The 144,179-nt window shown below is 41.3% G+C and overlaps 1 protein-coding gene and 6 non-coding genes across 9 annotated transcripts; all 7 read left to right on the top strand.

Moving 5' to 3' along the window:
• The first annotated feature begins 6,501 nt into the window (after window positions 1–6,501).
• On the top strand, window positions 6,502–6,574 carry TRNAF-GAA (transfer RNA phenylalanine (anticodon GAA)). Its single transcript has one exon. It is a non-coding gene; the product is annotated as a tRNA-Phe (tRNA).
• A 30,767-nt stretch (window positions 6,575–37,341) lies between these two features.
• Window positions 37,342–37,414, top strand: TRNAF-GAA (transfer RNA phenylalanine (anticodon GAA)). The gene has a single exon. It is a non-coding gene; the product is annotated as a tRNA-Phe (tRNA).
• A 14,974-nt stretch (window positions 37,415–52,388) lies between these two features.
• On the top strand, window positions 52,389–52,465 carry TRNAI-GAU (transfer RNA isoleucine (anticodon GAU)). Its single transcript has one exon. It is a non-coding gene; the product is annotated as a tRNA-Ile (tRNA).
• Window positions 52,466–70,518: 18,053 nt separating this feature from the next.
• On the top strand, window positions 70,519–143,444 carry ATG16L1 (autophagy related 16 like 1). Of its 3 annotated transcripts, XM_088461229.1 has the most exons (20): window positions 70,519–70,829; window positions 77,062–77,255; window positions 91,700–91,793; window positions 99,368–99,473; window positions 99,845–99,918; window positions 100,140–100,391; window positions 102,961–103,026; window positions 103,475–103,558; window positions 105,505–105,564; window positions 108,761–108,805; window positions 109,396–109,498; window positions 110,098–110,203; window positions 110,757–110,827; window positions 112,073–112,144; window positions 113,245–113,365; window positions 120,762–120,867; window positions 129,011–129,160; window positions 136,305–136,352; window positions 139,220–139,321; window positions 139,982–143,444. In XM_088461229.1, exons 2-20 carry the CDS (start codon window positions 77,141–77,143, stop codon window positions 140,073–140,075), a joined length of 1,869 nt encoding a protein of 622 aa, XP_088317355.1. In that variant the 5' UTR covers window positions 70,519–70,829; window positions 77,062–77,140; the 3' UTR covers window positions 140,076–143,444. The 3 variants fall into 3 exon arrangements, with proteins under 3 accessions (XP_088317355.1, XP_088317356.1, XP_088317357.1); XM_088461230.1 differs by lacking the exon at window positions 108,761–108,805; XM_088461231.1 differs by lacking the exons at window positions 105,505–105,564; window positions 108,761–108,805.
• On the top strand, window positions 109,636–109,920 carry LOC148454125 (small Cajal body-specific RNA 6). Its single transcript, XR_015874830.1, has one exon.
• Window positions 110,400–110,670, top strand: LOC148454124 (small Cajal body-specific RNA 6). The gene has a single exon (XR_015874829.1).
• LOC148454123 (small Cajal body-specific RNA 6) lies at window positions 112,207–112,483 on the top strand. The gene has a single exon (XR_015874831.1).
• Window positions 143,445–144,179: the final 735 nt, after the last annotated feature.

Raw genomic sequence — 144,179 nt, 5'->3', positions numbered from 1 at the left:
TAAATGTACAATTAAGGGATTGTAATTTATATATTTACAGTATAAAACACATCTTTTCTCTTCATTTCATGCAATCATGATGACAGAAAAATATTGATACTTAACCTTGTGTAACCATGCAAACATAGCTCAGTTGAGGTCTTAGTGACTTTTGCCATACACAGACCTTGGCGAAATAGCTCATTCGGAGAGCGTTAGACTGAAGATCTAAAGGTCCCTCGTTCGAACCCGGGTTTCGGCATGTTAGAGTGCATTTTTCTTTTTTCCTTGAGTAGTGATCAGAATTTAATTATTTCAAATTTAAAAAACATCATTTCTTAACATAGTTGAGTATTCAGTAGTAAGTTCTAAATGATGAGAATGTTTATTTAATAACACGGTGCATAAATACAGCTTAAATATTGTTTTCATGTTGTCCGTCATGCTACTCTATTATGAAAATTTGAAGTAATCTAACAATGCTTCCTGACCACAATTTGATAAAACTTTTACTTAAATGTACGATTAAGGGTTTGTAATTTATATATTTTCAGTGTAAAACACATCTTTTCTCTTCATTTCATGCAACCATGATGACAGAAAAATATTGATACGTAACCTTGTGTAACCATGCAAACATAGCTCAGTTGAGGTCTTAGTGACTTTTGCCGTACACCGACCTAGCATAAATAGCTCAGTTGGGAGAGCGTTAGACTGAAGATCTAAACGTCCCGGGTTTCGGCATGTTTGAGTACGTTTTTCCTTTTTTCCTTGAGTACTTATCAGTATTTAATTATTTCAAATGTAAACAACATCATTTCTTAACATAGTTGAGTATTCAGTAGTATCTTCTAAATGATGAGAATGTTTATTTAACACGGTGCATAAATACAGCTTAAATATTGTTTTCATGTTGTCCATCATGCTACTCTATTATGAAAATTTGAAGTAATCTAACAATGCTTCCTGACCACAATTTGTTAAAACTTTTACTTAAATGTATGATTAAGGGTTTGTAGTGGATATATTTATAGTATAAAACACATATTTTCTTTTCATTTCATGCAATCATGATGACAGAAAAATATTGATACTGAACCTTGTGTAACCATCCAAATATAGCTCAGTTGAGGTCTTAGTGACTTTTTCCATATAGAGACCTTGCTGAAATAGCTCAGTTGGGAGAGCGTTAGACTGAAAATCTAAAGATCCCGGGTTTCGGCATGTTGGAGTGCATTTTTTTCTTTTTTTCCTTGAGTAGTTTTCATTATTTAAGTATTTCAAATGTAAACAACATCGTTTCTTAACATAGTTGAGTATTCAGTAGTAACTTCTAAATGATGAGAATGTTTATTTAACAACACGGTGCAACAATACAGCTTAAATATTGTTTTCATGTTGTAAGTCATGCTACTCTAACCATTATGAAAATTTGAAGTAATTTAACAATGCTTCCTGACCACAATTTGTTAAAACTTTTACTTAAATGTATGATTAAGGGTTTGTAATGGATATATTTACATTATAAAACACATATTTTCTGTTCATTTCATGCAATCATGATGACAGAAAAAGATTGATACTAAACCTTGAGTAACCATGCAAACATAGCTCAGTTGAGGTCTTAGTGACTTTTGCCATACACAGACTTTGCCGAAATAGCTCAGTTGGGAGAGCATTAGACTGAAGATCTAAAGGTCCCGTGTTTCAGCAAGTTTGAGTACCTTTTTTCTTATTTCCTTGAGTAGTTATCAGTATTTAAATATTTCAAATGTAAACAACATCGTTTCTTAACATAGTTGAGTATTCAGTAGTAACTTCTAAATGATGAGAATGTTTATTTAACAACACGGTGCATAAATACAGCTTAAATATTGTTTTCATGTTGTCCGTCATGCTACTCTATTATAAAAATTTGAAGTAAACTAACTGCTTCCTGACCACAATTTGTTAAATCTTTTACTTAAATGTACAATTAAGGGTTTGTAATTTATATATTTACAGTATAAAACACATCTTTTCTCTTCATTTCATGCAATCATGATGACAGAAAAATATTGATACTTAACCTTGTGTAACCATGCAAACATAGCTCAGTTGAGGTCTTAGTGACTTGTTCCATACACAGACCTTGGCGAAATAGCTCATTCGGAGAGCGTTAGACTGAAGATCTAAAGGTCCCTCGTTCGAACCCGGGTTTCGGCATGTTAGAGTGCATTTTTCTATTTTCCTTGAGTAGTGATCAGAATTTAATTATTTCAAATTCAAAAAACATAATTTCTTAACATAGTTGAGTATTCAGTAGTAAGTTCTAAATGATGAGAATGTTTATTTAACAACATGGTGCATAAATACAGCTTAAATATTGTTTTCATGTTGTAAGTCATGCTACTCTAACCATTATGAAAATTTGAAGTAATCTCAATGCTTCCTGACCACAATTTGTTAAAACTTTTACTTAAATGTATGATTAAGGGTTTGTAATGGATATATTTACAGTATAAAACACATATTTTCTGTTCATTTCATGCAATCATGATGACAGAAAAATATTGATACTAAACCTTGTGTAACCATGCAAACATAGCTCAGTTGAGGTCTTAGTGACTTTTTGCCATACACAGACTTTGCCGAAATAGCTCAGTTGGGAGAGCGTTAGACTGAAGATCTAAAGGTCCCGGGTTTCAGCATGGTTGAGTACCTTTTTTCTTATTTCCTTGAGTAGTTATCAGTATTTAAGTATTTAAAATGCAAACAACATCGTTTCTTAACATAGTTGAGTATTCAGTAGTAACTTCTAAATGATGAGAATGTTTATTTAACAACACGGTGCATAAATACAGCTTAAATATTGTTTTCATGTTGTAAGTCATGCTACTCTATTATGAAAATTTGAAGTAAACTAACTGCTTCCTGACCACAATTTGTTAAATCTTTTACTTAAATGTACGATTAAGGGTTTGTAATTTATATATTTACAGTATAAAACACATCTTTTCTCTTCATTTCATGCAATCATGATGACAGAAAAATATTGATACTTAACCTTGTGTAACCATGCAAACATAGCTCAGTTGAGGTCTTAGTGACTTTTGCCATCCACAGACCTTGCCGAAATGGCTCAGTTCGGAGAGCGTTAGACTGAAAATCTAAAGGTCCCTGGTTCGAACCCGGGTATCGGCATGTTTGAGTGCATTTTTCTTTTTTCCTTGAGTAGTGATCAGAATTTAATTATTTCAAATTTAAAAAACATAATTTCTTAACATAGTTGAGTATTCAGTAGTAACTTCTAAATGATGAGAATGTTTATTTAATAACACGGTGCATAAATACAGCTTAAATATTGTTTTAATGTTGTCCTTCATGCTACTCTATTATGAAAATTTGAAGTAATCTAACAATGCTTCCTGACCACAATTTGATAAAACTTTTACTTAAATGTACGATTAAGGGTTTGTAATTTATATATTTTCAGTGTAAAACACATCTTTTCTCTTCATTTCATGCAACCATGATGACAGAAAAATATTGATACTTAACCTTGTGTAACCATGCAAACATAGCTCAGTTGAGGTCTTAGTGACTTTTGCCGTACACCGACCTAGCCGAAATAGCTCAGTTGGGAGAGCGTTAGACTGAAGATCTAAAGGTCCCGGGTTTCGGCATGTTTGAGTACGTTTTTCCTTCTTTCCTTGAGTACTTATCAGTATTTAATTATTTCAAATGTAAACAACATCATTTCTTAACATAGTTGAGTATTCAGTAGTATCTTCTAAATGATGAGAATGTTTATTTAACACGGTGCATAAATACAGCTTAAATATTGTTTTCATGTTGTCCATCATGCTACTCTAACTATTATGAAAATTTGAAGTAATCTAACAATGCTTCCTGACCACAGTTAGTTAAAACTTTTACTTAAATGTATGATTAAGGGTTTGTAGTGGATATATTTATAGTATAAAACACATATTTTCTTTTCATTTCATGCAATCATGATGACAGAAAAATATTGATACTGAACCTTGTGTAACCATGCAAATATAGCTCAGTTGAGGTCTTAGTGACTTTTTCCATATAGAGACCTTGCTGAAATAGCTCAGTTGGGAGAGCGTTAGACTGAAAATCTAAAGATCCCGGGTTTCGGCATGTTTGAGTGCATTTATTTCTTTTTTTCCTTGAGTAGTTATCAATATTTAAGTATTTCAAATGTAAACAACATCGTTTCTTAACATAGTTGAGTAATCAGTAGTAACTTCTAAATGATGAGAATGTTTATTTAACAACACGGTGCAAAAATACAGCTTAAATATTGTTTTCATGTTGTAAGTCATGCTACTCTATTATGAAAATTTCAAGTAAACTGCTTCCTGACCACAATTTGTTAAATCTTTTACTTAAATGTACAATTAAGGGTTTGTAATTTATATATTTACAGTATAAAACACATCTTTTCTCTTCATTTCATGCAATCATGATGACAGAAAAATATTGATACTTAACCTTGTGTAACCATGCAAACATAGCTCAGTTGAGGTCTTAGTGACTTTTGCCATACACAGACCTTGGCGAAATAGCTCATTCGGAGAGCGTTAGACTGAAGATCTAAAGGTCCCTCGTTCGAACCCGGGTTTCGGCATGTTAGAGTGCATTTTTCTATTTTCCTTGAGTAGTGATCAGAATTTAATTATTTCAAATTCAAAAAACATAATTTCTTAACATAGTTGAGTATTCAGTAGTAAGTTCTAAATGATGAGAATGTTTATTTAATAACACGGTGCATAAATACAGCTTAAATATTGTTTTCATGTTGTCCGTCATGCTACTCTATTATGAAAATTTGAAGTAATCTAACAATGCTTCCTGACCACAATTTGATAAAACTTTTACTTAAATGTACGATTAAGGGTTTGTAATTTATATATTTTCAGTGTAAAACACATCTTTTCTCTTCATTTCATGCAACCATGATGACAGAAAAATATTGATACTTAACCTTGTGTAACCATGCAAACATAGCTCAGTTGAGGTCTTAGTGACTTTTGCCGTACACCGACCTAGCCGAAATAGCTCAGTTGGGAGAGCGTTAGACTGAAGATCTAAAGGTCCCGGGTTTCGGCATGTTTGAGTACGTTTTTCCTTTTTTCCTTGAGTACTTATCAGTATTTAATTATTTCAAATGTAAACAACATCATTTCTTAACATAGTTGAGTATTCAGTAGTAACTTCTAAATGATGAGAATGTTTATTTAACAACACGGTGCATAAATACAGCTTAAATATTGTTTTCATGTTGTCTGTCATGCTACTCTATTAGGAAAATTTGAAGTAAACTAACTGCTTCCTGACCACAATTTGTTAAATCTTTTATTTAAATGTACGATTAAGGGTTTGTAATTTATATATTTACAGTATAAAACACATCTTTTCTCTTCATTTCATGCAATCATGATGACAGAAAAATATTGATACTTAACCTTGTGTAACCATGCAAACATAGCTCAGTTGAGGTCTTAGTGACTTTTGCCACACACAGAACCTTGCCGAAATAGCTCAGTACGGAGAGCGTTAGACTGAAGATCTAAAGGTCCCTGGTTCGAACCCGGGTATCGGCATGTTTGAGTGCATTTTTCTTTTTTCCTTGAGTAGTGATCAGAATTTAATTATTTCAAATTTAAACAACATTATTTCTTAACATAGTTGAGTATTCAGTAGTAACTTCTAAATGATGAGAATGTTTATTTAACAACACGGTGCATAAATACAGCTTAAATATTGTTTTCATGTTGTAAGTCATGCTACTCTAACTATTATGAAAATTTTAAGTAAACTAACAATGCTTACTGACCACAATTTGTTAAAACTTTTACTTAAATGTATGATTAAGGGTTTGTAATGGATATATTTACAGTATAATACACATATTTTCTTTTCATATCATGCAATCATGATGACAGAAAAATATTGATACTAAACCTTGTGTAACCATGCAAACATTGCTCAAGTGAGGTCCTAGTGACTTTTGCCATACACAGACTTTGCCGAAATAGCTCAGTTGGGAGAGCATAAGACTGAAGATTTAAAGGTCCCGGGTTTCAGCATGTTTGAGAAAAATTTTCTATTTTCCTTGACTAGATAAGAGTATTTAATTATTTCAAATGTAAACAACATCATTTCTTAACATAGTTGAGTATTCAGTAGTATCTTCTAAATGATGAGAATGTTTATTTAATAACACAGTGCATAAATACAGCTTAAATATTGTTTTCATGTTGACCATCATGCTACTCTATTATGAAAATTTGAAGTAATCTAACAATGCTTCCTGACCACAATTTGATAAAACGTTTACTTAAATGTACGATTAAGGGTTTGTAATTTATATATTTTCAGTGTAAAACACATCTTTTCTCTTCATTTCATGCAACCATGATGACAGAAAAATATTGATACTTAACCTTGTGTAACCATGCAAACATAGCTCAGTTGAGGTCTTAGTGACTTTTGCCGTACACCAACCTTGCCGAAATAGCTCAGTTGGGAGAGCGTTAGACTGAAGATCTAAAGGTCCCTGGTTCGATCCCGGGTTTCGGCATGTTTGAGTGCATTTTTTCTTATTTCCTTGAGTAGTTATCAGTATTTAAGTATTTCAAATGTAAACAACATCGTTTCTTAACATAGTTGAGTATTCAGTAGTAACTTCTAAATGATGAGAATGTTTATTTAACAACATGGTGCATAAATACAGCTTAAATATTGTTTTCATGTTGTCCGTCATGCTACTCTATTATGAAAATTTGAAGTAAACTAACTGCTTCCTGACCACAATTTGTTAAATCTTTTACTTAAATGTACAATTAAGGGATTGTAATTTATATATTTACAGTATAAAACACATTTTTTCTCTTCATTTCATGCAATCATGATGACAGAAAAATATTGATACTTAACCTTGTGTAACCATGCAAACATACCTCAGTTGAGGTCTTAGTGACTTTTGCCATATAGAGACCTTGCTGAAATAGCTCAGTTGGGAGAGCGTTAGACTGAAAATCTAAAGATCCCGGGTTTCGGCATGTTGGAGTGCATTTTTTTCTTTTTTTCCTTGAGTAGTTATCAGTATTTAAGTATTTCAAATGTAAACAACATCGTTTCTTAACATAGTTGAGTATTCAGTAGTAACTTCTAAATGATGAGAATGTTTATTTAACAACACGGTGCAAAAATACAGCTTAAATATTGTTTTCATGTTGTAAGTCATGCTACTCTAACCATTATGAAAATTTGAAGTAATCTAACAATGCTTCCTGACCACAATTTGTTAAAACTTTTACTTAAATGTATGATTAAGGGTTTGTAATGGATATATTTACAGTATAAAGCACATATTTTCTGTTCATTTCATGCAATCATGATGACAGAAAAATATTGATACTAAACCTTGAGTAACCATGCAAACATAGCTCAGTTGAGGTCTTAGTGACTTTTGCCATACACAGACTTTGCCGAAATAGCTCAGTTGGGAGAGCATTAGACTGAAGATCTAAAGGTCCCGGGTTTCAGCACGTTTGAGTACCTTTTTTCTTATTTCCTTGAGTAGTTATCAGTATTTAAGTATTTCAAATGTAAACAACATCGTTTCTTAACATAGTTGAGTATTCAGTAGTAACTTCTAAATGATGAGAATGTTTATTTAACAACACGGTGCATAAATACAGCTTAAATATTGTTTTCATGTTGTCCGTCATGCTACTCTATTATGAAAATTTTAAATAAACTAACTGCTTCCTGACCACAATTTGTTAAATCTTTTACTTAAATGTACAATTAAGGGATTGTAATTTATATATTTACAGTATAAAACACATCTTTTCTCTTCATTTCATGCAATCATGATGACAGAAAAATATTGATACTTAACCTTGTGTAACCATGCAAACATAGCTCAGTTGAGGTCTTAGTGACTTTTGCCATCCACAGACCTTGCCGAAATGGCTCAGTTCGGAGAGCGTTAGACTGAAAATCTAAAGGTCCCTGGTTCGAACCCGGGTATCGGCATTTTTGAGTGCATTTTTCTTTTTTCCTTGAGTAGTGATAAGAATTTAATTATTTCAAATTTAAAAAACATAATTTCTTAACATAGTTGAGTATTCAGTAGTAACTTCTAAATGATGAGAATGTTTATTTAATAACACGGTGCATAAATACAGCTTAAATATTGTTTTCATGTTGTCCGTCATGCTACTCTATTATGAAAATTTGAAGTAATCTAACAATGCTTCCTGACCACAATTTGATAAAACTTTTACTTAAATGTACGATTAAGGGTTTGTAATTTATATATTTTCAGTGTAAAACACATCTTTTCTCTTCATTTCATGCAACCATGATGACAGAAAAATATTGATACTTAACCTTGTGTAACCATGCAAACATAGCTCAGTTGAGGTCTTAGTGACTTTTGCCGTACACCGACCTAGCCGAAATAGCTCAGTTGGGAGAGCGTTAGACTGAAGATCTAAAGGTCCCGGGTTTCGGCATGTTTGAGTACGTTTTTCCTTCTTTCCTTGAGTACTTATCAGTATTTAATTATTTCAAATGTAAACAACATCATTTCTTAACATAGTTGAGTATTCAGTAGTATCTTCTAAATGATGAGAATGTTTATTTAACACGGTGCATAAATACAGCTTAAATATTGTTTTCATGTTGTCCATCATGCTACTCTAACTGTTATGAAAATTTGAAGTAATCTAACAATGCTTCCTGACCACAATTTGTTAAAACTTTTACTTAAATGTATGATTAAGGGTTTGTAATGGATATATTTACAGTATAAAATACATATTTTCTTTTAATTTCATGCAATCATGATGACAGAAAAAAATTAATACTAAACCTTGTGTAACCATGCAAACATAGCTCAGTTGATGTCTTAGTGACTTTTGCCATACACAGACCTTGCCAAAATAGCTTAGTTGGGAGAGCATTAGACTGAAGATCTAAAGGTCCCGGGTTTCGGCGTGTTTGAGTACGTTTTTCCTTTTTTCCTTGAGTACTTATCAGTATTTAATTATTTCAAATGTAAACATCATTTCTTAACACAGTTGAGTATTCAGTAGTATCTTCTAAATGATGAGAATGTTTATTTAACAACACGGTGCATAAATACAGCTTAAATATTGTTTTCATGTTGTCCATCATGCTACTCTAACTATTATGAAAATTTGAAGTAATCTAACAATGCTTCCTGACCACAATTTGTTAAAACTTTTACTTAAATGTATGAATAAGGGTTTGTAGTGGATATATTTATAGTATAAAACACATATTTTCTTTTCATTTCATGCAATCATGATGACAGAAAAATATTGATACTGAACATTGTGTAACCATGCAAATATAGCTCAGTTGAGGTCTTAGTGAATTTTTCCATATAGAGACCTTGCTGAAATAGCTCAGTTGGGAGAGCGTTAGACTGAAAATCTAAAGATCCCGGGTTTCGGCATGTTGGAGTGCATTTTTTTCTTTTATTCCTTGAGTAGTTATCAGTATTTAAGTATTTCAAATGTAAACAACATCGTTTCTTAACATAGTTGAGTATTCAGTAGTAACTTCTAAATGATGAGAATGTTTATTTAACAACACGGTGCAAAAATACAGCTTAAATATTGTTTTCATGTTGTAAGTCATGCTACTCTAACCATTATGAAAATTTGAAGTAATCTAACAAAGCTTCCTGACCACAATTTGTTAAAACTTTTACTTAAATGTATGATTAAGGGTTTGTAATGGATATATTTACAGTATAAAACAAATATTTTCTGTTCATTTCATGCAATCATGATGACAGAAAAATATTGATACTAAACCTTGAGTAACCATGCAAACATAGCTCAGTTGAGGTCTTAGTGACTTTTGCCATACACAGACTTTGCCGAAATAGCTCAGTTGGGAGAGCATTAGACTGAAGATCTAAAGGTCCCGGGTTTCAGCACGTTTGAGTACCTTTTTTCTTATTTCCTTGAGTAGTTATCAGTATTTAAGTATTTCAAATGTAAACAACATCGTTTCTTAACATAGTTGAGTATTCAGTAGTAACTTCTAAATGATGAGAATGTTTATTTAACAACACGGTGCATAAATACAGCTTAATTATTGTTTTCATGTTGTCCGTCATGCTACTCTATTATGAAAATTTTAAGTAAACTAACTGCTTCCTGACCACAATTTGTTAAATCTTTTACTTAAATGTACAATTAAGGGATTGTAATTTATATATTTACAGTATAAAACACATCTTTTCTCTTCATTTCATGCAATCATGATGACAGAAAAATATTGATACTTAACCTTGTGTAACCATGCAAACATAGCTCAGTTGAGGTCTTAGTGACTTTTGCCATACACAGACCTTGGCGAAATAGCTCATTCGGAGAGCGTTAGACTGAAGATCTAAAGGTCCCTCGTTCGAACCCGGGTTTCGGCATGTTAGAGTGCATTTTTCTTTTTTCCTTGAGTAGTGATCAGAATTTAATTATTTCAAATTTTAAAAACATAATTTCTTAACATAGTTGAGTATTCAGTAGTAAGCGCTAAATGATGAGAATGTTTATTTAATAACACGGTGCATAAATACAGCTTAAATATTGTTTTCATGTTGTCCATCATGCTACTCTATTATGAAAATTTGAAGTAATCTAACAATGCTTCCTGACCACAATTTGATAAAACTTTTACTTAAATGTACGATTAAGGGTTTGTAATTTATATATTTTCAGTGTAAAACACATCTTTTCTCTTCATTTCATGCAACCATGATGACAGAAAAATATTGATACGTAACCTTGTGTAACCATGCAAACATAGCTCAGTTGAGGTCTTAGTGACTTTTGCCGTACACCGACCTAGCATAAATAGCTCACTTGGGAGAGCGTTAGACTGAAGATCTAAAGGTCCCGGGTTTCGGCATGTTTGAGTACGTTTTTCCTTTTTTCCTTGAGTACTTATCAGTATTTAATTATTTCAAATGTAAACAACATCATTTCTTAACATAGTTGAGTATTCAGTAGTATCTTCTAAATGATGAGAATGTTTATTTAACACGGTGCATAAATACAGCTTAAATATTGTTTTCATGTTGTCCATCATGCTACTCTATTATGAAAATTTGAAGTAATCTAACAATGCTTCCTGACCACAATTTGTTAAAACTTTTACTTAAATGTATGATTAAGGGTTTGTAGTGGATATATTTATAGTATAAAACACATATTTTCTTTTCATTTCATGCAATCATGATGACAGAAAAATAATGATACTGAACCTTGTGTAACCATCCAAATATAGCTCAGTTGAGGTCTTAGTGACTTTTTCCATATAGAGACCTTGCTGAAATAGCTCAGTTGGGAGAGCGTTAGACTGAAAATCTAAAGATCCCGGGTTTCGGCATGTTGGAGTGCATTTTTTTCTTTTTTTCCTTGAGTAGTTTTCATTATTTAAGTATTTCAAATGTAAACAACATCGTTTCTTAACATAGTTGAGTATTCAGTAGTAACTTCTAAATTATGAGAATGTTTATTTAACAACACGGTGCAAAAATACAGCTTAAATATTGTTTTCATGTTGTAAGTCATGCTACTCTAACCATTATGAAAATTTGAAGTAATCTAACAATGCTTCCTGACCACAATTTGTTAAAACTTTTACTTAATTGTATGATTAAGGGTTTGTAATGGATATATTTACATTATAAAACACATATTTTCTGTTCATTTCATGCAATCATGATGACAGAAAAATATTGATACTAAACCTTGAGTAACCATGCAAACATAGCTCAGTTGAGGTCTTAGTGACTTTTGCCATACACAGACTTTGCCGAAATAGCTCAGTTGGGAGAGCATTAGACTGAAGATCTAAAGGTCCCGGGTTTCAGCAAGTTTGAGTACCTTTTTTCTTATTTCCTTGAGTAGTTATCAGTATTTAAGTATTTCAAATGTAAACAACATCGTTTCTTAACATAGTTGAGTATTCAGTAGTAACTTCTAAATGATGAGAATGTTTATTTAACAACACGGTGCATAAATACAGCTTAAATATTGTTTTCATGTTGTCCGTCATGCTACTCTATTAGGAAAATTTGAAGTAAACTGCTTCCTGACCACAATTTGTTAAATCTTTTACTTAAATGTACAATTAAGGGTTTGTAATTTATATATTTACAGTATAAAACACATCTTTTCTCTTCATTTCATGCAATCATGATGACAGAAAAATATTGATACTTAACCTTGTGTAACCATGCAAACATAGCTCAGTTGAGGTCTTAGTGACTTTTGCCATACACAGACCTTGGCGAAATAGCTCATTCGGAGAGCGTTAGACTGAAGATCTAAAGGTCCCTCGTTCAAACCCGGGTTTCGGCATGTTAGAGTGCATTTTTCTATTTTCCTTGAGTAGTGATCAGAATTTAATTATTTCAAATTCAAAAAACATAATTTCTTAACATAGTTGAGTATTCAGTAGTAAGTTCTAAATGATGAGAATGTTTATTTAATAACACGGTGCATAAATACAGCTTAAATATTGTTTTCATGTTGTCCGTCATGCTACTCTATTATGAAAATTTGAAGTAATCTAACAATGCTTCCTGACCACAATTTGATAAAACTTTTACTTAAATGTACGATTAAGGGTTTGTAATTTATATATTTTCAGTGTAAAACACATCTTTTCTCTTCATTTCATGCAACCATGATGACAGAAAAATATTGATACTTAACCTTGTGTAACCATGCAAACATAGCTCAGTTGAGGTCTTAGTGACTTTTGCCGTACACCGACCTAGCCGAAATAGCTCAGTTGGGAGAGCGTTAGACTGAAGATCTAAAGGTCCCGGGTTTCGGCATGTTTGAGTACGTTTTTCCTTTTTTCCTTGAGTACTTATCAGTATTTAATTATTTCAAATGTAAACAACATCATTTCTTAACATAGTTGAGTATTCAGTAGTATCTTCTAAATGATGAGAATGTTTATTTAACACGGTGCATAAATACAGCTTAAATATTGTTTTCATGTTGTCCATCATGCTACTCTATTATGAAAATTTGAAGTAATCTAACAATGCTTCCTGACCACAATTTGTTAAAACTTTTACTTAAATGTATGATTAAGGGTTTGTAGTGGATATATTTATAGTATAAAACACATATTTTCTTTTCATTTCATGCAATCATGATGACAGAAAAATATTGATACTGAACCTTGTGTAACCATCCAAATATAGCTCAGTTGAGGTCTTAGTGACTCTTTCCATATAGAGACCTTGCTGAAATAGCTCAGTTGGGAGAGCGTTAGACTGAAAATCTAAAGATCCCGGGTTTTGGCATGTTGGAGTGCATTTTTTTCTTTTTTTCCTTGAGTAGTTTTCATTATTTAAGTATTTCAAATGTAAACAACATCGTTTCTTAACATAGTTGAGTATTCAGTAGTAACTTCTAAATAATGAGAATGTTTATTTAACAACACGGTGCAAAAATACAGCTTAAATATTGTTTTCATGTTGTAAGTCATGCTACTCTAACCATTATGAAAATTTGAAGTAATCTAACAATGCTTCCTGACCACAATTTGTTAAAACTTTTACTTAAATGTATGATTAAGGGTTTGTAATGGATATATTTACATTATAAAACACATATTTTCTGTTCATTTCATGCAATCATGATGACAGAAAAATATTGATACTAAACCTTGAGTAACCATGCAAACATAGCTCAGTTGAGGTCTTAGTGACTTTTGCCATACACAGACTTTGCCGAAATAGCTCAGTTGGGAGAGCATTAGACTGAAGATCTAAAGGTCCCGGGTTTCAGCAAGTTTGAGTACCTTTTTTCTTATTTCCTTGAGTAGTTATCAGTATTTAAGTATTTCAAATGTAAACAACATCGTTTCTTAACATAGTTGAATATTCAGTAGTAACTTCTAAATGATGAGAATGTTTATTTAACAACACGGTGCATAAATACAGCTTAAATATTGTTTTCATGTTGTCCGTCATGCTACTCTATTATGAAAATTTGAAGTAAACTGCTTCCTGACCACAATTTGTTAAATCTTTTACTTAAATGTACAATTAAGGGTTTGTAATTTATATATTTACAGTATAAAACACATCTTTTCTCTTCATTTCATGCAATCATGATGACAGAAAAATATTGATACTTAACCTTGTGTAACCATGCAAACATAGCTCAGTTGAGGTCTTAGTAACTTTTGCCATACACAGACCTTGGCGAAATAGCTCATTCGGAGAGCGTTAGACTGAAGATCTAAAGGTCCCTCGTTCAAACCCGGGTTTCGGCATGTTAGAGTGCATTTTTCTATTTTCCTTGAGTAGTGATCAGAATTTAATTATTTCAAATTCAAAAAACATAATTTCTTAACATAGTTGAGTATTCAGTAGTAAGTTCTAAATGATGAGAATGTTTATTTAATAACACGGTGCATAAATACAGCTTAAATATTGTTTTCATGTTGTCCGTCATGCTACTCTATTATGAAAATTTGAAGTAATCTAACAATGCTTCCTGACCACAATTTGATAAAACTTTTACTTAAATGTACGATTAAGGGTTTGTAATTTATATATTTTCAGTGTAAAACACATCTTTTCTCTTCATTTCATGCAACCATGATGACAGAAAAATATTGATACTTAACCTTGTGTAACCATGCAAACATAGCTCAGTTGAGGTCTTAGTGACTTTTGCCGTACACCGACCTAGCCGAAATAGCTCAGTTGGGAGAGCGTTAGACTGAAGATCTAAAGGTCCCGGGTTTCTGCATGTTTGAGTACGTTTTTCCTTTTTTCCTTGAGTACTTATCAGTATTTAATTATTTCAAATGTAAACAACATCATTTCTTAACATAGTTGAGTATTCAGTAGTATCTTCTAAATGATGAGAATGTTTATTTAACACGGTGCATAAATACAGCTTAAATATTGTTTTCATGTTGTCCATCATGCTACTCTAACTATTATGAAAATTTGAAGTAATCTAACAATGCTTCCTGACCACAATTTGTTACAACTTTTACTTAAATGTATGATTAAGGGTTTGTAGTGGATATACTTATAGTATAAAACACATATTTTCTTTTCATGCAATCATGATGACAGAAAAATATTGATACTGAACCTTGTGTAACCATGCAAATATAGCTCAGTTGAGGTCTTAGTGACTTTTTCCATATAGAGACCTTGCTGAAATAGCTCAGTTGGGAGAGCGTTAGACTGAAAATCTAAAGATCCCGGGTTTCGGCATGTTTGAGTGCATTTTTTTCTTTTTTTCCTTGAGTAGTTATCAGTATTTAAGTATTTCAAATGTAAACAACATCGTTTCTTAACATAGTTGAGTATTCAGTAGTAACTTCTAAATGATGAGAATGTTTATTTAACACGGTGCAAAAATACAGCTTAAATATTGTTTTCATGTTGTAAGTCATGCTACTCTAACCATTATGAAAATTTGAAGTAATCTAACAATGCTTCCTGACCACAATTTGTTAAAACTTTTACTTAAATGTATGATTAAGGGTTTGTAATGGATATATTTACAGTATAAAACACATATTTTCTGTTCATTTCATGCAATCATGATGACAGAAAAATATTGATACTAAACCTTGAGTAACCATGCAAACATAGCTCAGTTGAGGTCTTAGTGACTTTTGCCATACACAGACTTTGCCGAAATAGCTCAGTTGGGAGAGCATTAGACTGAAGATCTAATGGTCCCGGGTTTCAGCACGTTTGAGTACCTTTTTTCTTATTTCCTTGAGTAGTTATCAGTATTTAAGTATTTCAAATGTAAACAACATCGTTTCTTAACATAGTTGAGTATTCAGTAGTAACTTCTAAATGATGAGAATGTTTATTTAACAACACGGTGCATAAATACAGCTTAAATATTGTTTTCATGTTGTCCGTCATGCTACTCTATTATGAAAATTTTAAGTAAACTAACTGCTTCCTGACCACAATTTGTTAAATCTTTTACTTAAATGTACAATTAAGGGATTGTAATTTATATATTTACAGTATAAAACACATCTTTTCTCTTCATTTCATGCAATCATGATGACAGAAAAATATTGATACTTAACCTTGTGTAACCATGCAAACATAGCTCAGTTGAGGTCTTAGTGACTTTTGCCATATAGAGACCTTGCTGAAATAGCTCAGTTGGGAGAGCGTTAGACTGAAAATCTAAAGATCCCGGGTTTCGGCATGTTGGAGTGCATTTTTTTCTTTTTTTCCTTGAGTAGTTATCAGTATTTAAGTATTTCAAATGTAAACAACATCGTTTCTTAACATAGTTGAGTATTCAGTAGTAACTTCTAAATGATGAGAATGTTTATGTATCAACACGGTGCAAAAATACAGCTTAAATATTGTTTTCATGTTGTAAGTCATGCTACTCTAACCATTATGAAAATTTGAAGTAATCTAACAATGCTTCCTGACCACAATTTGTTAAAACTTTTACTTAAATGTATGATTAAGGGTTTGTAATGGATATATTTACAGTATAAAGCACATATTTTCTGTTCATTTCATGCAATCATGATGACAGAAAAATATTGATACTAAACCTTGAGTAACCATGCAAACATAGCTCAGTTGAGGTCTTAGTGACTTTTGCCATACACAGACTTTGCCGAAATAGCTCAGTTGGGAGAGCATTAGACTGAAGATCTAAAGGTCCCGGGTTTCAGCACGTTTGAGTACCTTTTTTCTTATTTCCTTGAGTAGTTATCAGTATTTAAGTATTTCAAATGTAAACAACATCGTTTCTTAACATAGTTGAGTATTCAGTAGTAACTTCTAAATGATGAGAATGTTTATTTAACAACACGGTGCATAAATACAGCTTAAATATTGTTTTCATGTTGTCCGTCATGCTACTCTATTATGAAAATTTTAAATAAACTAACTGCTTCCTGACCACAATTTGTTAAATCTTTTACTTAAATGTACAATTAAGGGATTGTAATTTATATATTTACAGTATAAAACACATCTTTTCTCTTCATTTCATGCAATCATGATGACAGAAAAATATTGATACTTAACCTTGTGTAACCATGCAAACATAGCTCAGTTGAAGTCTTAGTGACTTTTGCCATACACAGACCTTGGCGAAATAGCTCATTCGGAGAGAGTTAGACTGAAGATCTAAAGGTCCCTCGTTCGAACCCGGGTTTCGGCATGTTAGAGTGCATTTTTCTTTTTTCCTTGAGTAGTGATCAGAATTTAATTATTTCAAATTTAAAAAACATAATTTCTTAACATAGTTGAGTATTCAGTAGTAAGTTCTAAATTATGAGAATGTTTATTTAACAACATGGTGCATAAATACAGCTTAAATATTGTTTTCATGTTGTAAGTCATGCTACTCTAACCATTATGAAAATTTGAAGTAATCTCAATGCTTCCTGACCACAATTTGTTAAAACTTTTACTTAAATGTATGATTAAGGGTTTGTAATGGATATATTTACAGTATAAAACACATATTTTCTGTTCATTTCATGCAATCATGATGACAGAAAAATATTGATACTAAACCTTGTGTAACCATGCAAACATAGCTCAGTTGAGGTCTTAGTGACTTTTTGCCATACACAGACTTTGCCGAAATAGCTCAGTTGGGAGAGCGTTAGACTGAAGATCTAAAGGTCCCGGGTTTCAGCATGGTTGAGTACCTTTTTTCTTATTTCCTTGAGTAGTTATCAGTATTTAAGTATTTCAAATGCAAACAACATCGTTTCTTAACATAGTTGAGTATTCAGTAGTAACTTCTAAATGATGAGAATGTTTATTTAACAACACGGTGCATAAATACAGCTTAAATATTGTTTTCATGTTGTAAGTCATGCTACTCTATTATGAAAATTTGAAGTAAACTAACTGCTTCCTGACCACAATTTGTTAAATCTTTTACTTAAATGTACGATTAAGGGTTTGTAATTTATATATTTACAGTATAAAACACATCTTTTCTCTTCATTTCATGCAATCATGATGACAGAAAAATATTGATACTTAACCTTGTGTAACCATGCAAACATAGCTCAGTTGAGGTCTTAGTGACTTTTGCCATCCACAGACCTTGCCGAAATGGCTCAGTTCGGAGAGCGTTAGACTGAAAATCTAAAGGTCCCTGGTTCGAACCCGGGTATCGGCATGTTTGAGTGCATTTTTCTTTTTTCCTTGAGTAGTGATCAGAATTTAATTATTTCAAATTTAAAAAACATAATTTCTTAACATAGTTGAGTATTCAGTAGTAACTTCTAAATGATGAGAATGTTTATTTAATAACACGGTGCATAAATACAGCTTAAATATTGTTTTCATGTTGTCCGTCATGCTACTCTATTATGAAAATTTGAAGTAATCTAACAATGCTTCCTGACCACAATTTGATAAAACTTTTACTTAAATGTACGATTAAGGGTTTGTAATTTATATATTTTCAGTGTAAAACACATCTTTTCTCTTCATTTCATGCAACCATGATGACAGAAAAATATTGATACTTAACCTTGTGTAACCATGCAAACATAGCTCAGTTGAGGTCTTAGTGACTTTTGCCGTACACCGACCTAGCCGAAATAGCTCAGTTGGGAGAGCGTTAGACTGAAGATCTAAAGGTCCCGGGGTTCGGCATGTTTGAGTACGTTTTTCCTTCTTTCCTTGAGTACTTATCAGTATTTAATTATTTCAAATGTAAACAACATCATTTCTTAACATAGTTGAGAATTCAGTAGTATCTTCTAAATGATGAGAATGTTTATTTAACACGGTGCATAAATACAGCTTAAATATTGTTTTCATGTTGTCCATCATGCTACTCTAACTATTATGAAAATTTGAAGTAATCTAACAATGCTTCCTGACCACAATTTGTTAAAACTTTTACTTAAATGTATGATTAAGGGTTTGTAATGGATATATTTACAGTATAAAACACATATTTTCTTTTAATTTCATGCAATCATGATGACAGAAAAAAATTAATACTAAACCTTGTGTAACCATGCAAACATAGCTCAGTTGATGTCTTAGTGACTTTTGCCATACACAGACCTTGCCAAAATAGCTTAGTTGGGAGAGCATTAGACTGAAGATCTAAAGGTCCCGGGTTTCGGCGTGTTTGAGTACGTTTTTCCTTTTTTCCTTGAGTACTTATCAGTATTTAATTATTTCAAATGTAAACATCATTTCTTAACATAGTTGAGTATTCAGTAGTATCTTCTAAATGATGAGAATGTTTATTTAACAACACGGTGCATAAATACAGCTTAAATATTGTTTTCATGTTGTCCATCATGCTACTCTAACTATTATGAAAATTTGAAGTAATCTAACAATGCTTCCTGACCACAATTTGTTAAAACTTTTACTTAAATGTATGAATAAGGGTTTGTAGTGGATATATTTATAGTATAAAACACATATTTTCTTTTCATTTCATGCAATCATGATGACAGAAAAATATTGATACTGAACCTTGTGTAACCATGCAAATATAGCTCAGTTGAGGTCTTAGTGAATTTTTCCATATAGAGACCTTGCTAAAAATAGCTCAGTTGGGAGAGCGTTAGACTGAAAATCTAAAGATCCCGGGTTTCGGCATGTTGGAGTGCATTTTTTTCTTTTTTTCCTTGAGTAGTTATCAGTATTTAAGTATTTCAAATGTAAACAACATCGTTTATTAACATAGTTGAGTATTCAGTAGTAACTTCTAAATGATGAGAATGTTTATTTAACAACACGGTGCAAAAATACAGCTTAAATATTGTTTTCATGTTGTAAGTCATGCTACTCTAACCATTATGAAAATTTGAAGTAATCTAACAAAGCTTCCTGACCACAATTTGTTAAAACTTTTACTTAAATGTATGATTAAGGGTTTGTAATGGATATATTTACAGTATAAAACAAATATTTTCTGTTCATTTCATGCAATCATGATGACAGAAAAATATTGATACTAAAACTTGAGTAACCATGCAAACATAGCTCAGTTGAGGTCTTAGTGACTTTTGCCATACACAGACTTTGCCGAAATAGCTCAGTTGGGAGAGCATTAGACTGAAGATCTAAAGGTCCCGGGTTTCAGCACGTTTGAGTACCTTTTTTCTTATTTCCTTGAGTAGTTATCAGTATTTAAGTATTTCAAATGTAAACAACATCGTTTCTTAACATAGTTGAGTATTCAGTAGTAACTTCTAAATGATGAGAATGTTTATTTAACAACACGGTGCATAAATACAGCTTAATTATTGTTTTCATGTTGTCCGTCATGCTACTCTATTATGAAAATTTTAAGTAAAATAACTGCTTCCTGACCACAATTTGTTAAATCTTTTACTTAAATGTACAATTAAGGGATTGTAATTTATATATTTACAGAATAAAACACATCTTTTCTCTTCATTTCATGCAATCATGATGACAGAAAAATATTGATAACCTTGTGTAACCATGCAAACATAGCTCAGTTGAGGTCTTAGTGACTTTTGCCATACACAGACCTTGGCGAAATAGCTCATTCGGAGAGCGTTAGACTGAAGATCTAAAGGTCCCTCGTTCGAACCCGGGTTTCGGCATGTTAGAGTGCATTTTTCTTTTTTCCTTGAGTAGTGATCAGAATTTAATTATTTCAAATTTTAAAAACATAATTTCTTAACATAGTTGAGTATTCAGTAGTAAGCGCTAAATGATGAGAATGTTTATTTAATAACACGGTGCATAAATACAGCTTAAATATTGTTTTCATATTGTCCGTCATGCTACTCTATTATGAAAATTTGAAGTAATCTAACAATGCTTCCTGACCACAATTTGATAAAACTTTTACTTAAATGTACGATTAAGGGTTTGTAATTTATATATTTTCAGTGTAAAACACATCTTTTCTCTTCATTTCATGCAACCATGATGACAGAAAAATATTGATACGTAACCTTGTGTAACCATGCAAACATAGCTCAGTTGAGGTCTTAGTGACTTTTGCCGTACACCGACCTAGCATAAATAGCTCAGTTGGGAGAGCGTTAGACTGAAGATCTAAAGGTCCCGGGTTTCGGCATGTTTGAGTACGTTTTTCCTTTTTTCCTTGAGTACTTATCAGTATTTAATTATTTCAAATGTAAACAACATCATTTCTTAACATAGTTGAGTATTCAGTAGTATCTTCTAAATGATGAGAATGTTTATTTAACACGGTGCATAAATACAGCTTAAATATTGTTTTCATGTTGTCCATCATGCTACTCTATTATGAAAATTTGAAGTAATCTAACAATGCTTCCTGACCACAATTTGTTAAAACTTTTACTTAAATGTATGATTAAGGGTTTGTAGTGGATATATTTATAGTATAAAACACATATTTTCTTTTCATTTCATGCAATCATGATGACAGAAAAATAATGATACTGAACCTTGTGTAACCATCCAAATATAGCTCAGTTGAGGTCTTAGTGACTTTTTCCATATAGAGACCTTGCTGAAATAGCTCAGTTGGGAGAGCGTTAGACTGAAAATCTAAAGATCCCGGGTTTCGGCATGTTTGAGTGCATTTTTTTCTTTTTTTCCTTGAGTAGTTATCAGTATTTAAGTATTTCAAATGTAAACAACATCGTTTCTTAACATAGTTGAGTATTCAGTAGTAACTTCTAAATGATGAGAATGTTTATTTAACACGGTGCAAAAATACAGCTTAAATATTGTTTTCATGTTGTAAGTCATGCTACTCTAACCATTATGAAAATTTGAAGTAATCTAACAATGCTTCCTGACCACAATTTGTTAAAACTTTTACTTAAATGTATGATTAAGGGTTTGTAATGGATATATTTACAGTATAAAACACATATTTTCTGTTCATTTCATGCAATCATGATGACAGAAAAATATTGATACTAAACCTTGAGTAACCATGCAAACATAGCTCAGTTGAGGTCTTAGTGACTTTTGCCATACACAGACTTTGCCGAAATAGCTCAGTTGGGAGAGCATTAGACTGAAGATCTAATGGTCCCGGGTTTCAGCACGTTTGAGTACCTTTTTTCTTATTTCCTTGAGTAGTTATCAGTATTTAAGTATTTCAAATGTAAACAACATCGTTTCTTAACATAGTTGAGTATTCAGTAGTAACTTCTAAATGATGAGAATGTTTATTTAACAACACGGTGCATAAATACAGCTTAAATATTGTTTTCATGTTGTCCGTCATGCTACTCTATTATGAAAATTTTAAGTAAACTAACTGCTTCCTGACCACAATTTGTTAAATCTTTTACTTAAATGTACAATTAAGGGATTGTAATTTATATATTTACAGTATAAAACACATCTTTTCTCTTCATTTCATGCAATCATGATGACAGAAAAATATTGATACTTAACCTTGTGTAACCATGCAAACATAGCTCAGTTGAGGTCTTAGTGACTTTTGCCATATAGAGACCTTGCTGAAATAGCTCAGTTGGGAGAGCGTTAGACTGAAAATCTAAAGATCCCGGGTTTCGGCATGTTGGAGTGCATTTTTTTCTTTTTTTCCTTGAGTAGTTATCAGTATTTAAGTATTTCAAATGTAAACAACATCGTTTCTTAACATAGTTGAGTATTCAGTAGTAACTTCTAAATGATGAGAATGTTTATTTAACAACACGGTGCAAAAATACAGCTTAAATATTGTTTTCATGTTGTAAGTCATGCTACTCTAACCATTATGAAAATTTGAAGTAATCTAACAATGCTTCCTGACCACAATTTGTTAAAACTTTTACTTAAATGTATGATTAAGGGTTTGTAATGGATATATTTACAGTATAAAGCACATATTTTCTGTTCATTTCATGCAATCATGATGACAGAAAAATATTGATACTAAACCTTGAGTAACCATGCAAACATAGCTCAGTTGAGGTCTTAGTGACTTTTGCCATACACAGACTTTGCCGAAATAGCTCAGTTGGGAGAGCATTAGACTGAAGATCTAAAGGTCCCGGGTTTCAGCACGTTTGAGTACCTTTTTTCTTATTTCCTTGAGTAGTTATCAGTATTTAAGTATTTCAAATGTAAACAACATCGTTTCTTAACATAGTTGAGTATTCAGTAGTAACTTCTAAATGATGAGAATGTTTATTTAACAACACGGTGCATAAATACAGCTTAAATATTGTTTTCATGTTGTCCGTCATGCTACTCTATTATGAAAATTTTAAATAAACTAACTGCTTCCTGACCACAATTTGTTAAATCTTTTACTTAAATGTACAATTAAGGGATTGTAATTTATATATTTACAGTATAAAACACATCTTTTCTCTTCATTTCATGCAATCATGATGACAGAAAAATATTGATACTTAACCTTGTGTAACCATGCAAACATAGCTCAGTTGAAGTCTTAGTGACTTTTGCCATACACAGACCTTGGCGAAATAGCTCATTCGGAGAGAGTTAGACTGAAGATCTAAAGGTCCCTCGTTCGAACCCGGGTTTCGGCATGTTAGAGTGCATTTTTCTTTTTTCCTTGAGTAGTGATCAGAATTTAATTATTTCAAATTTAAAAAACATAATTTCTTAACATAGTTGAGTATTCAGTAGTAAGTACTAAATTATGAGAATGTTTATTTAACAACATGGTGCATAAATACAGCTTAAATATTGTTTTCATGTTGTAAGTCATGCTACTCTAACCATTATGAAAATTTGAAGTAATCTCAATGCTTCCTGACCACAATTTGTTAAAACTTTTACTTAAATGTATGATTAAGGGTTTGTAATGGATATATTTACAGTATAAAACACATATTTTCTGTTCATTTCATGCAATCATGATGACAGAAAAATATTGATACTAAACCTTGTGTAACCATGCAAACATAGCTCAGTTGAGGTCTTAGTGACTTTTTGCCATACACAGACTTTGCCGAAATAGCTCAGTTGGGAGAGCGTTAGACTGAAGATCTAAAGGTCCCGGGTTTCAGCATGGTTGAGTACCTTTTTTCTTATTTCCTTGAGTAGTTATCAGTATTTAAGTATTTCAAATGCAAACAACATCGTTTCTTAACATAGTTGAGTATTCAGTAGTAACTTCTAAATGATGAGAATGTTTATTTAACAACACGGTGCATAAATACAGCTTAAATATTGTTTTCATGTTGTAAGTCATGCTACTCTATTATGAAAATTTGAAGTAAACTAACTGCTTCCTGACCACAATTTGTTAAATCTTTTACTTAAATGTACGATTAAGGGTTTGTAATTTATATATTTACAGTATAAAACACATCTTTTCTCTTCATTTCATGCAATCATGATGACAGAAAAATATTGATACTTAACCTTGTGTAACCATGCAAACATAGCTCAGTTGAGGTCTTAGTGACTTTTGCCATCCACAGACCTTGCCGAAATGGCTCAGTTCGGAGAGCGTTAGACTGAAAATCTAAAGGTCCCTGGTTCGAACCCGGGTATCGGCATGTTTGAGTGCATTTTTCTTTTTTCCTTGAGTAGTGATCAGAATTTAATTATTTCAAATTTAAAAAACATAATTTCTTAACATAGTTGAGTATTCAGTAGTAACTTCTAAATGATGAGAATGTTTATTTAATAACACGGTGCATAAATACAGCTTAAATATTGTTTTCATGTTGTCCATCATGCTACTCTATTATGAAAATTTGAAGTAATCTAACAATGCTTCCTGACCACAATTTGATAAAACTTTTACTTAAATGTACGATTAAGGGTTTGTAATTTATATATTTTCAGTGTAAAACACATCTTTTCTCTTCATTTCATGCAACCATGATGACAGAAAAATATTGATACTTAACCTTGTGTAACCATGCAAACATAGCTCAGTTGAGGTCTTAGTGACTTTTGCCGAACACCGACCTAGCCGAAATAGCTCAGTTGGGAGAGCGTTAGACTGAAGATCTAAAGGTCCCGGGTTTCGGCATGTTTGAGTACGTTTTTCCTTCTTTCCTTGAGTACTTATCAGTATTTAATTATTTCAAATGTAAACAACATCATTTCTTAACATAGTTGAGAATTCAGTAGTATCTTCTAAATGATGAGAATGTTTATTTAACACGGTGCATAAATACAGCTTAAATATTGTTTTCATGTTGTCCATCATGCTACTCTAACTATTATGAAAATTTGAAGTAATCTAACAATGCTTCCTGACCACAATTTGTTAAAACTTTTACTTAAATGTATGATTAAGGGTTTGTAATGGATATATTTACAGTATAAAACACATATTTTCTTTTAATTTCATGCAATCATGATGACAGAAAAAAATTAATACTAAACCTTGTGTAACCATGCAAACATAGCTCAGTTGATGTCTTAGTGACTTTTGCCATACACAGACCTTGCCAAAATAGCTTAGTTGGGAGAGCATTAGACTGAAGATCTAAAGGTCCCGGGTTTCGGCGTGTTTGAGTACGTTTTTCCTTTTTTCCTTGAGTACTTATCAGTATTTAATTATTTCAAATGTAAACATCATTTCTTAACATAGTTGAGTATTCAGTAGTATCTTCTAAATGATGAGAATGTTTATTTAACAACACGGTGCATAAATACAGCTTAAATATTGTTTTCATGTTGTCCATCATGCTACTCTAACTATTATGAAAATTTGAAGTAATCTAACAATGCTTCCTGACCACAATTTGTTAAAACTTTTACTTAAATGTATGAATAAGGGTTTGTAGTGGATATATTTATAGTATAAAACACATATTTTCTTTTCATTTCATGCAATCATGATGACAGAAAAATATTGATACTGAACCTTGTGTAACCATGCAAATATAGCTCAGTTGAGGTCTTAGTGAATTTTTCCATATAGAGACCTTGCTGAAATAGCTCAGTTGGGAGAGCGTTAGACTGAAAATCTAAAGATCCCGGGTTTCGGCATGTTGGAGTGCATTTTTTTCTTTTTTTCCTTGAGTAGTTATCAGTATTTAAGTATTTCAAATGTAAACAACATCGTTTCTTAACATAGTTGAGTATTCAGTAGTAACTTCTAAATGATGAGAATGTTTATTTAACAACACGGTGCAAAAATACAGCTTAAATATTGTTTTCATGTTGTAAGTCATGCTACTCTAACCATTATGAAAATTTGAAGTAATCTAACAAAGCTTCCTGACCACAATTTGTTAAAACTTTTACTTAAATGTATGATTATGGGTTTGTAATGGATATATTTACAGTATAAAACAAATATTTTCTGTTCATTTCATGCAATCATGATGACAGAAAAATATTGATACTAAAACTTGAGTAACCATGCAAACATAGCTCAGTTGAGGTCTTAGTGACTTTTGCCATACACAGACTTTGCCGAAATAGCTCAGTTGGGAGAGCATTAGACTGAAGATCTAAAGGTCCCGGGTTTCAGCACGTTTGAGTACCTTTTTTCTTATTTCCTTGAGTAGTTATCAGTATTTAAGTATTTCAAATGTAAACAACATCGTTTCTTAACATAGTTGAGTATTCAGTAGTAACTTCTAAATGATGAGAATGTTTATTTAACAACACGGTGCATAAATACAGCTTAATTATTGTTTTCATGTTGTCCGTCATGCTACTCTATTATGAAAATTTTAAGTAAACTAACTGCTTCCTGACCACAATTTGTTAAATCTTTTACTTAAATGTACAATTAAGGGATTGTAATTTATATATTTACAGTATAAAACACATCTTTTCTCTTCATTTCATGCAATCATGATGACAGAAAAATATTGATAACCTTGTGTAACCATGCAAACATAGCTCAGTTGAGGTCTTAGTGACTTTTGCCATACACAGACCTTGGCGAAATAGCTCATTCGGAGAGCGTTAGACTGAAGATCTAAAGGTCCCTCGTTCGAACCCGGGTTTCGGCATGTTAGAGTGCATTTTTCTTTTTTCCTTGAGTAGTGATCAGAATTTAATTATTTCAAATTTTAAAAACATAATTTCTTAACATAGTTGAGTATTCAGTAGTAAGCGCTAAATGATGAGAATGTTTATTTAATAACACGGTGCATAAATACAGCTTAAATATTGTTTTCATGTTGTCCGTCATGCTACTCTATTATGAAAATTTGAAGTAATCTAACAATGCTTCCTGACCACAATTTGATAAAACTTTTACTTAAATGTACGATTAAGGGTTTGTAATTTATATATTTTCAGTGTAAAACACATCTTTTCTCTTCATTTCATGCAACCATGATGACAGAAAAATATTGATACGTAACCTTGTGTAACCATGCAAACATAGCTCAGTTGAGGTCTTAGTGACTTTTGCCGTACACCGACCTAGCATAAATAGCTCAGTTGGGAGAGCGTTAGACTGAAGATCTAAAGGTCCCGGGTTTCGGCATGTTTGAGTACGTTTTTCCTTTTTTCCTTGAGTACTTATCAGTATTTAATTATTTCAAATGTAAACAACATCATTTCTTAACATAGTTGAGTATTCAGTAGTATTTTCTAAATGATGAGAATGTTTATTTAACACGGTGCATAAATACAGCTTAAATATTGTTTTCATGTTGTCCATCATGCTACTCTATTATGAAAATTTGAAGTAATCTAACAATGCTTCCTGACCACAATTTGTTAAAACTTTTACTTAAATGTATGATTAAGGGTTTGTAGTGGATATATTTATAGTATAAAACACATATTTTCTTTTCATTTCATGCAATCATGATGACAGAAAAATAATGATACTGAACCTTGTGTAACCATCCAAATATAGCTCAGTTGAGGTCTTAGTGACTTTTTCCATATAGAGACCTTGCTGAAATAGCTCAGTTGGGAGAGCGTTAGACTGAAAATCTAAAGATCCCGGGTTTCGGCATGTTGGAGTGCATTTTTTTCCTTTTTTCCTTGAGTAGTTTTCATTATTTAAGTATTTCAAATGTAAACAACATCGTTTCTTAACATAGTTGAGTATTCAGTAGTAACTTCTAAATGATGAGAATGTTTATTTAACAACACGGTGCAAAAATACAGCTTAAATATTGTTTTCATGTTGTAAGTCATGCTACTCTAACCATTATGAAAATTTGAAGAAATCTAACAATGCTTCCTGACCACAATTTGTTAAAACTTTTACTTAAATGCATGATTAAGGGTTTGTAATGGATATATTTACATTATAAAACACATATTTTCTGTTCATTTCATGCAATCATGATGACAGAAAAATATTGATATTAAACCTTGAGTAACCATGCAAACATAGCTCAGTTGAGGTCTTAGTGACTTTTGCCATACACAGACTTTGCCGAAATAGCTCAGTTGGGAGAGCATTAGACTGAAGATCTAAAGGTCCCGGGTTTCAGCAAGTTTGAGTACCTTTTTTCTTATTTCCTTGAGTAGTTATCAGTATTTAAGTATTTCAAATGTAAACAACATCGTTTCTTAACATAGTTGAGTATTCAGTAGTAACTTCTAAATGATGAGAATGTTTATTTAACAACACGGTGCATAAATACAGCTTAAATATTGTTTTCATGTTGTCCGTCATGCTACTCTATTATGAAAATTTGAAGTAAACTGCTTCCTGACCACAATTTGTTAAATCTTTTACTTAAATGTACAATTAAGGGTTTGTAATTTATATATTTACAGTATAAAACACATCTTTTCTCTTCATTTCATGCAATCATGATGACAGAAAAATATTGATACTTAACCTTGTGTAACCATGCAAACATAGCTCAGTTGAGGTCTTAGTGACTTTTGCCATACACAGACCTTGGCGAAATAGCTCATTCGGAGAGCGCTAGACTGAAGATCTAAAGGTCCCTCGTTCAAACCCGGGTTTCGGCATGTTAGAGTGCATTTTTCTATTTTCCTTGAGTAGTGATCAGAAATTATTTCAAATTCAAAAAACATAATTTCTTAACATAGTTGAGTATTCAGTAGTAAGTTCTAAATGATGAGAATGTTTATTTAATAACACGGTGCATAAATACAGCTTAAATATTGTTTTCATGTTGTCCGTCATGCTACTCTATTATGAAAATTTGAAGTAATCTAACAATGCTTCCTGACCACAATTTGATAAAACTTTTACTTAAATGTACGATTAAGGGTTTGTAATTTATATATTTTCAGTGTAAAACACATCTTTTCTCTTCATTTCATGCAACCATGATGACAGAAAAATATTGATACTTAACCTTGTGTAACCATGCAAACATAGCTCAGTTGAGGTCTTAGTGACTTTTGCCGTACACCGACCTAGCCGAAATAGCTCAGTTGGGAGAGCGTTAGACTGAAGATCTAAAGGTCCCGGGTTTCGGCATGTTTGAGTACGTTTTTCCTTTTTTCCTTGAGTACTTATCAGTATTTAATTATTTCAAATGTAAACAACATCATTTCTTAACATAGTTGAGTATTCAGTAGTAACTTCTAAATGATGAGAATGTTTATTTAACACGGTGCATAAATACAGCTTAAATATTGTTTTCATGTTGTCCATCATGCTACTCTATTATGAAAATTTGAAGTAATCTAACAATGCTTCCTGACCACAATTTGTTAAAACTTTTACTTAAATGTATGATTAAGGGTTTGTAGTGGATATATTTATAGTATAAAACACATATTTTCTTTTCATTTCATGCAATCATGATGACAGAAAAATATTGATACTGAACCTTGTGTAACCATCCAAATATAGCTCAGTTGAGGTCTTAGTGACTCTTTCCATATAGAGACCTTGCTGAAATAGCTCAGTTGGGAGAGCGTTAGACTGAAAATCTAAAGATCCCGGGTTTCGGCATGTTGGAGTGCATTTTTTTCTTTTTTTCCTTGAGTAGTTTTCATTATTTAAGTATTTCAAATGTAAACAACATCGTTTCTTAACATAGTTGAGTATTCAGTAGTAACTTCTAAATGATGAGAATGTTTATTTAACACGGTGCAAAAATACAGCTTAAATATTGTTTTCATGTTGTAAGTCATGCTACTCTAACCATTATGAAAATTTGAAGTAATCTAACAATGCTTCCTGACCACAATTTGTTAAAACTTTTACTTAAATGTATGATTAAGGGTTTGTAATGGATATATTTACATTATAAAACACATATTTTCTGTTCATTTCATGCAATCATGATGACAGAAAAATATTGATACTAAACCTTGAGTAACCATGCAAACATAGCTCAGTTGAGGTCTTAGTGACTTTTGCCATACACAGACTTTGCCGAAATAGCTCAGTTGGGAGAGCATTAGACTGAAGATCTAAAGGTCCCGGGTTTCAGCAAGTTTGAGTACCTTTTTTCTTATTTCCGTGAGTAGTTATCAGTATTTAAGTATTTCAAATGTAAACAACATCGTTTCTTAACATAGTTGAGTATTCAGTAGTAACTTCTAAATGATGAGAATGTTTATTTAACACGGTGCATAAATACAGCTTAAATATTGTTTTCATGTTGTCCGTCATGCTACTCTATTATGAAAATTTGAAGTAAACTGCTTCCTGACCACAATTTGTTAAATCTTTTACTTAAATGTACAATTAAGGGTTTGTAATTTATATATTTACAGTATAAAACACATCTTTTCTCTTCATTTCATGCAATCATGATGACAGAAAAATATTGATACTTAACCTTGTGTAACCATGCAAACATAGCTCAGTTGAGGTCTTAGTGACTTTTGCCATACACAGACCTTGGCGAAATAGCTCATTCGGAGAGCGTTAGACTGAAGATCTAAAGGTCCCTCGTTCAAACCCGGGTTTCGGCATGTTAGAGTGCATTTTTCTATTTTCCTTGAGTAGTGATCAGAATTTAATTATTTCAAATTCAAAAAACATAATTTCTTAACATAGTTGAGTATTCAGTAGTAAGTTCTAAATGATGAGAATGTTTATTTAATAACACGGTGCATAAATACAGCTTAAATATTGTTTTCATGTTGTCCGTCATGCTACTCTATTATGAAAATTTGAAGTAATCTAACAATGCTTCCTGACCACAATTTGATAAAACTTTTACTTAAATGTACGATTAAGGGTTTGTAATTTATATATTTTCAGTGTAAAACACATCTTTTCTCTTCATTTCATGCAACCATGATGACAGAAAAATATTGATACTTAACCTTGTGTAACCATGCAAACATAGCTCAGTTGAGGTCTTAGTGACTTTTGCCGTACACCGACCTAGCCGAAATAGCTCAGTTGGGAGAGCGTTAGACTGAAGATCTAAAGGTCCCGGGTTTCTGCATGTTTGAGTACGTTTTTCCTTTTTTCCTTGAGTACTTATCAGTATTTAATTATTTCAAATGTAAACAACATCATTTCTTAACATAGTTGAGTATTCAGTAGTATCTTCTAAATGATGAGAATGTTTATTTAACACGGTGCATAAATACAGCTTAAATATTGTTTTCATGTTGTCCATCATGCTACTCTATTATGAAAATTTGAAGTAATCTAACAATGCTTCCTGGCCACAATTTGTTAAAACTTTTACTTAAATGTATGATTAAGGGTTTGTAGTGGATATATTTATAGTATAAAAAACATATTTTCTTTTCATTTCATGCAATCATGATGACAGAAAAATATTGATACTGAACCTTGTGTAACCATCCAAATATAGCTCAGTTGAGGTCTTAGTGACTCTTTCCATATAGAGACCTTGCTGAAATAGCTCAGTTGGGAGAGCGTTAGACTGAAAATCTAAAGATCCCGGGTTTCGGCATGTTGGAGTGCATTTTTTCTTTTCTTCCTTGAGTAGTTTTCATTATTTAAGTATTTCAAATGTAAACAACATCGTTTCTTAACATAGTTGAGTATTCAGTAGTAACTTCTAAATGATGAGAATGTTTATTTAACAACACGGTGCAAAAATACAGCTTAAATATTGTTTTCATGTTGTAAGTCATGCTACTCTAACCATTATGAAAATTTGAAGTAATCTAACAATGCTTCCTGACCACAATTTGTTAAAACTTTTACTTAAATGTATGATTAAGGGTTTGTAATGGATATATTTACATTATAAAACACATATTTTCTGTTCATTTCATGCAATCATGATGACAGAAAAATATTGATACTAAACCTTGAGTAACCATGCAAACATAGCTCAGTTGAGGTCTTAGTGACTTTTGCCATACACAGACTTTGCCGAAATAGCTCAGTTGGGAGAGCATTAGACTGAAGATCTAAAGGTCCCGGGTTTCAGCAAGTTTGAGTACCTTTTTTCTTATTTCCTTGAGTAGTTATCAGTATTTAAGTATTTCAAATGTAAACAACATCGTTTCTTAACATAGTTGAGTATTCAGTAGTAACTTCTAAATGATGAGAATGTTTATTTAACAACACGGTGCATAAATACAGCTTAAATATTGTTTTCATGTTGTCCGTCATGCTACTCTATTATGAAAATTTGAAGTAAACTGCTTCCTGACCACAATTTGTTAAATCTTTTACTTAAATGTACAATTAAGGGTTTGTAATTTATATATTTACAGTATAAAACACATCTTTTCTCTTCATTTCATGCAATCATGACAGAAAAATATTGATACTTAACCTTGTGTAACCATGCAAACATAGCTCAGTTGAGGTCTTAGTGACTTTTGCCATACACAGACCTTGGCGAAATAGCTCATTCGGAGAGCGTTAGACTGAAGATCTAAAGGTCCCTCGTTCAAACCCGGGTTTCGGCATGTTAGAGTGCATTTTTCTATTTTCCTTGAGTAGTGATCAGAATTTAATTATTTCAAATTCAAAAAACATAATTTCTTAACATAGTTGAGTATTCAGTAGTAAGTTCTAAATGATGAGAATGTTTATTTAATAACACGGTGCATAAATACAGCTTAAATATTGTTTTCATGTTGTCCGTCATGCTACTCTATTATGAAAATTTGAAGTAATCTAACAATGCTTCCTGACCACAATTTGATAAAACTTTTACTTAAATGTACGATTAAGGGTTTGTAATTTATATATTTTCAGTGTAAAACACATCTTTTCTCTTCATTTCATGCAACCATGATGACAGAAAAATATTGATACTTAACCTTGTGTAACCATGCAAACATAGCTCAGTTGAGGTCTTAGTGACTTTTGCCGTACACCGACCTAGCCGAAATAGCTCAGTTGGGAGAGCGTTAGACTGAAGATCTAAAGGTCCCGGGTTTCTGCATGTTTGAGTACGTTTTTCCTTTTTTCCTTGAGTACTTATCAGTATTTAATTAATTCAAATGTAAACAACATCATTTCTTAACATAGTTGAGTATTCAGTAGTATCTTCTAAATGATGAGAATGTTTATTTAACACGGTGCATAAATACAGCTTAAATATTGTTTTCATGTTGTCCATCATGCTACTCTAACTATTATGAAAATTTGAAGTAATCTAACAATGCTTCCTGACCACAATTTGTTACAACTTTTACTTAAATGTATGATTAAGGGTTTGTAGTGTATATACTTATAGTATAAAACACATATTTTCTTTTCATGCAATCATGATGACAGAAAAATATTGATACTGAACCTTGTGTAACCATGCAAATATAGCTCAGTTGAGGTCTTAGTGACTTTTTCCATATAGAGACCTTGCTGAAATAGCTCAGTTGGGAGAGCGTTAGACTGAAAATCTAAAGATCCCGGGTTTCGGCATGTTTGAGTGCATTTTTTTCTTTTTTTCCTTGAGTAGTTATCAGTATTTAAGTATTTCAAATGTAAACAACATCGTTTCTTAACATAGTTGAGTATTCAGTAGTAACTTCTAAATGATGAGAATGTTTATTTAACAACACGGTGCATAAATACAGCTTAAATATTGTTTTCATGTTGTCCGTCATGCTACTCTATTATGAAAATTTGAAGTAAACTAACTGCTTCCTGACCACAATTTGTTAAATCTTTTACTTAAATGTACAATTAAGGGTTTGTAATTTATATATTTACAGTATAAAACATATCTTTTCTCTTCATTTCATGCAATCATGATGACAGAAAAATATTGATACTTAACCTTGTGTAACCATGCAAACATAGCTCAGTTGAGGTCTTAGTGACTTTTGCCATACACAGACCTTGGCGAAATAGCTCAGTTCGGAGAGCGTTAGACTGAAGATCTAAAGGTCCCTCGTTCGAACCCGGGTTTCGGCATGTTAGAGTGCATTTTTCTTTTTTCCTTGAGTAGTGATCAGTATTTAGTTATTTCAAATTTAAACAACATAATTTCTTAACATAGTTGAGTATTCAGTAGTAACTTCTAAATGATGAGAATGTTTAACAACACGGTACATAAATACAGCTTAAATATTGTTTTCATGTTGTAAGTCATGCTACTCTAACTATTATGAAAATTTGAAGTAATCTAACAATGCTTCCTGACCACAATTTGTTAAAACTTTTACTTAAATGTATGATTAAGGGTTTGTAATGGATATATTTACAGTACAAAACACATATTTTATTTTCATTTCATGCAATCATGATGACAGAAAAAAATTAATACTAAACCTTGTGTAACCATGCAAACATAGCTCAGTTGATGACTTAGTGACTTTTGCCATACACAGACCTTGCCAAAATAGCTTAGTTGGGAGAGCGTTAGACTGAAGATCTAAAGGTCTCGGGTTTCGGCATGTTTGAGTACGTTTTTCCTTTTTTCCTTGAGTACTTATCAGTATTTAATTATTTCAAATGTAAACAACATCATTTCTTAACATAGTTGAGTATTCAGTAGTATCTTTTAAATGATGAGAATGTTTATTTAACAACACGGTGCATAAATACAGCTTAAATATTGTTTTCATGTTGTCCATCATGCTACTCTAACTATTATGAAAATTTGAAGTAATCTAACAATGCTTCCTCACCACAATTTGTTAAAACTTTTACTTAAATGTATGATTAAGGGTTTGTAGTGGATATATTTATAGTATAAAACACATATTTTCTTTTCATTTCATGCAATCATGATGACAGAAAAATATTGATACTGAACCTTGTGTAACCATGCAAATATAGCTCAGTTGAGGTCTTAGTGACTTTTTCCATATAGAGACCTTGCTGAAATAGCTCAGTTGGGAGAGCGTTAGACTGAAAATCTAAAGGTCCCGGGTTTCGGCATGTTTGAGTGCATTTTTTTCTTTTTTCCTTGAGTTTAACTATTTCAAATGTAAGCAACATCATTTCTTAGCACAGTTCAGTAGTAACTTCTAAATGATGAGAAAGATTATTTAACAACACTGTGCATAAATACAGCTGAAATATAGTTTTCATGTTGTAAGTCATTGTAGTCTAACTATTATGAAAATATAAATACATCTAACAATGCTTCCTGTCCACAATTTGTGACCACTTTTACTTAAATGTATGATTAAGGATTTGGGTTTTTCTGTAGAAAACATTTACAGCAGAAAACATATTTTCTTGTCATTTCATGCAATCAAGATGACAGAAAAATATTGATACTTAACCTTGTGTAACCATGCAAACATAGCTCATTTGAGGTCTTAGTGACCTTTCCCATACATAGACCTTGCCAAAATAGCTGAGTTGGGAGAGCGTTAGACTGAAGATCTAAAGGTCCCGGGTTTCGGCATGTTTGAGTACATTTTTTCTTTTTTTCCTTGAGTAGTGATCTGTTTTTAATTATTTCAAATTTAAGCAACATAATTTCTTAACATAGTTGAGTATTCAATAGTAACTTCTAAATGATGAGAATGTTTATTTAACAACACTGTGCATAAATACAGCATAAATATAGTTTTCATGTTGTCAGTCATGCTACTCTATTTTGAAAATTTAAAATAATCTAACAATGCGTCCTGACCACAATTTGTGAAAACTTTTACTTAAATATATGACTAAGGGTTTGTAATGGATATATTTACAGTATAAAACACATATATTCTTTTCATTTCATGCAATCATGATGACAGAAAAATATTATTACTTAACCTTGTGTAGCCATGCAAACATAGCTCAGTTGAGGTCTTAGTGACTTTTGCCACACACAGACCTTGCCAAAATAGCTCAATTGGGAGAGCGTTAGATTGAAGATCTAAAGGTCCCTCGTTTGATCAAGGGTTTCGGCATGTTTAAGTACTCTTTTCTTCTTTACTTGAGTTTCTTTAATTATTTCAAATGTAAACAACATCATTTCTTAAGACAGTTGAATATCCAGTAGTAACAAATGATGAGAGATTATTTAACAACACTGTGCATAAATACACCTTAAATATAATTTCCATGTTGTCAGACATCCTAGTCTAACTATTATGAAAATATAAAATCATCTAACAATGCTTCTTGTCCACAATTTGTGACCACTTTTACTTAAATGTATGATTAAGGATTTGGGTTTTTCTGTAGAAAACATTTACAGTAAAAACCATTTCTATGACATATTTTCTTTTCCTTTCATGCAATCATGATGACAGAAAAATATTGATACTTAACCTTGTGTAACCATGCAAACATAGCTCAGTTGAGGTCTTAGTGACTTTTGCCATGCACAGACATTGCCGAAATAGCTGAGTTGGGAGAGCGTTAGACTAAAGGTCCCTGGTTCGATCCTGGGTTTCGGCATGTTTGAGTGCATTTTTTCTTTTTTCCTTGAGTAGTGATCAGAATTTAATTATTTCAAATTTAAACAGCATCATTTCTTAACATAGTTGAGTATTCAGTAGTAACTTCTAAATGATGAGAATGTTTATTTAACACGGTGCATAAATACAACTTAAATATAGTTTTCATGTTATCAGTCATGGTACTCTAACTATTATGAAAATTTTAAGTAATCTAACAATGCTTCCTGACCACAATTTGTTAAAACTTTTACTTAAATGTATGATTAAGGGTTTGTAATGGATATATTTACAGTATAAAACACATATTTTCTTTTCATTTCATGCAATCATGATGTCAGAAAAATATTGATAGTTAACCTTGTGTAACCATGCAAACATAGCTCAGTTGAGGTCTTAGTGAACTTTGCTATAGACATTACCGAAATAGCTCAATTGGGAGAGCATTAGACTGAAGGTCTAAAGGTTCCTGGTTCGCTCCTGGCTTACGGCATGTTTGAATCTATTGTTTTCCTTGAGTAGGGATCAGTGTTTAAGTATTTCAAATTTAAACATCATTTCTTAACATAGTTGAAAATTCAGTAGTAACAGAAAAATATTGATACTTAACCTTGTGTAACCATGCAAACATAGTTCAGCTGAGGTCTTAGTGACCTTTGCCATACAAAGATGTTGCTGAAATAGCTCAGTTGGGAGAGCGTTAGACTGAAGATTTAAAGGTCCCTGGTTCGATCCCGGGTTTCGGCATGTTTGAGAACATTTTTTTTTCTTTGAGTAGGGATTAGTGCTTAATTATTTCAAATTGAAACAGCATAATTTCTTAACATAGTTGAATATTCAGTAGTAACTTCTAAATTATGAGAATGTTTTATTTAACAACACGGTGCATAAATACAGCTTAAATATCGTTTTGATGTTGTCAGTTATCCTAGTCTAAAATTATGAAAATTTAAAGTCATTTAACAATGCTTCCTAACCACAATTTGTGACCAACTTTTAATTACTTGTATTTTTAAGGGTTTGTTTTTCTGTAAAAAACATTTACAGTAGAAAACACTTCTATGACATATTTTCTTGTCATTTCATGCAATCAAGATGACAGATACTTAACCTTGTGTAACCATGCAAAAATCTCAGTTGAGATCTTAGTGACTTTTCCCATACATAGACCTTGCTAAAATATCTCAGTTGGGAGAGCGTTAGACTGAAGATCTAAACTTCTCTGGTTTGAACCCGGGTTTCGGCATGTTTGAATCTATTTTTTCTTTTTTCCTTGAGTAGGGATCAGTGTTTAAGTATTTCAAATTTAAACATCACTTCTTAATATAATTGAATATTCAGTAGCAACTTCTAAATTATGAGAATGTTTTATTTAACAACACGGTGCATAAATACAGCTTAAATATAGTTTTCTTGATGTCAGCCATACTAGTATAACTATTATAATTTGAAGTCATCTAACAATGCTTCTTGCCCACAATTTGTGACCACTTTTACTTAAATGTATGTTTAAGGTTTGTATTTTTCTGTAGAAAACATTTACAGTAGAAAGCACTTCTATGACATATTTTCTTGTCATTTCAAGCAATCATGATGACAGATAATGATACTTAACCTTGTGTAACCATGCAAACATAGCTCAGTTGAGGTCTTAATGACCTTTGCCGTACATAGATGTTGCCGACCTAGCTCAGTTGGGAGTGCATTAGACTAAAGGTCCCTGGTTCGATTTCGGGTTTTGGCATGTTTGAGTCCATTTTTTCTTTTTTCCTTGAGTAGAGATCAGTGTTTAAGTATTTCAAAATTAGACAACATCATTTCTTAACATACAGTAGCTGAATATTCAGTAGCAACTTCTAAATGATGAGAATGTTTTAACAACACGGTGCACAAATAGAGCTTAAATATAGTTTTCATGTTGTCAGTCATCCTGGTCTAACTATTATGATAATTTAAAGCCATCTAACAATGCTTCTTGATCACAATATGTGACCACTTTTTTTAAAATGTATGATTAAGGGTTCGTCTTTTTATGTAGAAAACATTTACAGTAAAAAACACTTCTATTACATATATTCTTGTCATTTCATGCAATCATGATGACAAATAAATACTGATACTTAACCTTGTGTAACCATGCAAACATAGTTCTGTTGAGGTCTTAGTGACCTTTGCCATATATAGACGTTGTTATCTGTATCTACAAGGTCCTTAGGGTCCACAGGGTTGACCTTGGGGTATAGCCGGATCTGGATCCATGGACACCACGCAGTTAAAGCTTTTGCTGCTCCCAGGGTGCACTGGGTCCATCCTCCTCTATACCCCACCCCAGCCACATCAGTTAGTAAGTAGCCAAGGCCGGAGGAGAAAAAATCAGAGAGAAGGAAGACTGGAACACACAAGAACCATACTCACAGAAAGGGAGACGGAAAACTGGAGACCAGCCACATAGCCCATATGAAGTCAGGTGCGTCAGGGTGGGCGCCCTGTGGACCCTATGGACCTTGTAGAAACAGATAAATGTAAGTTCTTACCATATCTCTTGTTTTCTACTTCAGGTTCCATAGGGGTCCACAGGGTTGACCTTGGGCATGTCCCAAAGCAGTACACCTAAGGACGGGGACTCTCCTTTGCTGAAAGGAGAATCCGTCTCCCAAAGGATGCATCCTGAGAGGCGAAGGTGTCAAACGCATAGAACTTTAGAAAACTCTGTATGGAAGACCAGGTGGCCGCCTTACAAAGTTGAACAGCCAAGGCACCACGGCCAGCAGCCCTCGAGGGACCCACAGACTGAGTGGAATGAGACTTAACAGAGGCCGGAACAGGTAAACCCTCCTGTGAATAAGCCTCACAAATAACCAAATAAAGCCAACAGGCCAAAGTTTGTTTAATGGCTGGTCATCCCCTCTTGTGAGGACGAACAAAGAATCAGACTTCCGAATGGAACTAGTCCGGTCCATATAAACTTTGATAGCACGGACAACATCTAAGGAAGCCTCACCAGCCGAGAGATCAGGTGACTGAAATGCCGGCACAACTATTTCCTGATTAATGGACGGGTGCGAAGCGCTGCCCTGTCCTGGTGAAAAATCAGAAAAGGAGAACGGCAAGACAGCGTGCCTAATTCTGAAACTCTCCTGGCCGAAGCAATTGCCAGGAGAAAACCAGTCTTAACTGTCATCCACTTGAGTTCCACTGACTCAAGAGGTTCAAATGGAGGACCCTGTAGGGCCCGAAGCACCACTGCCAAATCCCAAGGAGCCACTGGTGGAACAAAAGGAGGCTGAATCCTGAGAACACCCTGGAAAAAGGTGTGGACATCAGGCAGAGTAGCGATCCTATGCTGGAACAACACAGAATGTGCAGACACATGAACTTTCAATGAAGCTAGACCTAAGCCTAGGTCCAACCCAGACTGAAGGAACACCAAAAATCCTAGAAACATGAAACGCTTGAAGATCAAAGTTTCTGGACTCACACCATTGAAAATAGGTATGCCACACTCTGTGGTAAATCCTGGCGGAAGCAGGCTTGCGCGCCTGTAGCACTGTGCTGATGACTGAGCTGGAAAAACCCTGGGCCCTTAAGACGGATGTCTCAAGAGCCACACCATCAAAGACAGAAGACTGAGCTCCAGGTAAAGGTAGGGCCCCTGAGATAACAGGTCCTGCTGTTGGGGCAGAAGAAACGGAATGTCGATGGAGAGGCCCTGAAGATTGGAGTACCAGGGACGTCTGGGCCAAGCCGGAGCCACCAGCAGAAGCGTGCTGCCATCCTGGACCCAAGGCATAAAGGATATCAGAGTCAATAGATACGCCAGCTGAAATGTCCATTTCACTGACAGCACGTCCACCAGGCTTGCTCCGGCGTCTCTTGTCCTGGACCAATACACAGGCAATTTGCGATTGTGACGGGAGTCCATGAGGTCCACCTCCAGCAGTCTCCACTTGTCCACAAGCAGTTGAAATACCTCTGGGTGAAGGACCATACCCCGGGATGCACATCATGATGACTGAGGCAGTCCGCTTCCCAGTTAAGAACTCCTGGAATGAAGACTGTCAAGATGGCCGGAAGGTGGCACTCCTCCCAAAACAGGATGCGTGATACCTCCGACATTGCTGTTCGACTGCGAGTCCCCCCTTGATGGTTGATGTATGCCACCATGGTGGCATTGTCGGACTGAACTTGCACTGCCCTTCCATGAAGAGCGAGACCGGACAACTGGAAGGCCCTGTACACGGCCCGTAGTTCCAGAATATTGAAAGGTGAACCGCTTCTTCCGCCGTCCAACGGCCCTGAAGGGAAAGTGGACCCATCACTGCACCCCAACCCTGGAGATTGGCATCTGTCGTGAGCAGAACCCAGTCGGGGATCCAAAAGGGGTCGACCCTTGGTGAGATGAGATGTCTGAAGCAACCAAACCAGTGACAGGCGCACCTCCAGAGACAACACCAGCATCTGAGTCCTGATCTGGTGTGGTAACTTGTTCCATTTGGATAGAATCAGCCCCTGCAGGGTCTGGAATGAAACCGGGCATACTCCACCATGTCGAATGTCGACACCATGGACCCCAGAACTCTCATTGCCAAGTGAACCGAAACCTGGGATCTCTTCAGACAACTGCTCACTGGTAGTTGTAGGGAGGAAATCTTTTCCGGAGTCAGAAAGATCCTTTGCTGACAAGAGTCCAGAAGGGCTCCCAAATGAACCATCCTCTATGACGGAATGAGGGAGGACTTCTTCCAGTTTATCAGCCATCCGTGCGCTTGCAGACAAGCGATCGTCAGGTGCAGATGTTGCAAAAGTACCTCCGGAGAGCCTGCCAGCAATAGGAGGTCGTCCAGATATGGCAGTAGCCGTATAGCCTGGCTGCGCAGATGGGCGGCCATGACAGCCATAACTTTGGTGAACACCCTTGGAGCCGTGGAAAGACCGAAGGGCAGAGCCTGAAACTGGAAGTGAAGCTGGCGTATAGCAAACCTCAGATACCGCTGGTGTTAAGGGGCTATAGGAACATGGAGGTAGGCATCCTGGATGTCCAGGGAGACCATATAATCCCCCGGTTCCATAGCCAGAATGATAGAATGCAAAGTTTCCATCCTGAAAGTGGGCACTCTGAGGAACTTGTTCAACAATTTCAGGTTGAGAACAGGCCAATGAGACCCATTGGGTTTCGGAACCAGAAATAAAGAAGAGTAGTAACCTGTCCCGCGTTGAGAAAGTGGAACGGGAACAACCGCTGCTTTCAGCAAGGACTCCATGGCTTCCTGAATCTGCAAGGCCTTGGTCTTGTCATGAGAAAGACTCGTGCAGAAGAACTGTTGGGGGGGTCTGTGACAGAAGGACAGGGCGTACCCCTGAGAGACCAATTCTAGTACCCAAGCATCCATGGTGGTATTGCACCAACACTGGGCGAATTGAAGAAGTCGGCCCCCCACTCTGGGATCCCCCAGAGAGAGGCCCGTCCCATCAGGCTGAAGGATTATCATCTGGCTTGGAAGCAGGGCGTCTAGTGCTCCAGGCCTGCTTCTTTGGTTTAGGGGCAGCTTTGGTTGATGACTGCCTAGGGAAGGACTGACCCTTGGACTTACCCTGAGTCCAAAAGGTCCAAAAAACTGCTATCCTAGCCTTAGAAGGCACAGCTGCTGATGGCAGAAACGCTGACTTAGCGACTTTGCCAAGATATCAACAATTTTGTCCAGGTCAGGACCGAACAAAATCTCCCCATTAAAGAGTAAGGCCTCCAGGCCCTTCTTGGAATCCACATCCAAGAATGAAGCCACAAAGACCGGCGAGCAGAGACCGCTGCCGCTGAAACCCTGGAAGTCAGAAGACTAGAATCTAAAGACACTTCTCCAATATAGGAAGCGGCATCCCTCATTTGTCCAACCAAAGCTCTCTGAACCTCCGAAGCTTCCTCAGGAAAAGTATCCTCCAGAACATTGGCAAAGCTCTCAATGGCTTTAGCCATGCAAGAGATGGCCATGGACGGATGGGCCTCCGCCCCAGAGAGTAAATGGATTTTAAACAAGTCTCCACTTTCCTGTCCGAGGGATCCTTTAGGGATGAAATGGACAGCATAGGCAAGGTGGCATTCTTAATTAAGTGAATAACGTGAGAATCCACTGCTGGCGGGGTTTCCCACTTTTTGCAAAGACTTGCAGGAAATGGATAACTAGATGCAAAACGTTTCTACGGCTGGAACCTCTTACCAGGCGACTGCCAGGCCTCCGCCATATGATCAGTCAGCTGGTCAGAGAGAGGAAAAACAGCCGGAGTCACTTTTGCCTGTTTAAAATTTGGATACTTGGACTTAGGGGCCTGGGCATCATCCTCTATATCAAGAATGTATCTCACCACCCGCACCAATGCCGGCACATTAATGGAAGATTTTGTCTCCACTTCCAGGGCAGGGGAATCCGAATCAGAGTCCTCATGCAATTCCACCTCATCCGAGGACACCTCCAAGTCTGATAGCTGCGCAGACTGGGGTTACATAACAGTGCACTTTGATGCCTTGTGAGGCTTGTTACCACGCAACATGGTTTGAAAGCCTGAAGATGAGGCCGCCAAACTCTGGACTGAATTGGAGAACACATCCACCCAAGGTGTTTGACCCATTTGCGGGAGACCCTGGAAGGGAATGACGGACTGCTGCGCCATTGGAGGAGACTGAACATACATAGGGAACCCTGCATATGGATGAACAGTCTGAGGCCCAGGGGGACACAAGCCCACAAATATGGTACCGTGTAGCACACCACAGTATGTGACCGACCTTACAAATACATGAATTTATATAAGATCCAAAAAAATCCCTTCCCACACACACCTCTCAGGGCTGTAGAAGGAAAGGGATAGTCATAGACTGTCAGTAAGGAGAAATAAAGCACAGTCAGCACTAGAAAAAGTCACATACAATGCAGAAAGTTAATACTCACTGCACCTTGTCACTACAATCAACCTGACCAGATTCAGTGTCTGGGAGTGCTATAGCGCTGTGTACACTGGGCCTGATTCAGAGCCGGACGCAATCAGCCATTCGCCCGCAGTAGGTACGACCGTCCAAATGTCAAACCAAGCGCTCGCATGTGGCTCGTAGCGAGTCATCCGCCCCATATTTCCCCAACCCCTCCTCTAGCTAACGAGCGTCCGAAATAGCGAGCGCACAACTCGTTTTTTTTTAAGTGTTCGCTCGAACAAGTGTGACCGGAAGTAGGCCTGTCATTTGTCGATTGCCTTGTTTCTCGTTCGGCAAACATCCGTGAATCGATTGGTGCCAATCATTACCTTAATTTACTTAATTGTTGGTCGAATGTTTTCAATCTTGTTTCTATTTTGTATGTCAATAAACTTTATTGTTTGTTTTGTGTTCATTTCTTGTCCGTACTTTCCGTCCGCTTTTAACGGCAAACTTTTGTTTATTTTAAATCCAAACGCTGTTTGTGCGTTTTTTGGGGGCGGTTTTATTTAGGTTTATAAAAAATTTTTATGGATTGTTGCTAACGCATCAAAATGCAGCAAGCCAATTCTAAGTCACAATATATTTTTATGGGTTATTCAAATGAATCACACAATAACCAATAGAATTGTTCATGTTATTTATGAAAGTACATTAGCCAATCAAAATTTAGGGGTCCCTGTAATAAAACTGATTTGTCTTAAAAAAAAAACATTGCCATCAAGAGAGCCAGTGCTTTTACATGGCGTGAGCTGCTGGTGCTCACAGACGTTATGGATCACCGTATAACAGACAGGCTGCCCCCCGTCACCAACATGGTCAAGCGTCGGGCGTACGCGGAGGTGCGGCGCAGGCTGCGGACAATGGGCTATCGGAGGACCATCGGACAATTGGAGCGCCGGTGGTCTGATTTACGGCGCCGGTCCCCACACCTGCTTGCGTATCTTCGGATGAGGATCCGTCGGCGTAAGTGGATATTTGAATGTTTATATATCTATGACAATCTGTTTTTAATTTTTGTCTTTGCTAATGTAAATTTGCATTAATGCGTGTGCATGTGTGCAGTATGCGGTTTTTTTTGCCTACATGAGACCTTGTTAATGTGGGTTTTTTTCTTTTTTTTTTCTTTTGGGTTAATGTTTTACATTTAAATAGTTTTTTGGAATACATAATTGCTAATATTCCAAACTATACATCATTTAGGTGAGGAGCGGATCGAGACGGCGTCGGAGGCCTGCCCGACCCCTCTCCCCAACTCCCACCATCTCCTTCCCTGCCCACTCCTCCCAAATTTCTCCACCCTCCCCTGACCTGGACATCCCTATTTCCCCTCCCTCTCCTGCTCCCCAAATCCAAATAACCCCTCCCTCCCGTCCTACCCATCCACATTCCCACACCCTCCCCTGATGCACCCACTCTTGTTTATACTCCCTCCCCTTTATACCCACCGGAAATTAGCCCACCTTCTTTGGATGTCCACTGGCCCACTTCATCTGAGGATGAGGATCTGGGCCAACTTGGCCCTGAAGCTGCAGGTATTTTGTTTTTAATGTGTACAATTAATGTGCTGAAAAGGTGCCCTATATGCATACACTGTGGTATCCCTGAATACAATCTAAGGCCAGTCCATATATTTTTATTTTTTTTGGTTAAATCATCCTTTGTTTTTTTTTTGTTGGGTGCTAATTCTAGAAAAATTTCGACTCAAATTTTAACATTAAAATGTATTCATTTTTTTATGAGTTTTTTTTTGGTGTAATTAAATTTGGCCGATTGTCTTCATGTTTCATAATAAAATATTTTTTTAAAAATCCACATATGCCAGAGCCAAATACAAGTTTCATTGTGCTTTTTAAATTTGTTGTCTAAAATCAAAATTCAAATTGTGTAAGGATTATTACAGATGCCAAAGTGATTGTTCAACTCACTATTCCCATGTTCATGTTGTTGCTTTTTTGTGCCAATTGGTAATTTAGGCAAGTTCATGTAACCACTATATTTGTGTTCAAAAGTTAGCATGGTATGTTAACTAATTTTCGTTGAAAATCATACTGTCGTTTTTTTTTATTTTGTATTTTATAAATAAATTTTATTAAAACACAGATTTGTCTTTCAACAGACCCAAGGAGGCGGGAACATCAAATTTTGGGCCATATTTTAGACATGAGGGGCCATTTGGTGCAGCTGCTTGTGTCCATGGACCAATTAATTTCTTTTTTGCGCCATTAATGTTTTTCATTTTTGTTTTTGTTAATAAAATTTGTTTTTTGGTAAAAATCTTCTTTATTGATTCAAACATTAGCTCACAAGGTCATTAAATGTGTTTGGTTGTGTTTTTTTTTTGTTTTTTGAATTTGCATATGAAAATGCAAACAATGTTCCAGACTAAAATTTTTATTTAAAAAAAAAAAATTAAAAAAGAGTGGTTTACCAGAAATTGTAGACATATTTAGTCAGTCCAAAAATTGGGTAAATTGACATTAACTCCATAATGTTTTGCTAGAATACCCTTATGTAGTTATTTCATTTCTTAAAAATTATAAATGCAACTCCCAAAATAGGAAAATAAAGAGTAAAAAAGGTTGGGCAAACTATGCCAACATGTTGTTAATTGTTAGGTTAAAAAGACAAAAATACCAAACCCAAAAAAATTAAAAAACAGTTGGAAATGAATTTGAAAGGTACTGTCCATTTGTGCAAGGCATTTGTGGTTTTGTCATGTAAAACACAACATTTTTTAAAATAAACATTGTTTAATACACATTAGCTCACAATCCAAAAAATATACACACAAATTGTTGAAAATCAAAATCAAGAACTGGTTGAAGATGGTGCATGCCAACATGTTGTCCAAAATCAGGTAAGAAACACATTTGTCCAGGTGTAAAGCTCATTTGTGAGTCATTATTGTCACAGGCAATTTCAGGAAGTAAGCAGATTGTTGTTTGGATTTTGCAAAAAAAAAAAAAAGGTTAAAATTTAAAACATAGGATAGTTAACACACATAATTTACCTTATTCCCAATGTCAACAAATGAAAAATAAAGGAAAATCAAATACCTGAAAAAACGAGTAACTACATCATCACGTATGGCCCCCCTGACACTCTCCTCCTCCTCGGGGGGGCCATCCTCAGGCAAGGCATCCTCTGGCTGCATTGGGACACCACTCCTTATGGCGATGTTGTGAAATATCCCACACAGGACCACAATTTTGGAAACCATAGCCGGCAAATACATGAGGTCGCCACCAGAGCGGTGGAGGCATCGAAATCGGCATCTTAAAAGGCCAATGCAGCGCTCCACCACCTGCCTGGTGGCAGTAAGTGCGGAATTATATTGACTTTGTGGCCCTGGTGTAGGAACCAAATAAGGAGTGAGCAGCCAGGGCATGCAAGGGTAACCACTGTCTCCTGTGGGAAAAAAAAACATTCAGTACCATTTCTAAGTCAACAGTGTTTGTTTTAAAAATTAGGGGTACCACTTACCCAGATGCCACGCATCACCAACTTGTAGATTGTTTAATTTGTGCCAAAGCCCTGATTGCCGGATGACAAATGAATCATGTGCACTTCCTGGAAATTTGGCATTCAGGGACAGGATCTGGAGGGAGGCATCACATACCACCATTACATTCATTGAATGGAAATGTTTTCGGTTCCTAAATATTGCCTCCAGTGCTGCTGGAGGCTGAAGTGGTATGTGAGTGTCGTCCACAACCCCTATGATGTGTGGGAAGCCTGCAATTTTGAAAAATTTCTGCTTAACCACATTAAGGGACCCCATATCCAATGGCATATTAATAAAATGATGGAGGTGCTTAAAGAGTGCATCCATTACCGCCCTCAGGATCCTTGAAAAGGAGGATTGGGAAATTCCAGCAATGATGCCAACTGTGGTCGGGAAGGATCCTGAGGCTCTCATTTATAACACCGACATTAACTGCGTAAGTGGTGGTATTGCTGTTGGATTGTTAATTTGCCTTTCAAGATCACTCTCTATTAATGAAAGAGTGTCTAGGATGATTTGGGGTGGTAGGCAATAACGCCTTAAGACCACATCATCAGGCATTCCAAAAAGGGTGACACGTGTTCTAAATATCTGGGGCCTTGCACGCCTACGATGCCTACGCCTAGGAGGATGTTCCGGTTGGTCGGGGTCGTGGACCATCGCCACTATAATTCGCCCAACATCAATCTGAAATGTTAGACAATGTAGATATTTTTTTTAAATTTAACAATGAGAAAATATACTGATCTTTTTTACACATTAAGAAGAATCTTAAAGGGTTAGGCAGTGACATCTTGAACTAAACCTACAAATTAGAATTTACATATAAATAATGTAAAAATTTACACAAAATAAAGACAGGCTAAGGCTAAAATATAAAGAAAGCATGCACTACACAGATGATGTTGTTATTCTAGGATTGTACAAGAAAATTTTAATGTATGCTTAAGCCATAGACAGGATGAGCAAAATATACACAATACAGGTTACAAAATAACGCTTAATGGTACGCTTAAGCCATAGACAGGAGATGAGCAAAATATACGCAATACAGGTTACAAAATAACGCTTAATGGTACGCTTAAGCCATAGACAGCAGATGAGCAAAATATATGCAATACAGGTTACAAAATAACGCTTAATGGTAAGCTTAAGCCATAGACAGGAGATGAGCAAAATATATGCAATACCTTTTGAATTTATAATGGCAAAAAAATCATTGCCAAAAATATAAATTTTTTTACATACACCTATCTGCATAGTGTGACCCCTTAAATAAACATGAAAAATTATTAAAAATAACAGGGTCTAATGTATGACAAAAAATACTTATCGCACAAAGACGATAACACCAAAATAAACGATATCCACCACACCAAACATAAAAAACCCACTAAAAATAAGCAAAGGAAACACGTATTAACATTAAAAAGGAAAAAAAAAATTGCTAGTTCTAATCGACCAAAAATTAGTTCACAAAAACTTACCTCAACAAAAAAAAAATTGGATAAAGAAAAAAAACGCAAAATGCGAAAGAAAAAAAACAAACAGAAAACTCTAAAAAATCCTCCAAACTCTCCACAAACAACCACTACTCCAATTAACTCTCACATGACAACCACTACAAACAACCCACCCCGAAACAAGGCCACAAAAAAGCCTTAAATAGACCGAACTTTCCCGCTCAAATCAATGACGCACAATAGATGCGCCCGTATAATACACACGCATCTATAAAAATGTCACGAGAGCCCACAATGGGTCAGCTGAATTCAAGGGTTTAATCATGTCCACTGAACAGCAGCAAAGCCAAAATCCAGGACCTCACAGTAAGTAGCTCCAAAATTAAAGTTACCACCAAAAAAAAATAAAAAATGTTTTTTTCATTATTTTTTGTAAGGTGTTGAGACTGACAATGAGGAGGCTGCGGGGCCTAGTACCCAGGCCAGGGCCAAACGAAAAAGGCAGCCGCAATTCACAAGAAAGGAGATAGAGGCTTTGGTGCAAAAGTGCATTGATAACCTGACACGGGTACCCCGAATTATGGGTGCAAGCCAGAGATGGAAACTGTGGGAGGAAATAGCCAGTGCTGTCAATGGGGTTGGTGACTTTGTCCGTTCAACCAAAGAGGTCAAACGCCGGTACGTAAATACTCTCACCTAATTCCCAAAATGTGGAGGAACATTTCAAATCTAAAATTACTTTTTTTACCAACAGATGGAGTGACTTCAAATATCGGCTAAAGCAAAAGTTGGCTGATAGGGCTAGGCATGCAGGGGGGACAGGTGGTGGGCCAACCCCTGTGTCACTGGAGCTGATCGATTTGGAGGAGTTGGCACAGGGGTGTGTGCAGGAAGAGGAGGTGTTTGGCGTGTCCAACATGGACACAGACATGCCAGACTTTGCGGCTCCACATGTTCCCGCAGGTAATTTAGATAAAACTGTTTAAATTTGTTTTTTGTGAAAACTTAAAAATGTACTAATATTTGTATGATCTCTCTTTTTCACACAGGCACAGAAGAGGACGAGTCTGCACCAGAACTGAGGTTTGGCCGCAGTAGATCTGCTGGCTCCGCAGGGGAGGAAGCAGTATTTCCAACTGGGGACCCTGTGGCGGACAGTCCAGGGCCTTCCCCCTCGCAGGCAGTGGCCCTTCTCTCAGATCTCAATGAGAAAACGGATAAAAACACTGAGATTCTGATGAGGATGGACGCCAATCTGCTACGGGTGGCGGATGCCCTGGAGGAAAACGCTGCGGCCAATGTCAGAATAGCTAATGCCCTGGAGCAGCTCGTCCGCCTGCGCATGTTGGAGCTGGCCTCCCTTCCTGCCGGAACATCAGGGCCCTCCACCTCTGGCGCAACATCGGCCATCCCTCCAAATGTGCCTAGCCCTATGCCTAGGCCAGAGGAAACACCAGCTACCTCTGGCCAGGCAAGGCTTACGACCAGACGGACAAAGTCATGCTCCCTCCAACATCAAGCCAAGCGGGGGAGAAGGCGTTGACAGCACTGGCTAATTTCCCCAACTTCCATCTCTGTGTTTGCCCCATATTTTTGCACCTCAAAACCTCCCTCTCCTTTCTTGAGAATTGTTTTATTTTTTGTACATTACTTTATATTTTTGAACCCAATAAAAATAAAAAATTTTGGCTGAAAAAAATACCAAATTTATACCAAAATGTGAACATTTATTTTTTATAAAAAAGCAAAAACAAAAAAAAGTGTGTCAAATTCATTCTCAAATGGCTAAAAGGGACTGTAACAAACATACTTAAATACATAACAAAGGTCATATACTTAAAAAAAGGTTTAATTTAAAAAAACATAAGGTAACAGGTAAGTAAACAATAACACAAGCAAAGCAATTAGTAGCTGATTGTCTTTCTGTATTGTAACCAAAATGTTAAAAGAATTTAAAAATAAAAAAAAAGGTGTTGGGCTTTTTAAAAACAAAAAAAATCTGACAACAACATGCGTACGGAATATAGCAAAAGCATCAAGCATTTTTACCTTTATTTAAACATTTATTTTGTGATTTCTGTGATTTCCAAACACAAATAGGAACACAAAATGCGTTCCAAATTTAGCTAATAAATCATGGCCATTGGAAATCACCTTCTCGCAAGTGATCCAATTATTAGGTGATTGGTCTTGTGCCTTGTAAAGGAGAATAGCAAAACATCGATTCGCTAAGGGAGCTACGAAGAGACCATCGTCTTTGCGAGATCCAATACCCTACCACAAGCTGAACGAGCAGTCATAATGGAAACTGGATCACACAGTGATGTATCCAAAAGACCGTCCAAATTGGACATTCGCACAAGATAATACATGTACGCCCAAAAAACGGCTTGACACGCCTGCGTTTTCTCATCTCCACCCCCGTTACCACCCATAAACGGAACATTCTGTCAATCAAATTACATAGGTCACTTCCTGTTCGCTGTGTATACGAGCGAACGAAAAATGACCGCAATGATCCTGCCGCACATGCGCAATGATAACCAGACGCATGCGTGGTTTAAAACAATCAAATGTGTACGAGCGAACAGCTGATTGCGTCCGGCTCTGAATCAGGCCCACTGACCTTTAGCCAGGGAGAGGTACACAGGGGGACCAACCGAACGCTACCTGCGAAATCTGCGCTGGCCACCAGAGAAAAGATGGCCGCCGGAGACCTCACAGAGTGGCCGCAGGAGGAAGCAGCTCAGCGTCACCAGACCTAAGCGGAAAGGCGCGCTGAGCTGAGCCGCTAAAAAGGGAAGGCTGCCTCCCCTGGCTAGCTATTAACCCCAGGGTCGCTGGCTCCCGCTGCCGCATAATACCCTGGTGGTCTAGTGGTCCCGCGGGGTATGCCTCCGGAGAGGGGGAGCCCGCTAACCACTGCTAGCGCCTCCGGTCCATCCCGAGACCGGAGGCATGCGACTTTATTTGAACACGTGGGTCACAAGCAGTGACCCGCGGCTTACCTGATCCCCTGCGCTATGGGAGCAGTCGAGGGAGAACCCAGAGCCCATGCTAGTACAGACTCTGGGGTCCCGCCGCGATCCCCAGATCTGTGCTGGCGTCACGGCGCCAGCGGGGTGTAGGAGCGGCCACTTGGACGTCCAATGGACAGTCTGATGCTGCCGCTCTGAAAAGTTACTAAAAAAGAATATAAACTCCAAAAAAATAAGCTTAGGGGCTGCTAAGCAGCCCCCCTGCGCTAAGGTGACAAGACTTCAGCCAAGTACCAACTAAAACTGATATGCCTGTGGCTGGGTATAGAGGAGGATGGACCCAGTGCATCCTGGGAGCAGCAAAAGCTTTAGCTGCGTGGAGCCCGTGGATCCAGATCCAGCTATATACACAAAAAACAGAGTTGCAGATGCACTATGCGATCATTACTGTTCACATTTAAAGTTATTAAATAGAATTTCAGAGGTAGTTTGCATATCAATGGCCAATGATACGGGCCTGCCCACCAGCATCAAGGTCAACTCATTGAGCAGGTCCCTAACACTCTGGGGTTCACATTTGGGACACAGGGCATAGTACATCTGCAACTCTGTTTTATGTGTATGTTACTTTACAATCTCAGCATGATGGCACCTCTCATTACTATTAGGGTGTGCAGTCTAGAGCCCCTCCCTATACTCCAGATCCAGCTATACCCCAAGGTCAACCCTGTGGACCCCTATGGAACCTGAAGTAGAAATTGATACTTAACCTTGTGTAACCATGTAAACATAGCTCAGTTGAGGTCTTAGAGCTTTCAGAAATAGCTCAGTTGGGAGAGCATTAGACTGATGATCTAAAGGTCCCTAGTTTGATCCTGGGTTTTGGCATGTTTGAGTCCATTTTTTCTTTATTCCTTGAGTAGGGATCAGTGTTTAAGTATTTCAAATTTAAAGATCATCATTTCTTAACACAGTTGAATATTCAGTAGTAACTTCTAAATGATGAGTATGTATTATTTAACAACACGGTGCACAAATAGAGCTTAAATATAGTTTTGATATTGTCAGTCATCCTGGTCTATTATAATTTAAAGTCATCTAACAATGCTTCTTGTCCATAATTTGTGACCACTTTTACTTAAATGTATGATTAAGGGTTTGCATTTTCCTGTAGAAAACATTTACAGTAGAAAACACTTCTATGACATATATTCTTGTCATTTCATGCAATCATGATGACAAATAAATATTGATACTTAACCTTGTGTAACAATGCAAACATAGTTCTGTTGAGGTCTTAGTGACCTTTGCCAAACATAGACCTTGCCAAAATAACTCAGTTGGGAGAGCGTTAGACTGAAGATCTATAGGTCCCTGGTTCGATCTTGGGTTTCGGCTTGTTTGAGTAGGGATCAGTGTTTAAGAATTTAAAATGTAAACATTAATTCTTAACATAGTTGAATATCCAGTAGCAAGTTCTAAATGATGAAAACATTTTATTTAACAAGGTGCATAAAATAGGATTTTGGTACTTAATGTTAAATCCATTTCTCCAATTCCACAGGGGACACTGGAGCTTCTGATAGTGGGGTACAGACGGTGGGTTGAGTAGAGCCTGGCAGTTTAAGAATCTGAAAGTGTGACTGGCTCCTCCCCCTCAGTGCCCCATCAGCCCATTTTAAGAAAATGAGACCAGAGAGAATATAAAAAAGGCAGTCCAATCGGACAGCGCACTGCAGGAAACACAGACTGTCACACAATAACAACAGACAAAACTGCAAAAGAACTGTATCAGAACAATGAACGCATAAAGCATGTAAGAAGCACTGGGCGGGCGTCCAGTGTTCCCTGTGGAATAGGAGAAATGGATTTACCAGTAAGTACCAAAATTCTGGGGGGTTTTTACCCACTAGGGCGCATTGGAGCTTCTGACAGTTGGGACGTCCCAAAGCTACCTTTCTGGGTGGGAGATTGCTGAACAACCTGCAATACTCTGCGACCAAAACTCAAAGCAGAGGCCACAAAATGTTGAAACGATAAAACGTAATGCATGCAGAGACCACACAGCAGCGCAACAATGCTGAGAAGCCGAAGCGCCTCTACGTGCCGCCCAAGTAGTACAGGTGGAGGTCTAACAGAGGCCACATAGGCCTGCCAAATGGTCAGATGAATCCATCTGGCCAACATCTGTTTAGACACAGGTCAACCCCTTTAGTTTGTGTCAATCTGATGCCTTATTTGTCCTTTACGATGCTGTCTCTCTGTACGCGCCACATAGACACGAAGAGCCCACACCACATGCAGGGAGCGAGAACCTCCCGAAGAATACAACAAAGGCAGACCACAATCGGCTGATTGATGTAAAAAGCCGAAACCACCTTAGGCAAAAAGGAAAGTAGAGTACGTAGCTCTGCCCGATCTTCAGGTGAAATTAGTAAGCGAAATGGCAGCACAATGCCCCAAGTTCCGACACTTGTGTAGCCGAAGCGAAGGCCAACAAAAGGACCACCTTCCAAATTATAAATTTACAACCCACGTCCTCTAAAGGATCCAATGTTGCTAACTGAAGGAAGGACAAGGTTCAGATCCCATGGAGTAGTGGGTGGTAGAAAGGGGGCTGCACTCTAAGCACCCTCTGCAATAAGGTTTGAACCTCCGGCAACAGAGCGAGGCGATGCTGAAAAAACTGAAAGAGCAGAAACCTGCACCATGAGAGATACTAAACGAAGACCCGTGTCCAGCCCCTTTTGAAGAAAATGACGACAATGCCAGGAGATATATGCCTTCCAAATGCGATAATAGTAGGAATGACCGCCCTTAAAATGCCATGTCTTCTTAGGATGTCGTTCTCAACAGCCACACCATCAAAAGAAGCAGACATAAATCGGGGTTCACGAATGGACCCTGCTGCAGAAGATCCGATTGTAGCGGAAGAGGCCAAGCTTAGTCTGCCAGAAGGAGTAAGATATCAGAGTACCAAGCTCGACAAGGCCAATCCGGAGCAACTAGAATTACTATGAACAACTCGCGCTTCATCCGTTTGTGAAAACGAGGAAGGAGAGGAAATGACAGGAACAGGTACATGAAGCTGTATGGCCAAGGAATCAACAAGGCATCCGCACCCGATGCTGCTGGATCCCCGGTCCTGGAGCAGTAAAGGGGCAGCTGACAATTTGTCCGGGAGGTCATGAGGTCTATTTGTGGTTTCCCCAACATGAACTAGTTGAAGAAACACCTCGGGATGGAGGGACCATTCCCCGGGGTGGAGATCCTGACGACAGAGGTAGTCTGCTTTCCAGTTGTTGACTCCCAGAATGAAGACTGGAAATGGCCTTGACGTGTCTTTATGCCCACAGAAGAATGCGGCTGACCTCTCATTGTTAGGCAGCTGCAGCTTCCTCCGTGTCGATTGATGTACGCCACCGCGGTGGTGTGGTCAGATTGTATCCAAATCGGAAGTCCCCGCAGTAGAGGAGCTGCCTGAATGAGCTCCCTGTAGACTGCACACAGTTTGAAAACGTTGATTGGTAAAAGGGATTCCTGAAATAACTAATGCCCCTGGAAGTGGCTATCCAAGACCACAGATGCCCATCTGTGAAGGCTGGCATCCATAGCGATCAGTGTCCAATTCCAAATTCCTGAAGTGTTGACTCCCCACATGGTGGTCTGTCTGGAGCCACCAGATCAAGAATATGCAGGTCTGAGAAAGTTGCACCAGACGATGCAGCTGAAGGTGGGCACCCAACCACTGAGAAGATACAATTGGAACGTTCTGGAATTAAATCTTCAGAATTGGATAGCCCCAAAGGAGGCCACCATCTTCCCCAGGAGATTTATGCACAGATGTACAGATACTCTTTTCAGCTGGAGGACCAAGCGAACTAACTCCTGGATGGCTATCACCTTGTCTAGCAGCAGGAAGACCTGTAGCAGGATTGTCTAAAGACATCAAAAACTCTCCTGCTTCTAACTCTGCAATCACAGAATGAAGGCATTCCATCTTGAATCTGTGAAAGGAGAAGTACTGGTTGAAAGTCTTAAGATTTAAATTGGGTCTGATTGACTCATCCAGCTTTGGAACCACAAAAAGATTGGAAACAAAACCCTGGTTTCTTTGAGCTGTGGGAACAGGGGCCAAAACCTCTGCCAGCAGTAGCATGTTGATCGCCTGTTGTAAAACCAGTTGATTTAAAGGATTGACTGGAAACCCTGTGGAGGAAAAATGAACCGGAGGAGTGAAGGCAAATTATCTTGTATCTGTGAGATACTAGATTCCGCTCCCAAGTGTCGGGACAAGTCTGCCACCAAACCTCCATGAAGTGACGTAGCCGAGCACCCACCTTGGGATCTCTGAGGTGGGATGGGAGCCAGTCATGCCACAGGCTTGTCCGCTGGGTTGAGATCCAGACGGCATGCACTTGCAGCCTGATGTCCTCTCACACAACCTCATCGAACTGCAGAAATGAGCCTCGTGGTCGTCCCTGAAATCTCGCTGCTCGAAAGGAATGAAAAGGTTAACACCCAAAGCTTAACGACCGACAAGGTTGATGGTCGCGATGGTTATCACCATCGCGACCATCGGGGCTTACGACCAGACCCTAAGGTCTGGGCACTCGTAAGCCCCAGGGAGCTTTCTGCTCTGATGGAGCAGGAAGCTCCCCACTGACATCACCGATGATGTCAGTGCAGCCGCCCACAAAACGGTAGGCGTTCGTTAAGGAACGCCTACCGTTTTGGAAACCACCCCCCTGGCCCGCCTACCAAACGGGGCGAGCTGTCGATCAACATCGACAGCCGCCCCTTTGGTAGCGAGCTCCGGAGCGACAGAGTTTCTGTCAGTCAGAGAGTCAGTGCGGCCGCTGCGCATGCGCAGGACTAACCATCGAGTTGGTTACGAGCGCATCGGCACTTGCGACCAACTCTGACTAAGGTCCATAGTCCCTTATAGTATAGCCAAACATTTTTTCCTATTTTTGTAAATACAATATAGATTAATATATTTGTGAACCGAGAAAATTACATGACAATCTTAAATGGGATATACAGTACAAGTTCAATATATTAAAGAAGAAATTGAACATCGAATCTATAATAGATCAACCAAAGAAAATAAAACAACTGGCAAATTGTCTCAATTTATAGAATATTAATAATAAAAAGAAAAAGACATAAAACAAAATTACAAATAACCAGCACAACAGGTGCGTACTCAAGACCCACGAGTCGTCGATCCATCCATGGGACAAATCAAAGTAAAAGGAGAAATAGGTAAGGAAGAAGATAGTCAAATGATATGTATAGAGAAAAAGACAAGATACAAGAAAAAAAGGTTGTATAAAAAGGTTGCTGGAAGCAACTCCGGATAGCTAGTTTAGTAGACAATGGGAGCGTCTGAATATATTTGCCCCAACTTTGAAATAGTTTAGACGTTAGTGTCTCCTTATTCAAAGTTGTCTCCAGCCAGTTCATGGTAAATAAAAAGAGGAGTCTAGAAGTGACCATGGCTAAAGTGGGTACAGAGTCATGGATCCATTGTTGAAGGATAGCTTTTTTGCCAACTGCCGCAAGAAGTAGTAATAATTTTTTTATCAACCATGGGGATATCAGGTTGGTCAGCTAAATAGCCAAATATTGCCCAGGGCGCTGTGCACCAGAATGTTAACTCATTATGGTAATACCACTTTAGGTATATGTCTTTCCAGAATTGTTGAATGTATTGGCAGTCCTAAAAGCAATGCTTAAGATCTGCCTCAAGAGCTAAGCATTTGGGGCAATTGGCATCTTCAGATAAACCAAATCAGATGTCATCTTTTAGGTGATATATATGCTCTATGTAATATTTTATATGTCATTTCCTGATAGGAACTGGCTGTAATGTGCTTTAGGTTCAACTAAAAAGTTTTGAGAATATCAGTGAGAGAGATGGTAATTGAGTAGCCCATTTGCTAATCCCTGGCAGCTCACTTTCTGGATCAAGTTTGATTCTTATTCAAGCATATATAGTGGAGATAGATTATGAGCCAAATTGGACAAGAGCATTAAAAGAATTTAAAAAGTCTTCTGGATTTGACCGTGGAAGAATGGATTTCAAGTAATGTACATCTTAAAAGTAAGGAAATCTATGTTGATGCCTAAGATTGTACTTTTACATAGCTTCAGCAAAAGTAAGTGGTGTTGTCGAGGAACCCAGTAATTGTCTAAGAGTGGAAATACCCAAAGAGGGCCAAGTGGTAAAAGGTAAGGATGTAGTGCCATCTTGAAATTACATATTTCCTACCAAAGGAAGAAACAAGGAATGTGTGTAATTAAGATTGTGTTTTCCTAACCAATTTCCAGGCCTGGAGAGTGGAAGTCAATAATATATTATCTAAATGGAGTGACTTGAGTGTAGAGAGGCATGCATGTAAGACGTAGTTAAGCGAAAGAGGGGAGCATAGTTGTGATTCCAGTGCAACATCTGTATAAATATTACAGCCTTCGAATCCAGTCAATTGCAAAGCGGAGGAGATAGGTCAGATTGTGTTTAAATGTCAGGTAAATTAGTCCCTCCTTACCTGTGGCTGCTGAGTTAATTTACGGAAACTAATTCTAGGTTTTTTATTGTTCCACAAAAATCTTCAAATAAGTCTATTAAGGTGAAATAAATCCTGTTGTGTGAGAAGAGAGGTCATCTGCAATACATATAAAAGTTTTGGGAAACTTTCCATTTTTACCAAATTGCAACGTCCCAAAAAATTAAGATGAAGGTTCTGCCAAAGACTGAGCTCCGATTGAATTTTACAAATAATGAGACGTATATTATATGTATAAAGATGAGAAGGATGGGAAGGTAATGAAATTCCCCAAAATTTAATATGGTTATGTTCCCATTGAAAGGGAAAACATTATTCCAACCCGATCTCGCCCGCCCAACATAGCTAAGGCTTCAGATTTGTCATAGTTAATAGAAAATCCAGCAAATGAAGAGAACCACTGGATGGGTGTGATTAGTAAGGGGACTGAACTCCTAGGGTTTGATGTGAGTAGAAGCAGGTTGTCAGCAAAGGTTATTACACGAAGTTCCCTATCTTTATGCCCTGGTATCCATGGAGATTCATCAGGTATTGTAAAAAAGGGTTGAGTGCTAAATTAAAAAGGAGGGTGGAAAGGGGGCAGCCCTGCCTGGTGCCTCATTCTAAGTAAAAGGTAGAAGAGGTAATACTATTAACCATAACCTGTGCCATAGGTGTAGTATAAAGAGTGTGTACAAGGGAACGGAAAACAAGGCCAAAGTGTTCGGAATGGAGCACCCTAGAAAGACGGGGCCATGCAATCTTGTCAAATGCTTTTTCTGCATCTAGGTTAATAAGGATATTATCCCTCCCTTTATGTTAAGGAGTATGTGAAATGGCTGCATTAGCCGCACGGAGTACCTGTGCAGACTGTCTATTCCGAACTAAACCAAGTTGAGCAGGCGAGATCAAGCTGGGCAGAAAAGTTTGTAATCTATTTGCTATCAGTTTGGTTAGAATTTTGAAATCCTGGTTAAGGAGTGAGATAGAGCGGTATGACCTGACTAGAGATGGATCCTTGCCTGGTTTTGCTAACACAATTATTTTAGCCTCATTAAATCGAAGTCGGATCTCTCCGGAAGTAAGAATGTGATTATAGAGTTTTGTTAAAGTCTGTGTTAATTCAGCTCCAAGCATTTTGTAAAACTCGGCACCAAAACCATCTGGGTCTGAGCTTTTACCGTTAGGTAAGGATTTAATAACTTTAAGAACCTCCTCATCAGATATAGGTTCATCAAGAAATTCTCTTTCCTCCAGAGAGAGAGTGTAGGAAGACGAGCTTCCTCTAAAAATTTAGAACCTTCATCTGGATCATCAGAGCTTGCAGTATATAAAGATTTATAGAAATGCATAAATTCTTCACAAATAGCGGTAGGGTCGGAGATAATTTTACCAGAAGTATTTATGGCATGAACCCAGGGACCTGATTCAGAGCCATTCGCTAAGGCGCGATTGTTGCTCAGTGTGCATTCATATAATTCACAGTGCACGTGCGCAAGCCAGTCTCAGCGATGGGAAACCGTGCGCTCGCAGTACACAGAGTTCCCGCTACTTTGAGTGACAGATAGTGCCGTTTGTGGGTGGCAACAGGGGAAGGTGCTTATGAACGGGGGAGTGGTGAAGCAAACGCAGGCGTGTCTGACCGTCAAAACAGAATTTTAAGGGCGTCCATTATTAAAAGTCAGCGTCATTGTACACGTCAGTTCGCATCTATTTCGATGGAAGTACTCGCAGTGCTTGTGGGTGCCAGGGTCTACCACAAGCACTGCATTAGCAGGCGATGGTTCTTTCAGCTGCCGATGTATGCAGTCAAATAAAAGAGGAGCACATGTTACTCATTGCATTGTATATTTGCAAATTGGATGCGTTAATTAGCATTTTTTTGGGGGGGGGGTTGGTTACTCTTTGTGTTTGTGACTTTGATATTTAGAAAGATACCAATCCCCCCAAAATTTTACTTCCCAAACCATTGTCCCTATATTTTTTAAAGCACAAATACATGTTTTTTTTGTTTTGGTGTATTTAAAGTGTAATAGTTTTTTTTTTTTTTACAATTAAACTCCATTCAAGCTGGTGTGGAACTGCACATCCCAGCATGCCATTCCAGAGTAAATACATGCCTTATTAGCAATACTTTGCCAGGCCAGGGCCAGATTTGTTGTTCCATAGTAGATCTAGTGGTTTTTTGTTTTTGGTAAAAGGTTAAAAAATAATTTTATTAAAAAAAATTACTGAGTTTTTTTATTTCAAATTTTTTTTATTTTAATTTCATCAAACCAACATTTATGCCATGACATTTTTTTGAAAATCGTTATTGAAAATATGATTTTTTTCACCAAAAAAATAATAAATTTATAACATTAAAAATACATGATTTTCTGGACAAATTTGGTTTCGGATTACCATCAGAAAATGAAGATGTGGACACAATTACAGATGTGGGTGTGGAAAGTGTGGGTGTGCCGCCACCAGATTTGCCGCCTCCACCTCCTACAAACACATCCCCTCAAAATGTGGCTGGTCCATCACATGGCATGATACAATGTCAATATATTCCTTGTGAAGCATCCAGGGCACTAACCAGATTACATTTTTGGACATAAACATTCTCAAAGTTCTGGGTGAAATAAATCCAAGAACATCAATCTTTTTTATTTTTTTTTGCAGCGACTCCGGAAAGCTGATTTTACGGATCCGAGTGGACTGTCGTGGACCCCACTGGGAGCTCGGTCCAGCCACAGCAGGGCACTGGTCCACCTCACCTTCTATTGGGCCAGTCAGATGTTCTTTCATCTCCCTGACATTTTGGCTTATGGACCTTAGAAAGGAGTTTTGCTCCAACATGCTGGACTGGACTGCCTCAATGGCAACTGTTTGCCTTAACACTGCCCTTAGCCCATCCAAGACTTGGGCAAGGGTGCCAGTGGAGGATGGGGGAGGCACAATTGATGGAGGTTGTGCCGTCACCACATCCATCTACAGGCTTTCAGCCATGACATGTCCTATAAAATGGAAGAAATAAACATTATTGTTTTGCAAAAAAACAAAAATAGACAAATACAAAGACAGGTGTATGCAAATAATTACCAGACTCAGCATGTTGGTCATCTTGAGGAGGCTCCTGATGGTCTATTTTGGCCTCCAACACTAACCTCCAATCTAAGGCCCCCAAAATTTGATGTTGCTTTTGGGTCAAAGCCAAGCTGTCAGGGAGAGGACATCCTGGCCTATTAAGGTGCTTGATCCACAAAATCAGCTTTGTCTTGAGTCGGCTGCAAAGGTCACCCCCCCCTTAAGAAAAATTTTGATTAAAATTTGTTAAAAAAAAAAAAAAACTTGTGTTGACATAAAAACATATATTGACCATTGGGCTTTCAAAATTTTTTTTTTTTTTTGTTGAAACGTAAAAAAAACCCACATTTTGTAGACAGTTTAACAAAGATCGTTAATTATATAAAAAACTTACTTTTTTTCACACAAAATAAGCATCCAAATGAGTAGAGTGCTTCCAATTGATGATCTTGGAAAATTTCACCCAGATTTTTTTCCGATGTTGCACAGGAATGTTATGTCCAAAAGTGAATCTGGTTAGTGCCACCTGGATGAGGGTATCCGTAACCCCACAAGGAATATCTTGACCTTGTATTGTGCCATGTGATGGCCCAGCCACATTTGGAGGTGATGTGTTTGTAGGAGCTGGAGAAGGATCATCTGGTGTGGGCTCAGGCACACTTTCCTCATCCACATCTGTGTGTCCACAACTTCAATTTCTGATGCTATACCCAAACCAAATTTGTCCAGAAAATCATGTATGTCAATCATGCAGTCCTCTACAATGGCCTCCTCAGAATCCATGACTGCAAATTGCACAAATCCAGGCGGTGCTATTTATAGCCATATGAGTACGAGCTACTGTGCGCCACTCCCAAGCAGTGCACTACGTCATGCACAAGCGACCAACACATCCTTTAAAACCGGCCCTCTAAATTCAAATCACTTTCACAAGGAGCTGCAGAGTGTTGGGAGTGTACTACTGGACGCACAGGCATATCCTAGCTGTGGGATGAGGTGAGTGACATGCTGTGTGATAGAAATATAATTTTTTTATTTATAATCACATCGTGTCAATAATCATGCTGTGCATCAATACATATTTCATGGTCGGTGGTGATTAGTAGCTGGACTTTAGGTCCTGCAGCCTCCTAATTCTATATTTCTGCTTAACATTTATTGATTTTTTACCATGTAGATGGTGTGGAGTTTATATGTACTCTCCACTTGGTTTTTGTGACCTAGTATTTCTAGGCTGTCGAGCAGATGATTAGCCCCTTTAGAGCTTTTACATTCAACGTGCATCAGTAGTATAGGTTTTTTCTGAAATTATCTTTTACCATCGTTTTGTTTATTATTTATAATCAAATCGTGTCTAGGTTCTTGCTGTGATCTTTGTAAGTGTTTGCTGACGTTTTATGTTCCAGACTTTCACTGCCATCTTGTGGTTCTTGGGACTCATTACACTTGGTGATATTTTCTTTCTCACAATTACAGCCACCGCAGTGACTTGTGTGAGCGCCGGACGGCGCACGTCGCATGTGCAGTGACGTCATCAGTTCCTGCTGGGCGGCAAACGGGGCTGTGCAGCTGTCTCATCACTGGGGATCTCTTCTCTTCTATATAAGGTAAGCCAATTACACTGTACCTTTGTCCTGATTACATTTTGTATTAAATGAAATGTTGACTGTATGGAGGTACCTGTCATGTGTTAGGTGTACACACACCACATTGTTAAAGTGATACTAAGTCCTGTGAGTGCCACTACTTTTGGATCTGCCTATTGACTACATATATTGGAGACACCCAAGCAGGATGTACTACTCAAAGCACTGAGTGCCAGCACATTTGCATTTACTATATCTATATCTATCTATCTATCTATCTATCTATCTATATATATATTTATTGAGAGAGAGAATATATAATTTGACATACAAAGTTGGGGAAAGTCAAATTTGCAAACTCCAGCCTCTGAAAATTAAAAAAATTAAAAAGGTGTGGTTTTACACTGATTGCAATCGCCACATAAGCAATTAAAGGGTACATCGAAAGCTCAGATGAGAAAACATTATTCTCCCAAGTAATCGCTATGGACGCGTAGGGTGATGGCTGCGTCCGTCAGACGAGTGTAGTCGTCGCTCGTTATGTTACGTGGTCCGGTAGGTATGTATTCATTGTGATGGGTGTTTACCTGCTTGCGTTGTGCGTTGCGAGCGATCGCTCGTTTTGCATTTTCTCGCTCGAAGCAGCTGCGAGCGATCACGTCTTAGCAACCGGCTCTGAATCAGGTCCCAGGTCTTGGTCTGGGGACCTTTGATTAAATTTGCAAGGAGTTTCCCTGATTTATTCCCATATCTATGGAATTTATTCCTTTGATAATCATGGTTCTTTTGGGCCTGTTCTGTAAGGAAAGTGCATATTTACAAGCAAAATAAATATGATAGTTTTGTGAGTAGGTGTCTCAAAACATTTAAATGTACTATATGCGGCAGTGAGGGCACAACTAAGTTCCTGAAGTTAAGTTGTGAATAAATTACGATAAGATATGTCCTCTAAGGACAGCTTTGGAGGCCCCCAAAATATCACTGAATTATCTGTTTGGTCTAGGTTGTCATTGATATAATTGAGCCAAGTATTTTTAAGATGTAAATTAAAATCAATCGAAAGCACCAGCATTTAGTGCAATTTTTAGGCTGGCTTAGCTGAATAGTTAGAAGTAGTGGGGCATGATCAGATATAATCTCTTTGATAGATGTATGAGTGATTTTAGAAAAATGGTGTTGAGAGAGCAGGAAATAATCAATGCGAGAGTGGGTAGAGTGAGGGTGGAAATAATAAGAGTAATCCTTTTGTAAAGGGTGGTGAAGTCACCATGTGTCTAGTAAATTGAGGTGTGTGCAGAAAGAAGAGATGGTGTCACAGTGAGGAGTAGGTCTCCAAGTACTCACTCCGGATCTGTCCATGGATGGATCCATGACCACGTTGAAGTCTCCGCCCACAATGAGGTTGCGCCCTCCCCATTCCAGAAGTTTTTGTACCAGGACTGCAAAAAAAGACTGGTTAGGTAAATTTGGGGCATATAGATTAAGTAATGTATATTCAACATTATCAAGAAGTACATCAAGTAGTATGAACCATCCATCTGGATCCAAGAATTTCCTACGTATAGTGTATATCAGATTCCGGTGAAAAAGAATGGCAGTCCCCCTAGTTTTATTGGAGTATGGGGCAGAGATACATTCTCCGATCCAGGGGCAAGAAGAGTATTTCTAATATCGTCAGTCCAGTGAGTTTCTCGGAGAAATACAATATGCGGATAGAGGCGATGAAGATGTGAGATAACTTTATTGGATGGTTAAGTCCCTCAACATTCCAATCTTTTACAATCGTAAAAGAGGTCAATTGGGTTCATCCAGGGACGGATGAAGAAGAGGGAGTGAAGTTGGTCGACTATCCAATTCCAGTAGAAGGAATAAGCAGTGTAGAAAGGTGAATGACAATGTAGGGCCTCTCCTCGTCCCACCGAGCGAGGGTAGGGAATCCTTTGGCAGAACGAGTCTCGGGGTCTGGGTATTTAACAAAAGCAAATAAAAGAACAGTCAACGGTAGGCAAAACCAAATGGTGCTAAAGAGCCATCCTGTAAACATGAGGAGCGTCTTCAGCCAATTTTTTGTGGCTTGTACCTCATTCCAAAAAAAAATGTAGAATATGAAAGACAGAGAATTACTATAATGGTAAAAGTCAAGTATCTTGGCATGAAATATCATTCCTGGCAGCTGAAGGAACATAAAAAAAGAAGCAGTTTTCCATCTTTAACAATTCTCAATCGAGCTGGATAAAATAGTGAAAATTTGATCTTGTTTTCAAAGAGCTGCTTGCAGACAGGAGCTTGTTGGCAACATGGCTGGAAAAATCTTGAAAGGTGAGGAGACGGTCACCATTATGAGTTCGATTAGCGGTTCTCCTGTAGTGGTTGAGAAGTTTAGTTTTATCAGCATAATTAAAAATTTTCATGATGACAGGGCGAGGGTGGTCAGAATCTTTTCGTTGATCCGGTCCTACTCTATGTGCATTCTCAATAGCCAAAGGTGTAGTTTTCAAATCCATAGCTAGCTGTTCTGGTATCCAGGTAGAAAGTAGTTTCGGTAATTCATGATCCTATACTGTCTCTGGAAAGCCCACCACACTAAGGTTATTTCTCCTACTACGATTTTCTAAGTCATCAAGTTTGTCAGCAAAAACAGATAGTTTCTTTGCATTGATCCTCAATGACTTGATTGGCTGAACGCAAGTCATCTTCCAGGGAGGACACCCGTTGTTCATCATCAAAGCTTTTGGAATGTTGGTTCATCTGGGTTAGGGTGGAATCAATGGCCTCCTTTAGGCCAGCCAATTTTTCATCTAAGAGAGGGCTAAGCATTAAGATGCAGCAGTATCAGCCGGTTTAATCTTTTTTACTTTGGGGTTGCAGTTGTTTTACATCTACGTTGAGAGGTAGAATGGGAGATGGAGCAATCAGATTCCGAGGAATTAGTGTGAAGTGTCCTCTTGTTGCGCTGAAGTAGAGCCGGTAGGGGTCATGGAATAGCTCACTAGAAATGTTTTCATAGAGAATGTAGGAGCCGGAGGTGAAAGGAGATGATGTTGCCGTGAGACAGATGAAAGAGGAAAAGCTACATGTATAGGTTAATAAGCCATGGTTTACATTATGCTCTCAAACCTATGAAAGGAACAAGATAAGTCGGTGATAGTTCCAATAGCAGCTGAGAAATAGAGTGAGAGCTCATGTAACAGTTGTGGGAATATGAGGGAAAAAAAAGAAATAAAAAAGTGTTATTCATCCAGGCAAAAAGGATAATATATAGTTAGTTGTCTATCTGCACAGCATCTCTCACAACTGCTAAAATCTGCCAATAATGTAAGAGTAGAGCAAGATATATTAAATTGCTGGATGCAAATTATCGAAGCTGTAGTGAGGAGTCTGGTATATATAAGAAGCTGTGCATGCATGGAGGGTAGGCAGCAGGCAATATTGAGCAGCAGGTGGATGGTAAAGCAGCAGGTGTACACAGTCCCTTAAATAATATAGCTGGATGTCTGATGTATGGATCCTGATTTCCAAGATGGCGGCCAGATATATGTGCAGTGTGTGCACTTACTGTATTTATTCATTCAGGCCCTGGGAGGCGTCAGCCACGGGTGGACATCAGCAGGGAATTCAATAGCATATGGGGAGGCCACCTGAGGGAAGTGGCAGCGGTAGCTAACGGCCACGGCGCTGCCGTTAGAGTCGCACTGGGGACAGGGCCGAAATAGAGGCCGCGGCTTCACTGCCGCAGTAAGCCGCAGCGGTGGTCGGGTGGCCGAGGATCCGCGATCGGCTCAGCAGGGTCTCTGGGAGCTGGTAAGGTGTAAGAGCCCCCTGGGGAGAGTCAGCAGCAGGCAGGGGCTCAGAAATATGCCGCTTTTGTTGCTGGTCAGACGGAGCCAGAGAAAGACACGTCTGTTCCAGTGCTCAGTTAGGCCACGGCCCCCGTATAGATGGATTTTAACGTCTCGAATTTCTGCTCAGAGCTTTCCTTAAGAGAATTAGCTCCCGGAATTGGGAGTTTAGTTGTCTTCGATAGAAGTGAAACCGAAGAATCCACAGGCGGCAGAGTCTCCCATTCACTTCTGGTATATGTAGGAAAGGTATAAGGGAAAGAAAGCTCCTAGTGATCTGGAACTTACAGTCCAGATGCTTTCAGACTGCTGCCACCTGTTCATCTAGCTGGAGAGAAACAGGAAAGGTAACCGTGGACTTTTGTTTCTTACCGAATAAAGAATCATCTAAAAACTCAGGAGTCTCTGGGTCAGAAATGTGAAGAACTAACCTCACTGCAAGGATAAGTGCTTCAATACCCTGTGCAGCTTCAGGTTCCTGCAAGGAAACCTCTACGTCTGAGTCGTCCAGAATCTCCCCTTCCTCTTTCTGAGAAGATTGGTCTGCCTCAGAATCTTCATCTGACTGGAGAACCACCAAAAGTGCCCTCTTCTTAGCAGGCAGACTTACCGTGGCCTCTGGAGATTTAGAAGCGGCACCCATCATCCAGGCTAGTCCTTCCACTGAACGGGCTAAGTCCTGAACCCAAGTCGGTTCTGCAGCTTGAAGGGAAGAGTGAGATGTGCTAAGTCTCACCTTGGCAGCCTCCCGCTCTCGACGGGAGGCAGCTAATTCACATGCAAAATCCTCCATGACCCTTGCCAGACTATTTATTAAGGAGGGGATGACAGTCTGAGCGGAATTAGAACTCTCAGCCTCACTATCCATGCACAGGGAGGAACCCTCAGAGCGAGCATGGGAAAAACTGTTCTTGCACCTAGTGCATGCAAACAGCTTCTGGGAAGCAGCAAGTCATGTTTAACAACTCACAGACAATTCCTCCATACACACAGAACTGGCAACAGTAACTGAGGTGGACAGAACAATAGATAGGGAGGAGCAGATTCTAACAATATGTTACCCCACCAGGAACTCACAGAACCCTGATGCAGGCTTATCTGGCTGTGTTGTGATGAAAGTTTCTGCAAGGATTGCAGTCATCTCGAACAGCGTCTGTAGATTAGAATGTGCAGACCTTCCGAGAAGAGGAGCGCAGGACAGTGTGTTTAGCAAGATGGTGCCGCTCCTTGTGAGCCGAGCATGCCAATCAGGAGGTAGAACAGGTGGTGGCACATAGCTCTCTGTGTAAAATCTATAACTCCGATGCTAAGCCTCATCTCCTCAGTATGGCAGCCTCGGCTAGGGATGCCCAGAGCCCAAGTAACTAAAAACACTCCCATGAAGCCTGCGCTGGTGCCCAGACCGGCCACTCCCTTACATGCTGTGACACCCGCGAACACTGGTGGGGCCCTGCTAGAGACCGCCGGTGACTGAGCGACCTTCTGGGAACCCCGGCCATCAAGAGAGGCAGAGAGCAGGGATCTATAAGCGACAGTGCGGAAGCACCGCCTGTCACAAGCCCAGCTTATTAACATCTCTCCTGCTAGACAGGAGAGGTGTGTATACTCACCGTGCTGCTGTGGCCAGGGTGCTGGGCAGGGAGGGGGGTCTGCGGGGGACCCGGACACAAACCGGTGTCACTTGCAGCGGGCCCCGCTGAGTCTGTAGACTCAATTGCAATTACAAAACAATTTGAAAAAAGAGGGCTGGAGACAGCTCCATGTGCACGGGCTCTTCTCGGACACATTTCTAAAACTGTGGCTGATGGGACATAGAGGGGGAAAAGCCAGTCACACTTTTAGATTCTTAAAGTGCCAGGCTCTACTCAAACCACTGTCTACACCCCACTGTCAGAAGCTCCAGTGTCCCCTAGTGGATGAAGGAGAAATATAACATACATACAGTGTTCATATTGTTAGTCATTCTAGTCTTGACCACAATTTGTGACGATTGCTTAAATGTATGATTAAGGGTTTGTAATGGATATATTTACAATAGAAAACACTTCTATTACATATTTTCTTGTCATTTCATGCAATCATGATGACAGAAAAATACTGATACTTAACATTGTGTAACCATGCAAACATAGGGCCTGATTCAGAGCCGAACGCTCTGACCAGAGCGCTCGCTCTGAATCAGGGCCCTCCTACCTGTTCTTGGAGCGGCCTCTTGGACGCTCGCATAGCTGTGGGTTACCACCCACAGCTATAGCGAGCGTCCATAATGATGGTCGCGATGGTCAAGACCAGGGGTCTTCAAACTTGGCCCTCCAGATGCTGTGGAACTACACATCCCAGCATGCACTGCACATAGTTTTAGCATGCTGTTATATCAAAAAGGTGGCAGTGCATGCTGGGATGTGTGGTTCCACAGCAGCTGGAGGGCCAAGTTTGAAGACCCCTGGTCAAGACCATCGCGACCATCGGGCTTGCGACGAGACCCTGCGGTAGGGTCTCGCTGCTGCAAGCCCTGGAGTGATTTTGGCTCTATCAGAGCCAAAATCACTCCCACTGACATCACTACTGATGTCAGTGGAGCCGGACCCAGACGGTAGGCGTTCCCATGGGAACGCCTCCGTCTGGCAGCCACGCCCCCGGCACGCCCACCAAAGGGGGCGTGCTGTCACTCACCATCGACAACACGCCCCCTTTGGTGCGAGACCCCGAGCGACGGATTCCCCGTCGCTCGCCGGGTCTCGCGCATGCGCACGACGGAGCTCCCTCCGTCGTGCGCATGCGCACTTCGGCACCATCGACCCGCTTGCGAGCGTACAGCGCTCGCGAGCAGGTCAGAATCAGGCCCATAGCTCAGTTGGGAGAGTGAGTTAAGATGAAGATCTAAAGGATCTTTGAGTATAGATGTTTAGGCTTTTTTCTTCCTTCTACAGTAGGAAAGTGCTCACTCTGGAAAAATTATTGATGATAAACAGCATATGGGGGGAATTCAATTAAATGCGCTATTGAATAGCGATGGGAGGGACTCCTGAAGCTATTCAATACACTGCGCTGTTTAGGCGCGCTAAGGATTTCTTCTCGCATCCCCAGGAGAAATTCGAACAAATTGGCGGGTGCGCGGCTGTTTTCCTGCATAGCGTGGCGCTAACAGCCATGCGCCCGGCACTTTGGTCAGAGAATGCCGGTTACCGCGCCTTAACACCCTAGTTAGCGCGCGATGACCGCGATAACAGGCATTCTTCGACCACACAGCACACTGAATTGAATAGCATTGAATTGAATCGCCCCCGTAATGTCTTAGAAGAGAATAATTCTCAAAATATAATTTACCAACACTGTCAGAATTTAAGTATTTTAATAATAAAAGAGCAAAACATTTGAGCTTACTGGGTTTTATGAATGGATAATAATAAGCTCCATGCTTCCACTTAAGGGTGAGCGAGATATGAGGAGGGCAATGAAAGAGACAGAACGACGGCAACTGGAGCGATACGAAGAGGCAACGAGGAAAATATGAGGGAGGGGGCAATGTTTGTATATTGATGTACAGTATAGTGTTAAATGTTTGTTTTGTATTTTTGCTGATTTAATAAAAAATAAAAGTTGTAAGTTTACTCTCTACGTGTGTTTTCTACATCGCATTTTTTTTTTCACATTACCATCAATAAAATGTATAATAAATTTGTTGCGAAGCAAGAATTTTATTTTCCCACATAAAGTTGTACGTTACCATTGGTAAACATGGTGCCACGAACTGCGGAGCTGTGAGTAACTTGCCATACATGGAGATGTATAGCCGCTAGCACAGGACAGGTTACACTCCGCGTCACATGCTGAATGATCTTGCTGGCTGTGACATCTGCTGCTCTGGCCACACACAACATGGACGACCGTGCCAATCACAGCATGGCAGACACGATCATTACCAGCTAAACCTGCTGTGAATCTACTGTCCAGAGTCAGGGCGGCTCTGGTTGTTGTCACACCAGCAGCATCAGTAACAGAACACATAGGCAGCCAGCAGTTGTACTTTACGGCCCAGGAGATTAGATAGGTTAGTCCGACAGGCCGCCCACATATTGCGTCATCTAGATGAGACGAGGAGTCAATGGAGGGCGGCCGGGACTCGGGGACATGGTAACTACAGAGCCGCGCTGTCTGTGGTAGGAGCCTGGACTGAGAGTACTGGAGGCCTAGGCTGCAGCGAGTAAGTAAGCTCTATGTCAGAGAGAGAGGGGATAGATCGTGACTGCTGCTGGCAGCGCAGGTTTCCAGGAAATAGGTGCAGCGACTGGGAGGTGGGCGTCTGTCTATCTCATGGTGCAGTGACGGGACATATATGGGAGGGGGGTATACCTACATACAGAGGTGAAGTGACATAGGGGGTATACATATGTACTGTGGTGCAGTGACAGGGGATGTATTCAAATATACCTTTGTGCAGTGACAGGGGAGATATGCATGCAGTATATACCATTGTAAAGTTACTGGGGAGGCATACATATATACCATTATGCAGTGACAGAGGAGGTAATACCTAAGAGGTGAGGTGACACAGGGTAATACATATATTCCAGGGTGTAGTGACGGAAGGGGGTATACCTACACACAGTTGAAGTGACAGAGGGTATACATATATACCATTGTGCAGTGGCATTTGGTATGGGATCCCTGCTGCCGCATGGCCGGCAGTTTGATTCCCGGCTGCGGCAGCCCGACAAAACAGCAGAGCCCGGCAGTGGAAGCCCGACAGCGCTGGAAATCCCGATCGTCCCTAAGGTAAGTATAAACTAACCTAATCAACCCCCTAACCCTTCTTAGGGGTGCCTAACCTCCCCCCCAAGTGCCTAACCCCCCCTTCCCCGCTGCCTAACCCTAAGTCCCCCCCGAGGGTGCTGCGGCGCCCGGCATTCCTTCGTTCGGGATGCCAGGCGCCTGTCTCCTGGCATTGGGAAAATGACAGGCGTCTGGATTTTAGACGCCTGTCATTTAACCCTAGGCGGGATAGAGCATTCGGGAAGCCGGCGGTTGGGATTGCGGCCGCTGGCTCCCTAAACGTATCCCGTGCAGTGACAGGGTGGGGTGGTATACCTACATAAAGATGTGCAGTGACAGGCTATACATATATACCATTGTGTAATGACAAGTGGTATAACTACATACAGAGCTGTAGTGATAGATGGGGTATACATATATAACTTGGTGCATTGACAGAGGGCGTTATACCTACTTAGGGGTCTATTTACTAAGCTTTGCTTGGCTGGTACCTTATCTCCGTTCTCTTTATCTCCTAACAAAGCTTAGTAAATAGACCCCTTATGAAGTAAGGTTTATACATATAAACCAGGGTGCAATGACAGATGGGAGTGTATACCTACATTCAGAGGCGAAGTGACAGGAGGGGTATACTTATTTGTTACGTTACAGTGACGGGGGGGTTGTATATGTATATATGTGTATGTATATATATATATATACATACATATACACACACAGAGACACACACACACACATACTGTATTAGGGCAGCCCAGACGGTGTAATGGTTAGCGTTACTGCCTCACAGCACTGAAGTCATGCATTCGACTCCCGCCACGGTCTTACCTATGTGGAGTTTGTATATTCTCCCTGTGCTTGCGTGGGTTTCCTCCCACACTCCAAAAATATACTGCTAGGTTAATTGGCTCCCAACACAAATTAACCCTAGTGTGTGTGTGCATTTGATAGGGAATGTAGATTGTAAGGGACTGATGTGAATGGCCAAATATTCTCTGTAAAGCACTGCACGCTATATAAATAACTGCTAATAAATAAATATATATATATATATATATATATTTACACACCATCATGGAACAATGAGAGAGGAGGTATACATATAGTGTTAATTCTAGCACCCTGCACCTAATGCATAGGGGGGAATACTACTAGGGGCACTATATAAAATACACTGCAGGGGCCACTGCATAGGGGGGACCATTACTGGGGACATTGCATAAGGGGCACTCCTACAGTGGGCATTGCAAGAGGGGCATTACTACTGGGGGCATTAAGGTGAATAGAAAGAAAAAAAATTCCTAGGGTGACAAGAAGCGTTGGTATATAGGGCCCCCCACAAGTTTGTTGCCCAGGGGCCCCCACATACCTTAATCCGGCCCTGCAGGAGGTTATACATATATACCATGGTGCAGTTACAGTGGGAGTGTATACCTACATACAGAGCTGAAGTGACACGAGGAGTATACATATTTGCCATGTTGCTGTAACTGAAGGGGTACATATATACCATGATGCAGTGGCGGGGGAAATACATACAGAGAAGTGACAGGAGGGGTATATATATCAATATATATATATATATATATATATATATAACAAAAAAGCTGCGGCACTCAGAGATTGATATTTAAGAAAAATAATGAAATAGTGTCACATGATAAAAATCCTTGACGTTTCGAAGCTTTGAGCTTCTTTTTCAAGGTGAGAACAAGTGTAAAAGAGAATAGCTTAATTTAAGTAGAAAAATGTGATTACCCACCGCATGAACGCACAGGACCACCTGCTCCGTCTCCGTCCGTTTCCTGGGACTCCCGACGTTGCGGACTGATGACGTCACGCGGCATCGGCTCTGGGTTGCCATGGCTACACCAGACACAGGGTGGCGCTGTGGAGCTGACCCTGTGTTGAAATAGAAACAAAGATGTGTTTAAAAGAGATGAAGGAACAAAAGACAATGAAAGGAAAAACATACATCAAAAAATGAGTGCACATATAAATGTACTCCAAGCTCAAAAATAAATAAATATGAATGTTAAATTACATTTAGTATACACATGAGGATACGCTGTAATGGGTAAATAATGTGGCTAATCTAGAAGAAATGTTATAAATAACTCTATATGTAATAAATCAGGGTTAATAATATGTGGTGCTGGGGGAATGTGATGGGAGAAAATATGTGAAGTGCAATAGTGTAATTAACTTGACTGAAAACTCCAAGCAAGCCTGATGAAACTGGATCAGGCGAATGTGTTCTGTGTAAAAAAAGGGAAAAAAAAACTACTAAGTGAAAGGTATGTTTGTGAAGTGTAGTGTGTAGGGAATGTGAACTGTGCGAAAGATAATGTGAAATATGTAAATGATACGTGATGTGAAGTGGAAAAATTATTGAGAACTAATGTGATTGAATGGATGAAGAAATAATTATGTGAAATGGTGAGATATATATATATATATATATATAGCGCCTTGCAAAAGTATTTACCCCCTTGGCTTTTTACCTTTTTTGTTACATTACAATCTGTAATTAATTTTATTTTTTAATCTGAATTTTATGTGATGGATCTGCACAAAATAGTCTAATTTGGTGAAGTGAAATGAGAAAAATATATATAAAAAAGAATCTTTATAAATAAAATTCTGAAAATTGGCATGTGCATATGTAATCACCCCCTTTGCTATGAAGCCCCTCAAAAGTTCTGGTGCAACCAATTACCTTCAGAAGTCACATAATTAGTGAAATGAAGTCCACCTGTGTGAAATCTAATTGTCACATGATCTGTCAGTATAAACACACCTTATCTGAAAGGCTCCAGAGGCTTCAACACCACTAAGCAAGAGGCATCACACCATGAAGACCAAGGAGCTCTACAAACAAGTCAGGGACAAAGTTGTTGAGAAGTACAATTCTGGGTTGGGTTATAAAAAAAAAAAAAAAATATCCAAATCTTTGATGATCCCGCGGAGCACCATCAAATCCATCATCATCAAATGGAAAGAACTTTGTACCACAACAAACCTGCCAAGAGAGGGCCGCCCAACCAAAACTCACAGACCGGGCAAGGAGGGCATTAATCAGAGAGGCAGTACAGAGACCAAAGGTAACCCTGAAGGAGCTGCAGAGTTCCACAGCAGAGACTGGTGTATCTGTGCATGTGACCACAATAAGCTGTACACTCCATAGAGCTGGGCTTTATGGAAGAGTGGCCAGAAAAAAAGCCATTACATAGAGATAAAAAATAAGAAGACATGACTTGAGTATGCCAAAAGGCATGTGGGCGACTCCCCTAATTTATGGAGGAAGGTGCACTGGTCAGATGAGACTAAAATTTTACTTTTCGGCCACCAAGGAAAACGCTATGTCTGGCGCAAACCCAACACACCCCATCACCCCAAAAACACCATCCCCACAGTGAAACAGGGTGGTGGCAGCATCATGTTGTGGGGATGTTTTTCAGCAGCAGGGACTGGGAAACTAATTCGAGTCGAGGGAAAAGATGCATGGTGCTAAATACAGGGATATTCTCGAGCAAAACCTGTTTCAGTCTGCCTGTGATTTGAGACTGGGACGGAGGTTCACCTTCCAGCAGGACAATGACCCGAAGCATACTGCTAAAGCAACACTCTTGCGGTTCAAGGGGAAACGTGTTGGAATGGCCTAGTCAAAGCCCAGATCTCAATCCAATTGAGAATTTGTGGTCAGACTTGAAGATTGCCGTTCACAAGTGGAAACCATCCAACATGAAGGAGCTGGAGCAGTTTTGCCTTGAGGAATGGGCAAAAATCCCAGGGGCAAGATATGACTAGCTCATATCCAAAGCGACTTGCAGCTGTAATTGCCGCAAAAGGTGGCTCGACAAATTACTGACTTTAGGGGGGTGAATAGTTATGCACTCTGAAGTTTTCTGTTATTTTCTAAATGTTTGATTCATAATATAAAAAAAAACACAAATTCACAGTTGTAGGCATTTTCTGTGAATGAAAGGATGCACACCTTCAATCAACCCATTTTAATTCCAGGTTGTGAGGCAACAAAACATGAAAAATGCAAAGAGGGGGGGGGGGTGAATACTTTTGCAAGGTGTGTGTGTGTGTGTATATATATATATATATATATATATAATTACACACACACACACACCTTGGAACAATGACTGAAGAATTATACATATATACCATGGTGCAGTGCCAGGGGGTATACATATATACCATGGTGTTGTGACAGAGGGAGGTTATACCTACTTAAAGAGGTGAAGTGACAGAAGTGGTATATATACTGTATATAATTCATTTTAGCACCCTGCACCTGTCACAACCTGTGCAGTTCCTTTTTCCTGCCTGGGGTGTTGCTCTCTGCTCAGCGCACACTGGTCTGTATATCAGAAGTTTGTTGCATCAGCTGAGTGCTAGAAGCACCAGAGTGCAGAGTGACACCCCAGACAGGAAAAAGGAACTGCACAGGTTGTGACAGGTGCAGGGTGCTAGAATGAAGACTACATGTATAACTTGTGGGACATCTATCTCTAGATAGATAAATACATGGATATATTTATATATTTGGTATACTTACCGTATATAGTCGAGTATAAGCCGAGTTTTTCAGCACATTTTTTGTGCTGAAAAAGCACCCCCTCGGCTTATACTTGAGTGAAGTGTGTAGCGCTGACCAGACTGAGTTCGGTCAGCGCTACACAGCACAGACACACAGCCGCCGGAGCCGGCAGCTGTGTGTTTGTTGTAATCAGCAGCCGATGAGAGTCTGTCAGACTCTCATCGGCTGCTGCTGCTCCCACTGCGGGAGCCATCTTCCGATTCCCGCAGTGGGTAATGGGAGAGACGTCATGAGTAATGACGTCTCTCCCATGCAAAGCGGCCGGAGGAGCTGATAGCGGCGGGACCAGGAGCGGGTGTTTCAGGTAAGTGTTTATTTTTTTATTTTTATTACGTCTCTCTACTGGGGGGGGACTACTGGGGGCACTACCGGGGGGGGGATTACTACAGGGGGCACTACCAGGGGGGGCTTACTACAGGGGGCACTACCAGGAGGGGATTACTACTGGGGGAACTACCAGGGGAGGATTACCACTGGGGGCACTACCAGGGGAGGATTACCACTGGGGGCACTACCAGGGGAGGATTACCACTGGGGGCACTACCAGGGGAGGATTACCACTGGGGGCACTACCAGGGGAGGATTACCACTGGGGGCACTACCAGGGGGGATTACCACTGGGGGCACTACCAGGGGGGATTACCACTGGGGGCACTACCAGGGGGGATTACTACTGGGGGCACTACCAGCTGCTGCATTTCCCACCCTAGGCTTATACTCGAGTCAATAAGTTTTCCCAGTTTTTTGAGGTAAAATTAGGTACCTCGGCTTATATTCGGGTCGACTTATACTCGAGTATATACGGTACATATAGAGGAGCTGTGTAGACGGTTCCATTGACGGTGGGGGTGTCATACCGTATATGCGTGTATGTGGTGTGACTGGTACACATCTTGTGTAATACTAAAGATTGTATACATAATATATACATATAGAGGGGTGCATCGATAGGGAGAGTTTACATATGTGTAGTGTTGCAGAGAAATGTTAAGTCTACATACAAACGGGTGTAGTTTAGAGAAGTAAACCTTTCCTTGCAATTTATTAGGTTGGGGAATGTGACACATCATGGGAAGATCTGATGGGACCATGTGAGGCTTGTGCCAGGAAGAAGTCCCACCACCATTATGTCTGCCAGCTGTAGGACTGGTGGATTTCCTGTGTGGAAACTTCACATCTCCAGAGAGCTGAGGAGAAGAGACCGAGAGCAGAGCCAGGCTTTCGAGGAGCTTATCCTACAATGTAATTATAATATGTAATTCAATTGAGTATAGTTAGTTATGTAGCGTATTGCAAAATATTGTTGTAAAATATTTCTACTATGAAGCAATATTCTGCATGGGCAGAGATAAAACCATTGCCTGAGATTGCACATTAATCATGAATGACACAGACCACATGGTTTAAATGTGTGCTGCAGTAGGGGGGTTGGACTAATTATATTTAGTGAAATATATTGGTTGATTCCTACAAAGGTCCTTAATAATTTGATTACGAATACCAGATTTTTGTAAATATTTTGAATGACAAAAATAGCCAGAAGCTGACATCCTTTGCTGCAACTCAGATGACGTCCAGCTGTTCAGTCGGTATCCGGATGGAAGGTCGACAGGGACAAAATGTCGACTGACAAATGGTCGACTGTATAGAAGGTCGACACATTCAAATAGTCAACATTCAAATCGTCGACATACAAATGGTTGACTCGTGTTTTTTTTCATTATTTTTCAAAATGTTTAAGTTTACCGATAGGCACTTGGGGGAGGATTAGGATACTGGAGCGGATAATTAGGTACACGCTTGGGCCGACCTATCTAACGATTGGTAAGTGCATACACACTTACCAATCATTCTGCTGATATGTCTGTGCTGACATCGCAACAGCTCGTCTAGTTGAGATGTCAATCACCAGGTCATGGAAGTGCGGAAACGCTCCAGCGTCCGTGGGGTTAATTGCAGGCCAGGGGTGTGCACCTTCCCTGTCTCACAGGTGGCGCCTCCCCTCAGCTAAAGCACGTCTTCCCACTGCGGTCTGGCCATGCTAAGCTGATATCCTACCCGGGCTACACTGCCTCTGAGGTCTCCGGCGGCCATTTTATGGCTGTGTCGCAGTGCTCTCTATCAGCGTGTACCCGGTCCCCCTGCTTACCTCTCCCCCTTTCGGGGTCAGTGTATGCAGCACTATTGCCTACCAGACACTGAGTCTGCGTAGTTGATTATAGTGCTATAGTGCAGGCTATTCTGAGTGACTTATGCTAGCGCTGTGTGTCTGTGTCAGTTATTTTCACACTGTCGGCACCAAACTGTCTCTGTTATGATATCTCACATTTATAAAGCTATGTATTTGTGAGAATGGTCACATATGGTTGTGTGTAGCATTCTGCCATAGTTGGCAGTAGGTTCCTGCAGCTTACTGAGCATCAGACAGGACCTGTATCTTGCTTTACTACTAAAATATTATATACCATCCACTTGTGTGTCCTGACGAAAGGGCGGATGCCCTGAAATGTAGGCAATATAGACACTGCTATGTGACCTTTGTATGGATATAAAAGAAAAAATATGGGGAATAAAATTTGCGCAGTGAACAAATGGGGTGCAGCTTACTTCCTCATAGAAAATAGATTATACACCATAATCAGCGAAACTAAAAACCAAAAAATATCTATGAGACTGATAGCGCTCCCACTTGATAGATGTATAGTGTGTTGTAACACACCTTTGTATGGAGCCCGTGGAGTGCTGTGTTCTTTTGGATGGTATGGACTACAGTTAACATTAGCACCTGGAAGATTATATATATATATATATATATATATATATATGTGTGTGTGTGTGTGTGTCCGGCTCTCCCTGTTTAGATCAATGGCGCTGGGTGCCCTCACAGAAGGAAATATCCAATAAAAAACAGCGGTGGTGCAACACTCCTTGCGGCTTTGTGTGTATATGCTATGTGGTCGCTTTATGCCCAGTGCCATACTGTGTGCTATTACCATGCAGTTATGTCTGCAAGTATGACGTACACCCTGCTGTTCCACTCTAGCAGTTATGAGTGGCAGGTAAGTGAGGAGACATTTATACTGCTGTCTTTCCCTCCTTTTGGGTTCATGCAGCATTTCACAGAGGCTCCATGGGAGCTCCGTTAATCCTGTGTTATTATTTGGGTGGGGTCTCTCTCTCTACTTTTGTACAGAGGCAGATTGCTACATCCATTGCATGTTGAACGGATATCACTTAAGCCAACATGGGCGCGCTTTATGCGGTCTGCATATTGCGCCCTTTCGCCTACTCCATACTCTTCACTTCGGCGATGAGTTTTCACTTGTATGCCACGCTCGAGAGGCGATATGTGTTCGTCTGCGCAAAACTTTTTAGCCTGCGCGATACTTTAATATTCGCCAAAAGTGAAACCTTTTCGCCAATGCGAGGTTACGCGGGCGTGGAACCTTTTCTATGTAAGAGTATTCTGTGGAATTCCCTTTGTTAGTGATATCACAGGAATGTTGGCTGCAGGCTATCCATTTCCTGTAGTTCATTACAAGCCTGGTGAGTACTGCAATCTCTCAAATGCTACGTATCGTAAAGTGGTACGTTGTTGGAATATACTCCCTTACTGGGGGAGGGCTTCCAGACCAGCTATGACTAGCTGGGTAGCCAGAGTAATGGAACAATGGGCAGATGCCTTGAAGTCTCTGACCACGGACTCTTCAGCTGATCTATTGGAGTTAGTGGCAATCTCAGAGACTAAGCCATATAGGTTACTGAGGCAGCCTTAGATATAGGTCTCCTCACTCCTTGGATTTCCTCGGCAGCAAGGGCGGTGCGCTGTTGCCTTTGGTTGAGCTCATGGAGAGCTGATGCAGTCTTCAAGAAAGGGTTGAAATGCTTACCCCATTTAATGGTGAGGTCCTCTTTGGCCCTGGTCTGGAAAAAATTGTGGGCAGGTTGGCAGCAGCTAAGTTCGCTTGTCTACCTTCGACCACAGTTCCTTCAGGGTCTGGGACTTCATCCTTTCAGCCCTATCGGGCCCAGGGTAAGTCCAAAGCACAGTTTTCTAAATCCGTCAGGAGCCAGAAAGCCTACCAATCCAAGGAAACAGGCTTGGAGTACAAGACGCCCGAGTTCCAAATCTGATAAACCCTCAGCCTGAAGGGACGGGCCTCCCCTTGGGAGACCCCGGAGTGAGACACTGACTTATTCAGTTCACCCAGTGCTGGTATTAAACTACCCCTGACACTTGGGTAAGAGAAGTGGTCTCTCACGGGTACGCCATCTTCTTCCACAGAAGGCCTGCAAAGCTGTTTTCAACACAGGCCTTCAGTCTGATCATGACAAGGCCCTGGAATCCCAGAAAGATGTGCACTCTATGCTCCTAGCTGGTGTTTTAGTGCCTGTTCCGTGCCCTCTGAGGGGTATTACTATGAATTTATTTTCTGGTTCAGACACCCAATGGGTCTTACCGCCTATTCCCTCAGGCCCCTCCACAAGTCTTTGAGGGTTCCTCGGTTTAGGATGGAGACCCTGCATTCCATCATATTGACTATGGAATCTGGGGTTTTTATGGTGTCATTGGACATTCGGGAAGCCTACCTGCATATCCCAATTGCTCCAGCTCTCCAGCGTTTCCTCAGGTTCTCTGTGGCCAAACAACATTTCCAGTTTTAGACACTGCCCTTTGGCCTTTCCACAGCACTGCGGGTGTTTATCAAGGTCATGGCAGTTATGGCAGTCCACCTGCGGATGCACGGGGTCCGCTTGTCACCCTATCTGGATGACCTTCTGTTGTTAGCAGGGTCTCCGGAGGTACTTCAGTGCCATCTACAACTGACGATATCTGTGTTTCAGAATCACGGCTGGTTGATAAACTGGAAGAAATCCTCCCTGGTTCCCTCACAGAGGATGCTCCATCTCGGAGCCCTGTTGGACCCACAACAACAGATGATTTTTCTGACGGTGGAAAAGATCTCTTCATTACAGTTGCCTTCAGAGTTGCCGAGTGTCTGTTCACTCAGCGATGAGGTTACTGGGCTCGATGGTGTCAATGTTCGACATGGTGGAATATGCCCAGTTTCACTCCAGACCTCTGCAGAAGTTGATCCTCTCCAGATGGAATGGGTTGTCCCATCGGATAAAGACACATGGAGCTTTCTCCGGAGGTGCGTCTGTCTCTGGCCTGGTGGCTACAGACAGCTCACCTGAGCAGGGGACGTCCCTTTTGGGTGGCGAACTGGGTCCTTCTGACAACGGACTATAGTCTCCGAGGCTGGGCAGCAGTGACGGGTCCACACTTGTTCCAGGGCAGGTGGACACCAGCAGAATCTGCGCTTCCAATAAACATCTTGGAACTTCGGGCAGTATTCAGAGCTCTTCAGCAAGCAAGATATGTTCTCCATGGCAAAACCCGTGCAGGTACAGTCTGACAACGCCACCATGGTGGCTTACATAAACCGCCAAGGAGGAACACGAAGTCAGGCGGCACTGACAGAAATGTCCCGCATTCTGGATTGGGCGGAGAACAATCTCCCTGCTATCTTGGCAGTGTTCAAACCGGGAGTCCTCAACTGGGAAGCAGACTTTCTCAGCCGTTAAGACGTGCATCCAGGGGAATGGTCTCTTCACCAGGAGGTGTTTGAACTACTGGTGAACAAGTGGGGTCCTCTGGAGGTAGACCTCATGGCCTCCTGACACAACAACAAGCTGCCTTTGTACAGGTCATGAACAAGAGACGCGGAGGCTCTTCTGGTAGACGCTCTGTCGGTCCGGTGGACCTTCAGGTTTGCGTACCTCTTCCCTCCTTTCTCCCTTCTTCCTCGAGTAATTTGAAAATTCAAGCAAGAGGGAGGCACGCTCCTGTTGATGGCTCCAGCGTGGCCCAGACGTCACTGGTACTCAGATCTTCGGAGTCTCTCCATATACACTCCGATGCTGTTGCCTCAACGTCCGGACCTGTTGTTTCAGGGTCCTTGCCTTTACCCGGACCTGAGTCATTTGTCTTTGACGGCGTGGCTGTTGAGACAGCCCTCTTAAGGTCCAGGGGTTTTTCCAGCTCTGTAGTTGACACCATGCTCAGAGCTTGGAAGCCTGCGTCTGCAAGAATCTACCACAGTGTGTGGCATACTTTCTTTGAATGGTGTCGCCCTAGAGCAGGGATGGGGAACCTCAGGCCCGGGGGCCGTATAAGGCCCCCAGAATCATTTGGTCTGGCCCTCTGAGCTTTTATCTGTCAGCCTCATTTGGCTAGCAGGTGTCTAGAATGGCATCCTGCAGCCAGAATCTATGCAGCAGTGCCGCCTGGAGCGTCCTCAGGATGCTTCAGATAGTCACACCGCTGCCCTTACAGCTCCAGGCATTGCTGTAACTATCGGCAATTGTGGCCCTACCCTGTGTGACATCACACAGAGTAGGTGTGGCCTGCACAAGGCCCGCGAATAATGTTATACATGTCAAAATGGCCCTCAGCAGAAAAAAGGTGTCCATACCTTTGTGAGGTATTATGCATTTGATGCCTTAGCCTCTCAGGATGCTTCCTTCGGGCGGCAGATTCTCCTTTCAGCACAGGAGCGTCCCCACCCTTAAAGCATAATGCTTTGGGACATCCCCAAGGTATCCTGTGGATACCCTATGGACCCTGAAGTAGAAAATATGAGATATGGTAAGAGCAAACCCTTGTTATCTCTATTTCTACGAAGTCCATAGGGTTCCACAGGACACCCGCCCTGTCGCACCTGTACTGCAGATGGGCTTTGTTCTGGTCACCTGTTTTTCGTCTCCTTTTGTTGAGAATGTGATTATTGTGTGTTCCAGACTTTTCTTCTCTTTCGTCTCCTCCTCCGGCCTATGGCTTGTTACGTAACTGAGATGCCTTGGCTCGGGGGCGGGGTATTCGAGAGGGACCCCAGTGCATCCTGGGAGGCTGAACATTTAACTCTGAGGTGCCCAATGTCTGCCGTCATCGCCTATACCCCCAAGGTATCCTGTGGAACCCTATGGACTTCGTAGAAATAGAGAAAACAAGGGTAAGTTCTTACCATATCTCATATTTTTATTTTTTTTTACGTTTTAATCCTGTCGACCATTTGGCAGTCGACCTTTTCTCTGTTGACCTATTTCTTGTCATCCATCTGGTGTCGACCTATTGACTGTCAGTCTATTATACCACACCTTTTCAGTCCAAAGGCTAAAGGATTTATTTACGAAGTGTCTGGTTCATGCCCGATATTTAAAAAGCAGTGTCTCGCTAGTAAACGCTGCCCTTTTAAATATCGGGCATGAATATTAACAGAAGTGCTGAGTTTTAAAATCAGACATTAGTAAATTAACCCTAATGGTGCGACACACTGGGCGATATTACGACATCGTAATGCACGAATCGTGCACTACAATGCTGGAAACGACCAGCGATGCGCGCTCCCGCTGGTCGTTTCCGACATTGTCCATCTCCTGAACATGCAGGCCAATCTGCCGATTACGACAGATTGGCCATGTTCAAAAATGTTGGTGGTGCGTACACTGAAAGACATATCGTTCAGTGTAGGCACTATAGGGGATTAGGAACGACCGTACGATTACGAAGTTGTAATCGTACTGTCTTTCCTGATCGCCCAGTGTGTACGCACCTTTAGTGTCTGGATCACTACTGATTCCTTTGCAGTTTGTCAGTGCGTCAGAAGATGGCCACACACTCATTAGGAGGTCCTATAATTGTCCTAATAATCTGCAAATGCCCCTCTTTAGATCTATATATTTACTAAACATCATCTTTAGATCTATGCATTTACTAAATTGAATACTTTTGGTGTTTTAAAAGATGTACCTAAACCTAACCCTCCCCCTAACCTTACTTACCTTCTGGATGGCGGTGTCAGGATTCCAGAGCTGGCATTCTGATCACCGGAATCCAAGCGGCCTGTATTATGACCGCATCCCCGTCCAAAAATATAACTGATTTAGATTGAGATTCTTTTTGGACATGAGTGACATTCTGAAACCACATGCTAACTGAAGGAGCTGCTGTATAATAAAATGAGGGGATGGTGGGGGAGTAGATGAATACAGACAATAGAAACACTGTTTAAAAGAAAAACAAACTTTTCACATAACCTAATGTAGTGTACACCACTCTAGCTCCGGCGGCAGGGCGCCGGAGCTAGAGAGGGCACTCCACGCGCGCACCTGATAAGGCGCGTCACCTTTTCGTCGCTCTTGGGGGCGTGCCCGACACTTAGACATGCCGGGCAGCCCCCAAGCGCTGCTGACAGGTAGAATAGATGCCGGGCGCATGCGCCCAGCGTCTATTCACCGGCGGTGACCGGCTCACCGCACATTTCCCCATCCGCTAGGAAACTGAGAAATCTCTGTACAGCATAACTTTTTCATTGGGCCTGGTGAAGTCAGTGCATGGCCTTTGAGGTCTCATCTCTGGTTGGGTGATGGAATCCAAATCCACAGGCTATTCCTGGAAATATCAGTCTCTGGCTGTACATCAGACTTGGGAGGTCTAAATCTGAGAAGTTTTCCTACAACGAATGTGAGGAAGACAGGAGGTTTTCTCTTACTCTGGGGAGGATTCCCATAGGCAGCAGAGAATATGAGGTTTTGTGCTATCCCTATGAAAGGTGATTGCAAGGTTTGTTTGGGCCAGACATTTCATGGTGAAAAAGGAGGAACAGACAGTGGGCCTGATTGAGACCCGTTCGCAAGCGCTGAGTGCTCGCAACCGAGTCGATGGTGGCCCAGAGCGCATGCGCATGACGGAGCCAGCTCCGTCGTGCACATGCGCGAGACCCGGATAGCGGCGGGCAATCCGTCGCTCCGGGTCTCGCACCAAAGGGGGCGTGTTGTTGATGTTGAGTGACAGCATGCCCCCTTTGGTGGGCGGGCCGGGGGGTGGCTGCCCAGACGGAGGCGTTCCCGTGAGAACGCCTACCGTTTGGGGGCGGCCCCACTGACATCACATCTATTTGAGCCGAAAGCTCTCTGGGGCTTGTGGCCACGAGACCCTACCACAAGGGACTCGTCGCAAGCCCGATGGTATTGACCATCATCCTGGCCGCTCGCATTAGCTGTGGGTGGCAACCCACAGCAATGCGAGCGCCAGGAGGCCGCTCCATAAAAAAAAAAAAAAAAAGACGCCCAGATTCAGAGCCAGCGCTCGGTCAGAGCGAGCGGCTCTGAATCAGGCCTTGTATGTTTACTTCACTTCTCTTTATTGGACTAGTATTAAGTTTTGGGCCTTATGTTAGTTATTCTCTCCTTTGTAAGAATCTCATATATTGAGAGGGATGTCTCAGGTGAAGGCTCCAGCAGTGCTACTATCTCATACCCCCACTGTTCTGATTCTGAATGCTGTAGTCCTGGGGGCCATGAATAAAGAGCCTCTTAGATTATGCTTAGCTTGAGTCAAGTAACCAGAGCACTGGGGGAAGGCTTTGTAGGCAGGCCCAGTTTGGATTTACTATCTTTGCCTGACTACATCTGTGATTCACAACTCTGGATGTTGGCATCAGTGCTCACAACATGCTGTTCGTTTGGTCTAAGGGTCTGTAGTGTTCACTCTTGGGGCCTGGGCAGCGATCTAATCAAGGCACTTTTACATGTGCCAACTGCGCCCAAAAAGGGGGGTCTTGTCTTGAGACACTCCCCCTTTTCATTACTGTGGGGGCAGTGCCCACTGCCCAGCATTCACGGAGATGCTGAGCTGCGCCCAAGCTCTCCCCAAAGTGTGAATAGATGGCATGTGCATTCATGCAGACAATTTTCTGCTTCGCCTTGACTGTAGTACCGGGGTGTTCACAAAATCCCTGGCTCCAGAACCAGCCCACAGTCTCATGGTTGGATCATTGACTACAGGCAACATTCGTCAGCAAAGGGTGTTCTTATCTTTGTTCACTGGGATTTATGAAGTCCCACTTATCTATCAGAACGGTGTCTCTTTAGGTTTGAATAACTGTCCTAGGTAACAAAGTTTCTCCTGCAGGGTCCATAGGGTATCCACAGGATACCTTGGGGTATAGGCGATGGCTCTGCCGTCGGGCACCACACAGTTAATCTTTTAGTCCCAGGATGCACTGGGGCCTCCTCTCCTATACTTTGCGCCCAGGCCAAGGCACCTTCAGTTTCGTAGGTGCCCGGCCGGAGTCGGGTCACTGCACAGAGGCTGAAGATCTCCAAGAGTGGTCAGCACAGACAGTCCAGAGGACGTCCATGCTACCGCATCGGCACTGATCCAGGGGAACTTGGTGGGGTTCCAGCTAGCGGGAACCCCTGGGGGTCTTGGACTGTGGCCGGATCTTCACTGGGGACGTTGAGGTAAGCAGCGGGCGTCTGCGGAAGGCGCCCGCTGAAACACAGTCCACCTTTTTGTCCCCAGGGCTGGGGGCTCCCTGGGGATAGCTGCTTGTGGAGCCAGGCAAGAGCCTGTGCTACTACTGAACCGCCGGGATATAGGGCTGGAGCGCCGCGGAGTTGTGCTCCAGCATCCTGGGGGTTAAATGCATGCCAGGGGAGGGCGCTTCCTTGTATAGCACAGGCGGCGCCTCCCCCGCTGCACACAGCACCGCTTTTTCCTCAGTGATTCAGCGGGCTGTTCCAGCCCTCTTTTTTGTGCATACAATGCTGGTCTCACAGTGAGGTGCCTGGTTCCCCCCTGCATACCTCTCCTCCTGTAGTAAGGTCAGAGTATGCAGCGCTATTCCTACTAGACATTCGGTCTTGTAGTCGATTATAGTGCTATTGTGCAGGTTATTTTTCTGCATAGTTGGTGACTTATGCTAGTGCTGTGTCTGATTTCTTCTGTCAGCCATTTGCTATCCCTTTATCTTTCCTCCCTTCAGCCCTCTCAGTACTGTACTGTCAGGGTGGGAATTGCCTCACATTCAGAAGTTCTCACTGTGTGGTGGGTCACATTATTTATCCTGTCTGGGAGCGAAGATTCACTGCAAAATAATGCTCCTCTCCAACTTGCCTACTCCAGATGTAAAGTAGGTAGGGGAGAAGGGGATGTATGTCAGGAGGGCTTATGTACAGCTATGTTATGCCCTTTCCTGTACCCCTACTGTGCCTATAATGTCACAGGAGCCTCCATGGGCTTGCCTACAAAGGCTCTAAATGCCTTAGTGGATCAGTTGTCTGCCCCTCCTGCGTTCTCCCCTCTGGGGTTCCCGCAGCAGGCAGTAGTCCCGTCCCCTGTACTGGGAGTCCCGGCACAGATGATGGTGGCATAATGTCCCCCTCCACAGGCGCTTCCCCATGCGGAACCTGTCTGGGGTAACACTTTGTCCACTACAGTTTAGAACCTGACGGATGGGTTCCAGGAACTTTCGTAAGGCCTGCTAAGAGACTGTTGTTCGCTCCCCCCCCCCCCCCCCCATATCACTCAGTATAATGATGACATGTAGTCTGATGAGGGTGAACTCCTGGATTTATCTCATTTTGAGCCCCCTCCCAAGGGGGTTGAGGCTAAATCTAAGATATTTATGCCCAGGCCTCATATGGGCCGTCCATATGGGCTTGCTCATCACGGATGATGGCCTTCCCACGGCTACGCCTACGTACGCTTATTTTAAGGAGATGATTTAATCACACAAGCGCCTGGCTTATGCATACCCCTTTGCAGGCAGCTATTTCACTAAATGGGAGTCTCCCCCTCAGGTGGATTCTCATGTGACACACATGGTGATAAGTGCAACTTCACCTATGCCGTCCATGTCATCTCACACTGATGCTATGGACCGCAAGGTGGAGGTGTGTCTTAAATCTATTTACTCCTTCGTTGGAGGGGCCTCCAGACCGGCTATGGCAGTCTGCTGGGTGGCTCGGGCCATGGGAAGATGGGCGGACGCCTTGGAGGCGTCCTTTCCTCCTGAGGCTCCCAGTGAGCAAATTGTTCTAGTGGACAAAGGTCCTCATTAAGAGCCGCTCGTAAGCGGCAGTACGCTCATTCAGAAAAAGGGGGTGGCTGTTCAAATGAACCGTTCGCTCCTTGCGGTCTGTTGCCGCCTCCATGTCTGAGCGAGCGAACAAAACATGCTCTCGTTTATTTGATAAAAACGCCCCCCTGGCAGCTCGCATCATACGTCATGTCTGCTATTTATTATATTAATCGAGTACATCGGACAGCGTATGAACTGCTCGCTATTCTTGTGGTTGCTTTTTCCTACCACTATATTGTGAGCAGTTCTGACTATAAAACAACCAAGTGACGTGGTCAGTGACGCTGCTGTATTAATTATGCACACCCATAAAACGCCCGCTTTGACCTTTAAGCACGTCTGCGTTCTGATTTCCACTCCCCGTTTTCAAGCACCTTCCCCTGTTACCACCCACATACGCCTCCTCCTGTCACTCAAAATAGCAGGCCTTCGCTATATAGCGAACAAACGATTTTCGGCCGCACTGACTGGTTCGCACATGCGTATTATAAACCGTACGCATGCGCAGATGTGCGAACATCGCTCGGAATGAGCGTACTGCCGCTTACGAGCAGCTCTGAATGAGGTCCAAACTCCGTGATTCAGCTGTGCACATTAATGAGGCAGCTTTGGATTCTTACTTCAAAGATTTCCGCTGCGGCGGTGTCCGCTCGCGGCTCCTTATGGTACGTTCTTGGAGAGCAGCTGTGGAATCCAAGAAGGGCTTGGAATGCTTACCTTATAATGGTAAGGTTCTGTTTGGCCCTGATTTAGTCAAAATTGTGCATACGCTGGCGACAGCTAAATCTGCATGTCTGCCTTCAGCTCTGACTCCATCCGGATCTGGGACCTCGTCCTTTAGATCCCATTGTCCCCAGGGTAAGCCTAAGGTGCAGTCCTTTCCGAGACCCTCCGGGGCCAAGTAGGCTGTGAAGTCCAAGAAACAGGCTTGGAGCGCTAGATGTCCTGCCGCCATACCAGACGACAAACCCTCAGCCTTACAGGTTGGGCCTCCCCTTGGGGAGCCCCAAGGTGGGGGCCGGCTTCTATTCGCCCAGGGTTGGTGTCAAACCACCGCAGACGGACTGGATCCTTCTCACTTGGGTAAGGGAAGTGGTCTCCCACGGATATGCCCTCTCCTCCTGAGAATGCCTCCCCATCAATTCTTCACAGCAGGCCTTCCTTCAGTTCAAGAAAAGGCCCTGGAAATCCAGTAGGTGGTGCGCTCTATGCTCCTGGCAGGGGTCATAGTGCCTGTCCCATCACCCCAGAGGGGGATGGGTTATTATTCCCACCTCTTTCTGGTACAGAAAACATGTTGTGCATACCATCCTAGCCTCAACCTCAAGTCCCTAAACAAATTACAAAAGGGTACCTCGGTTCAGGATGGACACTCTGCGTTCCATTGTATTAGCTATGGAACTTAGGGATTTTGTGGTGTCTCTGGACATCCAGGATGCCTACCTGCATATCCCTATTGCAACAGCTCATCAATGATTCCTCAGATTTGCTGCACTGGATCACCATTACCTGTTTAAGGGCGTTTGTCTGCTACCCTACATGGACGACCTCCTACTGTTAGCAGGATCTCCAGAATTACTTTGCAGCCTTCTGCAACTGACAATATCTGTGTTGCAGACCCTCGGCTGGCGGATAGATTGGAAGGAGTCCTCACTAATTCCATCCAAGAGGAAGTTCCATCTGGGTGCACTTGTTTGACTCTAAACAGCAGAGAATCTTCTTAACAGAGGAGAAGCTCTCGGCGTTGCAGACAAGGGTACGCACTTGTCTTCAAGGTTGCCGACTTTCCATTCACTTGGTGATGCGATTACTGGGGTCCATGGTGTCAACATTCGACATGGTGGAGTATGCCCAGTTTTCACTCCAGACCTCTGCAGAGGTTGATGGCCCAGATGTCACTGGTACTCAGATCTGCGGAGTCTCTCCATCGACACTTTGTTGCTGTTGCCTCAATGTCCAGACCTGTTGTATCAGGGTCCTTGCTTTTACCCGGATCTGGGTCGTCTGTCTTTGATGGCGTGGCTCTTGAGACATCCCTCCTATGGGCTAAGGGGTTCTCAAATTATGTGGTTAACACCATGCGCAGAGCTCGGATACTTGCTTCAGACAGGATTTACCACAGAGTGTGGCATACCTACTTTGAGTATTGTCCAGGGGGTACGATCCCCAGGTATTTCGGATATCCAGGGCTCTGGCTTTCCTACAGGCGGGCTTACAAGCCGCCTCGCATCCTGGAAGGTGCATGTTTCCGCACTGTCAGTGTGGTTTCAGCGTAGGATTGCTCCACTTTCTGATATCCGCACCTTTTATGCAGGGTGTCTCTTGCTTTCAGCCTCCCTTTGTCCCTCCAGTGGCTCCTTGGGATTTGGCTGTGGTCCTTAGGGCTCTCCAAGGACCTCCATTTGAACCCCTGAGCTCAGTAGACTTCAGATGGCTTGCAGCGAAGACTGTATTTCTTCTAGCTATTGCTTCAGCTAGAAGGGTGTCAGATTTGGGGGCACTTTCTTGTGGCCCTCTCTTTATGATTTCTCACAGGAACAGGGCGGTTCTTAGGACTCGCCCTGGTTTTCTTCCTAAGGTGGTGTCTGGTTTCCACATTAATTAGGAAATTATAGTACTGGCCTGAAACTCACCGGACCTTTCAGCAGGTGAGGCCTCATTGGATGTGGTACGTGCTCTCCGTATTTATGCGGACCGTACCAGTTCCCTTCAGAAGTTGGACTCCTTGTTTGTCCTCTTCGGCAGGCACTCTACTGAGGTATGAGCAGAAATCCATTTAAAGTTTTAAATGGATTTCTACTCATACCTCAGTAGAGTGCCTGCCAAAATCCTCTAGTCGCTGATTTACAAAGTGGTCAATTGAATTTCTCGGGGAACTCATCCCGGAGCTACATTGCCGTGCTGGCAATTAAATTGTCCCCTAAGGGCCTTATTTTGATTTAGAAGTAAATCCAGTTGGAAGCTGTGTCCAAAAAAAAAAAAAAAGATTGCCATATTAGGAAAACTAGTGCCTCAGTTCAGCATAGCACCCAGCACTTGTCGGAAAATTCAGTTTAGCGCGACTAGGTCCTGGCATAAGTCGCAGTAAACTGCATCTCCCAACTAAAGTGCAAGGCACCATGCGGCCAAAAGAATAGCTTGGGTCACTCTTTCCAGGAGGGAATTTAATTGCCCCCTTTAGTGTATTGCATAATAATGCATCTCCCCTGCCTGTCTACTTTCAGTTGGAGTACCCGAAGACTTTTATCCCTATGGCCTTCTGTATTTCTACACCCCCTAATCAGATGTGAAATAATAAATGAGGCTACTATGACTTTCAGTACCTCTACTGTATTGACCATACTCCAATTAACCTCTACACCCTAGTGGCTCCAGTACCATCTTAAACTCTCTTACAAGAAACGAATCATTCACCATCCTTCTCACACTTTCCGTTCACCACTGATTCATCATGTTTGTTCACCGGTTTCCCTTTTATATTGTAAAAAAAAAAAAAACTTGTGTTCCCCTTTAGTTTTCACTTTAGATTGTAAAGCTTGGATGACTCTTTAACGTGCTTCATTTTAGGTTGCAAAATACTGAATAGTAGCTGAATAGTTAAACAGTACATTGGCAGTGGCAGCTATTGACTTCTCTGGGGAATGAACATGTAGATGGGCATGGGTCAAGGACACAGATTTGTCAGCTGTGCTCAGATGATCCCTCAGGCAGAGGGGGTTTTCTCTTCTGCTAATTGAGTTTCTATTCTACCAACAGATAACCGCTTACTTGAGAAGTCTGACTTTCAGTCCGTTTTGGCTGATAAACTGCAAGTGGACAAGTATGATCAGCAGAGCCGCCATGACATCAGGTAGCAACTGTAATGCCACCATTAGGTCTAACACTTGTCTTTACATTGAAAAATATATGGACACTATATATAACGTTATCAAGTTACTAAACTTTGTCAGTGATCGCATATATACACGCTATAGCGCGTAGTTTACCCGACTTTGTGGACCGGGTACTCACTTTTCCAAGATGGTTGGGTCCCCGGGACGCGCCCCGCAGCTATGGGAGGCTGCAGAAGATTGTCTCTGGCGTGGTTGCACTGGGGGATTCCAGTCACAGCAGGTTGGGGTTTCACTAGTGTGTGCAGGGGATGGTTCTGAGCAGTTAGAACCCCCCAGATATACCGAATCCCTGACAGCAGTGGAGGAGGATTCATTATGGCAAGCCCCACCCCCATATCCTCCGCTAATCGCGGCAGTACATCGTGAGGGGCCTAATGGTGCGAGGTGCCCTCCCCCATTAGCAACCTGCAGCAGCCTCAGCAGTGTAAATATGTATGTGTACATATGTGTATCTATGTGTTAGTGAGTATCTGTGTGTTAATATGTATATAGTGTTACTCTACCCCAACTTCTCAGTCTTTAACCCCAGCTTTACACCAATTCCTGCTTGCCCTTAACCCCCTGTACCCCAATTGATGCCTGGCCTCATATGTGATGGGACTCAGAAACATTGTAAGGCCCCAATTTTTTTAAAAGAGGAGTCCCTGGGACCCACAATTTTTTTCGTTCAGCACGATCACTGTTTATAATAGCTGATATTTTTCTTTCTTCAAGCTAGGGGATGCTGGACCATGGAGTTGTAGCTGGGACTGCAGGAGCTGGCACTTAACTAACTAAACCTGTAGCTTTAACACTAAGCTCCTCCCCTCTGCAACCCCATGATGCCAGTGTAGTTTAAGTGCCTGTGGACTTAAACACTTTTTGGAAGGGCTGCGCTGCAGCCATTTGTAGCCAGGGAATATTTTTTTATTTATTTGCTGAAGGCTAAGTATTTGTACTTTATATTTGCCTGTTTTTGTGGGATTTGTGCAGTTTCCCAGTGACCTCTGTTTTTACCGGCTACCTGCATCCGCGTCTTTTTTTGCAGGACCACGTGGCAACTATGACAGACAAAACAATGCCTGTCAGGGCTAAGTTCACCACTATGGCGTTCTACTTTACTTGTGCCCAGTGTAATTTAAAGTTACCGTGTGGACAGTTGGACCCCAGGGCGCTGTGCACAGACTGTCGGTCGGGGCCCAGTGGCGTGCAGGCATCAGGTGGCACCGTGTCCGCCCCAGATGAGCCGGTGTGAGCACAGGCGATGGGGCGGTTGCTCGCCGACTTGGTGCAGTTTATGGCGCTTAAGCGGGAGGAACGGGCTCATGTGGATGCCGCCCCCGTTTCTGTCATACACGGTACTGGGTCGCCAGCAGCGGACGGGGTGGTCCCCCTGCCGGGACCTGACCCACCCTGGCTTCAAGGATCCTAAGCTGCACGAGGCACATCAGTGTCTTCCTTCTTACAGGGTGGTGTTAAACTTTTTGGATTCCGAAGAAGAGGAGGGTGAACTTCTGCAGGAGGAGGTTCTCCCCGAGGGGGCGGATCTGGAGACCTCTCTGGGTCAAGGTGTGGAAGATCTCATTACGGCGGTGCGGCAGTGGGACTGTTCAAGCATAGGTGCAAGAGGATGGTTACTTTCCCTGCTTCCTCGGATATCTCAGATCATCGTGGAAGGCCCCGGATAAGTTCTCCGTTCCTCGCAAATTTGCGTTTCTTTACCCTCCTCCGCCAGACCATGTCACCAAGTGGGAGCAACCTTCCAAAGGTTGATGCGGCAGTGGCACATTTGGCTAAGCACACTGCGTTTCAGGTTCAGGGTTCTGCATCCTTCAAGGATCTGCTGGATAACAAATTGGAAGGTTACTTTAAGTCCATTTTTAATGGCCTACGCGTTGGCCGCACTGGCCATGAATACGTGGGCCGACAAACTAGTTGTTGGACATCAGGGTGACTTATCCAGAGAATCTTTACTGGATTTGGCAGAACAGCTGCGCGGGGCTGATGAAAATGTGCATGAGGCCGTCCAGGACGGCGCCCAGATGGCATCCAGGGTTTTGGCTACTGCCTTCTCAGCTCGGAGGGCACTCTGGTTCCGCACCTATGATGCGGATGCCGAATCCAAGCGTTCTTTGGAATCTCTCCCCTTTGGCGGGGGGGGTTTTGTTTGGAACTGAGTTGGACACCATTATTGCCCAGGCTACTGGGAGGAAAAGCACTTTCCTGCCCGTAGTGGCCCAAAAACAGCCTGGACCACAGTTTCGTGCTCTTCGCTCTCCTTTTTGAGGGGTAGCGTTTACTAGAGATCAGTCTACCCGAGGCCGGTTTTCCCCCAGCAGGGTTTCGGCTCCTCGGGGTAGGTTTTCTGGTACCTACAGGTGCTCAAGAGCCAAGGCCCCTGAGAAGTCTAGCGCCTGACGAGGTCTCTGCCCACCCAGTCCGGTCGGGGGTAGGCGGATGCCTGCTCCAGTTCAGGGACCGGTGGGTGGCGACTACAGGCAGTGCCTGGGTGCATGGCATCATTTCCCAAGGATATGTCATCGCCCTCAGGAGTCTGCCACCGCAACGTTTTTTCACAACAGCTCTTCCCCAGGACATGGTGAAGAGGGGGTCCTTGGACCAGGCTATATTGGTTCTCTGCTTTCAGAAGGAGTTATTCTTCTGGTTCTGGCGTCGGAAAGGAAACAAGGATTCTACTCCAACCTCTTCCTTTTTCGGAAGCACAACGGCACCTATCGTCCGATCTTGAATCTACGGGCCTTGAACACCAGACTGGGTGGACCGTTTCCGCATGGAATCTCTCTGATTGGTGATCCAGGGAATGTCGGCCAATGATTTTTTGGCCTCGCTCCATGCCAGGAAGGCATACCTACACGTTTTTATGTGGCCAGATCATCACTCTCCTCTGATTCACAGTCGACCTGGCACACTATCAGTTCCAGGCCCTGCCATTCGGCTTGGCTACAGCCCCACACGTCTTCATGAAGATCATGGTGGCTATGGCAAGCCTACTGCACAAGGACGGGATAACGGTTGTTCCTTATTTGGACGATCTGCTAGTGAAAGCAGATTCGGCTGCCCAATTGCAGCTCCATCTGGATCGCACGGTGCAGGTGCTTCAGTATCACGGCTGAATTTTGAACTTTAAAAAGTCACCTGACACCTTGCCAACACCTGATGTTCCTGGGAGTGAACTTCAACATCTCCCCCCAGAGAGTCTTCCTGCCCGAGTCCAAAGCCCGGGCCGTATGGGAATTGGTCACAACGGTGTTGTCGGTGCCTTGCCCATCCATCTGGCTGTGTATGAAGCTGTTTGGTATGATGATCTCCACTTTTGAGACCATCCAGTACACCCGCTTCCACTCACGGGAATTCCAGGGACCTCTCATCTCAGCTTCCGGTTCTGTCATACAACACTCTGCAATCCCTCCGTTGGTGGCTGGTTTCCGATCACCTGCTCCGCGGTCGTTTCTTGGTCACTCCAAGCTGGGTCATTGTGACCACAGATGCAAGTCTCATCAGTTGGGGTCCTGTGATGTTGATTCTTCGTCTTCAGGGTCTTTGGTCGTCATCAGAGACTGCCCTACCAATCAATGTGCTGGAGCTCTGTGCCATCTATGGTTTCCGAGTTGAGGGCCTTATCGCCGTTCGTCATATTCCACAACGATCGGCAGTTCCGGCTTCCCACTTGAACCAGGAAATTGTCTTTCCTGTGTTTTCCCCATCGGAGACTTCCCGGGACCGGGACAATCTGGCTCTGTTGGACGTGGTCCGTGCCCTGCGGATCTACTTGGACAGAACTTCTGCCCTCCGTCGTACGGATTCCCTACTGGTTCTCTACAGTGCTCAAAAAGTGGCTGGCTAGCTAGGAAGCAGACCATTGAACGTTAGATCCGCTCCGTCATCTCTTGGGCCTATTCTTATGCGGGGCGACCTGTACCTGCCAAGGTGTCGTCTCCTTCTACTCGGGCAGTGGCAACCTCCTGGGCGTGCGTCACGGTGCCTCGGCTGAACAGGTCTGCTTCGCAGCTACATGGTCCTCTATCAACATGTTCACTAGTTTTTACAGGTTTCATATTTTTGCCTCCTGCGACGCCAACTTTGTTCTCCGGTCAGGCAGCCATTAGCGTTCCCTCCACTGGGGGCAGCTTTTGAACGTCCCATGGTCCAGTGCACCCCAGAAAGAGAAAAGAGGATTTTGGGGTATTTACTGTTGAATCCTTTTCTCTGATTCATGCTGGGGGACACTGCGTTCCCTTCCTTACACTGAGTCGTATTGCGTTGTATATTTTGACCGGTTGGTCCCTGCAAGTCTGTTTTTATTTTGGTTTTAACCATTTCACTGGGTTACCGCCTCTCCTTACCAAGCGCTATTGAAGTTTCACTGACATCATGGGGTGGAGCTTAGTGTTAAAGCTACAAGTTTAGTTAAGTGCCAGCTCCTGCAGTCCCAGCTACATCCGCATGGTCCAGTGCCCCCAGCATGAATCCGAGAAAAGGATTCAACGGTAAGTACTCCAAACATTTTTTTTCTTTTAAATAACACTATTTTTATTTATTTATGGACCATGCTGCAACCTATAGCAGAAGTTTCCCTTATATCCTGAACTGTAAATTAAAAAAGAGCTACAATTGGGTAACAGCGGGCTTCATCACATATTATGTGTATTTGTACTCCCTTAATATTTATTTAGGTGCCGGATTTTGGAATGTTTAGCATAAAGGCTGAATTAACATAGGGCCTGGTTCATAAGTGAATGATAATGCATTTGCAAATCCTGTACGCAGCTGCTGTGTGAAATATGCAAATGCATGCAGCCACCGGGCTATATGAGACTCCCACCGAAGCCATCACAAATCCAAGCATCTGCGTATAAGCACCAGCATTGGTCGCAGATCATTCGATGTTAGCAGTCCTGAGTAACTATGGTCACACAAATTGGTCAAGGGAACTGAGACGCTGGTGCCAGGATCGCAGATACACACACACCGAAAATAGCCACGACAAGCCTGCATTCCACTCCCCATAAGCACCCCCAACCAGTCACTGAATGTCAATCACCTTGCGATTAAATACTTACTGCGAGCGGAATCGCAAAGCCATGACACGTGCACAGTGCGACCGCAGTGCATGCGCTGTCTGCCGATAATCGCTTCACTGCTTTAATATATCGGCATTGCCTCCGCATCAGGCCCATAGTTCTGTGCCTAAAGTGTGGGACATCATGTACAAAAGACGTTCTCAAACTTACGGCTCTCATAGCTGAATAGGGGTTATGGAACCCACTATGAGCATCCAATGAGCTTCTCAAAACGAGTCCTAAGCCATCCTCTATCGCATATCTGCATGCATGAAAGGGATGGACAAAGCTAATACATCTGCATGCCTTGTTTCTTTTTCTTCACCAATGTAATTTAACGCTGCTCACATCAGGCAGTATTATCAGGAAATGGGGCAATTGGCGCACAGATGAAGTGTGTGAAATGTATTGAATCATTATAGGTCATATTGGAAAAATGTGTCAGAAAGATTGTGTATGTGTTTGATCATCTTTAAACTTATCGATCCTTGCTAGAAGTGATCTGAATTTCATCCACTGTGACTATCCTTATGACCTTGTCAGTTTTCCCCCTGGATGTGCTGCCAGGATCAGGATGAGCATGAACAGCTTTATAATATGTCTTTGTGTCTTTTGATAGTATATGGTGTCATTTTATGTCCCTCTACTCTTTTTAAACCTTTAACTCAGTGTTTACTAAAGTCTGTACCTTAAAGCTGGGTATGCACTTGTTCAATCCTCGGCAGATCTGACTCCCGACCGACCAGTTTGTCCGACATTGTACCCACCGCTGACCGACCCGCAACCTGATCCTGGTCGCCTGTTGGGTCCCCTGGTTTTTAAACACGCTTAAAAACTAGGAGACCCGACCGCCAACTAGCCAACCAATTTTGTAGTGTGTAGGCTGCTGAGACCAGAGATGGTGACCGATCTCCGGTCCTAGCAGCCCAGCACACCATCAGCTACTGCGGGACCCGGAATGACGATACAGGCATGGTGGTGGACGGCGGCGGAGGGCATGGTGGTGGGACTGGAGCCTTTACTTGCAGAGTTAGTCACCGGGCAGCTTGCACAATGGCGGTGATATCCAGTTTAAAAAAATGACCCTTTTATGTTTGGGCCTGTTGGCACCTGTGTTTCTTCAAGTGCTGTCATGCTGGGGCAGGCATGATGGGACCTATAGGCAGCCTGTAAAGAAAAATATTAAGGTACAATGAACCCTGCACCCACCCCCGCCAGAGGAGTGGGGCATAGCCCTGGGCTGACCAGTTTTAAGGCTAGTCAATGTGATGGCAGGGCGGGACCCCACACTGTGTATCCTGTTATGGCATTACCACCCTGGCTGAATAAGCCTGGTGCTAGTTATTGGAAAATAGGGGTAACCCCACACAGTTTTTTTTTGTTTGTTTTTTCCCTATCTTTCAATACCAGATTAGGCTCAGTGGCCCAGCGCTGGTTACTAATTTGGGGTGGAACCCTATGCATTTTCTTTAAAATGAACCTTTTCTTTAGCACGCACAGATCATACTGTGCAGTGTAGCTCTGCCCCTTATGTAAATATGTGTGTGAGTGACAGCTGCTTTCAGCAGACTGTTTCAGCACATGCAGATTGGAGGTCTGCTGAAAAATAGGACGAGTGTGCACGCATAGATTGGAGTGTGTGCACGCATAGATTGGATGTCGAATCTGCGCGCAGGTCTGCAGAAGGATCTGATCTGGGGTCTAATCTGAGGATTGGACAAGTGTGTACTAATCTTAACAATCTAGGTTTAAAGATAGCCATGCTTGAGCACAGATGGTTAAATCAGAATGACTGAGATATGAAGACACCTGTGCATATCCTTTTAAACCTGGACTGTTTGGCTGCCTTGAGGTCTGAGTTCCTAAAGCACTGAGTTTGGGAAACACTATATGATAACCTGATTTTCTTTTAGTCTTCATATATTTATTTATTGGCGAGAGCTAGACAATAAGAGCTATGTTTGTGTATACATACCAGTGCTGCTTAGAAAGGCAGCTACGGCAGTAGGGGTTAGGGCCGTGCAGGCATTTCCCTGCTATTGGCATGGCCCATCCAATACTATATTTTGTACAGTCACACCATTTTGGCAACACGTCGATTACTTTGCAGGCAAATAATTATAGATGCAGTAGTCTAATCCACTACTGGAATTTATTAGTTTGAAATCCATTACATGATAAATGCTGTTACTTTATAATTTGGTCTTTTCATCTTATTTTTGTTTTCAGGATGACAAAGCAAGATCTATTTTTTCCAGTAGTATCTCTTATTTGTATCAGCTGCTCGGTATAACGTTCATTACTTTATCTGCTCTATTTCATACTGTATATACTATAATGTATTTTCATGTTTTTTGTTGCATATGATGCTTCAATAATAACATAACATAATTTTGGGGGAAAAAAAACATGTCTCCTTTCACAGTATACAAATACAGACTTATTGAATTAATTTATTTTCCCCACTCAAGTCCAGGACCAGACGGGATGCGAAATGATGCGATTCTACAGGACATGGCCCAGATGAGGATAAAACACCAGGAGGAGTTAACGGAGCTCCATAAAAAACGTGGAGAGGTAACTCCTTCCTCTCCTGAAAGCATTATCTCCAAGCTAGCCATTGAAAGGAGTCTGTTGCTGTTTGTAAACTGGATTGGATCATTATCGGGCATGTTAAAAAATGTGGCTGAAAGATTTGTGTATGTGTTCTATGGTTAGCATTGGTTACAACATTTCTTTAACCATGGAAAGTTGTTGAAGAAGTAAACCTTTTCTTGGCCATAACATATTTAGACTGTTCTGTTTTTACCAGCTGCAGATTGTACAACACTGATGGATGTTGTTCAGTAACAGTTCTGTGTAGCTTCAGGGAAGATGCCCATTTTGGTTACACTTTTCGATCCATTTTATCTGGGCTGTCAGTAAATCTCCATATCCCTCCCTCTCAGCTGGCTCAAACAGTGATAGAACTGAACAACCAGATGCAGCAAAAGGACAAAGAAATCCAGACCAACAAGGCAACGTGAGTAAAGAATATTCTGTAATGATTTTGTGGTTGACACTTGTACCATAGGGGAAAGCAAAGACAAACCGACGAAGCGTAACAATGTTTCTTCCCTCTTCCCTGTGTTTGCTTTACATTTTAATTGTAGCCTGAACCACGGACTGTAATTCGACCTACATATTTATAACATCATGCCAGTTTCTCAATAAAAGCCCCTGGTGCATTCTGTCCTTTTGCAGGATAGAGGAATACTTGCGCAACATCACAGAGCTTGAGACTGAATGCCAAGATTTGCGGAACAAACTGCAGGATCTTGAGCGCACGAACCAAACCCTGAAGGACGAGTACGACGCTCTGCAGATCACTTTTAACGCCTTAGAAGGGAAGCTGCGGAAAACCACAGAGGATAACCAGGAGCTGGTGACTCGCTGGATGGCAGAGAAAGCTCAGGAAGCCAATCGGCTGAACGCTGAAAATGAGAAGGACTCTAAGTAAGGTTCTTTCATTGTCACTCCTATTAATCTAGTTTAACAAGCCTCCAAAGTACATGGGTCCTGATTCAGAGCTGCATGCAAGTCGTTCGCATTGTGTGTTCGGAACTAAACCGAGCTCTCCGCCTGTATTCAGAGTTGCATGCATTTATGCAGCTGCACATCCGCTATCCCTTCGCTTGTGAAAATAGCCGTCATCACGATCGGAGCACATTTTAACTAGCCCTATTCCTAGTGCAAAAGATCCCTCTGAAATCAGCTCACCTCTGTATAGCCTGCAGCTATATACGCCTCACATGCTAACGCTCAATTACCGCCCAGTTACACCTATTCAAGTGAGGATGCAGCTGAGATGCCTAGGACTCTCCATCAGCATGATGCTGATGCTCTGACAAGTGAATTCACAAGATCCGTGTACAAGACGAACTTACCTGCATCTCTGAATCAGTCTGTTAGTGTACAACTGCAGTTTAATGGCAGCATGGATAGCTTTCCAGTCAAAATGCTAGAATGAGAGAGCAATCCTTAAACCCAGCGGATATGTTGAGGACCAATTCTGTAAAACATTATTCTATAGTGTAGCAAGTACTTCTATGCATGTACCTAATCTTTATGAAGTGATTCTTCTAGTGGTACAATATAGCAATTAATATTACTCCATGCTTTTTTTTATTACACCTCTGCAAAGATTTATACCATGTTTTTAGTAAAACAAATATACTGGTCAACTAGTTTTTGACATTTTACGTCTGACAGGAAGTAAGATCTATGTACTAAACTGTAGTCCTTTTGTGCTGATGTAGCCTGTGAGTGCTGTATTAGCTGCTGCAGATTTATAGGAGATCAATACAGGCATGTACATGTGTATGGTATATTGCAAGGCTGTTCAGCCACTAAAGAACCGTGATCTGCAGTTGCTATGTAATTAAAACTTGGTAGTTGCTACAGAATTGCATTTTTATTTATCCCCACATATTTCTATTTGTTAGTTGCGATTAATTTACTTGGTGATATTGGAAGAATGACCCAGTATGACCCCATATGTGGCTTATTGCCTGAACCTGGTCACATAATGTTTGGCATGACCACAAACCCCTACATGATATTTTGGCATGACCTAGTCTGTGTCAGAAAGCCAGGCATATGCATGAACAGCTGCATTATTGGCCAAATGAGAAACTGTTGCAGTCACTAAAGCTGCCCACACACATAGCGATTTTTTTACCCGGTCTGGCCGGTTCCGACCCATCGGAATGACAGATCAGGTAAAAAATGCCCAAATCGCGAGTCCCAACTCACGATCACGATGCGGTGTGCGCGCCCCCGCAGGTCGCACATCGCATCGTCAGATCTGCCGTGCTGTACGGCAGATCTGACAATCTAAGACACAATGCACTATAAAAAAGTCTGGCTACAGGAGAACGGATAAAGATTGGACAGCATATCGTGTGCAAATCGTGTGCTGAGCTGCCAGGGAGAGTTTCAAGGGAAATCTGACACATCGTCGGATCGTAAGTATATCGGTATATGTGTGGGCACCATAAGTCATTGAACCAAGCAATGGAATCGTGCTATGTGAGGCCTGGATATGTAAAGGAGTATGGAGTTCTGCCTCTAGCAAGGTAAACAACAATTTTCTTGTTATAATCTATGCTTTGTTCATCCTCCCTTCCATCTTCATTGGGACAAGTCATTAATAGAAAATTAGCTATGTGAACACGACGGTGCCTCTAAATGCTCCTATATAGAGTACAGGGTAACGGCCTGTAAATTCAGCAGGAAGATGACCAATTTTTTTAGTAACACTATGTCAATGCTTGTGTTTTTAGGAGACTGATCTGCAGATGTGATTTTTTTTCAGTGAATGTCACAAGTCCAGTGTTTTATTTAATCTGTTTTTATTTATTTTTATATTTGTGATGAAGTTCTTTCAGTGTTTATAGAGTTTTAAGTATTTAATAGGTTCCAGCACCAAGAATGTAAATGTTTAGTTATATTAAATTCATGGGGATAGATTTACTACAGTTTCTAAAAATGAAAAGTGGGGGTTTTGCCCTAGTAACCAATCAGATTCAGTCTATCGTTTTCTAGAAAGCAATAGAAAATTGAGGGCTACAACCTGATTGGTTGCTATTGGAAACACCTCCACTTTTAATTTTTACAAACTCTGGTAAATCTACCCCATGGGGTTTGGACTCCAGTATGTTGTCATTGTAGCCCTTCAGTGTGTTTGCAGTAAGCTTCTACCACTCCCATTCCATACTCTTTAGTGGAAACTTATTTTGACCGTTTATTATGTGTGCAGCCACCATTATTTATTTATTAACAGTTTCTTATATAGTTTTCTTATATTCTGTTGCATTTTACAATTGGAAACAACTCTAATTGAACAAAACTGGGTAATAATGACAGACCTAAAGGTAAGAGGGCCCTGCTCGCAAGCTTACAATCTATAGGGAAATAACTGTTGTTACACAAGGATAGGTGTTATAGTAATGGGTAACTGCTTTTATGCATATATTACAGAGTAGTGCATTACAACACAACTTTACCGTATAATCTCTTTCAGGAGAAGACAGGCACGGCTTCAGAAAGAGCTGGCTGAAGCAGCTAAGGAACCCTTGTCGGTGGAGCAGTGAGTATGATCACTTTCTGAGGGAGAAACCTCAGGGAACAACATGGAGTGTTTCTAACCCGTGCAATCACATGACCTACCTTAGCTACACATAGCTGGTAATGACATCGACCTATATTAGATAGGGTGCTTATTTGGAATGGCATTTCCTATTTACTAGATGCTTCCTTTCATGGGAGTTTCCTTTGTGTCTAGTCATTATTTGCACAAATAATTCCTGATATTAGAGTAACAGAATGCATAGAAAAATGTTACTAATTTAATTTATTATTTTACTTGTCGGATACTATTAGCATATGCCCACCCTTTGTATTTTACCTAGTACGCAATCATCCTTTCTTTAGCTTTCTTTAATTCCTGATCACATTTTGTTAACATATCAGCTGGGTATGGCCTTTCCATTGTATTATTCACTTTACTATAAGGTGCATTCTTTCTCCTCCCGCAGGGATGATGATATAGAGGTGTTAAATGATAATACTGATCCTCCAGGGGATGCTGCAGCACCTACAGTCATTGGCCGACTTTCAAGGTGAGTGGAGAGACGCTGCATGTTTATTTTCTGTATAATACTATGTAAGGAGAATGAGAAGTTTTTGTCTTGTGTACTGTGCATATTTAAAGAAGTGTATGTGATACGCTACAATCATTGCATCTCATCATCACTTTTCACTAACTTTTTACAATCAATGTTTAAAATAGTTTGAATTGTTGTCTGTGTTGTTCCACGATCTACCTCAGTTAAATACTGGAGAATGAGATGTCCATTTCTGCAGTGTGCAGATGTCTTGTTTTTCATTTTGTTACTGGACCTTGGGAAAATGACCTCAATTGTCCATAATGTCCCATGGCTGTAGTAAGCCCATAACTAAAAAGCCAATAAACATTAGTGTGCTTTTTTAGTTAAATGTGAAATCCCCAGGTCGCAAAACAGTGTTCCCCTCTGTCTGCGTCTGTAGTGCAAGGCGTCACTAGGAAACACTTGTGCTATGATAACACCTACCCCATCTCAACTTGCTGCTGCTCTGTGTGCTGACTGTTGTAGGAGGCAATAAGTAGGCCTTTTAGGAAGTGGATTCAATGAATGGGTCATTTTCATTTTGAAAATGTATCCCCCATGCCTGTTATCTTCTCCTATCGGAACTACGGAAATACCTGTTCTAGGACTTGTCATACACTATTAAGGCCCAGAGAAATAAGACTTCTGAAGAAGGACCTGATTTTAGATTGAACCGCAGTAATTACAATTTCAATCCCACTCCCTGCTCTCATTGTGATAATGTTTTTGGCTGCATTTGGTTCTGTGTATGTTAATGGTGCATACACATGGTTCCACCTGCACAACCAAAGATATCGCTGATAGATTTCCCTCCAACTTTCTGTAGTGCAGGGCAAACGATTTGGGGTGTACACACTGATAGATATCTATGATAGATATATCAGTGAAGTCATGTCTTTACAGGCAAATCTTGACGAAATCGTCCAAATTGGCCTGCATGTACAATCGACCATAGATATCGTTATCGTTGATGCGGGAACACGCATTGTTGGTCGATCGTTCACTGCATAAAAATGAGCAATTTATCGTTCAGGAAAATCGTCCTGTGTGTGTGCAGCATAAGAGAGATTATACCACAGCACCCAAAATATTTAAGAATATAAACTGCATATTAAGGATTACTGTAGGGAGGGAAAATGTTTGCTAGGCAATGTGCTTTAGTTACTACCAGTTCAAAACAAATGACGCTGGGACCTTGAACGTCAGTGGCCCACAGCAATGTGAGCACAGGAGACGTGGTCAGCAGTTGTCAGAGATTCCTTGGTGCTCGCCATAATTCCCATATCCCAAGAGTACAGAGCATGGAGTCTCATGAGAGAGACCTCCATAGCTCCCATAAGAGACAGCAAGGGTTTTTTATTAAATTTAAAGCAATCCTTTAAAACAGACTATAGTGTTCAGTGGCCTTTTTCCACTATTATCTTTTATGCTGTTTGTGCTGGGCTGCTCTCCAGACAGTGATACAATATAACTTTAGTGCTATAAAGTAGTCTCCAAAAAGTAAAAAGCGTAGCTAATAAGGCACACAAAATGAATTAGATTTTTTTTTTTTTAAATAAAAGTGCCAATCAAAAGTCATTTGGTTCTGCTAAGGTCTCCTTCTCAAACTGGTCAAATCTATTGTAGCTTCTTGATTCTGGAAGTGGACATCAAAACTTCCCTATGTGTACTTGTGCCTCCTCCTCTAACTGCATGTGCATCCTCTTACCCCCCATACTAAATGCACCTGCCTATATGATGCCTTACAGGGGCTGCCCCTTCCATGAATGCCACTTTACCTTGTCATGGCTTGTAGCTGAATGTTGTCCCTAGTGTACTGCTTGTAGAGTTTGTGATCCTTCTTGTTACATTGGTGACTGGGATATTTTAAGGTGTGGACATTGTCACCTGGCTTACTCATGTGCTCCCTCTCTCTTTAGTAAGAGACTCTCTCAGCCCGCCGTAGGAGGCCTCCTGGATTCTATCACTAATATTTTCGGGTAGGTCTATAGCTTCCTATATTGCTATTCCACGGTTCTTGGATTATCTGTACGTGGTTGTTTAGTATTTGATACTGGATGATGTGGAATCCATAATATTACTGTGTGGGTATAGTTTGCATAGTGTAGGTCTTATACTGTTCTAGGTAGCTAGAATATGTAGGTGTCTGTGTTGACTGCTGTTTAGTTTAGTCATCAATGTAGTGTTTTGTCTTATTCATTGTTCCAGCACTATTATTTTACATCCACCCAGGCATACTCTATGCTGAAAAGCAGCAATGCTAACTGTACCTGGCAGACTTATCTTAACAACCTTGTACCCACTGGCTAAAGTTGCAATATGTATGCTAAAGTGAACATTTTCTATATGTAATTTGTTTCTTTTGAGTAAACACAAGAATGTTTTTACAGATGGCTTTCTATGGAGCCATTAAAACCCGTATGAGTCGGAGCAGGAGTGCTGCTGTGCTCTGTTAGGGAACTCTGCCTGTTACAATTGTAACTCCGTTTTAATTTCCCTTTTAAATGAATCTAAACAATCAAAAATGTTACTGTACTTTCTATGCATTCAGCAGTTACATGGCACAAATATAAATGTGAGTGAACGGTCATTGTGTGTACGAATAGATTGATAGGTTACATCGTCACATACTACATCTTCACAAAGGTATACGGTATGGTTTGTAGACCAGATCTGCAGAACAAAAACAAGACTGCTCTCATGACTCTGAGATGTGCTTACAAAGCCTATCACCAGATAAAACCAAGGATACATCGTTAGAATTGTTTGTGAAGATCAGATTGTCTCGTCGGTGTATTGAATTCCCCTTTTTTTTTTCTTCTTAACAACATTTTCAAACTTTTATTTAAGACCGAATTACATTGATACAATAGAGGCATTTGCACTCATCCCCTGGCTTTGTTCTACAGGCTTTATGGAAACAATACAGGGAGGAAATTAGATTTTTAAAGGCTTAAATTTACATAATGTAAATGATGTGTATACCTACATAGCTGCCCTAAGTAGGAAGAGCATTATTTCCATGGGTAAATACTGCAGTTTTGCTGCTCTTCCAATTGTTCTCTGCTCCATAAAAACTAATGTAAACAAGCTATAGTTATAACTACGGTTACAGATTGTTGGATTTTTATACAGTGGCTACTAAGATTCGCAAGGCTGTACTACTGATTCCACCTGTGATTAGAATTTTGTTTATCCTAATCTTGATGGCTGTATTTGAAATATTCCTTTGTTTTTTGTTTTGTTTTTAATTGTAAATGACAAGTCCTGTTTAGATTATACGCAAATGCAGCTATTCTGGGTCGCATGCAATTTGGGCAGAGAGAGCAGGAACTGGGTTGAGAAAAGGCGTTCACACGCAGGCAAGGTTTAGTTTGCACAAATGCAGACCAGCAAATATTTGCAGATGTCCCTGTTAGGAGGCATATATTTTGTACGTGCTATATTAATTTATTAACATTTACTTGTAGAATGCAAGCATATTCTTTTACGCTTTACATCTGGGAACAAAACGATGATAAAACAAGACCTGATAATAACACGGACAAAGATGAGAGGGCCCTGCTCTGCAAGCTTACGATCTGTACGCACAGACTACGATGATTTGTCAGAACGTAGACACACATGCTGCATACGCAGAGCTCTATGCATCTCCTTGTATCTTGTCGTGGGCAGACATTTTTTTTAGCAAAAACATTTGTATTGTTAGTTACTCCCATTTTACTTCCTACACTGCATCCGCCTCATAGATTGCAAATATGTTTCATTTTAGTTCTGCTGTAAGCCCATGTAGGAAGCACATAAATGGCTAAATAGCAACAAATAATTCTGTACTTGTCTGTCTTCATGTGCGTGGCTAGAGGGTTAATCAGACACTCAGGGCCTGATTGCTGAACGCATATTCCCGAAGTTTGCGAATCTGCGCAGACGCAGGACCTACTCTGCAAGTGTGCAAACTGTCAGTGATTGACAGTCTGCTGCTGTTTGTGGGTGGGGAGGGGGCGGCGATGCCCTCCATTTCCCGCAGCCCCATGGGTCACCGCAGCCGGAGGATGGTACACAGGTTATCCGATGCTGCGTTGGACAACGCAGCTCTGATAAATAATGCACAGGAGGCGTGATGCTTCCTGCTGCATTACCACATCTGCAAGGGTCGCAATTGCAAAGCTGCCTGCATGCATACATGATATATCTATAGCCTGCATGTATACATCATATCTATAGCCTGGTAATATACATCATATATCTATAGCCTGCATGCAGCTTTGCAATTACGATCCTTGCAGAATCAGGCCCTTAGTGCACAGTTAAACCAGATGCGACCATCCAGTGCTTGGGCTTGAAGCACTGTATGGCTTCCCACTTACACTTTTTTTTATTGCAAATTTCCAATTTCACATAATCCAATTTAGTATCTGTCAATTCATTATCATGTGCTGGATTTGGACACTTGGGGCAATTGCCTGGTACTGCAACATGAGGGCAACTAGAATGGTTTAGGAAGGCTCATTACACAGCTAGAAACATGACTGTAAAGTTCTACATGCAGTAATACCAAAGCCCATTTTCTGTAGTTGTTTAATTACTCACATGAGGTGCAGGAAAATAATCTGACATTTAGAAAGCACGGTTATGTTCTTTGCTGTGTAGCACCCTCCTAAATTAGCATATTAAATTACAAAACAGAAGAAGCCCCCATGTGGCAGAAGCCCCCATGTGGCAATGTTCAGTATGATTGTGCTGCACAGTCATTGTAGATTTACAAGATAAGTTCAGTACAGTCTATTATTAGACCTTTTATGAGTAGATTGGGCAACTGTTAAAGTTTAATGTCTTCACCGTAGTAGTGTTGTATAAATTCCTAAGGCGCATGTAAGAAAACCGATTTGCAACACGTAAAGGGGGGATGATCTGGGATGATCTGCTCATTTCATAACTTTGAGTGTTTCTAAAAAAATTAAAATGAACAGAATCTGGTTGCTATGGTGTACAGCTTCTTAGCGGTGCACCCATTTTTATAGAAATGCTTTACCTTGTTGAATATACAGAGTATGGGCAGCTTTGTGTGCATCGGTCTGTGTACCCAGATAGTTAATCTGATCTTCTGTGTTCTGTTTCCTACCTCCCTGTCACTGCTCTTCCTGTGCCTCGCTGACCTATGAACTCTCCCTACAGCTTGTCTGAGTCTCCCCTCTTGGGTCATCATTCTGACACTGCCAGGTGATTCTTCCTCTCCTCACTCCTTGCTATGTGCTAGTTATAGTCTGCAGGGCAGTGGGTTGCAGCTTTTTTTCTCCTCTAATTTATTTTTATATACAGTATGTGTGTGTGTATATATGTATATATAACTTTTTTTTTTTTCTTTATACGTTAAAGATGCTGTATGCTAATCTCAACACCGTATTAAATGATATCATCCTAATCTAGTCCACCTGTTGGATGACATACATACATTGCCTTGTAAACAAATTGTAATTTTGTGTTCTTGTCAGCCTTTCAAAGCTGCTTATGTGTTTGTAAATATCACCTAAACACTTTTTATAGTAGTTTTGTGATTTCAGGTGACCCGTGCACTTTTTAACTTTGGAACACAGTTTTGTTGCTGTCACGTGCAATTGTTTCTCACTGGTGTGGCTTGTTTATATCTGCTTTTGTGCTTTTTGCTCTCAAGGCGACAAGAATAGTGGTCTGTGCTGCCTATTGTATTCTACAGATAAGGGTTCTGTCTCATATTGGGTTTTGTTTTGTATAGGGGTGTGGTAATGTAAGCTGTGCTCAGTGTATGCTTATTTATCCTCCTCCCCATGCAGGAGGCGGTCTATATCTTCTCTCCCAGCCTCACACGATTGTCCAGATGCTCAGGCAGGAGGTAACCGGGAAGTCCGTGTTCCAGTTGCAGCTCTTCACTCATTTGTAAGTAGTTCATGTACCTGTACTGTATGTCTGCCATTTGTGCTGTAATGTGTAGTCTACCTTATGGTCTATGACAATAGCATAGCTGCTTGCCTCAGCAGTGTTTTATTTTACATTAAATATAGAAGTGTTACTGAGGTCAGTGATGATAAGTAAAAGGTCTGAAAGCATCTACGTTCTCCCTAAAACCCATTCAGCTCCCGGCAACCTGCTTCATTCTCTTTTTGGTGCCATCACACATCAGATATGCTGTGTTTGGTCTAAAAGGTTGCTGACACAATTGGATGTGCTCTGTGCCACATGTCTGTAAGTGTAAGGCTGTGCGGCTACTGCGCCAATCCTACAATGGAAATAGACAAGGAGTCGGGGGATGCAGGCAGAAACATGTATGGTGCGTGATCACAAGTTTTCAAGCTGAGACCTCATATTCTTCTTTGACTTGCTCTGATTTTAATTTATTTTTAACTCCTTTTTTTATTTCTATTTTCTTATGGTATTAGTTAGCTAAAGTGTTAATATTGCTGGAGACACTTATTTAACCACACTTACATGGTAAATTGTAATTAACCTTTGTTGCACTCTTATATTTTCAATTCTAGGATGCCCACGATGGCGAGGTCAATGCTGTGCGTTTTAGCCCAGGTTCCCGGTTATTGGCTACTGGGGGAATGGACCGACGGGTTAAGCTGTGGGAGGTGATAGGAGGTAAGATTAAATGTCGTCAGCAAGAAAGGACATTTTAATATTTGTATTGCGTTTAAAACATCTTCTGTTCATAAGTATTTTTATTGAGAAGGGCTGGGTGTATTTTTTTGATTGATTATTAGAAGCTCTTAACTACAGTCAATAAGCTTCCATTGACTTTACATATGTTAATGATTTTAAAAAGGGTGTTTCATGTTGTCTGTGATGAATAGTAAAAGGTCTGACCGCACTGCTGTTCCCCCTGCAGCCAAAACGCCCCCAGCAGCCCCTGTTTACTAATTTGGCTCAAGATGTGCCAGGTTTGTTTCCAGGATGTGCTGACATACTTGGATAAAGGTGAATCTTGTGTCCATGAGGTTTAGGACACATGTCAGTTGGTTATCCCACATTCACCACTTGTTTTGGAGCGTGGTATGCAGGAATGGGCAGTATCGCAGTGTATGATCTTACGTTTTCAACCTGAGGCCACATGGAATTTTCATTAGTGTTGGCTTAACTTGTTATATGTAAATCTCTGCTAGAATAGTTACACATGTATTTCTTATGGTTACAGATAAATGTGAGGCAAAGGGCTCCCTCACAGGCAGCAATGCTGGAATCACAAGCATAGAGTTCGATAGTGCTGTAAGTAACATTATTTCTGCGTGATAAATACACTTACAGTAAAATCTACTATTATATTGTACAGTGTTTGGGTGGGCAGGTTTGTGTGCAGGCTCGGCGACGGGAACGACGGCAAAGGTGATGCCTGTACCGGGCACCGAGGGTCAGAGGGGCGCCAAGGATCAGGGACACAAAAAGCGGGGCACCAGCACCAATTAATAGTTTTTAAACTGCTGTGCTGCAGGAATCCTTTTTTTTTTTTTTCTCTGCCCAAAGTCAGACACCGGGCATATAGCACCGTCACACTGTGACAAACGCAGGGGCCAGTGTATATCCGTGTACTGGGCGCCAAGATTTCTGTTGCCAACCTTGTGTGTGTGCTTGTGTATATAAAATACTCCTTACACCTAGGCAGAAGGGGACTTTCCAGCTGTAGCATACTGGGACTTTATAGTTCTATGACACCAAGAGAGTGACAAGCACAATTGCACAAACGCTATTTTTAAACCGTGCTCTATTTTGTGTGTATTTGTGTGTGTGTGTGTGTGTGTGTGTGTGTGTGTGTGTGTGTGTGTGTGTACTGCAGCATTTTACTGCACATTTGTAAGCTACCTATTATTTCCATAGCTCTATTACAGGTATAATCTAATGTAAACAGAGTGCAAGCTTGGTCTAGGGAAGGTTAACAGCCTAGGTCTATATTATATATAACAAGCTGAACTATTTTAATATATTAATAAACCTAGATTTATTCAATAGCTGTGCAGATAATAGAAAAGCAGTGGTTTATTGACTATATGTGTTGATGCATGGATCGGTTTTGGTTGTTATGTTTGTGTTTGTGCTGTCAAAAGAATAGTAATTACTTAATTCAAAAAAAGAAAAGCAGTGGGTTTTTTTTTGTTGTTGTTTGGTTGTTCCTTTGTGCTATTTTCTATGTTGGTGGTTGTGTTTCTTTTAAATGTTAATGACTCTTGGAACAAAGAAAATAACGAAGACACCTCTGCATTGGAAATTAGGTGGAATCTACAAATAAATAAGTGTAGTAAATGCAGTTTGAGGGCACATGTCTAAGTGCACTGAATACAACTTTATATAAACGCTATGATTGACTGTGAGCAGGGCTGTGTCCACTCAAGCTTGTAATCTAACTTGTCATGCCCTGGGCATGAAAGCAGTGACTTTGTCCAAGGTTATGCATGGCCAACATTGAGTTTCCAAACATTTTCTAGTCATTGTAATGTTCCCTTCCTTTTGTATTTGCAGGGCTCTTACCTTTTGGCTGCCTCAAATGATTTTGCCAGCAGAATCTGGACAGTAGATGATTACCGCCTTCGGGTAAGATTAGGATTCTTTCAGTTATATCTGGGATACTTGTATCATACCGCAAAAAAAAACGAAGTCTATGATTATTTGTAAAAGGTCTGACTGTACTGTGCTTTCCTTATACACCAAACTAGCTCCCAGCAGTATCTCTGAATTCCCATCATGCTCTAAATGTGTAATGACTGGTTAGTAAGACTGCTGACAATCCGGATAACCCCAAAAATCACCTCTCCTCCAGCAATAGGAGCTGTGGTAGTGATGGGCATCCAACAGGAGCTCGTGTCAAGATGGAGTCTGGGGTGTAAAAAGGGGACAATATACAGTGCATGATAACACATTGATTCTGAGACTTCTGGCTGTAGCGTAACTAATTCATCTAATTTCTTTGAGGTTTTTAATTTAAGGTGCATACACACATAGCGATGTGCTCACAATCCGACCTGAGGCACGATTTCCCCTGAACTCTCCCCAGGCAGCTCCCCGGCAGTCGTGGTCACGATTTGGAGTAAAAAAAATGTCCAATCTGACTTAAGATCTATCGTGCATCCAGTGCATTGTGTCCCAGATTGGCAAATCTGCCCTACAGCACGGCAGATTTAAAGATGCGATGTACGACGAACGGGGACGCGCATCGACATCGTGAGTAGAAACTCATGATTTGGGCATATTTTACACGATTTGCCAAAACCGGGCAAATCGTGTAAAAAATAGCCATGTGTGTAGGCACCTTTAGACTTCCTCATAATTAAATTTGTAAAGCTTCCCATTCGTGTTGTGTAAATAGCTTCATTCCCTGTATGTACTGCTTGCTGTGTAGTCGCTTTATAAATCTATAATAAATGCTATAATATTGAGATTGCTATAGATGTTTTAAAAAAATATATATTAAAATTTTCACTGTGTAAAAATAAATAGGATTATTCAAATGTACAATTTAAATTATACTGTTTCCTGTTAGAGATGATTATGTATAGAACCAGCAGATGTCTGTTTTTACCATTTGTTTTCTGTAAATGGTTAGGAATATATAAGCTTTAGCCTTGATAAATGACAATAATAGCAATGTTTTTTTTGCTTTTTGTTTTTTTACCGGACAATTAACGGGTTTATAGCATACGTTAACTGGGCACAGTGGAAAAGTTTTGTCTGCAAAGTTCTTATTGGACAATGCTCGAATTGTGTCAGGAAGTCATGACCGGACATTGAAACTCTGGGATCTGCGCAATAAAGTCTGTAAGTAAATACATTCTCATTGGGAATTGGATGGAATATCAAAGATGTGTTAAATATAGTAGACTTAACATTTTAAGTGCACCCTTAGGTTGAACACAAGGAAAGCAGACATTTTTTGGGGTTCAACAAATATTCATAAATGGCACTACACTCAGTTCACTAAGAATGGGTAATATAATTTTATGCCTCAGTAATGTCTCATTTTCCTCATGAATGAACATTTATTCAGACTTGGGTTCACAAAATGGTTGCTGCACTGTATGTAGACAACAGCAGGTACACTATGTACACTCGCACAGTAAAGGTATTCATTTCAGTTATGTTGATATTTCCGTGACACTCCCTGACTTTTTTGTTCATAAGGTGCTGTCTCCCACTGACAAGCGGCATTCTCTTAACGATTTGATCATCCCACAAAATGGCCGCCTGTATGGTGTGTAGGTGATGGGTCCATTTTTGTTATACAGCTTCTCAACAACTATATATGCGCTGATATTTTATGCTTATTAGAGCAGATTAAATGCTGTGCCGTAACCCCTAGCCTCCATTACTTTTTTTTTTTTTTTCCCCATTTTACGGGTTTTTTTTTTTTTTTTATTTTATTCTATTGTAAACAAGGAACAACTGGGGAAAGGAAGACCTGGGGAATTGATAGCAAGGTACATTCTACCAATACATTCATATGTCCGATATTAATGCGTTTGCACTTCCGATACACATTTACTTTCCTGAGCTATAGACACAATAAACAATCTTTTTCAATCTAAAAAAAAAAAGTGTTTATTTTTCTTCGCCGAAACTTAATTATCATGTACAATCACCTGGACCATATGATGTCCGTGTCTCTGTATTTCTGTAAAACATGTTTGATGTTCTAGTATACTTTGCTTGTGTTGTCTGGTACTCCCATTTCTGTGCATCTGAAAGTTTGGGCACAGAAGGAACATGTTTCCTATTGTGGGCAATCCACACATGCCAAGCTTTGTGAAATGGATAATGGGCAGAACCGCATTTAGCATGTTTTCTTAAATTAGAATTGAAGGCCTGATACATAGGTGTAACATAGTTCAGACTGCCCGTTTCTATACAAGGAAACAACGGCTCATGGAGCATTATTGGGTCCTATTTTACTATTATTTTAACAAACATACGAGGGGTCATTGAACTGAGAATACAATTGGTGAATTTACATTGTTGACCATTTTATGCCAGAAGTCACTAATACAGGGTTTTCCAAACTCTGTCCTCAAGGCATCCTAACAGCCCAGGTTTTAAGGATATCCAAGCTTGTGCACAGATGGTATAATCGCAGAAACTGAGGAACTAATTAAATCGCCTGTGCTTGAGGACATAGGGCTTGGCTCAGTAAGGATCGCAATAGCAATTTACGCACGCAGTCTCACTGCGAAGATATACTAATGATTGCAATCGCAATGGCATACGCAGCCTAACCTAAAGACGCCCACTTTACCTTACACACCTCCGTAATACTTAGCAAGACTGTGAAACCATCGGTAACATCGAGTACAATCGCAGCCTTATGTACACTTGCACAAGTTCTGACCTTACTCATAAATTGCTAACCTGGCTAATTTATGCACGCCCCTGTAACAGCATTCAAACCACCCCCAGTCACCACCCCCCAAACGGTATTTCCTGGCAATCACTCTGCGATGGGTGTAAGTACTCACTGCGATCACAGTCCGATCACAGTAAGCCTTTTGCACGCTCATTGCGATGAATGCAATAATTGGTCGACTCCGCGTATAATCGCAGTTGCGATTGGTAGTGAGTCGGGACCAGAGTTTGGGAACCACTGCACTAATATGATAACCACTCTGTATTAAAACCTGAAAAGTTATTTTATGCATGGTTACATTTAGAGCCTAAAGGCAAAATTTTACCATATATATTGAAAAGGGAAAGGGTATGTAATACTGGCAGTCGGGATGCCTCCTGTCAAAATATAGACAGCGGCAACCTGGTGGTCGGTATCCCTAAGTCTAACCCCTTTGTGTCTATGCCCAACACTACCCCCAAGGCCCCCCCCCCCCCACAGGACTGCCAAACACCCCCAAGGGAGTGCCTGACCGTCACCCCTCCTCCCCTCCCTAACACCCACACACCTAAGGCCCCCCGGCTTACCACGTTTGGGATGCCATCAGTCTAGATTCTGATGTCGGGATTAAGATAGGCGTCAGTATTTCGACGCCTATCTTAAGTCCCGTGTCGGGTTTGCACCGTCGAAAATTAGACCGGTGAAATCCCGTCCGCCGGTCTGCTAAATACACCCCAATGAAAAGGACCTAGACATACTGTGTGTGCGATCATACCGTATGTATGTGTGTGTGTGTGTATATGTATGTATGTGTGTGTGTGTATATATATATATATATATATATAATATATATTTAGATTTATATAATATATGCTTTTTAAGCCGGGCACAGAGACTTTGAGCAATTAGGAGTGACTACTCTTCTGACAAGGCTACACTCAATCCAGAAACATATTAGCAGAGGTAGTTTGCTAGCAGGGTGTGAAATGCATTGTCCATACAAGTCTAAAAGGTAATATTTAAAGCTTATTGCAAATTCTAATTTCCAAGAAACAATAGTCACACATTTAGGATCCCTTTGGGTTCTGATTGCATGACGCAGTTTTAAAACCAAAATAACCCTACATTTGGGGATACTATACTTATTTTAAAGTTCATAGTTGAAATCCCTTTCCCATGAAAAAGATCTGGGTTCATTTGTTACCGCTTAAAATAAGCATAACCGGATAGACTTAAAGGTGGCGCATGCTCTATGGGATATGTATTCTTATGGAGGAATATCATATTTATTACAGCTATTCTATTATGGTGGGGAAATAAATCATGGGTCCTAAAAACTAATTGTGCAAAACTAGCTGCATCCTGGTAACAGCCTAAATGGGACAACACAAACACACTCTCCGATACACACTCCGATATACATTAGTAAATACAGTAAGTTGTACCAAGTTGGCACTAAAATGTGTCAGGCTATAAATAAAATTAAATACATTCCTCGTGTCCTTCAGCAGAGACCCACCAAATAAGATCATCCTCACATGTGGTAATATATGTATAAGAAGAAAGACTATAATAGTCTCAAATATTGACTATATCATTTGAGACTTAAGGTGGGTTCACACCTGACAGATATATCTGCAGATCGAGTGATCTGCAGTTATATCTGCAAATGATGGTCGTTCATACACACTGAACGGCCATCATCTGCTTGTGCCCCCTCACGTCCCTGCGGCTGGGGGGGCGGGACCTGGTGGGCGGGTCGGGGGCATGTCCCGTCCCCCTCCTCACGGCTGCCGCTGTGTGTGCGTGGGCGGTCTGCAGGCCGCCCATACACACCTGCCGATGGACAGATATGTCTGCATATGTGTGTGCAAAACAGCCAATGCGATATATCGGTGAACGCCGACGTTCACCGACTTATCACGGGTATACACTGGACGACAGGCAGATACATTGGCCGAAGGTTAGACTGAGGTTCTAGTGGAAGTGGAAGGGTTATATAGGGGGTGGGAGCCAGTCTTGGTTAGTGTCCAACTCCACAGCTCACTATACATAACCCAGAGGTAATGGCATCCCCAGATGGACTCCAAGGAAGAAATTTTAGGGTGAGTAAAAATCATATTTTTGCAAATTATTACAGATGTGTGTAAGAGTATGTGGGCGTCCTTTTGTTGGGCTGCGACAACATTGCGATTGCAAACATTGGCATATTTTGACAGTGGATCTGCGTGCGATTAAATTATCTAATGTTTCATTATCTAATGCTAATAGAGGTGTATTTGCCAGGCATAAAGCCTGCTTAATCTTTGTGTATAATACTGTGAAAGTGGTAATTAAATCTAATAGCTAGAACTTTAGCTAATATTTTATCATTCGTGTTGCTTTAAAGATAAAGGGGATGATGTATCAAACCTTGGAGAGAAATAAAGTGGAGTGAGATAAACAATCAGCTTCTACCTGTCTTTTTTCCAAACAGCCTGTAAAATGACAATTAGGAGCTGATTGGTTGTTACTTTATCTCTCTAAGATTTGGTACATATCCCCCATTGGGTGGTGAGAATTGCATTCTGTGGAATCTTAGTTTACCTTGGGGTAAGAACTGAGAGCTTCTGTCATAGATGGGGGAAGTTCTCCAGATTGAAAGGAATGTTTGCAGCATTCAAGCAGTTGAGGGCCTAACATGGCAGATTATTTCATCCTTTTTTATGTACACATTGGCTGTTATGACATTTGTTTCAGGAGCTTTATCAGATGGGTAGGATTTAATGACTTCCTCTTCCTAATTGAGGACTATAGTGTGTGTGTGTGTGTGTGTGGTTTGAGTCAATGGAATCCAAGAAAATCTTTAGTTTTATTAGGTGTTACAAATATTTACAATCAAATTCACTAGATGATATTAATGGCCAGAGGGTTTGAAAATAAATGACCATATAGCCCCCGGCTGCTGCAATTGGTGGTATAGAGGTAATTTCCCAAAACCGTAGATCAGCCATTTAAACAGTTGATCTACAAAGTGAAACATTATTGAGCAGACGAGATATTTCTCATGGTTCTCTTTCAGCTTTTGCTTATATCACCGTATTGCCTTCCCCAACCCTTTCCTAATTTCAGGACTCTTATTATTGTGAGATTTATTTTGTTTGTACGGACTCCGAAGCTTGTTGATGTGATAGGTCCTCCTGAGCGTTGCCAATCACTGATAGCCTCCTGATGGCTTTAGTAGCATCCCATGAATAGTGAATGGGTTGTGAAACTAATACTGGTAAATTAATTAGGAACAGATAATAGTAATGTTTCATTTTTTGTAGAGTAACTTGGCCAGAGTGGATTCCACATCCTTTTCCAGTGGGATAAAATAGAAAGTCATTGATTAGGACATTATTTGTAGATGTTGCATACATGAACCAAGACTACCAGGCATGGTTGATACTCTCTGGCATTGTCATGGAGATGTCTGGGTGAAAAGCAATGTTGGCATGCTCAGACAGCACCGTTCTGGCAACTGCCCAATCACTGTTATTCAGCACCCGCCCTAGCATAGGGTGTGATGAGTTGGGGGTGTTAAGATGCCCAGCGAACAAGCGTGGGACTGGTTAGGTTGTTCAACACAAAGATCTGTTAAAGTAATTTGTCCAGAAACACATCTGACCCAACCTGCACTTTTTTTTTTTTTTTTTTTTTTTCAGATGGTGCAACAATTCTTCTATAATTCAATTTAAATGGTTCTCTGAAGAGCCTTATTTAACATGGATCTTTTTACGGAGGCCTTCTCTAGTTCTATAGGTTGCAGCCAAATAAGAGGCACGTTTTCTGCCTCACAGATTCGGTCCTTAACCATTAGTAAACCTCATGGAGACTTTAGGTTATTCCTGTGTTTATCACTTTTACTGTGGGTATTTGCTAATTTCTGCCAAAGATGTCTGCCAGCTGAAAGGATCTCTGATGTAGTTGGCCGTGTGCTCATTTTCTACACCGGGGCTTCCAGTTTGCCCGAATCAGATGCTTTGCGTAGCGACAGTGGGTCGAGTGTTAGTTTAAATTTAGCTATTATTGCTGCACTATCAATTTTGTGGATCTCTCTCTGGCTGGCAGATTTCATTTTGGCATGTGTACAGTGTGTTTTGGTGGAGGTTTTTTTTTTTTTTTGGTCCTCTTGACATCCTGCTATTATAATGAATATATTTTCTACACTAGTTCTTCATCACTTGGCCACCCTTAACATTGACAAAGTACAATAAATATTATTGGAAAACTGTTTAATTTTTTTTTTTTTTCAAATCACTTTTGTAATATATGCATACTAGATTGTCTGTTATCTGAATCATGAACATGTGCCAAGTTTATGAACTTTGTTTTATATAGAGAATGTAATCAGTAATTACCATCAAATGTAGAAAATCAATATAAAATGTTTATCAAAAAGACTTTCTTTCAAACATTCCTCAGAAATATTTATGTACATCCACTTATATATCCGCATTAATAACATAAAATGCACTAAAATAGGAATATGCTGCAACTAGGTTAGTTGTCTAGCCTGCAGATGTACTAATCCTAGCAGGGATACCACAATTGTTTTTAGTGGGCTTGGATGCAATAGCAAATAGTTAGTACAGTCACAACTGGAATCCATATTAGTACCAGTCCTTAGTAGCAGCCCGGAATGCTTGTTAGCAGTCATTTGCGGGTGGTCCGGTCTCCTTGACGTCCATCACAGTTGTAAATCGCAATTGGATGTTTCACGGTCCGATATCTCGATTAAGGGTAAGATCAAAGTAATCAAGATTTCACTATTAGGATTAGTACATAGGCCTGTTATGGTGTATATCAAATTTTTTAATATTGGTCCTATTTTAGTGCTTTTATATAACAATGCACATTTAAGTAGGCTGTACATATATATTTTTCTGAGGAAAGTTTATAATGATGAGGTAGCCAACCACGCACACAAATAAATGATTACACAGTGCTATGGTCTGATTATAAACTAAAAATAATAGCAAATCTCTGATATGTAAAAACAATAACTAGTTATTAATTTTAAAAAACTATTACACATATGAACAATATAATAGAAATCCTAAAAATATATGTCATGAAACATATGCTAGACCAGTGGTTCCCAAACTTTTTTGAATCACGGCATCCTAGTGTATCAGAATTATTTTCACGGCACCCCTAAGCCAAAAGTTTGTTATTGAGAAATTCAGAAAAAAATGTAGTGGAGTAAATTGTGCTTACCTGTCATCCTTACGGTCAGTTATGTAGTTGGTGACAGGTTTGTGCTTCTGTTTGTCCTCATATTTACGTTACGTTGACCATAAATAATTTGATTTGGTGCTGGACCACCAATTTGAGGCACCCCTGCAAGTGTCCTGAGGCACCCCAGGGTGCCACGGCGCACAGTTTGGGAACCACTGTGCTAGACTATCATTGCAGCCAATCAGGGTTTAGGTGATGTTTGCTTTTGTTTCATATTGAAGGTTTTTTAAACTGCGTATAAGAAGCGTGTGTAATGCACAGGAGATGTGAAGGCCCATTCCCTAGTACATCAAATTGCTTGAAAAGTGCATATGCATTTTTGTTATGTTCATCTGGGCCTTTGCATGAAATTCCGCTGCATGGCCCCTTTGCATGCTCAGCTTATTTAATGAAAAAAAACTGCAAAACAGGACATCAGTAACTACAGACCATTTGTAATAAGAACTAACTAGCATTGGCTGTCATTTTAAGTATAGGTAAACAAGTAGTTAGAATTGGCTAGAAAACCCGTGTAGCTGCTTTTAACTGTAATTTGAGTATACCTACAGATATTTACAATGTTTCTTTTCTATTCAGGTATAAAGACGGTGTTTGCTGGGTCCAGCTGTAATGACATTGTCTGTACAGAGCAGTGTGTGATGAGTGGGCACTTTGACAAAAAGATCCGCTTCTGGGACATAAGGTAGGAAGGGTCACCCTTTACATTGCAGCTATGAAAAAGACACACAAACACAGATGCCTTTTATATTGTATATACACTTTGCATCATATCCATATGTGCCATCTGAAAATCTGAGGTTTTGAACATTTTATTTGAGTTTAGGTTGCCTGGTTTTAGTAGCCTATTACTAATCCTTTCACACTCCACTTTGGGAGGACAGCCACAGAGCCTTCCTTCCCCAAACATATCATTCTAATGCTGCAGTCCTCCCTGTAAATGTCTTCCACTAACCTCCACTCTCGCTGGCCCAGCCTACCTCTGGCCACATCTGGCTCACCCCTTTATCTCGCCCCTGCTCTCCCCTTTAGACTGTCATCTTATCCGCTCCATCCTCATCCACTTGTGTCCTTACATCATTGCTTGTGGATGTTCTGTTCAGCACTTGTTATATACCTTCCCTATTTTGTAATTTCTACTTCAGGATCCATAGAAGGTCCACAGAGTGACCTTTGGGTATAGGTGATGCAGAGTCATTCGGGCACCTTACGCAGTAAATTCTTCTCCCAGGATGCAACGGGTCTCCCTCTATACCCCTCCTCCAGGCCGGGGGCTCCTCAGTTTCGTTGGGTGCCCGGCCGGAGTCGGGTCACTGAACACGCTGTTGCTAACAGTCCCTGAAGTTTGAAGATTCCTCTAGTGCGGTCACTCCGCTGGTACCGAGACGCCGGTACTGATCCGGGGATCTCGGCGGGGCCTCTGGGGTCTTGGCTAGCAGGGTCCCCGGAGGATACCTAGACTGCGGCCGGACGCTACGGGGCAGCAGGTAAGCGACATGCGCCACTGTGGTGCGTGCCGATTAGCAGTCTTTTTCCTACAGGGCAGGGGACTCCCTGGGGTTGACAGCGTGTGGAACCCAGGCACTGAGTCCTGCGCTTCCACAAAGCCACCTGGGACAGCGGGCTGGAGTTGGCGGGAAGCGTCCTAGGGGTTAATCGCTGGCATGGGGAAGGCAGCCTTCCCTGTTTCACAGCCGGCTCCTCTCCGCTGCACAGCGCGCCTTTCCACCGCGGTCTGGCTGGGCTGTGACAGCTTCCTTCTTCCGGCTCCATCCCCCATCTTCGAAGGCCGAAGGCGGGTGGTGCGGAGTACGGCATCCCCTACATACCTCTCCTCCTGATGTTGGTCAGTGTATGTAGTGCTTTGTCCTACTAGACGCTAAGTCTATTGTTGTTGTTCTGCATTGTCTGCGACTGTATGCTAGCGCTGTCTCTGATTTTTTTCTGTACTGTCAGCCATTTTTTTTGTTATCCCTGTACCTATTCTGCTATTCTAAGCCATAGCACTGGTGTTGCGCGGGTGCAACTAAAGTCGCAGTCTGTGATGCAGTCGCATCTAAAGAGTGGTATCCTCTTCACTATGTCTGATAATGAGAGTGACATGCCTAATTTAGCTCCAACTAAGCTGTTTTATAAAAAAGTACAACGGTGTTAAGGGCGGGGGACATAGGCCCTCATTCAGACCTGGTCGCAAGCGCTGAGCTCTTGCAACCGGGTCGATGTTTAGGCCCTGCGCACCTGCAGCGGCCGCACTGCGCGTGCACAAGCCCCGGAGTGACAGAGGAATTCTCTCGCTCCGGAGCTCACTACAAAAGGACCGGCTGTCGATGTTGATCGACAGCTCGGTCCGTTTTGTAGGCGTGGCCGGTGGGTGGCTTCACAAACGGAGGCGTTCCTTAAGGAACGCCTGCCGTTTTGTAGGTGGCCGCACTGACATCAGCAGTGATGTCAGTGGGGATCGAGCAGGAAGCTCCCTGGGGCTTGCGGTTGCCCAGACCCAACCTTAGGGTCTCGTCACAAGCCCCGATGGTCGCGATGGTCTTGACCATCGCGACCATCAACCTGGTCGGTCGCTAAAGCTCTGGGTGGTAACCCACAGCTTAGCTAGCGACCAGGAGGCCGCACTTAAAAATACAAGCGGCCGCCCTCATTCAGAACGAGCGCTCGCTTCTTGTGAGCGCCTCTGAATGAGGGCCATAGTCTCTGAGGAGTTATGTTTGCAGTGTTCTACCCCTTCAGGTCCCTCTGCAGCTTCTGCCGCTCAGCAGGAGCCGCCATGGGAGTGCTTTGCTAAAGCACTGACAACCATTGTGGGGGGTTTGGCAGGCCTTCCTGTGTTTCCATAGTTTGGCTTTCACAGCAGCACCTTTTGCCAGCACAGAATCTGCTGCACCCATCTGCACCCACAGGTGTTGCACCCCCCCCCCCCCCCCCCAGTGGGTTAATACAGTTCCTGCTATTTTACAAGGTGAGACTGAGATTGATGCACTCGTCAGCAGACCAGCCAAAAGGTTCTTGCTGTTGTCGCAATTTACTGTATGGGATGAAGATGATGTGTCATCTGATGATGGACTGCTCCTTGATGAGTCTGACTCTGAGCTCCCTCCTCAAGAGGCAGGGATCAAGTCAAAAATAGATATCCCAGGTCTGATACAGGCTGTGAAGGCAGCCCTGATCATTGAGGAGGATGAGCCTCCTGCGGCTAAATCTAGGCATGCATATTTCATGGAAGAAAAAGTGACTGAGGCTACATTCCCGTTGTCTGACCAACTGGTGAATCACTTGGAGGTAGCATGGAAAACGCCGGGGAAGCGTTATCAGCCACAAATGCGTCTAGTCTCTGCTTATCCTTTTGCTGAGAATTATTTTACCAAGTGGGAGACTCCACCGGCAGTGGATTCCCATGTCACACGCTTGGTAAAAAGCGCAATGCTACCTATACCTTCCATGTCGTCCCAGAAAGATTCTAAAGATAGGAAGGTAGAAGTCTGCCTTAAATCTGCTTATTCCCTTGCGGGGGCTGCGTGCAGACCAGCTATGGTAATTTGCAGGGTTGCTCAGGCCATGAAATGTTAGGCTAACAGCCTTGAAACATCTTTAGCCCCAAATGCTACCAGGGAACAGATGAATCTTGTGGGAAACCACCTAGATTCTGCTACCTATATAAATGAGACGGCATTGGATATTGGCTTACTAAATGCCAGGATTTCTTTCGGCGGCCATTGCGGCTCTCCGCTCTCTGTGGCTCCGTTCTTGGAGGGCTGACGGTAAAGTCTTGTTTGGCCCTGATTTGTTCAAGATTGTGAATACCTTAGCAACAGCTAAATCGGCTTGTCTGCCTTCTGTTCCAGCCTCTTCGGGGGCTCGGACTCCTTCCTTTCGGACCTATCGGTCCCCAGGTAAGGCTAGAACGCAGTCCTTTCCCAGGCCATCCACCGCCAAGAAATCTGCCAGGCCTAAAGCTGGGCATCCACTATACAATTTTCTGTCAGATATCTATCCAATCTGGCTGGTTGGAATGAAAACCTGGTAATGTATGGGAGCAAATGACAGTCGATTTTATATGGTTTTAAACACTGAAAAAAGGCCAAAAAAAAAATGTTCCAATTGGTTAAATGTGTGTATTTTAACCAATTTGTCCGATCAACCATTTTTGGCTATTTTCCAGTGTTTGTGAGCAAATGGACGATTGTCATTTGCTCCCATACATTACCAGGTTTTCATTCCAACCAGACAGATATCTGACAGAAAATTGTTTAGTGGATGTCCAGCTTTAGAAGCAGCCTTGGAGTACCAGATGTCCGGCTGCCAAGCCTGATGACAAGCCATCTGCTTGACGGGACGGGCCTCCTCCTGGGGGACCCCAGGGTGGGAGGCCGACTTCTTCAATTCGCCCAGTGCTGGTGCAAGACTACCACGGATTTCTCGGTGAGGGAAGTGGTCTCTCTGGGGTATGCCCTCCCCATCAATTCTTTAGCACAGGACTTCGGAAAAACGCGGACAAGGCTTTGGCTACTCGAGAGGTGGTACAATCCATGCTGCAGGCAGGGGTCATTGTACTGGTCCCAAAGAGGAATGGGTTATTATTCCAGCCTTTTTTCTAGTCCAGAAACCAAACTGTTCTTAACATCCTATTCTCAATCTCCGGTACCTGAACAAATTCCTCAAGGTACCCAGGTTCAGGATGGAAACCCTACGCTCAATTATACCATGGAGGCTATGGAGCCTGGGGAATTTTATGGTGTCTCCGGAATATGCAGGTATGCATCCTGAATATCCAATTACGTCAATTTACCAACGTTTTCTCAGGTTTGCTGTGTCACAACAATATTTCCAGTTTCAGGCTCTGCCATTTGGCCTTGCAACTGTACCTCGGGTGTTTGCAAAGGTCATGGTGGAAATGGCAGCCTATCTGCGGCTGCAGGGGATCCCGCCTGTTACCATACCTGGACGACCTCTTAATGGTAGCTGGGTCCCCAGAGGTGCTTCACCACCACCTGCAGCTAACGATGGAGCTCTGTTGAATTCACAACGGCAGCGGATTTCTCTGACTACAGAAAAGATCTCCACTTTGCAGACTCGTGTACGCGATGCCTTCACAGTCGCCGAGTGTCAGTCCACTCAGCAGTGCAGTTACTGGGATCTATGGTGTCTGTGTTCAACATGGTGGAGTATGTCCAGATTCATTCCCGGCCTCTGCAGAAATCGATCCTATCGATCCTATTAGTGGGATGGTGGCTACAGATGGTCCATCTCACCAGGGGGCGTCCTTTTTGGATCTAGGACTGGGTCTTTCTGACGACCGATGCCAGTCTTCGTGGTTGGGGCACAGTGACAGGTCCACACTCCTTCCAGGGAAGGGGGACCGCAGTTCCAGGGAACTGGGGGCAGTTTTCAGGGCCCTGCAACAAGCCAGGCTGCTGCTGCTTCACGGAAAGCCCGTGCAAGTGCAGTCAGACAACGCCACGACAGTGGCTTACCTAAACTGTCAAGGAGGAACTCTAAGCCAGGCGGCAGTAACAGAGGTGTCACGCATTCTGACATGGGCGGAAGGCCATCTACCAGCCATATCGGCGGTGTTCATTCCAGGAGTGCTGAATTGGGAAGCGGACTTCCTCAGCTGTCACGACGTGCATCCCGGGGAATGGTCTTTTCACCAAGAAGTGTTTCAGCTCCTAGTGGGCAAATGGGGCCTTCCAGACGTGGACCTCATGAGCCTCTCGACTAAATCACAAGCTGCCACAGTACGGGTCCAGGACAAGAGACGCCAGAGCTCTCTTGGTGGACTCTGTCATTCAAATGGACCTTCCAGTTTGTTCACCTGTTTCCTACGTTCTCTCTTCTTCCTCATTTTCTTCGAAAGTTCAAACAAGAGGGAGGCACGGTCCTGCTGGTGGCCCCGACGTCCATGGTACTCAGATCTTCGGAGTCTCCAGTGTTCGCTATAGCGCGTGTTTTACCCCATATTGGGGACTGTGGACCCACTTTTTTAAAGTCCCCGGGGACACGCTGCGCTGTGGCCAATCCCTGACAGCTGGATGCAGCACAGCGCGTCCCCCTGCAGTAACAGACACAACGCTGTCTGTTAGAGCAGCCAATGAGAGTCAGATAGACTCTCATTGGCTGCTGCTGTAGAAAGCCGTGCTGGGATCAAGTGTCTGATCCCAGCATCGGCACAGCGTCCGTGCCCGGCGCTGGGACAGTGTTTGTTCCCAGCGCCGGGTAAGCCACCGCGGCGGGTACCTGGTGGAAGGGACCGCCTGGTCCCTTCCACCAGTGGCGGCGGGAGAAGCTTTGCTCCGTGCGCGAGCTGAGCGGAGCTCGCTGCCCGGAAGCCAAGTATCGACGGCAGTGGTTTGGCACTGGCCGCGAGCTTTGACTCGCGGTCCAGCAGCCAATAGGAGGCAGACGCGACGAGCCAATCGCGGCTCGCCGCGTCATTGCCTCGCCCACTCGCTGCATCTTGAATAGACGCTGCTGAGCGAGAACACAATCAGTCCGTCGGCAGAGGGGAGGAGTGAAGACCTCCCGAAGAGAAGAGCGGTGCGTCAACAGTTCCGGCGGCCGCTGAAGAGGCCAGAAGACGGCGCGATCAAGAAGGAAGAGGCGGTGCCGCTGGCCAGGACGGACCAGCGGCAGAAGACTGAAGCTGAGGACCGAAGAGGACTGCGGGGTAGGAAAGCAAAAGAGCTAACGAAGCTCCCCCCCGCAGCCTCTTCCACCGTACCGGTAGGCGGCCTTGGGCGACCGGTCTTTTTTCACTCCTTCCTAGATCACCAGGGTTGTCGGCCACTAGGCCCGTGGGATGAATTCAGGCAATAGGCCTGTGGGTCTCTAGGTGGGCACAAGGCACGGGCAACATAGGGGGCATTAGCCCCAATTGAAGGTATATGCCCCCCAAATAGGTGTGTGACTTGGGCATTAGGCCCAGGTCACTAGAGGGCCCACGTATTTGCCCTTTAGTGGCTTGGGCCTAATGCCAGGTCACTCACACCTATTAGGGGGGCAGATACCTTCATTGAACTGCGCACTTCTCCTGGGGGCACTGCACAGGGGGACCTCTCCTGGGGGCACTGCACAGGGGGACCTCTCCTGGGGGCACTGCACAGGGGGACCTCTCCTCGGGGCACTGCACAGGTGGAAAGTCATATTACCTGAAAGATCATGGAGGCATTAAAACATGCATTTAAGAGGCTTTTGGGGACCTGTTGTCTCAGGGTCTTTGCCTCTACCCAGGTCTGGGTCGTCTGTCTTTGACAGCGTGGCTCTTGAGACATCCCTCTTAAGGTCCAAGGGTTTTTCCGGCTTTGTGGTTAACACCATGCTCAGAGCACGGAAACCTGCTTCTGCTAGAATTTACCACAGGGTATACCTTTTTTGAATGGTGTCGTCCAAAAAGTTATGACCCCCAGGTGTTTAGGATATACAGTGTGTTGGCTTTCCTGCAGGCAGGTTTGGACCTGGGTCTCTGCCTTACTACACTAAAGATCCATATCTCGTCCCTTTCAGTGTGGTTCCAGCGAAGGATTGCTCCTCTTCCTGACATCCGCACCTTTCTGCAGGGGGTCCTTCATATCCAACCTCCCTTTGTCCCTCCTGTAGCGCCTTGGGATTTGGCTGCTGTCCTTTAAGGCCCTCCCAGGGCCCTCCCTTTGAACCACTGGGCTCAGTAGATCTCAAATGGCTTACTGCCAAGAGTGTTTTTCTTCTGGCCATTGCTTTTGCCAGAAGAGTTTCCGATTTGGGAGCGCTCTTGTCGTTCCCCATTTCTAGTTTTTTACAGGGACAGGGCAGTGCTTCGAACTCGCTTGGCTTCCTTCCTAAGGTGGTCTCTAGTTTCCACATTAATGAGGAAATTATTGTGCCGGCCTTTAGCTCTCCAGACCTCTCGTCAGGTGAGCCCTCATTGGATGTGGTACGTGCCTTCAGGATTTATGTGGATCGTACCAGTTCCCTTCGGAAGTCAGACTCCTTGTTTGTACTTTATGGTTTCCACAAGAGAGTATGGCCAGCCAATAAACAAACTTTGGCTAGATGGCTTCACTTTACTATCTCTGAGGCTTACACTCAGGAGGGCCTTCCTGTGCTGCCCTCTGTTACTGCTCATTCTACTAGGTCTGTGGGTTCTTCGTGGGCAGCTCGTCGTGGTGCCTCGGCTGTGCAGCTGTGTAAGGCGGCCACATGGTCTTCTGTCCAGATTTTTTGAGGTATTATGCTTTTGATACATTTGTCACTCAGGATGCTTCCTTCGGGTGGCGGATTTTCCTTTCTGCACAGGAGCGTCCCCACCCTTGAAGGTACTGCTTTGGGACATCCCCAAGGTCACCCTGTGGACCTTCTATGGATCCTGATGTAGAGAGATGGTAAGAACTTACCCTTGTTATCTCTCTTTCTACGAGGTCCACAGGGCACCTGCCCTGACGCACCTGTGCTTCAGTTGGGCTTCGCTCTGGTCACCGGTTTTCAGTCTCCTCCTGTGTGAGAATGTGACTCTAGTGTGTTCCAGACTTGCTTCTTTCTCTTTTATCCTCCGCCGGCCTTTGGCTTGCTACGTAACTGAGAAGTCTTCTGTCTGGGGGCGGGATATAGAGGGAGACCTGTTGCATCTTGGTAGAAGAATTTACTGCGTAAGGTGCCAACAAGGGTAAGTTCTTACAATATCTCCTACTTTTTTTCTTGAATGTCCTATATTTTGCCTGTTGGTCCTCTGTGTTTGTGCTATGCATTATTTTCCTACAGAATGTTGCTGCAGAATTTTGTGGCTCCATATATAAACAACAGCAATGATAATATAATCAACATATTCCTCTGGTACATTGACTTTCCAGGACAGAATGTATAGTGCGTGAGCTGGAGCTTCAAGGTAGGATCACTGCTTTAGATCTGAATCCTGAGAGGACAGAGCTTCTATGCTGCTCTCGAGATGACTTCATAAAGATAATCGACTTGCGTGCCAACTCCGTGCGACAGACTTTTAGGTGAGTAAGAAAGGTGCATTGACCACATTTGTGTGGTGTACTGCAACCGTCTGGATAGTTAAATGACCACAAAGCTTAGCATTCATGTTGTTTAATAGAAGTTACGTACAAGAGCTATGGATAAAACTCCCAAATCTATATTTGCAAAAGTTTCAGAAGTTTAAAATAGATTTTCTTCTTTCATCATCTTATGCTCATAAGTGGGTAAATGGTCTTCCTCCAGCTGTAATCCTAATTTTGTCTGAGTTGTTTTTTAACCAAGAATAACTTTCTTTGAAGCTGGTCTGTGTATGGGAAGTATTTATGCTGGACACATGTGGAGCGATCCTGATGAGTGACAGGAGCAATTTTCAGTTTCCCCATGTCTGACTGTTTAGCCCCAGCTATATGGGGTCAGTTCATATGGGCACCCAATAACAGACTACCAGCAGTCATCTGATGCTGAATGGATTTACGGGCAGGCCTGTAAACTATCAAATATTTGTCACATGTCGATCATACAAGGGGTTTTGCTGGTCTGCGTTTCACTTTGCATATTAAACGTCTAGCGAAGCTAAAAAGTTTTAATAATGGAATGAGCGCCTGAGTCTGAGTTGCACACAGGTCTGAATGCCGCTGCTTATAGTGAGTTTTAGCAATCTGTTTATGCAATGTAGCGAACATAAGCATCTGGGCAGTGCTGAGTTGGACGCATCTCAGATGCTTCTCTTTGCCCGTGAATTGGACGTCTCTGGGGGTTCGCAAGAATAACACCATATTCTGTGACCGTCATATGTCTGTTTCTGAAGGATGTCTTGCACCTAGCATGGGGTAGGTTTTAGTGCCAAGACTAGTGGATTGCTGTGCTAAGGAACGGAAAAAGTGAGGGCAGTGCAGTCGCAGAGATCTGTACAAATTAGAATACATTTTGTCCACTAGGGAACACTGGAGCTCAAGACACTGGGGTATAGACGATGGTTGAGTATAGCCTGGCACTTTAAATAATCTAAAAGTGTGAATGGCTCCTCCCCCTCTATGTCCCATCAGCCACAGTTGTAGAAATGTGCCAGAGAGAGCTGGTGCACATTAGGCTGTCTCCAGCCTTTTTTCCTTTTATTTTTTATTTATTTATTTATTTTTTCACAATATTCCATGAGGATAGGCAGAATGCTTACTGTGGCAGTCTGCTGCTACAAGGGAGCCGGCGGGAAGGGCACCACCACGGCTACTGCAAGGACGGTCCTCAGCTGTGACGGACTCGACGAGGACCCACCACGGGGGCGGGGCTTAGTCTCCAGTGTCCATATCATCTCGCTAGGAGAGCTATGAGCCGCTAACAGAACAGCCTCCTCCTCAGTTCTGGCGTGTCTTCACTCTGAGCATCGCCATTTTAACTGCACGGCCACTCTCCAGTCAGCTCCTATCCTTACTACAGGATCAGCTGTGCCTGTCTGCATTGGAGCCTCTCAGACATTCAAACTGCTGCACTACTCAGTTGAATACAGAGTCGGTCCATACAGGAGCCTGTGAGTTCCTTTAGGTTGTAGGGAGCATTCATATTGATATATTCTGCTCCTCCACTATTGCTCTCTCTCTCCTATCATCTGCAGTTGTGTGGCTGTTGTTCTTAGAGGCTGGTCTGTTTGGTTCTGAGTCAGTCTATAAGTATGTGTGTATACCATGGCAGCTAAGGCAGCAGATAAATGTACTTCTCAGAAGCTGTTTGCATGCTCTAAATGCAAGAAGAAATTTGCGCATACTTGCTCAGAAGGTTCCTCACTGTGTGAGGCTTGTGAGTCAGAGGGTTCTGTTGTAGCTGGGCAATCTAACCAGAATGTTACACCCTCCTGGATAAACAGGCTGACAGGTGTTATGGCTGATTTAACCTCTGAGTTAGTGGCTTATCGTAGAGAACGGGAAGCTGTCAGGGACGGTCCCAGTACGTCTCACTCCTCTTCCTTAGCTAACGAACCAGCTTGGGCTCAGGAATTATCCCATTCTGTGGATAGTTTAGTCCAATTAATGGGTTCCGCATCTAATATTCTAAGAGGGCGTGGTAAGTCAGCCTGCTAGAAAAAGGGCATTTTCAGCTTTTCTTCAGTCATCGGAGGAGTCTGACTCTGATCACTCGTCCCAGGAGGAGGAGGCTGAAATGCTGGAGGATTCAGGAAGATTTCTCACAGGTACCCGAGGCGGCTGCATAGGGTATTGAAGCTCTTATCCTGGTGGTTTGGGAGGTCCTCCATATTTCGTATTCGGAAATTCCGGAATCGCTGGATTCCTCATTGTTCAGTAAGAAACAAAAGTTAACTGTCACTTTTCCTACTTCTCTCCAGTTAGATGAGCAACTGGAGGCAGCCTGGAAACACCCAGATAGAGGAAAATGCCTGCGGAGAAGAAACTTCCTCTCTCCCATTCCCATAGATAACAGAAGCAAATTGATTACTCCTCCGCCTGTGGATTCCTCAGTCTCTTGTCTATCGAAGAAAACTACGCTGCCAGAAAACTAAGCTACGACCTTGGAGGAAGACTCTGAGCGTAAATTGGAGACTACTCTCAAGTCCATCTATATTGCTGCTGGTGTTCTATTTAGATTGTCCTTGGTCGGCTCCTGGGTTAACAAGGCAGTAGAGAAATGGGCTGCACAATTGAGGTCTTATACTCCGTGAGCAGATATTATATCTAGCCGAACTTATTCAAGAATCTGCTGTTTATCTGGGTGAGCCTTGAGAGATATTGGGCAGGTAGGCTCCAGAATCTTTGCTTCAGTGGTGGCAGCCTGCTGAACCCTGTGGCTTCGCACATGGCAGACGGACGCCGAGTCAAAGCACGCTTTAAGACCTCCCGTTTACAGAAGATATCCTATTGGGTCTGGAGTTGGACAAGTGGTTTTCTCTGACCGTGGGCGGCAAGAGTACCTTTTTGCCTTCCTCAGCAGTGACTCCGAATCGCTGCTTTAAAGGACCTTTTCATTTCTTTCGGGTCCCCGCTGGGTTTCAAGGCAGACCAAGAGGTGCGTCCTCTACAGTTCGAGGACGTCATTCCAGGGGATGCCAGGCTTCAAGTTCTCGTCGTCCGGACCCCAAGCCAGCAGACAAACAAGTGGCATCCTTTCCACATGGGGGATCTCAAGGTGGGTGTACGCCTTCTGCGGTTCACGAAAGTTTGGTTTCAGACTCGTTTCGACACTTGGGTTTGAAATCTTGTGTCCCACGGTTACAAGACAGTTAGTTTGCTTTTTCTTCTCCAATTTGCTTTTTCACAACAGGGTTTCCATTCGATTCCCCAAAGGACTCAGGAATTCTACTCCAATCTGTTTGTTGTTCCAAAGCCGGATGGGTCAGTTAGGCCCATTTTAAATCTCATATCTTTGAATCTCTACCTATCCTTTTCACAGATTCAAAATGGAATCCCTTCATTTGGTCATTGCAGGGTTGGAAGCGGCATAAATACATGGTATCCCTGGACTTCAAGGATGCGTACCTACACATTTCGATCTGGAGACCACACCAAGCATTCCTCTGGTTTGCCATCAAGGAGTCTCATTTTCAGTTTCAAGTCCTGCCTGTTGGCTCCCAGGGTCTTCACCAAGGTGATGTCGGTGATGATCGCTCATCTTCGGGCACATGAAAGTGAACATTGTCCCTTATCTGGACTACCTGCTTATCAAGGCTACGTCAGTGGAAAGACTTCTGAAACAGGTGTCGCTTACTCATCAAATCCTCATTCAGCACGGCTGTGTTGTCAACTTCCAAAAGTCTCAGCTAGTGCCGTCTCAGCGTCTTCAGTTCCTGGGGATGATACTGGACACTTCCCTACAACAAGTGTTCCTTCCCCTGGACAAGGCTCAAGCAATTCAGGAATTGGTCCGCTTGGTGCTCAAGCCAAGGTGTGTGTCTGTACACCTTTGCATCCACCTTCTCGGGAAGATGGTGGCCTCATTCAAAGCCATCCAGTTCAGCAAATTTAATTCCAGGCCATTCCAGTTGGACCATCTGTTTGAATGGTCAGGTTCACATCTTCAGATGCACAGTCTACTGAGACTATCCCTGCATTTCTTTGATCTGGTGGCTCCGGATGGACCACGTTTTGGCTTGTCGCCGATTCGACATCTGGAACTTGATTCTACGAACTATGGACGACAGTCTTCGCGGAGGCGGAGCAGTGGTCCTAGACAACCAGTTCCAGGGGTGTGGGTCTCGCCAGGCAACGCATGCTGATCAGTGTTCTCGAACTCGGGACAGTTTACAACGCTCTGTTAGCGGCAGCTCCCCTTCTGCTGGGATTGACCGTTCGGGTGCAATCAGACGTCACAGAAGTGACGTACATCAACCAGCAGGGGGGATGCGCAGTCACATGGCGATGCGTGAGGCCAGCCGCATCTTACAAGTGGGCACAAATGCAGGTTGAGGCCATCTCCGCAGTTTTCATCCCAGGATTGGACAACTAGGAAACGGATTATCTCAGTCGTCAGGATTTTCATCCCGGGAATGGGCTCTGCATCCGTCGTTGGGGCAGGCCGCAGATAGATCTCATGGCCTCCAGGAACAATCGTCAGTTGCCTCTTTACTGCTTAAGGACCAGGGACCCAGAGGCCGTCAGGGCAGATGCATTGATGATCCTGAGGCTGTACAGCCTAATGTACCGGTTCCTGCCATTTGCTCTCCTACCACGAGTACACAAGTGCGAGTCCTGGCGGTGCAGGACTGGCCCCGTCGGGCTTGGTACTCGGATCTCCTCCTTCTGACAGACGATCCATGGCCACTTCCGCTGAGATCGTATTTTCTTCAGCATGGTCCGCTCTTGTACCTCGACTTACATCTGCTACGTTTAACGGCGTGGTTGTTCAAACCACCATCTTAAGAAGACATGGTATTCCTTGAACTGTGATTCCTTGGACTGTGATTCCTACTATTCTCAAGGCTCGGAAGCTGGTTATATCTTCCCGTTGCCATCATTTTTTTAAATCCTATGTGGCGTGGTTTGAGGGGTGTGGTTCGTCCACCTCTTTATTCTCTTTACCTCGTCTTCACCTTTTCCTTCAAAGGGGCCTAGATCCTGGACTTCGCTTAGGCTCGCTGAAGGTGCAGGTTTCTGCCTTTTTATGTATTTTTCAGTGTTTGGCCCTGCTTTCAGAGGTTCAAACTTCTCTTCAGGAGGTGCTGCGTGTCCAGCCTCCGTTTTTTCAACCTCGTCTTTTCTTCAGCCAACAGTGTTTGCACCCTTGGATGAGGTGGACTTAAAATATCTGACCTCAAAATTGATCCTTTTGTTGGCCCTGGTTTCGGCCAGGCGTCTGTCAGAGCATGGGGCTTTATCCTGTAGCTCTCCCTATCTTTTTTGGGGGGTTTTCCCATGAGGACCGGGCTGAACTTCGTACTTGCCATCCTTTTTGCCGAAGGTGGTAACCGCTTTCCACATCAATTAGCCGATAGTTGTCCCGGCTCTGGATTCATCTGGGGCTTTGCACTCTCAAGATGCGTTGAGGGCCCTACGTATCTATGTGGCCCGTACAGCGGGATTACGCATATCATCTGAAGCTCTTTTTGTACTCTCTGATGTGGCCTGGCGGGGATGGCCTGCGTCTAAACAGACTTTGGCTAGATGGATCCGTCTAACTATTCAGCAAGCTTATGTTGCCAATGCTTGGCCTCCGCCTATATCCTTTTCGGCGTACTTTTTGGGCTGCGCGCAGTGGTGCTTCTGCGTCTCAACTTTGCTGTGCTGCTACATGGACTTCTCTGCACACTTTTGTTTGTTTTATAGGTTTGATACCCTTTGTGGCTTCTGATTCAAGTTTTGGCCACAGGGTGTTGCAGTTTTCTCAGCACTTTACCACCCGGGAGGTCAGCTTTGTGATGTCCCCAGTGTCTTAAGCTCCAGTGTCCCCTAGTGGATGAAGGAGAAAACAGGATTTTGGTACTTTCCCCGATTCCACAGGGAACATTGGACACCCACCCAGCCCTGCTTACCTACTTCACGGTTATTCCATTAGACTAGTTCTGCTCCAGTTCTGTTGTTTGTTTGTGTGACTGCATGCGTTGCCTGCAGTGTGGTGTTCTGTTTCCTCCGGTGGGCTGTTCCATTCGGGGGTGTTCTCCTTTTCTTTCTATCTCTTCTCCGTCTTCTCACAGGCTCAGTTTCCTTAACTAGGGCTGATGGGGGCATAGAGGGGGAGGAGCCAGTCATACTTTTAGATTATTTAAAGTGCCAGGCTTTACTCAATCACCATCTATACCACAGTGTCTTGAGCTCCAGTGTCCCCTGTGGCATATGAGAAATGGATTTACCGGTAAGTACCAAAATCCTGTTATCTGGGCTAATTTCAAATCCTTTCCAGTATGGACTCCTGGAATTCTGAAAACTATGTGGCATTTTATGACCGTACAAACTTTATGCTTCTAAATATAGTATAGAAGCATTTGTACAATGTTACAAAGTAACATTTGTACGGTGTTACAAAGTAAAATTATAGTGTAATATTTATCTAACTCTTTATTATATGAACGTGCTGTGTTTCTACAGCATTAGAAGATGGTTTCAGTTGATATCATCTCATGCTTATTTTAGACTTCTACTCACTGGCATTTTTGTTTGTGTTTAAAAGTGCGGGTTTAAATGCCAATAAAATGGCATGTCTACCACAATTTGACCTGCAGTTGTTAACTTGCGTTTTTACTTGTGTTCAGGAGGTCGGTGGATTTCTATTTTGACCTAAATTCCTTAAACTTGTATTGAACACAATTCAAGCGTTTTCCCCTGAAATCAACTTCAATGCCAAAATATGTGCCCCAAAACCGTGCCTTCATCTAATTACAAAATATCTTAATTTCTGTCAAATTATCTAGTGCATCCCTGCTGGGGATAGTAAAAATGATCTGATCGAGCTGAAATTTTGCACACCAGTTACTATTATGGACCCACAATTTCTCCACACTGTTGGAATTTCAAACTCAGAATTTAGGTTTTTTCGACCCACCCTAGTGGGTATGTGGCCTTGGTTAATTTGAATTTAGTCTGTCCTCACTGTAGGGCATGTAATGAGCTATATTTTATTTTTGGTGCACTATTGTGTTGACTTTGTGTGCAGTATATTGATACATGTAAGAATGCATAACATTTTATTCCACTTCTAACAACAAAAACTGTTTCCTTTTGTCATTAGCGCTCAGGGATTCAAGTGTGGATCAGATTGGACTAGAGTAATATTTAGGTAAGTTTTACAAACAACTAACAATAGAGAAGTCACACTTTTTTTTTTTGTCAGTGTACTGGATTTTGATGAAAATATATGCGGAAATTGGTTTGTTAAAAATTATAATATTGCAAATTATACACTTTTAATTTCATTGATCAATGTGAATTTCTACAATAACACTGATACTCTGATCGTTTGATCGGCTTACTCAGATGGCCGAAGTTGATCCGATCCTGCATCCAGAGACACGCAGCATTGGATCGGAGATGCCGGCAGGAGGTGTCTTTTTCCTTCAGATGCCTTCTATAGACATTAGCATGTTTTTGCACAGCAGATGCATTCAAAGACACATCTGCTGTGCCAAGCCTACAACTCTGAATCAGGCCGTGTGTGTGTGTGTGTGTGTGTGTGTGTGTGTGTGTGTGTGTGTGTGTGTGTGTGTAAACAACAGATTCTGAGTACAACACTTTGCGATTGATGTGCAGAATGGTTGCAGGTACCATGATTGCACAACATTATCAGGGGTATTCAATATAGGTGCGATAACATCGTTTTTGCGTTAATATCGCAATTATGACGTCATTATCGCAGTTTTACTTTTACACCCTATTCAATTTCAAAGACTTATCGCAGTTTTGACATGTCTTTGATAAAAAACGGTGATAACTTTTCACCATTGAATAGGTGTCGAAAAAAAGTGCAGAATTGGGGTTTAGGGGTGCAGGCTTAAAAAAAATAGCTTGCACCCCTGAGAATGACATTTAAAAAAGAACTGTCAAAAAAAGTAAAAAAATAAATGAATAGGGACACCCCAAAAAAATTATTTATAAATTGGGGTGCACAAAAAAAAAATGGGAAAAAATTGTTAAACAATAGGGAAATAGGTTCAGGGCTATTCTGCAAGTATGCGGCAGGTGTTTTCTAGAATAGAATTATAGAGGCAGGTGCACAAATGCAGAATTTAAAAAAAAATACTTTAGGGACACCAAAATATGCTAGTACCCATTTTCATGTACCCCAAATTTGATGGGACCACTTAAAAAAACGAAAAAAAAAACCTAAGTGCTCTTCTGCATCACTTCTTCAATGACGGGAAAAAAACACTTGCTGCTGCTATTTAAATCCCCGACTTTCAATTAAAGGCTAAAACAGGGGTACCCATAGTGTTCCCCCATGTTTTTACAACTTTAGGGGGGGTCTTACAATTATTTTAAGGAAAAATTCGTAACTTTACGCAAATCCAACGTCGGAGTTTCCCGTTTTCGTTAATTTTATATTGAGTACGGGGATAAGCGGGAGCGCGCACCAGACTTTAACGCTGGAAAAAACTCCGATATGAAACGTTAACTTCGACAGTGAAGTTAACGTTTCATATTGAATACCCCTCAAAGTGTAGTATGTCCCCCGCCTAACCCTAACATGGTGTGTCGATATTTTGGCAGTGTCAACATTGTGGTGTCGATAAACTGACTGCTTACCAGGAAAAGTGCTAAGGCCATAAGTGCGATGGGATAGAAGTATTATAGCGGTATGCATCGTCCCACTATAACTCTTCCTGCTTCGCCCCTTTACCAAGGCGAAGTAGGAAGCACCACTGATGAGAAATATTAACATCTCATCTGCCGGAGTGGGGGCTTAGTGTTAATGCGCCGTGTCTCCCTTCCCAGCCAGCTCCAATGGGAATGCGCGGGTTCTTGCAAGCATTGCAGGATCTCACATGCAGCCCAGAGCTGGCTGCCTGCTGCGGTGATAGGGCAATGACAGCTGTCGATAGCGGCAGTGGTTGGAATGGTCAGTGCCACTGAGCGTTCATACAATGTCCTGCACATTGGCGCTGCTGTCTTGTAGAGAGAAGCGCCGATAATTACAGGGGTGCATAGCTCTTTTGTCATTTAACACCTAACCTCGCAATAATACATAGGGTAGAAGCTGTATCAGCGCACATAACGGCATGTGGAAGATTAGACATGAGAAGTCATTTAATTTCAGGAATAAAAGTTCAGTATAATTGTACATTTTGAAATATTTGGGTTAACCTGTACAAGCATCAAAACAATGTTTCAACTCTTTAACAATGCTGATGAAAAGTTTGTAATCATAATGTAGTCAGGTAATGCGGAGACTGGCAGATAGACAAGCTCTTAAAATTGGAACACCGTTGTTTTGTTTTCTAATTATTAGGGCAGACGGGAGCAGATGTACTAACATATTACAAGTGCCGTCTCGTCCATTTTGAGTTTTATGAAGAGAAAGAGGAAGCGGCTACATAAGTCAGGAGCATTGTCTAGTGGAGATAAATAGGAGTATTGCCAGCATGTGACTAACACTGATTAATTAGCTGATGGATGGGTTTAGAAATATGCGTTAGAGGAAACTCCACTGTGCAGGGTTGTGCTAAACAGATCCTCAACACAGTTGTTCATTTAGGAGCTCATTTAAGAGTAATCTTGTAACATTTCATTTGCCAATACAATTTTGTTGTGCATGGACGTCCACTGAGCATGGCTCATTCAAGGCTTGTGCTCCACACATATCGCATATAAGGATCAACTCTATAACCTATTCTTTATTTAAAGCACTTGTACACTTTAAGCCCAACCTGCAAACTACAACCTGCCTCCTTTCCATGATGTAAATAGTTTGCACCCCACCACCACATTCAAGCGCTGCCATGTTAAGCTGTGAGCTTGCGAGGCACAGTGATTTGCTAATTTTTTGATGCAGCGTAATCTTCTTGATTAGGGTGTCCTCCACTGCCATAAGCTCCAGGGCAAGCTGGCTCTGTGAGTCCGTAAACAGAGGCAGATTTTAGTAAGGGGGTTCATTTTATCAATCTGTATACAGAGTCAAATGTGCCTAACCGCTATATCATGTGCATTCAGCCCTGATGGTAGTTATGTGGCAGCTGGCTCAGCGGAGGGGACTCTCTATTTCTGGAATGTGTTGACTGGGAAGGTGGAGAAAATTCTTGGCAAGCAGCACAGGTAAGACAGTAGACCTATTAACTTCAGGATGCAGCAAAAGGAAAAGTTAAGGTTTTGCCCATATCAATGTATAATATTTGTAGCAATCATTTATCTAGTACATTATAGAAGATGATAGCTAAAGTTTACACCTAGGGGTATATTTGAGATGTTGCCCATAGCAACCAATCAGATTCTACTTAACATTTGCACCTTCTAGAACAGGGGGTTCCCAACCACGGTCCGCAAGGCACACTAACAGTCCAGGTTTTAAGGAAAGCCATATTTGAGCACAGGTGTCTTAATTAGTACCTCGGTAACTTTGATTTAACCATCTGAGCTGAAGCATGTATATAACTAAAACCTGGACTGTTAGTGTGCCTTGAGGACTGAGGTTGGGGAAACACTGTTCTAGAAGATAATAGCTAGAATCTGGTTGCTATGGGCAACATCTCCACTTCTACAAAGTCTCACTTTAGTAAATTTACCCTCTAGTGTTCTACCAGAATGTTTTCCAAGTGTCTTTAGTATTGTTGTAAGTATATTGCCCTGATTTAATGGAATCTAACACACAAAGTCTTTGGCTACCAGGCAGTCAAATCTGATTTAGCATATGTTTAATAGATTTTGTTTGTAAGTGGTATTTGAAGTTTGTGCTACTCAGCCTCTTCTTCCTTACAGTTCCTCTATTAATGCCGTTGCCTGGTCTCCCTCTGGTGCCTACGTGGTCAGCGTGGACAAAGGAAGCAAAGGAGTGTTGTGGTCTGACTTTTGACTACATTCGTGACCAGACCAGACAGTCTACACTGGTGAGAAAGTGTCCCCCAGCTACTCGAGATGTTTCCAATGGGCCTGAGTCCTGCTTAGAACAGCGCTGGATTCTCTACACCAAAGCCAAGTTCAAAAGCTGTGATGTGCAGACAGTGGGATTGTGCACTAAGCCTGCAGGGGGCGCTCATCACTCCTAAATTGCTGTGGAACGAAGAAACTGTTAAGTGCTTTAATATTATAGGACTGAATATATCTTCACTGTTAAGAGCCTACTGTATAGAGATGGTAAAATGAAGACTTGAACCTTTTTTTTTTTTTTAAATCAGTTTAAATGGATCCGCTGGGAAATCTTTCTTCATGTTCTAAGATACGTTCAAAAGTTTTATGTTCCGGTGTGGAGGGTCCTGACGGGTGCAAGCAGCTTCTGGACTTGCTAACAAGCAAATAATCTGTTATACCAAACATCCTGAACAGTTGGTCGTGATGTGTCACTCATAAGCAAATTAAAATGTTTTAGTGGTATCTTTTTCCCATTTAAAGCTATCTATATATAAAATGCACTTTAAATATGCTTTACTTCTTCTAAATTGCTACTATATGGCTTTCCCATGTAGGAACATTGTTCTATTCATTTGGTGCCGGATAGATCCCCACACGTACTTCAGTAAGTGATGCAATTACCAAAATTAGATTGAACAGTTTCTGGTCTTTCTTCCTCTTGGGATGGAAATTTGGGTGTGGCACATTGCTGCTAAATACATCAAAACTCCACAAATGAAGTGTTTACAGTGTTACATAGGCACATAGCTATTCCATAAATCTACTGGACTTTTCTCATGAATTAAATCAGTCATCATAAGTAGGCCTCATTCCTGAGCACCCTGATTTCTGTACATGCTTAGAAGAGAGCCCCTGTAACCCTTCAGGTGTATCCCTCTCACCTGTCCTCAATCCTGCATTATGGAAATGCTAGTGAAAGAACAGATGTTGCCTAGGTGGTAATAGGTTTTTTGTTTTGGGTTGGGTTTTTTTTTGTGTGGTCAATTCATTCAGAGAAACCCCCACAATAGCTACCAATGCTAAATAACAAGTAATGTATCTTCTCCAAACTGTTTGTTTAACCCCAATTCATTTAGTTTACAATCCATTAAAAAGTTTTGCAATTTAATACCATTTTTCTTTTAATTAAATGTTTTTGATAATCATCGCTCCCAGGTTATTGCTTTACAAAGGGTGTGATCAGACAAACTTACTTAGTTCATTCTTGACTAAATATAGTTTTGGTTGTTATGTATAAAGCTTTCGGCAGTCCTAAAGTTTTAAACTTGCTATTTAGAAGCTATTTTAATATGTAATGAGAAATTATCAACAAATGTATGGTAATGAGATAGGTGAGATGGTTAGGGCAAGTCAAACAAAAGTTAATTTTAATGATCTACTTATGACTTGTGTTAACACTATTAGTTATCTTTTATTTTAATCACTTGGGTGTTTTTAAAAAACATAGGACCACATCAAAACATGTTTGGGTTGATATTCTTCCTTCTCAAGCGGAGATGCACTTCTCTGCTTACTTTCCCTATTGTCAAAACCATGGGGGACAGAGGTCTTTGCACATTCGGGGTAAAACCACATTAATAACTCATACTGCAAGCAGTATGTAGTGCTGTTTGGGAGACGCACAGACTAGATGACATGTAGGAAAATATGAGATGTGTGTGAGTTTTATCGTGTCCAAGTAGGTTATCAGTGTGGTGGTTTGAAAGTAACCTGTGGTACATTTAGTTGTATGATACAGCAGGGAGTATATGATCAAGAAGATATATTAGGATTGTATGTTCACAGTATCCCTCTAGTAAGATATGTAATTATAGGAACAATTTTCAGGCTATTGAACTTAAAGATTTATTTTGACATTTTAGTGAATGTCGATTAGGTTTGTTAAAGGAAATTGTATGTTTAATACTACTAGATCTTCCTAAAATGTGATTGGCCCATACAGGTGAAAATTCTGTTTAATATTGTATACTTTAATTTTTTTTATTTTTTTTTAAAGGAGCACAATTTAAATATTTTAAATCACTCAGACAAAAGTACTTTATCACTTCTTAGGAATACTGTTGTTGTACAAGGGAATTTGGCCACTGCATGGAAGCACCTTCACAATTTAAGAAAAGTTTGGTTTACAGGCAAGAATTCACACTGCTTAGCGATATTGCAGACCGCAGTAGCTTCAGACTACAATTTCACTGGATTGCTTCTTGCAAGCATATTTGTAATTACAATAAAAAGTATATACTGTCATGATTCACAGCAAGAATACAAATGTTCTAGACCGGACTTTTGTTCTATTTGAGCAGTCCACAAGAAGTACAGGCATATAAAAAGACTTTCAAAGCAAAACATATATTCACTCTGTATTGTGTATGTAGAACCTTGCTTGGGAGAGCAGGCACCAAGAAGCAGTATTTATTGTTTGGTGCTCTTTTGTGTTTTCCCCCTCCGTTTGAACACTGTGCCATAGAAATTATGGAGTAAAAGTTAAATCTAAAATATTTGAACTACTTTCCAACAGATCAAGCTGTTCTTATTATAAGATATTGGATAGGAATGCTGAGTCAGCAAATTAGAAGTGGTCCATCAAGACTTGGATAGTTACAGAGGAGCTATTTATATATGGACACATGAAATGCACCAATTTCATGGCTAGGGATACCCAATCGGCCGTATAAACCAGGACACAGGACATACCCATGCTGCATTATTTCACATGCATGTTCCATGTCTATTTTCTACTGTTCAGGTCTTCTGAATACCTCTAAAGCAAGCATAGCAAAGCAGCATGTTTGTTTATGTCCTGTTTTACATGGATTACCTGGCACTTTAACTTTGAAGATGATTGTATGCTGATAGAGAATTAAGGTTTATATAGTAGTTGATTAAACAAAATGTATGACCCCCACCCATATTTGCCTTTAACTGTGTATAGTGCCACAATCATTTTAATCGGGTTTCGTAAATACAGCTGCCATAAAGCAGCATGAATCTGTAAAACAAAATTCCAAAAAAGCTTATTGGTCAAACTGTACCAGTTTTTATTGAAGTGTTTTTGGCAACTTTAAGGTGATCATATTGTACATTCCTTCACAAGTAAAAGACAGGTCTGTTCCCTATGACCCATGTGTTTGCTGATCGGTAATAGTAGACTAATTCTACACCAATTCATACAGCTGTAGCAATTTCCATTTCTCATAATAACGTATACCCCATTATTGTTATTGGTTCCTCTGTGCCATGCCTGTTGTGTTTTTATTTATTCTGTTCTGCTGGTTTGCACAAGCAACCTTGTAAATAAACTTGATATTATGTCTCGCTTCAGACTACTTACCTTTTCTCTTTAATCTGCTATCTTTTTCTATAAATTCATCAAATATAACTACAAAAAACTAGAAATTTAAAACACTGAGCACAGTAACAACCAAGGTGTATCCATTCTTGTGTGACGTGGGCTCACACCATCAGGGTCCACGTTATGACGATCAGCAAGGTATTGCCCGCATGCAGAGGATGTTCCTTGGGGGATTGTCATGGGACAATGTTTTTTTTTTTTCCCTCTATCATCTATATGGGGGACACTTCTGTAGTACTTACAGCTGGGTTAGAGTCCAGCAGTAGTAGTTTGTCATGGAACCAGTAAAAAACAACTCTGCCACCTCTAATCCCTCCCACCTCCACTGCATCCACAGTTTATTTGTTTAGCAAAAACGTATGGCGAAAGAACATAATGCTATAAACAGAATATCGCAAAAGAAAAAAGGAGCAGTCCAGAGAAACAAGAATATATCACGGAGAGATTGCTGCGTCTCCAGATGGACTTCGAGGAAGTTAGTTTACAGAGAGTACAAAAAATAAAATCCTATTTCCTGTATCATCAATTGGGGAGGGGCATCAAGCAGAGAAGCCTGGAATCGAACCAAGGACCTTTAGATCATCAGTCTAACGCTCTCTCCCAACAGAGCTTGCTGTAGTAGTTCAATGTATGGCAAAGGTCACTCTTTGGGCTTAATATAATTAGATCTAAAGATGAAAGATGAAATTGCTGCTCAAT

The sequence above is a fragment of the Taudactylus pleione genome, unplaced genomic scaffold, assembly GCF_031769625.1.
Source record: "Taudactylus pleione unplaced genomic scaffold, aTauple2 ptg001029l, whole genome shotgun sequence".
Lineage (NCBI taxonomy): Eukaryota > Metazoa > Chordata > Amphibia > Anura > Myobatrachidae > Taudactylus > Taudactylus pleione.
This window is presented reverse-complemented; position numbering and strand designations above follow the sequence as displayed.

Excerpts from the sequence above, each read along its gene's own strand:
- ATG16L1 (XM_088461229.1), top strand. The coding sequence starts at position 77,141 with ATGTCTGCCAGCTGTAGGACTGGTGGATTTCCTGTGTGGAAACTTCAC. Across the intron at positions 109,499-110,097 it reads TTGCAGCTCTTCACTCATTT|GATGCCCACGATGGCGAGGT; the intron begins GTAAGTAGTTCA and ends TTTCAATTCTAG. Across the intron at positions 139,322-139,981 it reads ATTCTTGGCAAGCAGCACAG|TTCCTCTATTAATGCCGTTG; the intron begins GTAAGACAGTAG and ends TCTTCCTTACAG.